The 112,000-nt window shown below is 33.9% G+C and overlaps 9 protein-coding genes and 1 pseudogene across 11 annotated transcripts; 4 read left to right on the top strand and 6 right to left on the bottom strand.

Moving 5' to 3' along the window:
* Nucleotides 1-2,318: 2,318 nt before the first annotated feature.
* LOC123892554 lies at nucleotides 2,319-2,894 on the bottom strand (annotated as a pseudogene).
* A 2,466-nt stretch (nucleotides 2,895-5,360) lies between these two features.
* On the bottom strand, nucleotides 5,361-7,271 carry LOC123892248. Its single transcript, XM_045942054.1, has 3 exons — nucleotides 6,450-7,271; nucleotides 5,485-6,348; nucleotides 5,361-5,414 (listed from the first exon to the last, which is right to left on the bottom strand). The coding sequence occupies exons 1-3, from the start codon at nucleotides 7,269-7,271 to the stop codon at nucleotides 5,361-5,363; spliced, it is 1,740 nt and encodes a 579-aa protein (XP_045798010.1).
* Nucleotides 7,272-22,815: 15,544 nt separating this feature from the next.
* On the bottom strand, nucleotides 22,816-24,560 carry LOC123892247 (ABC transporter C family member 3-like). Its single transcript, XM_045942053.1, has 4 exons — nucleotides 24,297-24,560; nucleotides 23,584-23,647; nucleotides 23,090-23,331; nucleotides 22,816-23,003 (listed from the first exon to the last, which is right to left on the bottom strand). The coding sequence occupies exons 1-4, from the start codon at nucleotides 24,558-24,560 to the stop codon at nucleotides 22,896-22,898; spliced, it is 678 nt and encodes a 225-aa protein (XP_045798009.1). The 3' UTR covers nucleotides 22,816-22,895.
* Nucleotides 24,096-29,234, bottom strand: LOC123893232 (NADPH-dependent aldehyde reductase-like protein, chloroplastic). 2 transcript variants are annotated; one of them, XM_045943169.1, is made up of 3 exons: nucleotides 28,297-29,234; nucleotides 24,638-24,840; nucleotides 24,096-24,554 (listed from the first exon to the last, which is right to left on the bottom strand). In XM_045943169.1, exon 1 carries the CDS (start codon nucleotides 29,186-29,188, stop codon nucleotides 28,415-28,417), a length of 774 nt encoding a protein of 257 aa, XP_045799125.1. In that variant the 5' UTR covers nucleotides 29,189-29,234; the 3' UTR covers nucleotides 24,096-24,554; nucleotides 24,638-24,840; nucleotides 28,297-28,414. The 2 variants fall into 2 exon arrangements, with proteins under 2 accessions (XP_045799125.1, XP_045799126.1); XM_045943170.1 differs by lacking the exons at nucleotides 24,096-24,554; nucleotides 24,638-24,840 and having other exon boundaries at nucleotides 28,111-28,661; nucleotides 28,734-29,234.
* A 4,924-nt stretch (nucleotides 29,235-34,158) lies between these two features.
* LOC123892615 (mediator of RNA polymerase II transcription subunit 21-like) lies at nucleotides 34,159-41,262 on the top strand. 2 transcript variants are annotated; one of them, XM_045942454.1, is made up of 7 exons: nucleotides 34,164-34,268; nucleotides 34,365-34,450; nucleotides 37,034-37,310; nucleotides 38,328-38,588; nucleotides 39,721-39,798; nucleotides 40,324-40,375; nucleotides 40,914-41,262. In XM_045942454.1, the coding sequence occupies exons 4-7, from the start codon at nucleotides 38,382-38,384 to the stop codon at nucleotides 40,994-40,996; spliced, it is 420 nt and encodes a 139-aa protein (XP_045798410.1). In that variant the 5' UTR covers nucleotides 34,164-34,268; nucleotides 34,365-34,450; nucleotides 37,034-37,310; nucleotides 38,328-38,381; the 3' UTR covers nucleotides 40,997-41,262. The 2 variants fall into 2 exon arrangements, with proteins under 2 accessions (XP_045798409.1, XP_045798410.1); XM_045942453.1 differs by lacking the exon at nucleotides 37,034-37,310 and having other exon boundaries at nucleotides 34,159-34,268.
* A 5,979-nt stretch (nucleotides 41,263-47,241) lies between these two features.
* Nucleotides 47,242-57,602, top strand: LOC123890622 (mediator of RNA polymerase II transcription subunit 33A-like). The gene is made up of 12 exons (XM_045940262.1): nucleotides 47,242-47,600; nucleotides 47,697-47,807; nucleotides 48,793-49,140; nucleotides 49,257-49,576; nucleotides 49,766-49,857; nucleotides 50,121-50,481; nucleotides 50,950-51,160; nucleotides 52,764-52,878; nucleotides 53,237-53,398; nucleotides 53,631-54,306; nucleotides 55,507-55,713; nucleotides 55,961-57,602. The coding sequence occupies exons 1-12, from the start codon at nucleotides 47,302-47,304 to the stop codon at nucleotides 57,088-57,090; spliced, it is 4,032 nt and encodes a 1,343-aa protein (XP_045796218.1). The 5' UTR covers nucleotides 47,242-47,301; the 3' UTR covers nucleotides 57,091-57,602.
* Nucleotides 57,603-57,945: 343 nt separating this feature from the next.
* LOC123890623 (isoamylase 2, chloroplastic) lies at nucleotides 57,946-61,222 on the bottom strand. The gene has a single exon (XM_045940263.1). It carries the CDS (start codon nucleotides 60,740-60,742, stop codon nucleotides 58,202-58,204), a length of 2,541 nt encoding a protein of 846 aa, XP_045796219.1. The 5' UTR covers nucleotides 60,743-61,222; the 3' UTR covers nucleotides 57,946-58,201.
* Nucleotides 61,223-61,591: 369 nt separating this feature from the next.
* LOC123890621 (CSC1-like protein At4g02900) lies at nucleotides 61,592-67,009 on the bottom strand. Its single transcript, XM_045940260.1, has 11 exons — nucleotides 66,696-67,009; nucleotides 66,365-66,520; nucleotides 66,011-66,146; nucleotides 65,483-65,584; nucleotides 64,859-64,978; nucleotides 64,592-64,672; nucleotides 63,764-64,104; nucleotides 63,350-63,595; nucleotides 62,933-63,257; nucleotides 62,475-62,708; nucleotides 61,592-62,144 (listed from the first exon to the last, which is right to left on the bottom strand). Exons 1-11 carry the CDS (start codon nucleotides 67,007-67,009, stop codon nucleotides 61,920-61,922), a joined length of 2,280 nt encoding a protein of 759 aa, XP_045796216.1. The 3' UTR covers nucleotides 61,592-61,919.
* An 8,209-nt stretch (nucleotides 67,010-75,218) lies between these two features.
* LOC123890619 (protein HUA2-LIKE 2-like) lies at nucleotides 75,219-89,406 on the top strand. Its single transcript, XM_045940258.1, has 12 exons — nucleotides 75,219-75,481; nucleotides 75,583-75,750; nucleotides 76,341-76,417; nucleotides 79,330-81,264; nucleotides 82,324-82,774; nucleotides 86,398-86,506; nucleotides 86,628-86,740; nucleotides 86,849-87,036; nucleotides 87,121-87,580; nucleotides 87,699-88,302; nucleotides 88,489-88,644; nucleotides 88,760-89,406. Exons 2-12 carry the CDS (start codon nucleotides 75,625-75,627, stop codon nucleotides 88,804-88,806), a joined length of 4,266 nt encoding a protein of 1,421 aa, XP_045796214.1. The 5' UTR covers nucleotides 75,219-75,481; nucleotides 75,583-75,624; the 3' UTR covers nucleotides 88,807-89,406.
* A 6,539-nt stretch (nucleotides 89,407-95,945) lies between these two features.
* LOC123890620 (probable glutathione peroxidase 5) lies at nucleotides 95,946-99,993 on the top strand. Its single transcript, XM_045940259.1, has 6 exons — nucleotides 95,946-96,186; nucleotides 96,288-96,364; nucleotides 96,551-96,612; nucleotides 96,778-96,896; nucleotides 98,763-98,930; nucleotides 99,658-99,993. Exons 1-6 carry the CDS (start codon nucleotides 96,133-96,135, stop codon nucleotides 99,688-99,690), a joined length of 513 nt encoding a protein of 170 aa, XP_045796215.1. The 5' UTR covers nucleotides 95,946-96,132; the 3' UTR covers nucleotides 99,691-99,993.
* Nucleotides 99,994-112,000: the final 12,007 nt, after the last annotated feature.

The raw sequence follows: 112,000 nt of genomic DNA, 5'->3' as shown, positions 1-112,000 counted from the left end.
ACAAGATTGAGCTTGAAGAAGAGATGTAAGAAATGATGTGCCAATAAAAAATAAGAAAGAAAAAGAAAGAAAAAAAAAAATCTCACGTGAGAAGAGAAAGATGAAGTGACGGCTGATTACATTTGCATATTGTTTGTATTGTATATATACTAAGACTAGATTAGATATTTATATTTAGGGTTTAGTAAATGGGCTTGGGTCAAGTATGTTCATTTTTCACTAATAAATTGGGCTTATTGTTGAGCTAAGTATTATTCTTTTTATTTTATTTAATATTTATTTATTTATTACTTTCTTAAGTTGTGTTTTGTTAGTTTGTTATAGAGAAAAAAAAATTTCATTCTATTTTGTTATTATAATAAAATTATATGAACGATTCAATGTAAACGGTTCAATAACGGTTGAACCGGTCCGACTGGTTGAACCTTGAACCGATGGTCACAACGGTTCGACTTCCGGTCCGGTTCTTAAAACATTGCTCGTAATAATAAGTCTTGTTCCATTGCATAATCCTAATTTTTATTCAAATTCCTTAATAGCATAACTGGAACTCCAACTTTAAGTCTCAACTTGTGATTTGGAAGTCCCGACGTAGAAATCGTTGTGAAGAAGATTTCCTTCTTGAACTTGGCTGGGTTTTGATGATAACAAACTCTCATCACAAAAGAAGAAAGGTTATGGAGGCTCAACAAGATGAAACAAGATGAAGACCAAGTCTTAGGATTTTTAATTTAAATTAATTATAAGTATGGTCCTTATCTTTGATTTATCATTTTCAATAATTATATAACTTAGAATGCTCAGAAATTATTTTATAAATTAATTAAAAATAAAGTTTCTAAGTTAAATATAAAAGTCCATATGAAGTAAGCTTTTAAAATTATAATAAAAAGCTGATTTTGAAAAATAGGTGTCAGGACCTTTTAAATCTGTCCGGTCGTTAACCGAGTTTAAACGATCTGTTGCTGGTTGTATATCCCAAACAGTGCAACGATTGAATTTTTGAAAACAGAACTTTTTAAATCGCCTGTCCGTAACAACCGATGTAATATATCCTGGACAGAATGAACCATTGTGATTTTTAAAGATAACTTTTTATTATAAGATATTTTTGAAGAGTTGTCTTGCTTCATGGACATTTTCTAAATATTTGTGATCATTACAATTGAAAAAAACTTTCACATTCACAATATTTCTAAGTTATTAATATCACTTTTTCTCATAAACCTTCAAACATAAACTTTGTCTATATTTTCATATCCATAAAAGTTTCTGAGCACTAAGATATAAACATTATTAAAGTGATATTGATTTGATAACAGCTATACGTAGTCTTCTTCATTGTAACTTTGTATTGTTGCTTGTTTTCCAAGGTTGTGGAAACAAGTGTTGTTTAAGATAGTGGGGTGCTATCTTGTGTTGTATGAGAATTTCACCATAGGGTTTGGTGAAGATTCTTGTAGTTAAAGATAGTGGGGTGCTATCTTGTGTTGTATGTTAGAAAGATTGTTAGGGGGTCTTGGGGTAAGATTGCTTGTAACAAAGATTCTAACATAGTGAATTCCTTCGCAGGGTGTGAAGGGAGTGGACGTACCAATAGGGGAACCACTATAATTCTCTTGTGTCCATTTTCTCTTTCCCTTCTCTCTTTTATTTTTCAGCATATTGTTATCACCTTCATCATAACTTTCAAGAAAAATAAAAGGAATCCAAAACATCTCTAAAATAACAAAAAAGTCTTAAAACCTAATTCTCACCCTCTTAGGTTGCACTCTTAAACTTACAATCGTGTTCAAAAATTCGGGATTATGAACATCATCCACTGTTTGACCGTCTACATTTTGTGGGAGTGGAGTATCACAACTCAAATATGTTTTTTCTTCACCAGGAATTAAATTCAACATATAATCATTTATTGTGTCGACTATTGAATTTTTAGGAGCTAGTATAGCTCTATTTTGGGAATACGTTATATCGTTCATGTTTTGTAAAAGTTTGGGATAGGTGCTTTTAACGATAGAAGCAAGAGGATCACCTGAATTTGAAATCAATAAATCTGATGGAATGTCAAGTTCTAAATCATCGTCGTTGTCATCTCCAATTTCTCCATCGCCAACACCCAAAACTCATTCAGAAATCAATCTTCTTTGTTAAACGTCTACACTCGAAGCACCACCGAGAAGCCTCATGTTTTTACTCAATGTTAAAACTTCACAAAAATTCCAAAGAACCGAAGAATTAATAGTAGCATGAACAACTTATGGCCTTGTACCTTTGGGTATTACTGGTAAAATTTGTCTAAAATCTCTGCCAAAAATAACAACTTTTCCACCGAAGATTTTTTTCATCAACAGACTTGAGAATATCTTTTAAAGTTCGATCAACAGCTTCGAAACAGTGTTTGTGCATCATTGGTGCTTCATCCCATATAATGAGCTTTGCTTTTTGTAATAATAGCGCCAAAGGGCTTTTAGGAACTATGGTACATGTTGAAAACTCGTCAACATTTAGAGGAATACAAAACCTTGAATGTGCTGTTCTACCGCCAGGTATAAGCAATGCAGCGATCCCACTTGAGGCAACTGTTAAAACTATTTTGAGCGTAATGCGGCTGACATGACCCTCTAGATAAATGTCTTCCCTATACCGCCATAACCATAAAGAAAAAACACACCAGGTTTGTTTTCGTTAACTCTTGTCATGATTGTGTCATATACTTTACGTTGCTCTGAAGTCATAGTTGACATCAATCTAACATGTTCCTTAGCTAATGATTGTCTGTTATAGTTCAATTCGTCGTGTATTAAACTATTTTGTATATCAGGAACTAATGATGTGTTTGCTCTAGGCATTGGAGGGTAATCTTTTAAACTCTTCCCACAACTACGTAACATCATCTCAATATATGTTAGTGCATATTGTATCAATTGATCATCGGTTAATATTAAATATGCAATGTTAAAATCAAAATAATGAATGTGATTAGTGACATGACTATGGTTGTGTTTGGTTGTATTGCAAAAAAAATTGATTTAGCAGAATTGAGTTTGATAGATTTGATTTTTTTTAAAAGTGAGTTAAACAGAATTGATTTATGTTTGGATATATTAATGTAAAAATAAAGGGTATTGATCACCGTCGTTTCGTGATCAAAATAATTTTAAAATAAGTAGTACAAGGTAGTGACCTTGGTCGTTTCGCAAGGACTCACGATCGGTTTAACAATATTAGAATGAATTTAAAGGTTGCAATTTGGGGTTTTTTTGTTTGTGGAAGCAATAACAGAGATTACGAATTTAATTAATATAAAAGCAATCAATCCATTGGTTTTAGGCAACTTTGTTTATCATCTATCATGGGTTCTTATATGAATATTCATACAGTTTATGCTTCGGCTGATTATAGAACTAATTTAACAAGCGAAAATCAGTTTTATAACGAATTCGTTGATTAAGCACCAGCGTGTTCGACTAACTATGGCGATGATCAAGCGTCACCAATAACACAGTTAAAAATCATAACAATAATTCGGCAGCCCTATTTTGCAAGCGAAAATAATATAACAATTTCCTATTCAGATTAATTTGAACAAGCGTGAATTAATTTGAATAGTCTCAATGTTATGAACGTGAAACAAAATAATTAACCATCAATTGCATCAACTCATACACAAAAGAGAGACAAGAAAATTGATATATGATAAGCATAAACATAACGATTTGCTATTAAAACCGAACCTCAAGATTCGAGAACAAAGTTCCTTACACCAATGGATCAATAGAAGTTTAGTTCTCCATGGAAGATGACGGCTGCTCTAGGGTTTGAATATTTCGTGAACAGTGAATGAATAACCCTAGCTGCCTTTTTTTCGGTTTAAATAATACATGGAACGGGCCTTAAAACAATTGGGCCAAAAAATATAAAGTTGTGCTGAATTAAATTCGTCTGGAACATAAACGCAATTATTTGACACACTTGCGCTCCGAAATGGGTTTTGGCCTCAACATGAAAGTCGTATCTCTTGATCTCAGATTTCCAACGCATCTTCCCGCGCCTCAATCCGATATTTGTAACTCCAGTTATGACCTGCGGACCGGAAGGGTGTCAAAGTGCTATTTATTCATAAATTAAGTGCGAAAATAAAATAGAGTTAGAAATAAACTTAAATATAAAAACACCTTAAAATAGTGAAAATAGTAAATTAAACCATAGGAATACACTAGTACAATAGTAGAAGAATGTGCATTAAAATGCACTGATCAAATTCCCCCACACTTGAACTTTTGCACTCCGAGCAAAACTCAAATGAAAAATTTAAAAACAAATCACAAGCAGTCAACATATTCCAGGTTTCAAGCTTCAAACCTTGGGTCAAAATTCAAAGATTGGCACAATTCTTATCTATCAACTTTCAATAATAATCTTGCGTGTGTGTGTGTACTGTCTCCCACTGTCAACCAAAGTAATGTCAAGATCCCTCTCTGAAACTACCATTCTAGATGCTAAGTTGTCATTCTTTTCCTATAATTTTGGATTTAACCAGAATTTCAGACTAGGGGGGGCTATTTCTTTTCAAGAGATCAAAAGCTTTTCAACATCAACTCAGGGGCAACTACCTTCAAGCTTTATTATAGTTTATTATTATTTATTGTTTTTAAGCTTTAGGTACTACTCCACCTTTTCACCTGACGGGATCTTACTTGTAATAAGTCCAACCTGTTACTCAGAGTAGAGCATCCTACACAGCACTTGTTCCTCCAGTTTCGGGCACAGGAACTTGTTCCTCCAGTTTCGGGCACAGGAACTTATTATATTCATTAGTTTTAGCTCTTAAACAGTTTCCCTTTTTCTCAATTAATAGCAATGATCGGTCTATCTGTTACTCTAGCCTTTCCCCCACACTTAGTTCTAATCATACCTCCATTATATTCAAATTAGAGAACTTAGTCTAAAGAATAAATATTTCAGAGATTTATCTAGACATTACTAAGTTTGACAGTGTTCAAGCAGTTGTGCATTAAGTTGCAAAGACTATCATGTCAAGTATCAAAACAAAAAACTCCAAAAATTTCACTGACCCTACAGCTATCTGCCCTAGCCTTAGAACATGTGACTACTCATGATGATTTATTTTATTATTATTATTATTATTATTTTTTAAAAAAACACAAAAATGTAAATGTAAATGTAAAATGTCCCTCCCCCACACTTAAACCAGACAGTGTCCGCAATGTAATCTAAACATAAAGTGAGAGTAAAGGAAGGAACACACCCGAGGGGCTAAGGTGTAGCGGCTGGTGCTGGTGCTTCTATGTCTGGTGGTTTTGGTGGAAGCCCTTCCACACTTTTATGGAGCAGCTTCAACCGCTGTCCTTTTGCTTTGAAAACCTTGCCAGTACCTGTACTTTTAATTTCTATAGCACCAGAAGGAAAAACATTAGTCACGACAAAGGGGCCAATCCACTTGGATCGAAACTTACCAACCATATCTTTCAGGCGAGACTTAAACAACAAGACTTTTTGGCCAACAGAAAATTTCTTTTTGGAAATCATCTTATCATGGAAGTGCGTAGTCTTTTCTTTATCATGGGAGTGTTTGGTTGGGGCAGCCGGAATGTCAAGAACTTTAACCGTACACACTGCCTCATTGACAACAACTTCACCTGTATGAATGTTATTATCCTGCAAATCAGATTCAATCTTAGCACAAACAGAGCAAAGGTTAGTGTTAGTAACTAAATCCATATAAAAAACAGAATGTTCTTCCACGGGATGTTTCATGGCATCAAAAATGTTAAACTTAGCGACAATGTCGCCAAACTCCATGGACATGGTTCCATCATAAACATCAACTTTTGTTCTTGCCGTTCTCATGAATGGTCGGCCTAGAATGATGGGTGCCCTGCTGGAATTAGTTTCTCCCTCCATGTCTAGAATGTAGAAATCTGCAGGAAGAATCAAGTCATTAACTTGCACCAGGACATCTTCTACCTTCCCAGCAGGGCGGACATTGCTCTTGTTTGCTAATTGCACGATTAAACCTGTAGGCTGCAAAGGACCAAGATCAAGGTTATTATAAATAGAAGTAGGCATAACATTAATACCTGCTCCCAGATCAAGCATACAATTTTCAAACTTGTGATCCCCAATGGAACAGGGAATACCAAAAACTCCTGGATCATCACACTTTTCTGGCATGGTCTGACTGAGAACTGAGACATTAGCTGAGGAACCAGTTTTAGGCTGAATGAAAGCAGAAACATTTCGTCCCAAACTGACTCTCTCATTTCCCTTCAACTTCCTCTTGTGTGTGCACAAGTCTTTCAGGAATTTTGCATATTTAGGAATCTGTTTAATTGCATCAAGGAGAGGAATGTTAACCGCACATTTTCTGAATACATCTAAAATCTCCTTGTCTTCCTCAACTGTCTTCTTGATATTTTCTGCACCCTTTGAGGAAAAGGAATTGGTGGCACATATACTCTTTCTTTTTCGGGTCCGGTCTCAGTTGTAACAGAAGGAGGTTCAGGAGCAGATGATGATGCAACGGTTTTCTTCTTCTTTTTCTCTGGAGCTGGTTCTGTCACTCTTCCAGATCTCAAAGTAATTGCACTCACATTCACATTCGGATTCGGCACTGTTTGTGCAGGAAGGTTACCAGAGCCTTGGGCTTGTAGTTGGCCTATTGCATTGGCCATTTGTCCCATCTGCGTTGTCAGGTTCTGAATGCTAGCATCTGTTCCTTGTGCCAGTTGCTTGACAAGGTCTTCCAGTGAAGAAGTGGCTGGTGGGGCAGCAGGGGCTGCAGCTTGTGACTGATTCCCATATTGGAGGTTTTGATGATTCCTCCAACTAGGGTGATATTTGTTGGTGGAGAGGTCAGGATTGTTGTACCTGTTTTGATTGTAAAGGGTTACTGCTGCTGCATATGCTTGAGGAAGCTCAGTTATTGTTTCATCTTGTAGAATGGGGCATGTATCAGTCGGGTGCTCAGAAGAAGTACAAATACCACACACTTTTGCTGGTTGAGCTTTGCTAACTGCCAACTTTTTCACCAAGGAAGTAAGTTCATCAATTCTAGCATCAAACTTGGTTTCGAGCGCCTTGATGGAGGAAGAGGAAGACTGAATCTCATTTACACTTGCAGAATTATTTCTGGTTGTAAACTGTTGCGAGTTGAGTGACATGTTCTCGATCAAGGCCTTTGCAGCAGCTGGAGTTTTATCAACAAGTGCTCCACCACTTGCAGCATCCAAAATGTTTCGATCCATTGGTAGCAACCCTTCATAGAAATATTGGATGAGTAATTGCTCGGTGATCTGGTGTTGGGGACAACTAGAAACTAGCTGCTTGAATCTTTCCCAGTATTCTGCCAATGATTAGTTTCCCTGCCTAATGCCGCATATTTCTTTTCTGATTAACGCAACTCTAGAAGCGGGAAAGTATCTCTCTAAAAAGACCTTCTTCAAATCATTCCAAGTTGTGATAGAATTCGGCTCAAGATAGTACAACCAATCTTTGGCAGCACCCTGGAGCGAGAATGGAAAGGCTCTAAGCTTGATATGATCCTCTGTTATACCTTCAGGCCTCAATGGTGTAGAACAAACTACCTGAAATTCCTTCAAATGCTTATGCGGATCCTCACCTGCAAGACCATGAAACTTGGGCAACAAATGTATCAAACCAGATTTCAATTCAAAAGGAATATCAACGTCGGTATATTGAATGCATAGACCATTGTAATTGACATCAGGAGCAGCAAGCTGCCTTAGTGTTCTTTGTTCAGCCATGTTATCAAAAGCAAGTTTAGAATCAAATAAAGTATGCAAAGAGAAACTATGTAAGAATCAGAATCAGACTCGTTAATGAAACAAATAGAAAGAAGAGATATGATTAAAATAGATTCAAAAAAATATAAAAACACGAAATTTAGTCTAATTAAGTAAAATAAGAATTTTGGAAATTAGTTTGGAATTTTCTGAAACTATAAAAACAGAAATAAATTAAAATAAAATAGTAAAACACGGAATTTGGACTTTTTAGGTTGCCGTCACCTATTTTGTCCCAAAATAGGGGATTTTAAACTCTGATTTTTTTCAGATGAACAGATACAGGAAAAACTCGATTTAGAAAAGATTTTCCAGAAAACTGTTTTTTTACGAAAACTGATTATTAGGGCACGTAAAATCCAGAAAACACGAGAAAACAAAGGCTAGAACGCAACCACACAGAAACTGAGTCTAATATTAGCTAAAATCAATTGAGAGTCCCCGGCAACGACGCCAATTTAATCACCGTCGTTTCGTGATCAAAATAATTTTAAAATAAGTAGTACAAGGTAGTGACCTTGGTCGTTTCGCAAGGACTCACGATCGGTTTAACAATATTAGAATGAATTTAAAGGTTGCAATTTGGGGTTTTTTTGTTTGTGGAAGCAATAACAGAGATTACGAATTTAATTAATATAAAAGCAATCAATCCATTGGTTTTAGGCAACTTTGTTTATCATCTATCATGGGTTCTTATATGAATATTCATACAGTTTATGCTTCGGCTGATTATAGAACTAATTTAACAAGCGAAAATCAGTTTTATAACGAATTCGTTGATTAAGCACCAGCGTGTTCGACTAACTATGGCGATGATCAAGCGTCACCAATAACACAGTTAAAAATCATAACAATAATTCGGCAGCCCTATTTTGCAAGCGAAAATAATATAACAATTTCCTATTCAGATTAATTTGAACAAGCGTGAATTAATTTGAATAGTCTCAATGTTATGAACGTGAAACAAAATAATTAACCATCAATTGCATCAACTCATACACAAAAGAGAGACAAGAAAATTGATATATGATAAGCATAAACATAACGATTTGCTATTAAAACCGAACCTCAAGATTCGAGAACAAAGTTCCTTACACCAATGGATCAATAGAAGTTTAGTTCTCCATGGAAGATGACGGCTGCTCTAGGGTTTGAATATTTCGTGAACAGTGAATGAATAACCCTAGCTGCCTTTTTTTCGGTTTAAATAATACATGGAACGGGCCTTAAAACAATTGGGCCAAAAAATATAAAGTTGTGCTGAATTAAATTCGTCTGGAACATAAACGCAATTATTTGACACACTTGCGCTCAGAAATGGGTTTTGGCCTCAACATGAAAGTCGTATCTCTTGATCTCAGCTTTCCAACGCATCTTCCCGCGCCTCAATCCGATATTTGTAACTCCAGTTATGACCTGCGGACCGGAAGGGTGTCAAAGTGCTATTTATTCATAAATTAAGTGCGAAAATAAAATAGAGTTAAAAATAAACTTAAATATAAAAACACCTTAAAATAGTGAAAATAGTAAATTAAACCATAGGAATACACTAGTACAATAGTAGAAGAATGTGCATTAAAATGCACTGATCAGGTATTTATAAAAAATATCAAATTTTTTTCCTTTTTTTTTTACAAAATTCTTTTTCCAATTTTAAAAAACTACAATTTAATAAACCGCATAATAAATAATTTAAAAAGTGATATAAGCAAGGTTACATGAGACATTGAAATGTGAAAGATGTTTTTTTTTTTTATATATAGATTTCAATATATTGTTGAAGGTGTTATAGTATGAGAATATATATATATAACTTTCCAAATCATACGTGATAATAACTTTCCAAAATCTCACATGATAATTATTCTCTAAATTTATGATCCGGTAAAAAAAATCATTGATCAGAAAAGACATAAAAATATTTCGTGATGAATAATATAGTCAACAATAATTTTGATATGAAATACTTTTAAAATTGATGGTGCTTATCAATTATTGCACATAATTTTAATCACAATTGGTATACTTGCCATAGTGGTTGAAACTATTGCCTTGCACTAAAGGGTTGTGGGTGTAGTAGTACAGTCATAAGTTTCAGGACGTCTGTCATACCCTAATTTTGTCCTACCCTTTTTAAAAAAAAAAAATAAATAAAAAATAAAAAAATAAATTAATTTTCATCACTTATTTTCTATTATTATTATTATTAAAAAAAATCAAAAGAAAGAGGGGGAAAGAAACAAGCAGAACAGAACACGTGAAACACTTGCAACAACAACTTGGCAGCACTCCCTTCTCCCATTCAAACTCAAAATTTTAACTTTTTCCTTAATTTGATCAAGGCTTCACCATTGATTAAAGGTGGAGCTTTTCCTTCCCTTCTTGGCCACTCAAACCCTAATTTTCTAGTATAAGTAGAGGTAACATTTCAGAGCATGGGGAGGCGATTTTTGAGAAGAACACGAGAGAGACAGAAAAATAACCAAAAAACTCATCTTTTCACCACTTTTCCAAATTTTCGAAATCCATTCAAACCACCCTCAAACTTCAATTTTCTTTCACTAATATCTTCTAACACATACCAGTAGCGAAACACACAAGGAAAAACGAAAGAAAACCGTCCAGAAAAGCCTACCCAAAACTCCAAAATTGCCAAGAAAAAGGGGTTAACACACCCACTGATACAAAGCTCAAAACAAGTAGGTTTCTAAACGTTTTTTACTCATGAACACCCACTGAAGCTTTTCCATTCGTTAATTTTGCTTAAGCTTGCTTAAATCATATTTTGGTTTTTTGAGTTCTCAAGTTGTTGTTCTGTTTTTTCGAATTATAAGCCTCCACTGTGAAATCTAAGCATAGATTCATGATCAGTGCGAAAAATTAAGCGAAATAGTGTATTCGTTTATGGTTTTTGAGGCCAAAATGATTTTTTTCGAAAAGCTCCGTTTGAGCTTTAATGAAAGTTTTGTTACTGTCGTGAGGAAGAAGAGGTGAGGAAGATGAGTTGTTACTCATCGTATCCCCCTTTCTTGCTCCAGCGCGCCCCCCATCCCTTTATTTTTAAAACACAATCGTTAGATCGGATGTAAGGCCGAGATCTGTTAGTGGATTTTTAAATCCAAGCCATTTGATCAAATCAAAAGGCCTAGATCCGGGAAGCCTACCATACACCCTTATCTTAACGCTGTACCTGATTAATTTTTGTTCTGCTCTTTTTTTTGCTTGGACGATTTAGTCTGGGCTGGGCCTGGTGCTGCAGATTGCTATTGCTTCACCCCCAGAACCCATTCTGCACCCCAGTGGCGTTTTTGTCCATTTTTAAGTGCTTATTTAAATAAGTGCTTATTTCTTGAAAAAACCCCAAAACTCAACTTTTTTTCTTACTTGTAATAAATGTGATTTGAGCAAAATTGACGAGGATAACAAAAAGCTTCAATTGGCGCATATATGTATATATTTTTGTTTGCTTGATTTGCTCTTTGTTTTGCTTTAATCGTAAAAAACTCAATAAATAGAATGAAAAAGGAAGGGACTGACGTATGACTTTCTCTACCCGAATGGTTCTGAGGCCCTGACGTATGACTCGTGTCTCGGACCATTCTCATTCTCCAACCTTAAAGCACGTAAAAAACATCTCTTAATCTTTTCTTTTGATTTCGTTAAATCAAACTAAAACGACTTAAGATTAAAAGGATAAAAAAGGAAGGGACTGACGTATGACTTTCTCTACCCGGATGGTTCCGAGGCCCTGACGTATGACTCGCGTCTCGGACCATCCTCATTCTCAAACATTTTCACAAAAACTCATAAAATCAACTCAACACATTCAAACCTTTTTCACTGCCCTCGCACGCAGTAAAAGTAAAACCCTTTTCACAAAACGGGTGACGTTTTCGTCCATTCTCCGTAATACAAACCACGCTTAAGCCTCCGAAGTGCGAGCTTACAAGCAGCGTTTAATACGAGAATGCGACTTAGACGTCATGCGTCTAAAAGCAACCAACCCATAAACATTTTTACCCCTGAACTACGAAACCCTGATTTTCCTATTGCACCTGGGAATACGTAGGAGCAGGATTCAACATCTTGTCGGGCACAATAATAAAAAACAAAACTTTTTCTCCCGTATCCATAATCATAATAATAATAAAAAACAAATTTTTTCTATCGATGAAGCAAGAAACAAGTAATCAAGCAAACATTAAAAAACACATTAAAGCAAACAAACATTTCCCTCTAAAAGGTTCCCGTTGAGTACAACGGATGTGAGGGGTGCTAATACCTTCCCCTCGCATAACCAACTCCCGAACCCTTTTTCTCTACCCCTCAAGGTTTTCACGATATTTTCCTTTCCCTTCTCTGGGATAAATAAAATTCGGTGGCGACTCTGTTTCTTTTCGAGTGTTCATGCTCGAGGATATTTTTCGCGCCGCGACAGCTGGCGACTCTGCTGGGGACATAAAACCTTTTTGAGAGTTAAGCCTAATTTAGGGGGTTTTTCTTTTGTTTGCTTTAATGTATGTTATTTACATTTTTGCTTTATTGCTTTTAATATTATATTGCATATTTGTTTGGATATTATCTGCTATATCTGTCTCTTCTGCTTCATCTCCTTTCTTTTTCCTTTTGCCCACTTGGGCCGGTTACTTGGTTACTGAGTGAAAAGTCCTATACCCGGACTTGAGGAAAACTTAAGACACATCGGGGGTTGATTGTTAGCTCGCCTGACGTATGACTCGAGGGTTGGCATGATACTCCCACTTGGGGTAGATTCGTCTTAGGGATATCGGTTCGCCTGACGTATGACTCGAGGACCGAAACATTCCCTGGATGGATCCGTGACCTTGGGGACCTTTTACAAAAAAAACCTATGACCTTGAACCTCTGTTTAAGAACCGATTCGATGGTTGCGTTATGTTGACCTTCCCGGTTGATGTACCAACTTCACCTAGAGGAGGTTTATCTTTAGTAGATATTTGTAATGAGCCGTTGCAACACGAACATCATCTCCTAAAGATTTACCTATGAATTTAGGAACGGTGTCAAACCTAGAACAAACATGTGAGATTGGGATGGGTTGCAGGTAACTCTGAGCCGTTGGCCTTCAAAATTTACACCTAATCTGTTACGGTTCGCTTGATCTGCTGCATGGAATACTACTTGCATTCATGCATTCATAACATTAATCATACATGTACATTTTGGCCTTCAAGGAACTATATAGGCACTAGTTACATAAGCATAAGGTTTTTAAATCATGTGGAGTAAAAGTTTGAATTTTTCTTATATCCCGAAACGCTTATGATAACCATGCGTCTATGGTTCCCTTAAACCAAAATGACAAAAAAGATTCGCAGATTTTTGCATGCATTTTCATTCATAAATTGCACCTCATTCCATTCGTTCATATAACCAGTCATATTCCCGGCGCCGGTATTGGACAAGGAGCGTCACCAAACAAGTCATGGAGAATTGGCAAGACCAGCACGATGCTTTGAAGGGCGAGGTAGTACAATTGACTGAAAAATTGGACAAGTCTCTTGAGTTGTTGATTAATCTGAACAAACCAGCGCAGCCAGTTGTGGTTGAAACCATGGTTCCCGCACCCCAAGGAGGAACTTTAACAGTAAACACAGTTTGGCCAACTTTTGGTTTACCCGTTGGGTATACTCCACAGAATCAGGTTGAAGTTCAACAGTCCCCTCAGAATACCCAGACTAGAGTCCCTCTGGTCCAACAAGGTTTTGTTTCACAACAAGAGAATCTGGATGATCCCAGAAATGCTTATCCGAGTCTTGGGTTATTTGATGATGTGCCAAAGGTTAATTCTAGTGTTCCTCAACTGGAAGAAGCTCATCAGAAATTCAAGGCTATTGAAGACCGTTTGAGCATGATGGAAGGAGGAGGTGATCCCCTAGGCCTTGCTAATATGTGCCTAGTGTCAGACTTGGTTCTCCCGCCAAAATTTAAGGTCCCTGACTTTGAGAAGTACAAAGGTCTCAGTTGTCCAAAGAATCATCTGATTATGTATAGTCGGAAGATGGCCTCCTTTGCTAAAGATGACAAACTCATGATGCATTGCTTCCAAGATAGTCTCACTGGGGCATCACTCAATTGGTACGTACAATTGGAGGGGAGTCGTATCCAGTCATGGAGTGATTTGGAAAATGCTTTCATTAAACAGTACCAATACAACATTGACATGGCTCCGGATCGTACTCAGTTACAAAACATGTCTCAAGAGGAGGGCGAGTCATTCAGGGTTTATGCTCAACGTTGGAGAGAGTTGGCTGCACAAGTACATCCTCCACTCTTAGAAGCCGAACTAGTGGACATATTCACTAACACTCTACAAGGGGCGTATTTTGAAAAGATGGTTGGCAGTGTTTCATCTGGTTTTTCTGATATGGTGAAGATAGGTGAGAGGATTGAAATGGGGATCAAGAGTGGTAGGATTCAAGCCACTGTGGGCAATCAATGTACCTCAAAAGATCCTGCAAACAGTTTCACCAAAATGAAGGAGGAGGAAACCAATGCTGCCACTCCCAAAAAAAAGGTCTTTGATCTAATTCCTATGTCATATGGTCAACTTCTTCCATATCTAGTGCACAATGGAATGGTAATTCCCAGGGCTCTAAAACCCATGACACCACCGTTTCCGGCTTGGTATGATGATAAAGCTAAATGTGAGTTTCATATGGGTGCTAAAGGTCATTCCATTGATAACTGCATAGCATTCAAACATCTAGTACAAGAGCTCATCGACGGGAAGGTCTTGACTTTCAAGGATGGCAAGCCAAATGTGAAAGATAGTCTGCTGCTAGAGGCCGTCTAAAAGTTTAAAGGTCGCCAACCGGTCAAAAAGGAATCAAGCTCAAGGATTGATTATCATTATGCTGTTTTCATTTTTGTAATTTTCCTATTTGCAAAAGTTTGATTTGTGATTAAACTTGTTTATTCGCAATAGTAATCATAATGGAATAATAATGCATGTTTTGAATTAATCTTTTCATGTTCATTCACTTTTCTCTTCTTCTCCACAAAAGCAATAATTATATATTTCACTCATTTCATTTCTTTCATTATCAAATCTGTTTGAATAAAGATTGGAGGGAGGATGATGAAAAACGAAATAACCAAAATTGCTACAGTATGCTTTCGGATAAAACTTTGCTGATGATGTAAGGCATTGTTTCAAATCCCCAAACACCGGAGAAATAAGGAAGATAATCCGTAGTCACCCCTGTTGAGCCTAGAAGTTGGTGTTTCTTTTTTATACGAAAAAACCCGCATTTTTAACCCGGGGCAGGGTAGTGTTCAGTTAATTCGACCATGCGTTCGAGTTTCAAGAGAAGAACATCTCATTCGAGAATCAATCACATTTTCTTGAACACATCACATGACGTCAAGGAAATAAAAGAGAATTTGTTTTCCTCAACCATTGTCGAGGCATTCACAATTTCCAAACAAAAAAAGAAAAAAAAGCCCGCTAAGTCAAAACTCCAAATGGCTTAGGCAAAAGTTAGGGTATCCCGGTGGACTAAAAAACAAAACAAAGTCCAGGCAAAAATTAGGGATCATAAACAAAAAAGAGAATCGAAAATAACGTCACCAATGAAATCAAAATCATGTGACCAAAAAAAAAGTAAGTGACTGCCAAGTCAAAAAGCATCATTGACCTCTGAGCCATCATATCCTCACCATCGCGTTTCCAAAATCTCTTGGAACTTGAGTGCATGAGTTGAGTTAATTGATCGTAGGACTGAAGAACATCAAGGAGAATGGGTTGGGTTTAAAATACAATTTTGAGCCTTATATCCTTTTATTCAAAAATCGTGAACCAGGCCACGTTACAACCCTCAAAAGACCTAATTGAAGCAAGGTTTATTTCGAAAGCATGCGGTAGCAAGGTTGCGTTAACCTGACTCCCAAAATCTTTTGTTAATCACCAGTGTTGATATCATATTCTCACACCCTCCTTCACAGCATTCATCCATTATACATCAATCTCATCTCAATATTGATTTCAAAACTAGCATACACATTGCATTAGAATTACCAATTTTGAATAAACAGGTTTATCTGCAAATCAGCACTTAACAAAAAGGAAGTTTCAGCTATGAGCAGTCACCAAGTGATCAGCAAGAAGTTCGATCCAATCTGGCGCAACTATCTCGGAACTTCAATTAACCAAGAGGGACTTTCCCTAGAAGGGTCATTCAGTACAGGAAAAATGCTCAAGACCATATCATGGAAGCTGCATCAAAAACCAGGTGTTCAAGACCTATTAAACTAGCTCAAGATGTTCCTATTAGGGGCAAATCACCTTGGGATCCCGCTAATCAAGAGCGAACCCTTATGACTAGGGGCACCTGAAGACCTGTCAGTCCGACCAAAAACATTTCAAGAATGGGGCAATCAAGGTTGCACCTCCAAACTTCAGTTTGATCAAGAACATACCTCCTAAAAAAGGGGCACCAATATCAGTGAGTTGGCTAATCACTTCAAAGACCCATTTGACTGGGGCAAGACAGGTTACACAGGGGCAACTCCTCCTCATACCTTCAAGGCGGCCAAGCCAAATCTAGCATACATCCGCAACTGTTGAGTCCGGAATGGGCGTCGAGATTATGTTAACACAACATCAGGCCACATTTCTACAAAAAGCCGAAAAGCATTCACCGGTTCTAAACCAATCCTCACCCACTACAGGGGCATTCATAGTAACATGCAAATCATCGCATTAATCATCTTCATGCATTAATCATGTCATTTCATTCTAGCAAATCAACATCACGCATTAATCATGTCATTTCATTCATTTGGTATGCCCCATACCACAAACTCAATAACATCGAGACTAGACAACAAATCAAGTATCCTCAAGCAAAAGTCCAATTGTTATTGGCGCACCTCAAAAATCCAATTGTTATTGGTACCAAATCAAAGCCCAATCGTTATTGGCACCCACTCAAAAGTCCAATCGTCATTGGCAGACCCAAAATCCAATTGTTATTGGTACCCAACAAAAGTCCAATCGTCATTGGCACACCCAAAATCCAATTGTTATTGGTACCCAGCAAAAAGTCCAATCGTTATTGGCACCAACTCAAAGCCCAATCGTTATTGGCACCCACTCAAAAGTCCAATCGTCATTGGCACACCCAAAATCCAATTGTTATTGGTACCCAGCAAAAAGTCCAATCGTTATTGGCATCAACTCAAAGCCCAATCGTTATTGGCACCCACTCAAAAGTCCAATCGTCATTGGCACACCCAAAATCCAATTGTTATTGGTACCCAGCAAAAGTCCAATCGTCATTGGCACACCCAAAATCCAATCGTTATTGGTACCCTCAAAAGTCCGATCGTTATTGGCACACACTCAAAAGTCCAATTGTTATTGGCACACCCTCAAAGCCCAACCTCGCTTGGCACCACACAGCCTAATCACCATTGGCACCTGTTTAAGCCCAATTGTCATTAGCACCCACTTTGCAGCCTAATCACCATTGGCCACATTTAAGCCCAGTTGTCATTAGCACCCGTTCGTAAAAAAATCCAATTTCTACTCGTCCCAATGATCATCACATGCACTAGTCATGCATTCCACTTCATGCATCTCATGCATATCATGAATCGAAAAATTCATGTGCATTAACTTTGCATCTTTAGGCATTAAAATATGCATAAACAATCATTGCACCATCCAAAGCATGCATGCATAAAAACATATTCAAAGGTTTCTCCCCGCAGAGTACAACCTTCGGTCTTCAACCACGAGCAAGGTAGAGTTACCTTTTCCCTAGCAAGTCTGAATTGAAAGATGTCGAGCTTTCTCCCTAGCAAGTCTTTTTGAAGAATCCTCAGACAAGATATCTTAAAAGGACATCCCCAGCAGAATCTCCTAGAAGAGCATCACCTCATCAATAAGGATCAACCTTCGGCAAAAATGGCTGAATAAGATTATCTTATCCCCAATAGGATCTTAAGATCACTTTACTTGCAAAACTCTCAAAGCGGAGTATTCAAGTTGCAAAACTCACAAAGCGGAGTATCCCAGATTCAAAGCTTTCAAAGCAAAGTGGAGAACAAGTGTTAGGTGTCGAAACTTACAAAGTGAAGTGGCGAACAAATTCAAAAGTTGGTTGACCTTCAGCGTGGGCGGCTGAATAAAATCAAGAAAATAGATTGACCTTCAGTGTGGGCGGCTGAATAAAATCAAAGGTGGATTGACCTTCAGTGTGGGCGGCTGGATAAAATCAAAAGAAGATCGACCTTCAGCGTGGGCGGCTGAATAAGATCAAAAGTGGATTGACCTTCAGTGTGGGCGGCTGGATAAGATCACCATCAAGATTGACCTTCAGTGTGGGCGGCTAGATAAGATCAAAACAGAAGATTGACCTTCAGTGTGGGCGGCTGAATAAGATCAAAACATAAGATTGACCTTCAGTGTGGGCGGCTGAATAAGATCAAAACAGAAGATTGACCTTCAGTGTAGGCGGCTGAATAAGATCAAAAGAGGATTGACCTTCAGTGAGGGCGGCTGAATAAGATCAAACCAAGGATTGACCTTCAGTGTGGGCGGCTGGATAAAATCAAAACAGAAGATTGACTTTCAGTGAGGGCGACTGAATAAGATCAAACCAAGGATTGACCTTCAGTGTGGGCGGCTGAATAAGATCAAACCAAGGATTGACCTTCAGTGTGGGCGGCTGAATAAGATCGGATCATGGATCAGGGGATTGACCTTCAGTGTGGGCGGCTGAATAAAATCAGAATCATCTCTACCTTGAGTATCCGGCTTTTCCAGGGAAGTGGATCCCATTTTCTGTCATCATTAAACTTCTTTTTCTCCATAAGAGCAAAATTAGGGCATTTGTATTTAATTACCTTGCACCTCAAGAATATAAAGACAAAGGTCATACATATTCAAGGGTCCAAGATAATTAAATAGGGGCAGCTGTCATACCCTAATTTTGTCCTACCCTTTTTTTTAAAAAAAAATAAATAAATAAAAAATAAAAAAATAAAAAAATAAATTAATTTTCATCACTTATTTTCTATTATTATTATTATTAAAAAAAATCAAAAGAAAGAGGGGGAAAGAAACAAGCAGAACAGAACACGTGAAACACTTGCAACAACAACTTGGCAGCACTCCCTTCTCCCATTCAAACTCAAAATTTTAACTTTTTCCTTAATTTGATCAAGGCTTCACCATTGATTAAAGGTGGAGCTTTTCCTTCCCTTCTTGGCCACTCAAACCCTAATTTTCTAGTATAAGTAGAGGTAACATTTCAGAGCATGGGGAGGCGATTTTTGAGAAGAACACGAGAGAGACAGAAAAATAACCAAAAAACTCATCTTTTCACCACTTTTCCAAATTTTCGAAATCCATTCAAACCACCCTCAAACTTCAATTTTCTTTCACTAATATCTTCTAACACATACCAGTAGCGAAACACACAAGGAAAAACGAAAGAAAACCGTCCAGAAAAGCCTACCCAAAACTCCAAAATTGCCAAGAAAAAGGGGTTAACACACCCACTGATACAAAGCTCAAAACAAGTAGGTTTCTAAACGTTTTTTACTCATGAACACCCACTGAAGCTTTTCCATTCGTTAATTTTGCTTAAGCTTGCTTAAATCATATTTTGGTTTTTTGAGTTCTCAAGTTGTTGTTCCGTTTTTTCGAATTATAAGCCTCCACTGTGAAATCTAAGCATAGATTCATGATCAGTGCGAAAAATTAAGCGAAATAGTGTATTCGTTTATGGTTTTTAAGGCCAAAATGATTTTTTTCGAAAAGCTCCGTTTGAGCTTTAATGAAAGTTTTGTTACTGTCGTGAGGAAGAAGAGTTGTTACTCATCGTATCCCCCTTTCTTGCTCCAGCGCGCCCCCCATCCCTTTATTTTTAAAACACAATCGTTAGATCGGATGTAAGGCCGAGATCTGTTAGTGGATTTTTAAATCCAAGCCATTTGATCAAATCAAAAGGCCTAGATCCGGGAAGCCTACCATACACCCTTATCTTAACGCTGTACCTGATTAATTTTTGTTCTGCTCTTTTTTTTGCTTGGACGATTTAGTCTGGGCTGGGCCTGGTGCTGCAGATTGCTATTGCTTCACCCCCAGAACCCATTCTGCACCCCAGTGGCGTTTTTGTCCATTTTTAAGTGCTTATTTAAATAAGTGCTTATTTCTTGAAAAAACCCCAAAACTCAACTTTTTTTCTTACTTGTAATAAATGCGATTTGAGCAAAATTGACGAGGATAACAAAAAGCTTCAATTGGCGCATATATGTATATATTTTTGTTTGCTTGATTTGCTCTTTGTTTTGCTTTAATCGTAAAAAACTCAATAAATAGAATGAAAAAGGAAGGGACTGACGTATGACTTTCTCTACCCGAATGGTTCTGAGGCCCTGACGTATGACTCGTGTCTCGGACCATTCTCATTCTCCAACCTTAAAGCACGTAAAAAACATCTCTTAATCTTTTCTTTTGATTTCGTTAAATCAAACTAAAACGACTTAAGATTAAAAGGATGAAAAAGGAAGGGACTGACGTATGACCTTCTCTACCCGGATGGTTCCGAGGCCCTGACGTATGACTCGCGTCTCGGACCATCCTCATTCTCAAACATTTTCACAAAAACTCATAAAATCAACTCAACACACTCAAACCTTTTTCACTGCCCTCGCACGCAGTAAAAGTAAAACCCTTTTCACAAAACGGGTGACGTTTTCGTCCATTCTCCGTAATACAAACCACGCTTAAGCCTCCGAAGTGCGAGCATACAAGCAGCGTTTAATACGAGAATGCGACTTAGACGTCATGCGTCTAAAAGCAACCAACCCATAAACATTTTTACCCCTGAACTACGAAACCCTGATTTTCCTATTGCACCTGGGAATACGTAGGAGCAGGATTCAACATCTTGTCGGGCACAATAATAAAAAACAAAACTTTTTCTCCCGTATCCATAATCATAATAATAATAAAAAACAAATTTTTTCTATCGATGAAGCAAGAAACAAGTAATCAAGCAAACATTAAAAAACACATTAAAGCAAACAAACATTTCCCTCTAAAAGGTTCCCGTTGAGTACAACGGATGTGAGGGGTGCTAATACCTTCCCCTCGCATAACCAACTCCCGAACCCTTTTTCTCTACCCCTCAAGGTTTTCACGATATTTTCCTTTCCCTTCTCTGGGATAAATAAAATTCGGTGGCGACTCTGTTTCTTTTCGAGTGTTCATGCTCGAGGATATTTTTCGCGCCGCGACAACGTCCGATGAAGATTAGAAAATCAATAAGTCCATTTGTTTATTTTTATATTAAACAAAAATAAAAAATCAATTTAAAATATGAATCGTCATATCTTAATCAGATGGCTAACGATCACTACTTGTGGTCCGATTGCATGTAATCCAATTGTTCATGTACTATGGACAATATTTACTTTTTAAATTTATTTTAGATTTGATACGTCAAATTTACAATGAGAAAAATTATATGAACACACTTTTCAACATATTTAAATAGGTCGTGGATGCAATTCATTTTATCACAATTTTTTATTCATCCTCTCTTTCCGTACGATACAGTGTTGGCAAGAAATGTGTGCGCATAACACAAACTCTAGGAAAAAAAGCTCATGCAGAGTCACTCGAGAGATAGCATGAAAGAAAGTTAGAAACGACATCAAAAACATTTAAATGTAAATCTAAGTTAAGCTTATGTTTAGCAAGAGCATCAACTATTTGGTTGGCTTCCCGGAAGACATGCATCTAGTGGATACCACCCAGAACATTACTAAGCTCAACAAGACAATCATCCTCACTAGAGACACTCCACTTTCAATCATATTAATAGGTGTGAGCGCATCACTCTCAACAATGACACCGGAGTTCATAATATTTAGGTAGCGCAAAACCATGAGAAAGCTCATCATGCATGACACAGCAACATTCTACTTTTCGCGCATATGCTAGCATCATGTTACAATCACAATCACATATATAATTCATATCCACAAGCATCTACTCCAATCGACATAGTAACAACACCATCACAATTCAGCTTAACCCAATTCGTCAGAGGAGGATTCCAATGCGTGGTATACTCGTGTCGTGGGACATTGGGATGGTGAGAACCAAGGCCACAATTAGTCTTTATCTCTTCCACCAAAAGCATAATTCGAGTATCTAAAGTCTGATCTAATAAAGAATGTGGTTGAAAATAAAATTATTTCTCCTCTGCCAAAGAATGTCAATAGTAACTACAAAGTACAAAGGTGACTGGCCATCCCGAAGGGTTTGATTTTTCCAGTTTTATGTATTCTCGGCTAGCTGTATCATATCTGATCTTTGAAAATTCACAAGATCTCCATATTTGTATCATACCATTACATGTACTACATACCATTCTTCTTAGGAAGGGATCCATTTTAATGATGCGAGTTAGTCTAGGTTTTATACGACTTCAATACTCTTTGGCAGAGTAAAATATACAATGAACCTAAAATTTTATAAAAGAGTAAAATAAAATAATGCATAAAAATGCAACAAAGAAAAAAAAATCTATTCATTTTAATGATAATGTTCCATGTTGATAGTGCCACTAGATATAAAAACTAAGGATGAATATACAAATATGGTTGACAAAAACGTTTCTAAGTTTTGAAGGTTTTTACTAATAAACTAAGGGTCCGTTTGACTCAGCTTTTTTTATAGCTTATGCAAACAACTTATGCAATATAAATTAGGTTTTATGCTATTTTATAAGTTCACACTAGTGAAAATTGTAATTTTATAAACTATTTTATCATAAACTACCTTGTCAAACTTATAATAATATATAAAAATTGCATAAGCTGTTTGCATAAGCTCTAAAAAAAAACTGGGCCAAATGAGCCCTAAGTCAAGTGAGAGAGATCTGAAAGCCTTATTATATATTTTGCATTTTTCTATCAAACATGCTTAATGGAAGAAAACTTTAAAATATTTCATTGTCAACAAGAAACTTTTATTTCAGATGATACTGATCAACAAATTTCTCAAAATTTTGAGTTGGACCTCATGGTATACTCTGCAACAAGCTTAGCAAAAGATGACGACTTATCCCTCAAGCAATGTGGTTGGGGAGTCATACTCCTCAATAAGTCCTATAAACCAACACACAAGAAAAATCAGAAAGAAAAACAAAACAAGGAACTCATTTTAATAAAGAATAACAGTTTTTGTTCCTAACCTTACTAAGAAGTAGAACCATATCACTGTCAAGAACAGAAGTTATTCGATGTGCAATGGTAATGACAGTAGAGTCTGTGAAATGCTGCCTAAGAGTTTGTTGAATCAAATTATCCGTAGCTGTATCAACTGATGCAGCAGTGGCTTCATCAAGCACCAAAATCTTGCTCTTCTTAAGCAGAACCCTACCTAGACAAACCAACTGCCTCTGACCCATGCTCCAATTCTCACCATTTTCACTGACTATAAAAGCATCAACTTCCACATTAGGTAGCAATAGGTTCAAGAGTATAGAAATAAACACTATATACTCTATGGACTTAAATATAAATAAAAAGTTTGGTCTAAATTTACCAATATCTATTTGGATATAAATACTATATACTATTTTTGGCCTAAATTTGGACCGAATACATATATATATATACCTTTTTGCTTATATTTAGGTCAGACTCTGACGGGAGTATTTATGTTCAACAAAACTAGAAGACAAACCTGAAGAGTCAAGCTTTCCTTCTTTCTTTCTAACTTCATCTCCCAGATGACACTTATCCAATGCCTATTTTAAAGAATGAAAATCAATATTTAAGGAACAGTTTGCAACAAGGTTTTAAATTGCGGTCGCGGTTGCGGTTGCAGTTGTTGCGAATGCGGTCATTGCGGTTGCTGCAATGCGGTTGTTGCGGCGTGAAATCATTTTGAAATTTCACAAGCTATATAAAATCAAACTACACTATTTATCCATCATTGCATAGTCTTAGTTTATTCTATAAACAATAATTTAAATGTATTTAAAATACACGGTTGAGAGATTGTTAAAAGTAAGATTTTTCATTAATTTGACACAAATTAGGATTTGAAGTTCATAAATTTTACTTTTTGATGAGAAAATTTGAAGGAACATCGCCGAAAACATCTGATGCGGCTTCCGATGCGGTTGTGATGTGGCCGTACACGTGAATTAAGATCACACCGCAATTGCGGTGTGATGCGGTTGCGGTCGGTGGCTACCGCATCAGCAATATTGCGTCCGCAATTGCTGATGCGGACCGCAATTTAAAACCTTGATTTGCAAGTCTAAAATTTTGGTTAAAATCAAGTGTCACAGTCATTGCATTTTTTTCGACGAATAAAAAAACACAAACACACCTCCCATATTTGCTCATCAGTGTACTCTTCAAGGGGGTCCAGTCCAGATTACTTCTCACTGTCCCCTCAAACATTGTTGGATCTTGCGGAATAATACTTAGTCGAGACCTCAAATCATGCAGTCTGATTGTAGAGATGTTGATGTTGTCAATGATAACTTTCCCGGCAGTAGGTTCAACGAGTTGGAAAAGTGTTTGTATAAGAGTTGATTTGCCGCTACCTGTTCTACCAACAATGCCAGTTTTCAATCCTCCGTGAAATGTGCAAGTGTCAGGCCATGCATGCAATACGAGCGGAAGATGAGCAGCATATTGAACCTTCATCACGGAACAAATCATTACAAATGTTGAAATGGAGCATAAACATCTTAAAAAAATTACACTATGGGAGTATCTTGTACCAAGTTTAAAGTTAGACCATAGTTAACAGCTAGACAATTAATGCCTTCAAAATCAGACAAATGAAGCTATAAGTGTGGTTGATGACGAGTCTGGCGCCGAGTGAAGCAATGTGGAGTGCGATTTCTCTGCCAATTCCGCGGAATGAGTCAGTGATAGTGACGGTTGCTACTCTGTCACCGGCTCCTCCGGTGGAGAAGAAGCCCTGCGGATTTGTATGGCTGTGTCAGTGTGCTGAGAGACTGATGATTGACTTTAATTTTAATAATATTATTATACTAGTAATAGACACGGGTCGTAATGCTACGATGATAATCAAAATTGGTTGCAATTATAAATATTTAAATTGAAAAAAACAATTACATAGAACATATTTATATATCAGTTAAAATTTATCCCGTGTAATATAGTTATTTTAAATTTTTTATTAGTAAATTGTAAGAACTTGTCTCACATATAATAATTATTTTGCATTTTTTATTAGTAATAATTTATCCCGTATATATATATGGGGTTTTCTAACATAGACCCTAGTTAGGTCTAAGTTAGCAAGGTGCACCTTTTCAATTGGACCAAAATACCCATTCTTTTAATTTTTGAAAGAATAGAGCAACAGGGGCATTTCTGTAATTTTCTGCAATTTTGCCAACCATATACACGCGCCCCACCTTCTTAAACCATTAATAGACGCGGATCCAGTGTCGCGCGCGTACCGAAGGACCATGGTTACAGACCGTTGATTTCCATCAGACAGCCAAGATCTGATCTCATCAAGACTGTCTGATCAATCAGACAGCCCAGATCATCCTGATCCATTAGATTCAAGCGCCTGCGTCACACTGGATTACAACCTGGAGAGAGAAAAATTTGCTTTTTAAAAGTAGGACACGTGTCACACAATGGTTGGCTGGGCGTGATTTTTGTTCATTTTTTACTTTGAACTCAACTATTTCGTTGTAAATTAATTTTTTATTTTTTTATTTTTATACCAAAATTCATAATTTTTTTTCTTCTACAAATAGAGACTTGGTTCGTTTGATTTGGACACCGAAAAAAAAACGCAATTTTTCACTACCTTAATTTCATTTATTGTTTACTAAATACGTTACTTGTGTGTTGTAATTTAACACGCACCACTCAACCAACTCACTGAAACCATTATACCAGGAAAATAGTAGATAATATTCTGGAACTTTTGGTATATTTTATGAAATTTTTGGAGACATGAAACTATTTTTAGTTAATTAAATGAGATAAAACGGTAATAAAAAACTAATGTTTGCTTCTGAAACCATTTTGCTGGTAAAATGGTTGCACATAGTTGTATTCTGAAACCATTTTACTGGTAGAATGGTTTCAATGAGTAATTTATTAATTGTGTTTGCTTCTGAAACCATTTATCTGGTACAATGGTTTCAGAGAGTTGTAATCTGAAACCATTTTGCTGGTAGAATGGTTTCAGTAAGTTGATTATTAGTTATTTGCTTCTGAAACCATTTAGCTTGTAGAATGGTTGCACATAGTTGCATTCTGAAACCATTTTACTGGTAGAATGGTTTCAGTGAGTAATTTATTAATTGTGTTTGCTTCTGAAACCATTTATCTGGTACAATGGTTTCAGAGAGTTGTAATCTGAAACCATTTTGCTGGTAGAATGGTTTCAGTAAGTTGATTATTAGTTATTTGCTTCTGAAACCATTTAGCTTGTAGAATGGTTGCACATAGTTGCATTCTGAAACCATTTTACTGGTAGAATGGTTTCAGTGAGTAATTTATTAATTGTGTTTGCTTCTGAAACCATTTATCTGGTACAATTGTTTCAGAGAGTTGTAATCTGAAACCATTTTGCTGGTAGAATGGTTTCAGTAAGTTGATTATTAGTTATTTGCTTCTGAAACCATTTAGCTTGTAGAATGGTTTCGGAGATTTGCACTCTGAAACCATTTTCCTGGTAGAATGGTTTCAGTGAGTTGATTTAAGGTAGTGAAAAATGAGATTAAGGTAGTGAAAAATTGGGTTTTTTTTTCTGTGTCCAAATCAAACGAATCAAGTCTCTATTTGTAGAGAAAAAAAATTATGAATTTTGGTATAAAAAATAAAAAATAAAAAATTAATTTACGACGAAATAATCGAGTTTAAAGTATTAAATGAAAAAAAATTAACGCAGCCAACCATTGTGTGACACGTGGCCTTACCTTTTCAAAAAGTTTTCTCTCTCCGCCCATCCTTCAGACCACGCGCGCTTGTCGGCGCGTGTGATGCACGCGCGTGGATTTTATGCAATAATAGCGTGACACGTGTCCTGGGGGGGGAAAAAGAAGTGGGGGGTGCGTGTACTGTTGGGTAAAATTACAGAAATGCCCCTGTTACTCTATTCTTTCAAAAATTAAAAAAATGGGTATTTTTGTCCAACTCAAAAGGTGCACCTTGCTAACTTAGACCCAACTGGGTCTAAGTTAGCAGCCCCCTATATATATATATATATATATATATATATATATATATATATATATATATATATATATATATATATATATATATATATAATAGTTTATATATCAGTTAGAATTTACCCCATGTAAAATAGCTTTTTGAAATTTTTATTAGTAAGAACTTATATCACATATGATAATTATTTTGAATTTTTTATCAGTTAAATTTTTTTTCTGTGTATGATAGTTAGTTTGAAATTTATATAAGTTAGAACTTATATATTCCGTATAAAATAGTTATTTTGAAATTTTTATAATTTAGAACTTGTCTCGCGTATGATAATTATTTTGAAATTTTTATCAGTTAAAATTTGTTTCATATGATATTTTAAAATTTATATCAGTCAAAACTTATCCTGTATCAGATGGGTTTTTTTTTAAAAATATTGTTATTAGTAGAATATTTTGTCCATTGTTTAATTTATTTAGTACATTATTATATGTTTAAGGAAAATGTACTTAAATATTTAGAAAGAAAGTAAGAATAAAATCAAAGAGAAAGTAAAACAATGAAATTGATTGAAATTTCAAATGTGTATATAGTGAAATTTAAGAGTGGGAAAATAATTTGAATTTGAATGAAAAGTTAGGTTGGGAGAAACAAAAAAGTTATAATGTGATAGGTGAGTGCAAATATGAGAAGCATGTGGCTTTGGTACAAAAAAGTTTCTCCTTTGATCCCAACCAGTTTGGTTAAGAGAAGCACGTGACTTTGTATAAATATGACTTTTTCACTCACATGAAAGCCAAAATGGCTTAGTTGGCTAAAAAAATGGCTTGGTTACTTGTTACCTTAGTTCAATTTGTTAAATTTTGGACATCAATTGCCCTTACTTTGAACACATGACAGTATCTTAATTAAGGGCAATTAAGAGTTTTTCAGAACAATCAACTTTCTTATATAGATTAGATTATTTTGTGGATTTTCTTTTGAGTGTTTATTTTGCACATAAATAGAAGAAATAACTCAATTTTTTATAGTATTAAAGATTTCTTTGACTAAACTTCAAATATTGTAATTATTACATGAAGATTGAAGAATATTAAATTTCCTAAGCTTTTGTATATTTTGAGACATAAAGCTTATGCTTTACAAGGCATAAGCTCAAAACCATAACTAAACTTAGAAATCATTTGAAAACTAGCAATGTAAAAGAACAGGTAGGTACCTTCTGCTTTACACAGACACATCCCTCTGTTTAGCTTGCAACTCTTTTAATTTAGTGATCCTTTCTTTCACTGCCATATTTTAATTTTACAATTTATTTCACATAGCTCATGGATTAACTAAACAAATCCACCATTAACACGAATAATCTGACCATTAATCCATTCACCAGAATCCGTAGCTAAAAACCCAACAATAGGAGAAATATCTTTGGTTTCACCAATTCTACCAAACGGATTACCTTCTGCAATTATCTTCACCGTCTCTTCTGTCTTCCCTTCAAAGAACATCTCCGTCGCAGTTGGTCCAGGCGCCACACAATTCGCCGTAATCCCTGTCCCCTTCAGTTCCTTCGCCAGAATCTTCGTCATCGCTTCTACTCCCGCCTTCGACACCGTGTACGCGCCGTAACCTGGATTAAAAGCCGCCGCTAAGGAAGTTGTCAGAAATATAATTCTCCCTCCGCCACCGCGCTTTAATCTGTTCGCAGATTCTTTTGCACAGAGAAACGCTCCTCTTGCGTTCACGTTCATGATGCGATCGAAGGTTTCAACGGTTGTGTTTGCTATGGTAGGGAACTCGGCGGAAGTGACGCCGGCTGAGTTGACTAGGATGTGAACCGGAGAGTTGAAGGCTTCTTCAGCGGAGTCGAAGAGAGATTTCACACCAGCTGGATCTGACACGTCGGCTTGGACGGTTATGGCTCGTGGAGTGGCTTGGTTGGCGTTGATCTCGTCGGCGACTGAGTCGGCGTGGTTGGAGTTGGAAGTGTAGTTGATGACGAGTCTGGCTCCAAGTGAAGCTAGGTGGAGTGCAATCTCTTTGCCGATTCCGCGGGAAGAGCCGGTGACGATTGCAACTCTGTCTTGAAGCAGTGGTAGTGAAGTAGCCATGGTGGTGAATGAATATTGTTATGTGAGATGAATGTGACTAACATACTAATTAGTAGTAATTAAATAGAAGATTCAAAATTGAATTTTCGTTGATAAATTGCGTAAGCTCATATGTCATTTACTCATACAGTATGTTGACAAATATGAGAAGACTATGGAATGGAATACAATATGGTTGACAAATATTGTAACTTCAACGTCACGTTTTTTAATCTCTTAATTGGGGACTTGGATCCTCTCCTTCTTAAGGTTAATTATATACGCTCCTTTTCCTTTTTTTCGTTGCAAATTTGACTTCATTCTATAACATTATAAGAAGGAGAGGATCTGCAGTGATATTATTTACCATCAGCCCGTGAACTGTCATGTTTAAATGGAATATGCACAGCCCCAATCATTCAACACTTTGCGGAAACAATTTCAGGTACTTCAACCATTAGAAGCTTTGATCAACAGTCAAGATTAGACTTGTGAGTGTTGTTTAAAATATTGATTTACATTCGAAAACAAAATTTATGTGGAAACAAAACAAAAACCAAAATAACAGATTGCATTTTGAATGTGTTTATGGCTCATTCGATATCACGATTTTAATAGATTAATTGCTTAGGATTTCCTAGTAACTGGTGTTGAATATTAATCCATAACAATAACACTTTGTATAGTTTGTTAGAAGTGAATAACTAACAGGTAGTTAGGTTGTTAAGTTGGTTAATTTAATTACTGAACTAATGTTGTCACCATTCCTTTCATCAATCAATGAATAAGTGTTGCAACAATATACTTTCTCTCTTTCATTCTCTAAAATTCTGTTTTTGATCTTGTGTTCATATCTTACTTGTGAAGCAAGAAACCTTGGCTGCGCCTATGCTGCGCCAATAATTGGCTCATGCTGTGCACTATTGGGTGTGCTACTGTCAATTTATTATTAGATTAAGTAAAGGCAAACATGAAAACTGCTCCAAGAGGTGGTATCCATATGGCATATCCAGATGAGTCCGGCGATATTTGATTTTGTTTTTTGATTTAGTAGCTCAACTTCGTACAACTTGGCTTTCGGAATAGCATAACAGATATCAAAATAGCGGTATTAGTTTTCTGTAACGTGAATTTCTAAGGAATTTCTGGAGAGGATAAATAAATAATGTAATAGATTAAATAGAATGAAGTGAGGTGAAGTTTGGGTGAAAAGAAATAGGTACAACATGTGAGACAAATGTTCAAGGCTCCACCAGACAATGACATTTCACCTATCCTTCTCTTCATCAAGAAACTTGCAAAAATAATTTTATTGGGTGAAGGAAGAATGAGAGGCAAAAATATTATATTTTGTAAGATTTACCGGTTGAAGTGCAAATTCAATTCGCGCTTTTTGTAGCGAATTGTATTTTTTCAGATTTTGTGCCTCCTTCAACACTCGTTGGTTATCATGTGAGGGAGATATTTTTAGAAATCTAGAGAGCACGCTTGTAAGACTAGAGGCGCGAATTGAAATAGAACAAATCAAGAGAGTACATGACAATGCACATTTATCATATGTTCCACAATGTTTCCCCTTCCACAATTGTTTATTCATTGTCCTAATGTGTACTCCTATGTGTCTATTTGTATTTCATGATATGTCCTAGTAAACACACACTTATGATTCCTTTATCATTGTTGTCCTTGTTTGCACTTTGATTAAATTTTCTCTACATTGTTCTAATCACCCGATGTTCTACATCACAATGTCACATGCATAGGTGCTGACAAATTGCACTGAAGTGAATATAAGAAAGCATTTATGATCAAGTGAGGTTGTATGACGTGTTTCCCCTTTTCCACCTGTTATCCATTTATGATGATAGATAGACACGAGTGAAAGATTAGCGTGATTCATTTATTAAAATGAGTTCGATTAGTCCTCTACTTGTGTTTATCTTTCTCAGACAACAAAATATAGCATAGATAAATAGTCACAAACTTAAAAAATATTACTCATACACGTTCATTTTGTAGATAATTCGTATAAAAATTGTGGATTTTTACATATAACTACCCATCGTAGGTAAGGTAAAAATCTATTATTTATATGTTTAGAAGTTTTTTCTCATGGAAACTTTCATACATGACATTCTCTTGATCAACCAATTTTTTTCTAATCTTACATGGCATCTTCTAAGACCACATTTGCTTATCTGTCGTTTGGTTAAAACTCCTTAAGGTTTACGTATCCAATTTTGGTTGATTTTGATTTCGATCTTATCTTCTTAATTGATTTGATCTTATATTATTAATCAGTCACTACCATCATTCTCACAATTGCCTTAATTATTACACGTTTTCTATTTAATTGTTTTAATACTCTGTTACTAATTATATCATGTTAGGAACCAAAATGACAAATTAAGGAATGTTAGTTAATATTGTATTCCACATTTCAGTATAAATATAAACAACTCTTCTGATACATTTTTTCCAACTTTCTCCCATCATTCATTCTTTCTTTTATTCTTCTGTATTTTCTTTCATATTTTTTTCTCATGATCTAATTTTTTTTCATGTGATTCAGATGATTTTTTATGCGTTAAATCCATATTGATCCATGATCCTAAGGACATAGTCGTTATTTTAGATGGAACAATTACAAGCCTAATTTTTCATGCAACAAGAAATTCGATGCTAGATTTCAATAATTTAATTATGTCTATTATATAGAACGATTTGTAGTTTTAGGTTTAATGATTGTATTTTGTAATTTAGCCAATATTTATAGTTTGGGGTTCAATTTCAAGATCTCACGAGAAAAAACACTAATCATCACTTCTTATATAATTTTTATTCCTCCTCAAAATGATGCGGATGTTCTCTATAAGCATTTGTTGAGATGCCATTTTCTCACAACCTTTTCAATTAGCATTAATTCATGTACTATATTAATTTTTATAAAGTCAATTATTTGGCAATATGACGATTATCATTATAAATCAAATTCTAAAGTTGGACTTCATCTACTTTATTTGGCAAAAATCGTTATTTCCAATTTAGAATTTTTTTAATTATTTATTGTCGGTTAATTTACATTAATGTGCTCCACCAAAAAATAGATGATGCACATCATTATTGTAAATTTCTTAAAAAAAATCAAATATAGAATAAATAAAATAATTTATTGACCAGATTATTTTATATGAACAATGTCTATATTCATGTCTGATTCAACTGAAACATTAAATATGGAAAGTTTTAATTATTAATCCACTAATTTTTGAAATATATTTAATTAAATCAATCCCAATTAATTATTAATATGATTAATTACTATTAAAGTTTGGAAACAAGACTCTACAAAAAAAATAATTTGGAAACAAGATCATTTTGTCCTATAATTTATCAATAAGATAATCATTATTATTTTTTTTGACAAACACAGACTTAACTAATCAGATAATTATTATAAAATTAATATTAAATGATATTTACAATTTCGATGTTCTTCCTATTTCGATCTTTATTCTAATTTCTGACAATTTACGGAGAATGAATATTTCACACGATCATTTTACAACATACAGGGAATGAATATTTAATTTACACGAACTTTTGATAGAATTTTACATGATTATATAATTTTATCCTATGTAAATAATAGTTGAGATGGTAGTTCAGGAACATAAATTTAACTTCGTAAAATCAAGGAAATTAATTTGTCTTTTTCCCCAATTGTTTTTTAAATATTTTTATGGAACTTTTTTATTAGTTGAATTATCGATGTAAATATATATAAATTTAACACAATAATTATTTTAAATGATTAAATAATAAAAAAAAGTTAGAGTTGAGACTGACAAAAAAAATAACATGGGAGTGAAAGATCACTCTCCACTAGAGCTGTCAAAAAGGGTCGGGCTATCGGGCCGGCCCATTAGCCCTATCCTTCTACACGGACCGGGCTTCATATAAAAAGGGGGGCTGGACCTTATCGGGCAGGACCTTATCGGGTCAGGCTTTTCCATGGGCCGTCATGGGCCGGCCCCTTAAAGAATTAAAAAAATTATAATCTTTTTATTGTTATATTTTGGTCCTATTTTTATGCATAAATTCATATATAATTTTTTTTTTATTATTTTTGTTGTTTTATTGTTATTATTTGTGTTTTGTTCCTATCTATAATCTGTTTTATTCCTTTTTTTAAGCAAATCATCTTTTTATATTTTTTTAAATTTTTTTTTGTGCAATTACAATGAAGGATATAAAACTTGGAATATGTTTATTTTAAGCCTATCATCTTTTTATTGTATTTATTTTATATTCTTTCTATATTTTTGTTTTTACTTAAATTACAATGGATGAATGAAAGATATAAAACTTGAAATTTATTTTTTGTAGTAATAATAATAATATGACAAAAAACTTATTGGATTAGAATGAGATTATTTGTTAGAGATTTGTTTGTTTGTTTAATGAGGATAAAGAGGAAGATATTGTTGTTTGGGAAATTATGTGAGAAAATATAGGGATACAAATTACCTTCTTTAAGCTTTAGTTGAGAAATATAACATAAATTTAGTAGAATATGTTTTTTTTTTCAAAAAAAAAATACTATGAAAATTAGTGGGCCGGCCCATCGGGCCATGTAAGCTTTTGCTTATCAGGCCGGACTAAGCGGTCGGGCCATGAAATTAACGGGCCGGGCTGGCCCGACCCCTTTATTTGATCGGGCCCCTGCAGGCTGGGGCGGCCCCTTTGACAGCTCTACTCTCCACCCTGCTTCCCTTTTAAAATCACTAAAAAAGTATTATTTTTTATATTTAAATAAATTACATTAAATAAAAAAATAATTTTATAAATAATTAAAAAATCACAAAATGATAAAATTTTAATAATTTATATTTTCCATCGAACATTAACCAGTGCAATTGTACAATTGCACGGGTAATTATAATTTATGGATAAAAATGATTTTGCGGGTACCCATTACATAAAATTATAACTTAAAATTTTAAAAATAAAACTACATCGTCACGCCGCTCTACCACCACCTGTAAACTCCTTCCGCCGCAGCCGCCGCCCTGCTTGTTTAGAGTTCAGAGTTTTTAAAGTTAGTTCAATTTCCCTTTCGATTCTGGTTTGTTCCTTATTCTTCAATGGATTATGATTCTAATTTCACTTTCATTTTGCTTCATTGCTCCTTCAGAGTCCCTCTTCGCTCACATTCTGTCACTGTATCGTCTCCTCTCCTCGCATTTTCATTTATCATTGCCGACGCTTCTTAACCTATAGGTACCTCTCTTTCTTCAAGAATTTTTATCTCAATTTATTTGATATTGTGATTTTTGAGCTTCGATTTTATAACTGTTGGAGGGATCGGTCCAGTTAACATGTTATAACAAATCTTTGAATTGGAGATTTGGAATAAGATCAAGGTAAAAGAACATCGGTAGCGGTGCGAGGAAGTATCAAGTTAATATTTTGAAGTACATTTTGATTATAAAAGAAAATATATATTATGAAGGTACATTTCAGAATCTACTAACAAAAACTGTGCTTGCAATACAGCAAGTGCTTTGCATGAGAACAATCACTATAATGTACTTTTGAAATTTGGTCATAGTTTCATGCTAGGATTTTTAGTTTTGAGCATGATACTACCTCTATATTTTATATGCTTTAGTTGATTCACCTCTTGCATAAATAGGTTATGCATTATGTTAGTTTGTTTAGATGGATAATTTGGGTGCATCATCTCAGGTAGAGAGGAGTTAAGGATGTTGGAGTTGTCACGGGTGGTAATATCAGTGTTATTTGTAAAAGCAAAGCTTGGTATGGAATAACATGTATATGGTTGTATAATATAGAATCAGTGGGAATTTAGTCTTTCTTACAAATCATATGAAACTCTTATGAGACCTTTCACATAACAATTAAATATGTATTTGTCATTTTAAATTTTCAAACTGCTCTACTTATTTTACTTTATATCAACTCACTTGGAAGCATGAATGGAGATTGCAAGTTGCAACATATACTAGTTAATATCTGAAGCAGTAAGAAAAAAAGCTATGAAGACATCGACAACTTCCACTGATTGCAAGAGAGATGCCAGGTGCAAATGTGATCTTTGCATGGAAAGTATCAAGGTAACTATCGACTTTATTCACATCCAAAAAAGATTGTTCATGTCCACATTCCCCACCCACCACTCCTATCACTAAGATAGAAAAGCAGGGATCTTCAAAGCCTTCATTGTTAGAGTCATCTGCTTTTCTAAAAGGAAAGCGAATATGATCACAAACAAGAAGCAGCACTTTGATGTCAATAAGGTCGATAGTTGCCTTGATACTTTCCATGAAAAGATCACATTTGCACCTGGCATCTCTCTTGCAATCAGTGGAAGTTGTCGATGTCTTCATAGTTTTTTTTTTTTACTTCTTCAGATATTATAATAGTAGGTGTTGCAACTTGCAATCTCCATCCATGCTTTCAAGTGAGTCTTTACCTATTTGTTATTTGTGCCTCAAACTATTGAGCCCAACAATGGTTTGGTAGTTGAAGAGGGTTTAAGGCTTTGAGAACTAGAAAGGGTAATTTTGGAAGAAAATGCTTACACATTTCCCTGTATTTTATACCTCTTCCACCACGGCACCCATCTTCTTTCTATCTCATCTCACCAAAAGGAGAACCCTCTCTTCCTTAGGCGTTTCTTGCAAGTAAATTCGAATTCTGGATGTTTCTGGTAAAAACAGATTCAGTGTGATTTGTTAGGAATTAATGATTTCGAATATTTGAGTCAGACTAATTGTATGTGTTGTCTATCTACAATAAAACAGATTCACTTGCAAAATACTTTTGTATGTGTTGTCTATCTACAATAAAAATTTCTAAACTTTATAAAGTCATTTGGCCAGTCCGCCATAATTTATAACTCAGGCTGTTCAAAAGTTTGGTTGCACGTATTCTTGCATCAGTTCATTCACAAAATGTTTACTAAATCTTTGAAGATATGATCTTGATGATTTTTACACATGTTTCTGGACCTTTAATGTGTTCAGACAATGGTTTGAAACCCTGTTTTGGTATTCACTGTTACAGTTTTCTTTATTACAATATATATTGATCTCTTTATTTTTCCCTTTTTTCCTTTCAGCATTGAAGAATCTTCAAGAATTAGTATATGTTGATGTGCATTTTACTTTATAATCTGCACTTTCATTAAACACTGCTTTATAATTTTCTTATTTCTTTATTTCTCATCTCAATATCTGGTGTTGAATGGAGCGTGGTTTGTGACTAATTTTGCTAAAGAAAAAAAACCAAACTTTGATTTCATCTCTTTCTACACTTGATTTTTGTCTTTCATGCCTCGACAACCTGTGGGATAAGAGAGCCATGATAATTGCTAATTCTTTTTCAATTAATGGAAAAAAAGAGGAACAGTTTTAAGTAACCTGTGTGAACTGTGAAGTGCTTGATGCATTGTTTAGTCTGATATAATTTTGTTGCTGTCAAGGTCGATTTATGGTTAGTAGTGCTTGATAATATGTTGAATGCTCTACCCTCCAGGCATGTACTTGGATGATATTATATTGATTATAAGAATGGTTTTGGATGGTTCTTGACCCCCAATGGACATGCCCCACAAACACATTTTAGAATTTAAAACTACTTCGCATTGATTATGGAATGCTGAAAGTTACATATGTGATGATTGCTTATGCATTCTTCTTTTGTAGTTAAGCTAATGTTACATATGTGATGAGTCATAGCTACTTTTTTTAGACAAAATCTATATTTTTGTGTTAAATATAAACAAGGGTTATGAGAATGTCATTTCATTTTGATATTTAAAATGGTATTATTTATCAGAAATTGCTCCTTAGGCCCTTTCAACAATGGCTTGGTGGTTAAAGAGGTATGACCAAACTATAACGCCTAACATGGGCTTGGTGGTTAAAGAGGGTATTTGTGGAAAACAAACCTCGCGCCTTTCATTCTATACCTTTTCCACTGTAAACAACCACACCCACTCACTTCATTTTCATCTCTTCTTACCAAGAGGAATAGAGAAGGAGAGTGGTGAGCTTAGAAATTGAGGGATTTCAGAAGGAAGAAAAAGGAAGCACATGGAATCCAGGGATTTCTTGTAAGTAAATGTCAATTCTGAAAAAATATGGGTGAAACAAATCCAGTGCTTCATTTATTGTGAATTATTGGTTTCCAGTTTTTTAGTCAAACAAATTGCAAAATATTCTGTGTTGTCTATCATAAATAAAATAAAAAAACAGAATTTTATGAAGTCATTTGATCTGCCTTCCATAACTTATACCTCAGTCTGTTGTAGAGTTTGGTTGCATGTGTTCTTGCATGTTTCTATTCAAAATTTACAAATGTTTTTTAACCTTTAAGGTATGAAACCCAATTTTAGTTCTAGAAATTTGGAAACATTATTTTGGGAGTTCATCAGGTGTTTGCCTTAGTTGTTGATTGTACACTTGAAGCATTATTAACCTCTTACGAAGTTTTGTTGTATGTTAAGTATTAAGTTTATGAAGTTAATCTGGTGTAACTCATTAATGGGAACCACTTGAAGTCAAAGTGCTATAATATGCGTATAACTCAGAAATCTTCTTGCAATGTAATCTTCTATTATAAGGGATTAGTTATGACTTCCTTCAAAATAGGAGGGTGCGGTATTGGCTAAGTAATTGGGATGCCAATTACCGGCTTATTCTTCTTGATAAGTGTGCATTACAACTAAGATACTCTGTTATATTGGCTGCGGTATATGGAAATGTTTACAAGCTGATTTTTAAGAAATATAAAAGAATGTACAGTATTTGGAAGTATTTCCTTTATTAAAATATGTATTTCTCTGTGTCTAGATCACACAGCCTTTATTTATAATGGTGTTACAATAAATAGATTGAATGATTAATGAATAAGCACTAGCCTAGGAAGTTGTGTACTGTAGGAGTATGCGTAATCAATCTAGGAAGTTGTACAGTTAACGAAATATCTAAAGATTCTTAATTTTAATATCCAAATTAAACATCCTTAAAGGATGTAAAGGAAAATCCTAGGTTAGGAAGTTGCAATGCGTGTTTGTAGATGCTTGTATACAGATTACGTGTAGATAACTTTTCTGTTTCTTATTTTGCAGTTGACAACTTGAACTTTATTAAGTCAAAATTTCTACCAGGAAATTGCTCTTGTAATGGATATAATCTCTCAGCTACAAGAACAAGTTAATTCGATTGCAAATTTAGCTTTAAATACCATTGGGACATTGCAAAGGGATGCTCCTCCTAATCGGCTCTCACCAAATTACCCTGAACCACCTGCACATCCCACGGAGGACGGGGCTAACTTTTCAGAAGAACCAAAGCTGATGAGTGCTTCTTTGGTGAAGGCTGCTAAGCAGGTAGGTAGCATTTTAGTCAGAAATAAAAAGGAGCCAATGCAATAGGTAGGTGTTTGAATTATGTTTGGAAAGTTTCTAAGAAGCTGTAAATATGGTTATGTAGTACTGTAGAATTGGTGAGTAATTTTCTGAATATCATTTCAAACGTAATAAGAGTTGAATCACTAAAATATTTAAATGGACTACGCTATTCCTAATGGGTCTGATTAACTGGCTGAATATAACATGCACTAATACTTACAAAATATACAATCATATTTACAACAAGTATCATATATTTTAAACAATACTGCTCAAATTTGATGATGGAGTATCAATGCTTGGCACATGTTGGAGATAGACATGTGTCCACTCTTTGAATGCTGGTGTTTCGTAGTTATAAAACACCAGAGGCATATCCTGATAAGAGGAAGAAAGATTCAGATTTCCGACCTACTGCATGTTCAAAATTTAGGAGATAGATTATTTATTCATCTTTCATCAAGTGCAGGTTGAGTTGAGGCTGAAAATATATCTATGCACAATAAAGTTCCAGTTTGTTCTTCTAAAATATTTTTTTTACGGTTTTATGTTATGTTCAAGCAAAACATAAACTGTATCCACTGCCTCTATGACTCTATCATATTGATTACCTCACTGATTTAAAGAAATGTAAGTTTTTTTTTGTTCAACTTGGCACTTGGCTGAACATCATTCTGGATGTTCTGTTTATTCATGCTAATTATACAATACACTCTTCATTCTTCAATGCGATGTTGAGCATTATTTAAGTTTTAATTGGTTGTTTAATAATTTAAATGGATTCTATCTAAACAAAACACTTTTAGCCTATTACTTTTAGACTTTTAGTATGCATTCCCCAGGCATTAAATTCATTTTTCTTAAAAGTAATAATTGGAAATATATTCTACTAAATACCAAAAAAATAAACATGCATATTAACAGAATTTGATTATTAGGACAGAGAGAAACAGGGTTTGTGTACAGTTATGTGGTACTCATAGAGGATAACTTGCACAATGCTCTTTTTGAAATTTAAACCAAGACTGGACATATCTTGAACACATTTATTTGAAAATTAATGAAAATTAATGAATGGTCCATTGAAATATATCTGTTGTTTCTTTTGTAGTTTGATGTATTGGTTGCATCGCTTCCAATATCTGAGACAGGTGAAGAAGCACAAATTAAGAGGATTGCAGAACTTCAAGTATGGAACTCTCAGCTCACTGACTACTCTTTATTAATATAAGATTAATTGGTAGTAGTTAATAATGGTTTGTCTAATTATAACAAACCGTCAGTAAGCCGCCTATTAGACATGTATATTTCAGGCGCAGGCCCAAATTAAATTAGGCCCAATTGTATGTATTGTGTTTAAATAGAATAAGGATGACTAGTATATATATAAAAAAAAAAAAAGAATAAGGATGACTCGTAATAGACTTTTGGTTATTTTAGGTGGTTTGGTTTAGGAGAGACTAGGCTCTCTAAGTCCTAGACGTTTGTTAGTTTTCGGCAGTTATTAATTGTAATTTTTTGTCAGTTTGTATTTCTCTGCTTTCGGTAACTTCCTCTGTAGCAGTTTCCACAGAGAAAAATAATATTATCGTACATTTCAGTCTAGCTATTCCATATACTGAGATATCCTATCATTGTACATTCCATATACTGCTATATTCTATCATAGTGTTATGTTAATGTTCTTTAATTGTTTATGGATTTTACCTTCCAGGCTGAAAATGATGCAGTAGGCCAAGAACTTCAGAAGCAGTTGGAAGCTGCAGGTCTATCTATTTTTTTTTTCCCTGTGTTTATCTTGAGTTCGTTGACACATTAAATGTAAATCCATGTTAAATAGTAAAAATAAGACTTGTTGAGTTCATCAGTAAGTTAAATTTGAGAAAACTGAATTGAAAATACGCAAGTGGTTCGTTCATGTATAGAGCATTTCATATGCTTTACTGATGCAGTGATTTATTAACATTAATTGGCCGGTGATTCGTCTTCACCTGTGATTGGCTTTATATACTAAGAAGTTCTGATATACAATACTATATGAATAATGTACGACACAGATACTGGGATACGAGAAATTTTAAAAAATCAAGATGCAAACACAGCACATATATGTTTAAAGTTTTGTTTCTCTCACCTTCCTCAAACCATGAAAAGTTTCTTTTGCTTTTTTTTTTTTTTTTTATACTGCAAATGCAATAATATCAAAACAATATACTTGTTTACCTTGTTTGGATTTTACACTGGTTCTTGATTTAAGGAAAAGCTAGATGCAACCTAACATTTTCTTTGGATACTTGACGTCAGAGATGGAATTAAATCAAGTTCAAGAATTGTATAGGCAAGCAACAGATAATTGTTTGAACTTGAAGAAACCAGATGTCAATTAGTTACTTGTGATGTTGGCGAGTTCGGAGAAGAATCAGAGACATAAGCTTATCTCATCTCAATTCAAATCAGGCCTATTGCTGGAAGATTTTACTTTTAAGTTTTAACCATAAAGTCAGTATTCTGTATTCTTTGATAGATTATAAATTGGTCATGTCGCATGTCATTTGTATAAAAACTTACTATGGTTGGGTATTTAACTATTTATCTTAACATATTCAGAAAAAACTATTTATCTTAACATATTCAGGAGGATGATTTCACAAAACAGAATATTCTAGTTTGATGGTTTTGTTTGGATATAATGTTAAGGGATGCGTCACAACAAATAGTCTGATTAAGAGGTGGTGAGCATGTCTTTGGTCGGAAAGATACCCGTCCTCTGGTTTTGTTATGGCTATCCTATCACCTTTAACGCAAGGTGGTGACCAAGATGTTTCTACATATCAGTCATCTAAACATGAAAGAAGAAGAAAAAATCACTGTTTACTACGGTAGGGGAGCCAGAAAATTTATAAAGCCTAGGCAAAATCTCAGTTTTAAACAAAAATCTCAGTTTTGCACTGAAAAATCTTAGTTTTGTTCTAAACTAGCCCTTAAAATACCAATTTTTTTTCCCTGGGCTGGCCGGCTGTAAATCCACCCATGGTTTACTACATTAATATCTTGTTTGTTCCATGACAAGGTAAATTTAGTTCAACAAAAATCTAACGATAGAAGACATCCTAATATGGTTTGAAAGTTCTTTCCCTTGTAACAGTACCAACCACCTGCCCATAACAGTGAAACGTTCATTCAATGCTGCCCATAATATGGTTTGAAAGTTGGTTTGGGGAAGATGGTTTGGTGAAGTTGTGTTGACGTTGCCATTGTGTTGTGGTTGTAGACAGAAGCATAAGAGCCCACCATTTTTAGGGTTATGACTTTAGCATGAAAGTTTCTCTTTACCTCCCTCATCCCATGTTTCTCTGAGCTCCCAAAATTCCTTTTATTGGTTGACCTATGAAGCTGAACGACCAAGTGTACTACGAATTCAACGTTCAACAACACAAACACACCACAATAGTATCTATCTATCTATCTACCAATCAAAATATCTTTTTTGTGCAGCTACGTACCTCTTCCTCTTCCCAACATCCTTGGAGTCAAACATGCCAACCCTCTCCAATTTCTACACCATTCAAGATGTATGTATTCGAGCACGAAGCCAAAGACGATTGCTGGATCATTGTTGATGGAAAAGTACTCACTTCTTTCTCTCTCAAAATTATGTAACACTAAAAATCATTTTTATAAAAAGCCAAAACAAACAGGCCCATGCTCTTATTAAGAAAAAATTGGTAGTTATTTCGACATGAATCAATAAATACATGTAGTTTATGAAAATTGAGAAACATTGGCAGATACTTTATGAAACATTGAGAAACTATGGCTACCATGTTTTGTTGCTCGTTGCTATACTATGTAGGTTACTGTCTTCTTTTACCAGTGTTGGCTATAATTTTCAAAGTTTGGCTCTGGCTTGTATTACTTTATTCCCAAGCAAGTTGTTGTGCTTATGCCCTGTTTGGTAGGGATCATATAAGATGGAGAGTTTAAAAAACGGTCTACTGATGCACCACTAAACAATATTTGCCATCCCTCTTTAAAAAATGGATATTTGCTGGACATAACCAGTCCCTTCACGCTTTGCTGCCAAAAAGCTGAAACCTAACAACTTCACAAACACAATCCCTCATTACCTCTGTTCCTCACCAATGCTGTCTTTCTTTGGCCTCTTCTCAGTCGCCTACTTCCTTCTCCACCGTTAACGTGAGACAACACACCACACAACTTCAATCTCATCCACATCCTCACCACCTCTAAAATGACTCTTATCATTTCCATCATGGCCTCCACCACATACCTCCTCGACTTTTTCAGCATTGGATCCCATGCCTCCATTCCCGACGACAAGGTTGTCAAAATTTAGAGTCTAGTTAAAATTTTGGAAGTACCAACTCAGTAAACTTGATTTGTAAGTGATGTGCCCAGTTATAAGTTTATAACCACTATTCAGACATGCCATTATCCCATATGGGACTCTCAACGACCATTACAACTCCTTAATACTGTAAATTTTCAAATTGCAATACAAATACAATGCAACGATATCCGAATAAACAAAAAATATGCTGGGAAAGGTGGAACAAAGTATGACATCGATTCAGATTCATATTAAATGATGAAACTGAACAAGTAAAATGGTAAATGGACAAGTGGAGATTCATATTAAATGGTAAAACTGAATGAAGAAAACTTAAAGAATAAAAACATTAAACCGGTTGAGAGTAGTGATTTAGATTTGCAACATGTTGCTTTGTACAGTAGTAGGTTCTAAGTGAAGGTTGGAAGATAGAGGGAGATTTGGTGGAGATTTCGCAACACCTTGCTCTGGTTTTGATCATGTGTTTATATCTTACTTGTGAAGCAAGAAACCTACCTTGGCAGTGCCAAACTGGCCATACCGTGCACTATTTATGAAGTTTTAGATTGGCTTAATTATAAAGTTTATTTTATTACTATACTTGTCTAGTAAGTGTTATAGCAAATACAGTTTGTTGCCTAAAATAAGTTTTGGATTTGATTTATTTTGAAAAAGCAGAAAAACTCTCATATTTTCTTTGATTGTTCATTTGCTGCAGAGATTTGGCAAAAGCTTTTAAGTTGGCTGAAACTTACTTGTGTACTACATAACTCAGTAAAGGCGAATTTCGTGCAATTTAAAGGTCTGATCAATGCAGGGAGGGTTGCATCTGATAAACTCATTGTGATCGGGCTTGCTGTTATATGGATTATATGGAAAAGACGCAATGATAAACTTTTCAGAAACAAAGACGTATCGGTGAATGAGTGGTCGGAAGACATAAAATAGTTGTCTTGGAAATGTTTAAGGTACAAGGCACCTGGATTTCATTATTCTCTTTCTCAATGGTTCTTAAACCCTTTAAATTGTTTAAGAAAGATGATGCATTTGAGTACTGAGTGAATATTTGTATCTAATATAAACACTATCATGCGAGTGGCAACATTGAGACTAATATATTTGTAATTTGGCCATCTTGGTAGAAGCTCAAAATCCATGTTCTTTTGTCTTCGGAAAAGAAGAAAATTATCTTGTTTATTTTCTTCGAAACATTTGTTGACCATTTGTGACATGACTCGAGTTCCTAAGATGTCCGAATTATTTTAGTATTGGTCCATTTTGCTCAGCTATTTATTTGTTCAGTGGTCTAGTTCGTCGGATATGGAGAATTCAATTGCTTCATTTTTTTGCTTATTAGTTATAAGATTATAGTAATAATTGAGTAAAGGGGGCAGTTATGGTTCTTTCTTTGGTCAAGGAGGCTTGTTAGTTTTGGGTGTTTTGCTGGGATTTAATCATTCATACATAATATTTCATAACTGCAGCAACATCATTCATTCATAAAATTTGCATTAGCTTATCAAAGGACTGAATAGCTCAAGGTGATGTTGCTGCATTCTGCAACTACTTGGTTAAATAAGTCATTCTCATACCTTTCCTTAACCATGTGTTCCCCAAACAATATATTGTCCTCTATCTTGCCACTTTGAATCCATGGTGATTGAGCAACATAGGCATTTGTTCCACAAACTCTTTCGACATCAAAGGCAATGAAATTGATTAATGATTATTTCTCCAGAACTGTGACACTGCAACTGCATTGATTGACTTGATTATTTCTCCAAAGCCATCTCTATATGCCACATCGATACCACCAAGCAATATATAAAGGCAACATGAAAACTGCTCCAAGAGGTGTGTATCCATATGACATATTGAGATGACTTTGGCTAGGGTGTCAAAATTATCCTCTTTTTTTTATAATCCAAAATTATCCATTAATCCGTTATCCATAAAATTCATTCACTAATTTATCCATTCAATCCATCTACAAGCAAGAAAATTAGTTAATGGATTGGATCCATCCATTTTTATTTGAAGGAAAATCCAATGGATTATTGTTTATTATTTTTTAAAATTCAATTGATAGTCTTTTTTATTATTAAAAAAACTATTCTTTACATAAATGTATTTTTTTAAAAAGTTATTTCTTTGCAAAAATGTGTTATAAATAAAAAAAATTGAAATAATTTTTTTAATTTTAAAATGATTTACTATATTGAAATAAAAATACTGATTTTTTTTATAAAAAATATCAAAAAATTTAACATTAAAAACAGATTTTATTTTTTTTTGGTACAAACATTAAAAACAGATTTTTAATTAGTTTAAAATTAAATATTTTCTTTTTATAATATATTAACAATTAAATAATATATTTATTATTAATTTAATAATAGTGGTAGCGGCCGGCTGGCGAACCACCGCCACGCCAGCCCCCGAACCACCGCCGTCCTCCGTCGCTGAACCACTAGAAAATCTGGTATCGTCGTTGTCCTCCGCCTGCAAAAATGTGTTATAAATTAAAAAAATTGAAATAATTTTTTTAATTTTAAAATGATTTACTATATTGAAATAAAAATACTGATTTTTTTTTATAAAAAAATATCAAAAATATTTAACATTAAAAACAGATTTTTTTTGGTACAAACATTAAAAACAGATTTTTAATTAGTTTAAAATTAAATATTTTCTTTTTATAATATATTAACAATTAAATAATATATTTAATAATAGTGGTAGCGGCCGGCCGGCGAACCACCGCCACGCCAGCCCCCGAACCACCGTCGTCCTCCGTCGCTGAACCACTAGAAAATCCGGTATCGTCGTTGTCCTCCGCCTTTCATGATTGTTTCTTCATTGTCCTAGTTTGTATGTGTCTATTTGTATTTCATAATATGTCCTAGTAAACACACACTTATGATTCCTTTATCATCATTGTCCTTGTTTGCACTTTGATTAAATTTTCACTACATTGTTCTAATCACCTGATGTTCTCATTGCAAACATCACATGCAAGGGTGCTGATAAATTGCACCGAAGTGAAGATAAGAAAGCATTTATTGGTCAAGTGAGGTAGTATCACGTTTAAGCCAGTACTCTTCTAGCAAATAGGGTAGGCATCTTAGCCTTAAGGGTTGTTCATATATGTGGTGGTAGTAGTTCATTTTCAATTATTAATACATAGTATACAGTAAATTGAAATAGAACAAATCAAGAGAGTCCATAACAATGCACGATTATTATTAATGTACACATGATTTCACCTTTCATGATTGTTTATTTGCATTTCATGATATGTCCTAGTAAACACACATATGATTCCTTTATCATCATTGTCCTTGTTCGGGAGTAGAGATGGAACTTTCACTAACCAGATGGAGATGCGGATTTCGAGCTAGGGCACCAAAAGCCCCAAAAGTTTCCAAAAGGGGAACATTCCCTTCCACCCAAAACTGGATTCTTTCTCTTGAGGGCGATTTTATCTTGGTAGTCTAAATAATATAAGGAAAAAAGTGAATTTTTTCTTTTCACTATTCTATTTGACAACAAAAAAAATAGGCTTAACTACATATGGTCTCTTACATTTATTTTAGGTTTTAATTTGGTCTCTTACGTTTAAAAAGTATTAATTTGATTTCATACGTTTATTTTAGGTTTCAAGTTAGTCATTTCCATCAATTTTGTCACATGTGACAACCAATTTGTATATGTGGACTGACACGTGGCACTTGGACACACCAACACGTGTACTGTTCAAACGGTGTTAGTGACAAAAACTAATGGAAATGACTAACTTGAAACAAAAAATAAACGCAAGGATCAAATTAATACTTTTTAAACGTAAGTGACCGAATTGAAACCTAAAATAAACGTAATGGTGTAGTTAAGCCAAAAAAAATATTTATATTATAAAAATTATCTATAACAATATATAAAGGGGATAAGGGAGTTTGGGCTGGATTTTTTTTTGTCCATTTTGCCCTTAACTTCCTTTATGCTTTTTTAATTATTTCATAATTGCCCTTAACTTCCTCTCTTTTTTTTATGATTTTTTCATCTATATTTATTCTATACTATAATATATAAAAAAAATACATGAGTTTTGGGGTAGAATTTTCATAATACCAACATTACCCTTGCTTTTTTTTAGTAGCAACAAAAATCTTTTATTAACAAACTCACATTAACAAACTCACCATAACATAAAGCGTATTTTTTTTTTTTTGGTACATATGCCTGGCCCGCTAGTATATATAAAATTAATACTCCATGCATTGTCGTTCGCCCGTGAACACTCATTCGTTCGTTTAACAAAGAAATCACTCTCTCACACATTTCATGGCCACGGCGGTTCCCGCCCAAACTAGCGACGGCGATGAACGTCTCATCTGGGACGTGATTCTTCGCCAAACCGACTTAACTTTGAAGACTAACACCGATCCTAACGTATGGGCTGTTGAAATCACCTCAACACTTCGCTCCTCCGCCGTTACTCTCCCTTCCGTCGACCTCGCTCACCGTTTAGTTTCTCATTTATTTTGGAACAATCACTCTCCCACCGCTTGGAAGCTTCTACACACTGCCGCCTCACTCGACATTATCCCTCCTTTACTCCTCCTCGCTCTTCTCTCCACTAGGTCGTTCCACATTTCCGTTTCTTTTTCCCTTGTTCGCTTTTTCTATGTAATGTACTGTGTTTATGTAACTGAAATTAGGTTTTGATTGAATTTTAGGGTTGTTCCGAGGAGGGAGCATCATCCGATAGCTTACAGACTTTATATGGAACTCGTCAAGCAAAATGTGTTCAAGCTTGAATCTCATATCTATTATTCCAACTATGAAATGTGAGGTTTAACTTCTGTTAGATACCAAATTATTCACGTTTTTTATTTTGTCTGTGATCAAATTATTTGAAGTCTAATGTTTAATCTTTATTATCTTGATTTTTTAAAGTATTTTGAATCAAAGTGGAATTTCAGCACAATGTTATTCACTTATTGTTATGTTAGGTTCAATCAGGTGTTTTCAGTTTTCACATAGCAGTTTAAGTTTTTAGGTTAGTTGGTTTGTAATAATTCCAAAGAATTTTGCTATAGGCTATAGCACTGTTGTAACCACTGTTTCACAAGATTTTGTACTAAATAGGTGTTGTGGAACAACAATGTTTTGTTCAAATTTCAATATGCAATAGGGCTATAGCATCGCTATTTAACAATATTCTGCACTCAATAGCGTATTATGGAACAACAATGTTTTGTTCAAATTCCACTATGCAATAGTGCTATAGAACCGCTATTTCATAAGACTTTGTACTCAATAGCGTATTATGGGACACCAATGTTTTGTTCAAATTCCACTATGCAATAGTGCTATAGCACCGCTATTTAATAACACTGTACCAAATGCTACCACTTTTTATTCCTAAAAGGCTCAAATCATTCAACTCATAAACTGGGATAAGACTTTAGAGATTTATATATCACAGTGCACATTTTCTTAGTTTTTCGGGCATAAATGTGGACTTTAGGCATTTTGATGATTACATTTTGTTTGCTATTATGTATTCATACTATTACTTGTTAACTTGGTGACAATTGCTTGCTTTGGTGCTTGTCATTATTAAATCTCATGCTCGTGGCAGTCTTAATAGATTGTAAATATGAAGGAACATTTTATCATAAAGGGAACATAAACCTGCTCAAGTGGCTTCTCCATTTTTTAGTTTGTATTTCTTTATTTTAGTTTGTATTTCTTTATCTTTCTATCTTTTTGGGGATGAGGAAGGTTCCTTGTGTATTTGTAAATACTACTAATGCAATTGTTTCACAGGATCATGGAATCAATTGATAATGTTCTTCAGCTTTCACAAGTATACAACCAAAAGGTGTGTGAACCGGGAGTTGTTCTTGTTGAACTTGTCTTCTCAATTTTATGGCAGCTACTTGAAGCATCTTTGGATGATGAAGGGCTATTAGATCATGTTCCAGAAAATAAGCCAAGATGGCTAATCAGATCACATTATATGGATGTTGATGAGCCTGACTGCATCAATGAAATGAAAACTAAGCAGAAGGAGGGGTTGCAGAGGGAAAACACAACTATGGCTATTGAGATCATTGTAGAATTATTACAAAATAAAATGACATCAAGGCTTCTTTCCTTAGTTCATCGAAACATGTAAGAACCTAATTTTTATATACTTTGCATGAAAGATGTAAACTGTCTAAATACTTATTTGAGTGTATCTCAATTTAGATTTTGGAACCTTCAATGAGGAATGTTATCTTTTGTAGGCCATCATACTGGGGATCTTTCAATCACCAAATGCAGCTGCTTGCATCAAAATCTTCAATTTTGAGGAATTTGAAACATATTAATGCAGACACCCTTGTATCTTTGATGGAAAATATCCACGGGGTTGTATCTCATGAATGCAATCCAAAATCTAAGCGTCAGTCTAATGTGGTCATACCTGCTGGTTCTCAAATATCTTTTGCTGGTCAATCTTATGAGAGTAGTTGGTCTTCTCTTTGGCTTCCTATTGATCTTATACTTGAAGATGCTTTGGATGGAGGGCATGTAGCAGCTTTTAGTGCTATTGAAATCATTACTGGTATGAATGTCCGGTTGATTTTATTTTTTTAATTTTAAATCGTAATGTTGGGTAAAGTTCCTCCACAAAGCAGAGAATCAAATTAAACACAAGAAAAATCCACAAAATAGAAATTCAATAAATACAATGTTGTTTGTTTAATTTTTCTTTTCAAATCAGTATTATTTGTTTAATGTTCTTATTGCACAGGTTTGGTAAAAATTTTACACGCCATTAATGGCACTATGTGGCACAATACATTTTTGGGTTTATGGATTGCAGCACTGCGGTTGGTTCAAAGGGTAGGTATTTTTCAACAAAAGGGAAGGGAGAGCTAATGAATTCTCTATTAAAAATTGCTAGATTGATTTACTCTTGTGTATGATACATGTCTGTACATTTTACTTTATCTGTGTACCCACGTGTAGTTTTATATTTAATTGATCAACTGATTCTTTACATGAAATCCAGTGACCCTGGAAAATTCCATGAAATTGGACTCAACATAATCTTAACAGTTAACATAACAACAATTATAATGTATATTATTGCCATGTTATTATAGGAAAGGGATTCAAATGAAGGTCCTGTACCTCGTTGTGATACTTGTATGTGTATGTTATTGAGCATAACAACCCACGTGGTCGCAAATATTATTGAAGAAGAGGAAAGTGAACTGATTGAAGAAGCTGAATGTGGCCCTACAAATCAAGGAAAAAATAAACAGGTTTTGGGGAAGCGTCGCGGGGAATTGATTACTAGCTTACAGTTATTGGGTGATTTTCAGTTTTTGCTTACTCCACCTCAAGCCGTTCTCAAGGAAGCCAATCAAGCTGCTGCCAAGGCTATTGTGTTGGTATCAGGAAACCCTGTGAGTAGTGGGAACTCAGAATCATTGAGCATGGATGAGTTGCCCATGAATTGTTGTGAGTAATTTCTTTGTTACGGCATCTAATCTGTAACTTCATGTTGGTTAGAGAATTTGCGCTTCCAATTAATATGTTCCCTTTTTATCGGTATGTGTTTTAACTGAGGCAGGGCTAGGATCAACTATTGGAGTGAATCAAAGTTAAAATAATGAAAGGGACCTATGGAAAAAGAGAAAATATGATGGTGCAAATATTACAAATATTTGGAATGAAGGGCAGTCAATGTTTGCATTTTTTAACTCTCATTCGCTCTTCTCGAAATTTTAGCCGTGAATAGCTTTGTTGACTGCACTTTTACCCTTGGCACTAAGAAATTTCATCATATTTTTGTTTTCAAACAATGCTCTTTTTATCTTTTTGTCATCCGCTTTCATATTATAACTCTATTTCGTATTAGCCTGTTCGTTTTTTGTTTCAAGCCTCTTTGGTGTAAAAGTGACACTTCAAATTTTTTTTCTCTTGCAGCTGGCAACTTACGGCATCTAATTGTTGAGGCCTGTATTGCAAGAAATCTACTTGATACATCGACTTATTTTTGGCCTGGCTATGTGAATGCCTGCAGCAATCAAATTCCTTCCAGCATTTCTAGTCATGTGGATGGCTGGTCGTCATTGATGAAGGGGTCACAATTAACTCCTGGATTAGTTGATGTCTTAGTTGCAACTCCTGCTTCCAGGTAGGCTGGTGACTCATATCATTCCTATATGCTCTGTACCCTCACCACTTGCCTCTTAAAAATGGTTTTAGAAGGGAACAATTTGGGGAAGGTGATTGATTAAAGAAACTGTCTAAGATGGAAGGTTTCTATTTTCTTTAAAATATTGATTTTCTATCTCTCCTGAATGCTGTTTTTTCAACACTGTCAAAATGGCAGTGGTCTAGGATATTAGCTCTTCTGGTTAGTTGTTTTTGCAACCGCTTTTTTGAGGAAGTCTTATTGCTGACTACATCTCCTGCTCCACTCCACGGTTCACTTTTCAGCTTGATTTCTTTTTTTCTGGCCAGAAAATCATGAGAAAGCCTTGGTTTTTGCCATTCATGAATTTCATGCTACTGACCTAACCACTGTTCATACATAGTTCAGTAGTGGGAGTATTTCTGTTTCATGTAGTTTTATTTGTAAATGTTCTTTAATTATTTTGGTGGTTTAGGATCTAACAACCGACTTCTTGTTACTTTCATTCTTTAAGGCTGTTACATGGAAAATATATCTTCTTTTCTTAAAATAGCTTCTTCTCTTAAACTGATTGTTCAGATCTGAAGACGAGGCCCCATTTATATTTCATTCTTTATTATCCCCCTGTTTTTAACTCTAGATATTGTCCTGCCAAAATCTAGTTTCTCCGAACGTTAACTCCATTTTTTGTGAGCCAACACCATGCATTATTGCATCGTTTAATGTCATGTTTTGTGTTTAATGTTATTAGTGGTAATATTTGCACTCCTGATACTTGCCTACTAGGTAATGCACCACTTTTTTAGTTTAAAAGGCAGCCTGGTACACGAGGTGTCCGTTGTTGTGGATTCTGGAGAGGATTAGATGTATGCAACCTTACCTGCATCAGATGTGAGGCTGTTTCCTGTGACTAGAATCCATGATCAGTTGGCCACAAAGCAGCGACTTACTGTTGCCCTAACGGTTGTCCTGACCATTTCTTTTAATTCTTTTTAAGTGTATAGAATTCTTACATAACATTAAATATAGTCATTCTTAAATCAATTTTATCTTCTCTTTATTTGTCACTCAAACATGCACTCATTGGCAAGCATATAATGTATTTTCTGATTTCAATGTAAATTAAATATATAAGTATATAATAAGCACTATATTAAAAATACTTAAAAAGAATTTGTAAAATCTGTGAATGTAATAGTTGTGATATGTTGAATATATAATCAACAGAGCAAAAACGTGGAAATGACATGTATTCAAAATATAATATGAAAGGTTGCTGTACAAACAACCATCTGTTTCTTAATAAAACTTGGCTAAGTTAGGACGTACCCATAGTTCTTGTATCAAAAGACAGTTGAAAAGATATGAGATTCTTGTTTTCTAGACGAAATATAGATTTACAATTCATAGATAAGAGATATGCACACACATGACAGAGACTTCTTGTATTTGAACGGGCAGCTGTCTGGTTAATGATAGTATTGCCTAGTGTGTGCACAACAAATACACTCTTCTTTTCTGAAGCTGGGTATATTAGATGCTTTTTTTAAAAAAACTTACAAGGTAAGGCAACTGAACTTTAGCTCATGGATTTGATGGAAAGCTTAGCGGAGATTGAAAAGATATACGAAATTGCAATTGATGGTTCAGATGAAGAGAAGCTATCTGCTGCTACCATTCTGTGTGGTGCATCTCTAGTACGTGGATGGAATGTACAGGTAATCTTAACACTTTGGCTACAGAGAGACTAAAACTGTTAAAAGGGCTTGTATGGTTTCAAAAAACATTTCATGTTCTCATTTTATGTTTGCAGATTTAAAACAAAAATATCCACTGTTTTTGTTTTGTTTCTTGTTTTCTAAGTTTTATATTAAAATAAGTGAAATCGATTTTTTATTGGTTTTACCGTTTCTTCTGCAAAACTTTACCATAAAGTCTTGGAGAAAGTTTTCTGTTCAGCAGGCTGCCAGTATACTGTATAACTAGCAAGTTCTTTAGCTTCTTTGGTGTCTCCAGACCCTTTCTTTAATTTGTCTGTTATTTGCTTTAGGTTTATGTTGTTATCTTTGTTTGCAGGAACACACTATTCTTTTTATCACAAAGTTGCTCTCACCTATTTGTCTGCCTAATCACACTGGGACTGACAACCATTTGATCAGCCAAGCTCCATTTCTAAATGTCCTTCTTGTTGGAATTTCACCTGTAGACTGTGTTCATATTTTCTCCCTTCATGGTTTGGTATGTTCAATTTATTAGTCCTTTACTTAACATGCAATTGTCAACTACCCTTTTTCAATTTAAGGTGTTTGTAGTATTGCAGTCTAGGAAGACTCTTCAAATCAATTAAGTTTTTAGTTTAAGGGAAAAAAGTAGTTTAAAACATGAAGGGGTTGTTGTACCAGAGGATTAACTGATGGTGCATGTATCTTGTTTCCTGATGCTGATATAAGTTGCGGTTTTTTCATTTCAGGTTCCATTACTTGCGGCAGGGCTAATGCAAATATGTGAGGTTTTTGGCTCATGCGATCCTGATGTCTCATGGACTGTCGCAACAACCGGAGAAAAGATCTCTCACCGTGAGGTGTTCTCTAACGCATTTACTCTTTTGCTTAGATTCTGGCGGTTTGATCATTTGCCCAGTGAACAAGTACGGGTCAATGCAGCAACTCCACCACTTGGATCGCTATTCAGTCCTGAATATCTTTTATTGGTTCGAAACTATAAAGTAGCTTCATTTGGAAAATCAGCAAAGGATAGTCTAAAGCTCAAAAGACTGCCAAAAATTATACCTTTTCCTAAGGAACCTGTATTTATGGATTCCTTTCCAAAACTAAACTTTTGGTATCGACAACATCAACAATGCATTGCTTCGATCCACTCTGGCCTTGTGCCTGGAGGGCCTGTTCATCAGATTGTTGATGCTTTACTATGCATGATGTTTAGGAAGGTAAATGATGGTTCTGAACCTTCGACACCTACGACCTTAGGAAGCCGCAGTTCATCTGGATCTGGGTCTGCATTGGATGATGCTTTAATGAAACTAAAAGTGCCTGCCTGGGATATCCTGGAAGCCATTCCCTTTGTGCTGGATGCTTCTCTGAATGCCTGTGCTTATGGAAGAGTCTCTACCCGTGAATTGGCTACAGGTTTGCTTTGTTCTCTGTTTTTAACTTGAATTATAGAGTTAGTTAGAATTATAATGGGAGATTGATGCTTTGAAATGTATGATTGTCACAAAATGTGGGGTGCGGACGTCTAGATTGGAATACAAATGTAAAGCTCCAAATGAATTTGTTGGTTGAAAAGGGAAGCCATATTTGGTTCTGTTCTCTTTCTTGCCAAACCAGTTTTAAAGAATTATAAAACAAAAAATGTGTTTGGAACAGTACTTTTTAATTAGTTTCAAAAAGGTGAGAAAAAGGTTCATAGTTGCTACTGAAGAAGACTGTTTTAAGATTGTTATTATAATTGTTTTCAAAATATATATTCACTTTAATTTAATTTTACTTTTATATCTTTCTTTTTATAGATAAATTAAATGTACTTTTCTTTCGATTGTTATCGTAGACGGTTGAATACAAATTTCATGGTAGATGAATTTTTTAATTGAATGAATACATAGGTAGTTGTTACCTAGAAGAAAAAATTATTTAAAAAATCTGAGGCTACTACACGAGGTGGGCTAGCTCTCCCAACTGCGGCATCCATTTGATTATGGCACGTCTTAATAACTCAATGATTTTTACTCAACCATATATGATATGAACCATATGATGCATGAAACAGGAAGTGACCTAACAACAATGATGAAAAATGTGGTAATGTTCATGACCAGCTACTCCTATTGAGCCATATTGCTGTCCTTCCATAAGTTTCCAATGATTTTTCTGGTACCTTAAAATTCAATTCACTGCCCAATGGGTTTTACTTGAAAGTCGTTTGATTTTGGACACTTCTATTTGTAGTACACTAACTTTTTTACCCTTGGGTTGAACACTATCTTAACTGTTTGTTATTTTGGGGGCAGGGGTGTCAGGGAGAGAGGAACAGGAAAATAAATGAGAAAAGGATGTGAGCGTCTCATGGAGTAGTAAACTTCTCTACCATTTTTTTATAACAATTCTAAATTTTTATGCAATATTTTTTAAATAATTTCTAATATTTGGCGTCTCATGGAGTAGTAAACTTCTCTCACCATGATTCTTCTTTATTATGCGTTGAATAATTTTTTTGCTAAAATTTAGCAAACCTATACTGGATTGTTAATACTGATACTTCTAATATTTGTTTGGGTTGTTAGCTGTGTAATTTGACTTCTCTGTTTTTTTTTTTTTTTTTTGTCTAAGGCCTCAAAGATTTGGCCGATTTTATTCCGGCATCTTTGGTTGCCATTGCAAGCTACTTTTCAGCTGAAGTTACAAGGGGCATATGGAAGCCAGCTTTCATGAATGGAACCGATTGGCCTAGCCCTGCTGCAAATTTATCCCTCGTTGAACAACAGATAAAGAAAATTTTAGCAGCCACAGGTGTTGATGTGCCAAGCCTTGCCGTAGGTAATTGATTGGAGTCACTACTACATTTTTTAATAAAAAAAAAAAACTTTAATGACATTGTTACAAAGGTCCGTATTCTTCTTGACAAATTAACCGACTAGCTGTATTTTTACCAATAAATATCCACTCATGCAGGCAATTATGTTTGCGTTGGACTAAGTTTGATTGTTATTGTTATTGTTATTTTATGTTGAAATAGAAAGGTTCATTATATTGACAGTATTCTAAATTCCCTGTAAACAAACAGATGGAGACTCTCCAGCTACACTTCCTTTGCCTTTGGCAGCTTTCGTAAGCCTGTCAATAACATACAAACTTGAGAAAGGCAAAGAGAGATTCCTCGTTCTGATTGGCCCAGCTCTTAGTGCTGTTGCTTCTGGTTGTCCCTGGCCTTGTATGCCCATTTTGACTTCTTTATGGATTCAAAAGGTAAAGCGTTGGAGTGACTACTTTTTGCTCAGTGCTTCCGGAACTGTCTTCCACCACAACAAAGATGCTGTAGTTCAGCTGCTAAAAAGTTGCTTCACATCCACTCTTGGAGTTGGCTCTACCTGTATGAGTAATAATGGTGGTGTTGGTGCCCTTCTTGGGCATGGCCTTGCTTCCCAAGTTGCCGGTGGGATCTCTCCGGTTGCTCCAGGGATTCTTTACCTACGAGCGTATCGGTCTATTGGAGATATCATGTTTTTGAACAAAGAAATCATGTCTATTCTAATGCTTTCAGTTAGAGACATAACAAGTAGTGAGTTACATAAAGGCAATGCAAGGAAACAACTAAAAAAATTCAAGTATGGAATGAAATGTGGAGAGGTTTCTTTTGTCAGATACATGGCACGTGTCAAGCATGCTGCTTTACTTGGGGCTTCGTTGGTTTGGATATCAGGTGGACAAAAGTTGGTTCAATCTTTGATAAGAGACACTGTTCCTTCCTGGTTTTTATCAGCTGATATGTTTGAGCAGGATGGTGGGGAATCTGGAGCACTGGTTGCTATGCTCAGCGGCTATGCACTGGCATTTTTTGTTATGCTTAGTGTGGCATTTGCATGGGGTATTGACCATTGTTCAGTTTCACCAAATCAACGGGCAGAGGTTATTTGGCAGCATTTGGAATTCCATACAAGCACCCTGGAGAGGAATACATCACTGCGTTGCCATCATGCTACCTGGCGAGCTTATGTGTCAGGTTTTGTGAGCTTATTGCTGAGTTGCACTCCAATGTGGGTCCGGGAAGTTGATGCGGAATTGTTGAAGAGACTAAGCAAGGGATTAAGACAATTGAATGAAGATGAGTTGGCTCTCCAACTTTTGGAAATTGGAGGGATAGGTGTCATGGGTGCGGCAGCTGAAACAATAGTCAAATTTGAACATATGTTGTAATTCTATCAGAACTGACAAATACTATACCGATTAATACCTTTTAGGCTTTAGCTCTAAATGATGTTAGTGATCTTTATTTTTTGAAAAATCAGTAGTTTATATACCTTACAGGTGACAATAGAAAAGTTTTGGTTTCAAATTGGCACAACTAAATGTTTTTCTGCCTATTTCAGTATATACTTCTGATCAAATGGCTTTTGTACAGGCAGTATTTTTCGGTAATTGAGTCTCCGTCAATATATTTTCCCGTAAGTATTATTAGTGTGATTTATATTTTGTGGGTGCTATATGCAAACAATTACAAAAGTATGTGAATATGGTAATGCTTAAATGCATGAAACTGTATCTGGTTGAATCCCCTTTCATTAGTTTTCTCTTCAATTTTGTATGGCATCAATTAACAGCATCAAGGACCATATCGAGCACCGCATGAAATTATGGTATCCTGTTATGGGTGGACTTTGCATGGGAGGGGAATGCATTCCTGTAAGAGATTTGTTCAGAACAGAGTGGGGGTAAAAAGGCTCCTCTAAAATGAGTAATTCACAATAGAGAGTAAAGTGAATAATACCATTCTGTCATTTTTTTTTAAACAAATCAATGATTGATTGATATTATATGCACATGCATAACATAACATGTCATAGGTGGTTACAATATAATCCATTGATTTTCTCATTTTACTAACTTTATCACTATAGTAAAGTCAAATCTGGTAAAGAACAATCTAGGTTATGATAGATTGTTCTAGGGTATTTCTTAAAAAAAATGACAGAATGGTATTTCTTAGATTTAATAATACAATTACTGACCTGAATGTACAAGGAAAGAATATAAGAGAGTCTTGTCTCCAAATTAAACAAGGAATATTTATTCATTCACATTAAAAAAAAAAATACCGAGTATCTTTACACAGGATACCAGCAGATAGATATTGCCCGGTGGCCGGTACTCATCCTCATCAATTTTTTTTTTTACTATTATTTTTTTTATATCATAATTATTGATTTACAAATCTACAACTAAGAGGGAAATTCAAGTAATAGCAAAATTTACAGTGGAAGAAGAGGGAGTAGGTGAATTGGGGATAATATTTCGGATAATATTTCTCCTAAATATTACTATTGTTTGCCTCAAACAAAGTGCAGCTGTAAGACTTCATTTCATAAGTATACAAACCTGATATTTGCTCAGGGACAATATCACCATTGGTCAAGAAAAACCCGGGAAATGGAAGAGCAGTATCGACTAAGCGGTACCATGACATCCCTTCTGGAGGCAAGGGCAAAACTACAGTCTCTGGGTGATCATCTGCATTGAAGGCAATAAATAAATCGCCTGATATATCAGAAGATGCAGAGCTCTCTTGTAGCTCATTTCTTTCAGCCTTCAAATTCATGGCCAGGAACTTGCAGGACGGGTCTTCCCACCTTGGCGGAGCCATGTCAATTCCGCGCCATTCGATGTTTTCTTCTTTTAAGAAGCTCTTACTTTGAAGAAGATCACTCCGCCTCGTTCTCAACGAAGACAAAAAGGAAATGAATTGTGTGGTTTGTTTACCATAACCTGTTTTCAAAGCAGCCCAATTAAAGGGCTTTGTGTCACCATATGCAGGAGAACCACCAGAAGAATGACCACACTCATCTCCCATGTTCAAAATAGGAACTCCTAATGACACAAACAAGATGAATAGGAAATTACGGATTTGTTTGAGTCGTCTTTCGAGGACAACAATTTTATTAGTAGGTCCTTCTTCTCCGCAGTTCCAACTTAACTCCGCCTCCAGATCACCACTGCTGAAGCTGACCAAGTCCACAAGAGAAAGTCCAAAATTCCCGGCAACATAATTAAAAGAGAATGCTGGGCCTCTTCCGTCGGAATACACGTCTCCGCTCCCACAAAGTCTTGTTGCAAGATTGCTAATAAGACTTTCACCTCTTAGAAAGTTCCTCACATCGTTGCAGAAATTTGTATTTATTTCAGCCCATCTCGTCCAATGAGGAAAGCGAGTCTCCTTTGGTTCCATGTCATTGGGATCCCAACAATCTGCAATTATTTTAGTTTTCCACATTACTGGATCGAAAGCAATTGCTTCGACCAAGGGAGGTCGAGACAAGTATTCTCCATGAAACCCCCTCAACAAATGTGAAGCATTTACAAAAGAAAAACCATCAATGTGAAACTCAGTTACCCAATGCCTAAGGCTATCCAAAATCAAATTTTGCACTATAGGATAGTTACAATTCAAAGCACTGTGTACCTTCGAATCACCGACCCCATTTGCATAATAGTAAGATAAGTCATCAATACCTTGTAGAGCACCGGTCTCAGCAGTATTGGAGAAAACAACTTCCATTATAACTTCTATCCCATTGGCATGCATAGTTTTCACCATCTCTTTCATAGAGTTTATAGTAGATACAGATTCTCCGGATGGTCCATAAAGGTTCATCGGGGAGAAAAAATGACAAGGAAAATAAGGTCCCTTTTTCTCATCAAACTTGAAAACCGGTTCCAACAGAACAGCATTCACACCAAGATCTTTAAAATGCTGCAGCTTTTTACACAAACCAGAAAATGTCCCAGCTAAATCACTAGAAAGTTGACTCGATTCATGCTCGGTAAAGCGCTTCACATTCAACCTATACACCACTAGTTTCTCCATTTCCAAATTCGGATGATAATCATCACCCCAATCAAAAGCAGGTTCCTTTTTCAATAATCCAAGATTCTTCGCCGATCCAACACCATTCTGAAATGAATTGCCAACAATTCTAGCATAAGGATCCAAAACAACACACTCAGAATAACTACTATCCCTGTTAGCTCCTCTGAATCGATAACCGTATCTCACAAAATTCCTTACACTCTCAAAAGATATATGCCAAATATCACCTGATCTATTAACATAAGGATCAAGATCAATCTCCAAAGCAGGCTTATCCACACCACTATCATCATCATCATATAAACACAATACCACACTCTCAGCATGCCTTGAAAAAACAGCGAAATTGATAGACCCGTCAGGGGAAAATGAGATCCCCAATGGAGACGGACGACCCCGAAAAAAACCAACAGGCACACAGAAATTCTTTTTCAAATGGGTTCTAATTTCCAACCCAGAAAATCTCAACAAAAAAGATAAGTAAAAAGGAACTTTTTCAACATCAAATTCCAATTCAACTGAAAATTTTCCAACAGAATTCTTCACCAATGAACTCAAATTCATCCCTTTTACATCATCAACACTTGATGAATCATCACTATACACACCCCAACACAACACCAATGTTTCCCCTTCAACATTCCTTAATAACTCCAAAGAAGAAACCTCAATATAAACAAAATAACTAACTTTTTTCTTTTTAACATAAACTTTAACCAAACCTTCATCTATTTCTGTTCTAAACAAATAAGACAATGATGTTTTGATGTCTTCTGATTGTGTAAAAGGAATCACTTTCTGCTCAGTTTCTTCTATAGACAACTTTGATGTAGCACACATTTTTGAAGTGAAATTCTGAGAAAAGGGTATAACGAGATCTTGCTGATGCTTCCTGTGGATGTGAAAAAAGGAGCATTTAGTTCTGTATTTATGCTGATTGAGTGGAGTCGCTGAGAATGAAATTGATGGCAAAAGATTTGCCATTTGAGTAAAATTGAGGTTGGTGATTAGAGTGTGTGAATTCAAGTGATTGAAGTGAAATTAAATGAATGAATGAATGAATGAATGGGATGATAAAAGATGGTGTTGTGGGTGTGGGTGTGGGTGTGGATTGTGTTGGTATCTAATTATAGGACCGCATAATACAATACATACATCTTACGTTTGTGTTATTGTTTGGGGTTTAGGGAGGGGCATATTTTTTATGTTTTTTTTAACCCTTTGGTTCTCGAAAAAAAATACTCTGATAATTCAGAGTTCGGTTGTCAGGTAAGTAAAGTTAGGTTAAGAATTATTTTCATTAAAAATTGAACTCAGATTCTCTTAAACGATTTGTTTTAGGAGGAGCTAATTAATTAGCTGAGTTTAATATGTTGATTCACTCTTTTTATGTTTTGTTTTGGAAAATGACATTTCTTTGTTTCTCTCTCAACTCTTGCTCCTCACCGTTGGCTAAGGCCTATCAAAAATGATTTTCAATTGGAATTATTTTCTCAAATGACAAACATCTCTTTGTTGCATTAATTTTGAAAGCAACTTGTTAGAGTACCATTTCTTATTTTCAATAGGGAAAAGTTGTCTAATTTCTGCATTCAACGATCCCGAATCACACATTTGGGACATCTGTGACCATTTGATTGAGATTGAATAGTCTAAGAAAATGTATATTTTAATTTTATAATTTAAAATAGAGTTTGAATTTGAACCCTTTATTCTTGATCAAACGGTCACCAGTGTTCTAAATGCATGGATGCAGAGAATTTTATAACTATTAACCATTTGGCCGATGGTTAGGGAGTAGTTTTCTCGCAATTGTGTGCGAGAATACCTTAGTTTAAAAATAAAAACTCCTAAACCTTTTTTTTTTCTTCAGAATTATTGTCATAAAGAAGTTGATTATGCTATATTGGTGAATCAAATATACATATTTTTCACTGTTTATATACACTGAATACATTATTTTCTATATTAATTACAACATCAACAAAAGGAAAAAATAATACATTGCTGTCAAAAAAAAGAAAACAAATACATACAGATGTATATATACAAGAACATTTTTCGTATGAATGATGCAATTAGTTGTAGGCATGGTGCTTGCTGCATCTTATAATTACTCACTCCATGGTCATTTCTTGGAATCTCAAATGGCAACTGTACCTTAGCAACTGCCTGTACTAGCACCTTCATTATCAGATTCTGGCTTGCTACTCCGACAAGCTCTCTTTGTTTGAATAAGAGGATTCTCTTCTTCATCATCAATGATTGCAGCTTTTCCGAAGTTGCCACCTTTAAAAACTGGGTGTACATATGCATCCTGAAGATAAAGTCTCAGGTTCAAGGTTGGTTCAACAGCCCGTTCAAGTGTATCCTTCACCATTGCATCCTGTCATCAATCGAATCTCATATGTCATGCTAATGGCGTTAAGTATTAGACTACCGTTAATATCTGATTCATGTAAATTCATCTACTTGAAATTTAAAAATCATTTCATTATTGTGGAAACAAATGTTTAATCGCAATCGCCTATGTGATTTGGCCGTGAATTTTTTATGTCCCTGTGACCACAATAAAACAGTGATTAAGGCTGCATGACATCAACTGGTTTCTTCTTGATATCAAAAATCACAACTACGATTTAAAATCTTGCTTTTCGTTTCAAGTTAACTTAATACACAATATTTAATATATGTAAATGGTAATTGCTTAACCAACCTCTAGAGGGAATTTTACGAATGCAGATTCGAAGCGCCCTTTGCAATATCTGTGGAACCAGATTGTCAAGACGGGTTGTGCAATAAGCAATAGTGTCGACTTATTTGCGCCTCTTGTACTAAGCAATCCCATCAGAAGAATTTGAGATATAATCAAGCCGATGATTACTCTACGGTGGACATCGGGCCAAAAAGTTGCTCCACTCTCGTATTGCTGGTTATATACATTGATAATCTTGTGACAAGAAAAAGAACCTCTAATTAAACATAATCAGAAACAGAATGATGAAATTTATTTACTTAATAAGTCACTATGTTTATGCAGAAAAAGTGATGTAATATTGTAATAGTAATACAATACGTAAAGCAATAAAACAATAAACTAAAATTCGATTCAATCGTATACGTATAATAAATGCATATCTAAACAAGAAAAAGGTAAACTCTAACAGAACTCACTTGGTGCCGATAGACCATGTAGGAAAAAGCAAAGAAGACTACGATGAAGGGAAGAAGTAAAGGTGTGACTGGAGCATAGACATGCCCCAGCATGAAATATAACTGGATTCGAGGTTCAGATGTAGCAAAATCCAAGCTACCAGGATCCATAGCATTCTCTCGGTCTTGATCTGTTTTCACTAAAAATGTGTTTTTTATGTGGAACGTGATTAACGAAGCTATCCTGATGATTTCTCCAGCTATTCCAGCCCACCCATCTATCATTATGTATGTAATGAAGAATGTGGCTTTCATGGGAATTGTGCTGCCAACAGTTTTTGTGAACCTGCAAAATTATTAATAGAAACATCATGACAGTTGTTGTAAACCTGAGTGCCCAAATGAAAGCTGTGTAAACTCGTCAAGCTCGGAGCCTACTCTGAAGAGGGCTGGTTAATGAGCAGCTCGAGTTGCTGAAATGCCGTTCCAGTTACAATGCTCCCAAGGAACACATTGACGAGAACAAATAAATAATATTTTGAAGCTGATCTCCGTTCCAAGCTGGAAAACGATGTGTAACCTTCCATTTTGGACATTGCCCAGATCAATTTTGGAAGCATTATGAGAAATATCTTTAGTGCTAGTCCTGGCAGAAATCCTTGAATAACAGACTTCACAGATTCTCTGCAATGAGTAACTTAATTACTTTACAGAATAACATAAAGATGTTGTGCATATTTTCCAAATTGTTCATATGATAAGCATTTAAGAGTCAAGGAGAGATTAATTAGTAACTAAGAGTACACAATTAGTATGCTAATTAACTTGTACTATAAGATTGAAAGCACTTACTTTTCAATTATTGATTTCAAGAAAGGAAAGACCTTCTCGATTGCCTCAATGTTAGCTAGAGATTGGACAAAGGCTATAGGTATCATAAAGAAGAAAGTAAGGAAAAACATAGAGACAGTGGTGATTAATCTTCTAAGATTCAGGTCAAAATATGGAATTGCAAGATTCTCCCAAAAGATATCCCTAGGCTCGGGAGCCCATTCTGTCAGCCAAACGGTAGGATCACTAGTTTGTTGAGTTTGAGCGCACACAGCCGCCCCCCATCGGGTTCTGAATGAAACAAATGCTGCAGGCATAATAGCATTGGGATCGTTCATAACATTTTCTCTTTCTTTAGCTTCCTGGTTGAAATGAGCACTATGAAATTGATCGTTTGTAACATATGAAGAGATTTTAAGTAAAAGCAAATGCGAAAATTTAACCATATGTATCTAATCTGTTCTAAGTTCTAACTGACTGATTGATATCATGAATGACTGTCCTTTTATTCTTCTCCACTTCTTTCCAACTTGTAGCCTCACATTATCAACAATCATATAGTGACAACTAAAAGTTCAAGTAGCCGCCACTCCTTAGATTATAATGAGTTAATAGACTAGCCAAATAATAGAATGGAAACATTACCCCATTTGATCGTAAAATGATTCGAAAATGATATGGTAGTTTTAAATTTATTATATATTTTACTTCATTCCACTCATCAATAGCTGTCTAAATATAGCCAATAGTTATAGGGTTGTGTAAATGAATAGATAATAAAATCTATACAAAAAATACTAACAAAAGTGGCACTGAAATAAACAGTGTACCCTTTAATCAAGTACTTACTTCTTCGCTCAACTTATCAATCAATCCAGTATAGTAATCAATGGCATCAACTTTAGCCCCCAAGAGACCCATCATACCTGTCTATATATATAGTAAGAAATCAAATTGTGAAACATAAAACAATATCAATTGATATCACCATATGATTAATCTCACATGCTTAAAAAAAAAAGATTAATCTCACAATAAAGTAAAAGCTAAAAAGAGAGTCTCTTTCGCTCAAATTACGAAAAGTTGATTAATAGTAAATCATGAAGAGAGAGCTACCCGAGTAGTTGGTCTCTTTGAAGGGTCTCTTTCATATTTGTTATGATAGTAAACATACCAGTTTTTCAAGTTCGTCTTCTTTGCAACTATTGATGCAAGTGTGTTTGCATTATAAACAACCTATCAGTAATTCAGAAGAAATTAATCACATGTTAGACCACCGGAAATCACAAAAAGAATGCTAGTTCAAGATTCATTGCAGAAAGTCTTTGATTCGTAAAAGAAAATCTCAGTAAATTACAGATCTTAATTCCTAGATGAAGACCAATGCATCCAAAGTTAGGTTTGTCCCAAATTTTTACCTAAATATTTATTGCTGGTTTCCTATTTTTGCATTGTTATTGACAATATTTGTTTGATATTTGTAATTGTTATAGGAGACTAAGATAATAGTAATGTTGTATCAAATTTTTAAGTTATAAATACTAGTGTTTTGGGAGACCGTAAGATTGTTAAAATTGAAGAAGAAATTGCGAGGGATGTTAGTTTTTCTCCTTCTAGGATATAGACATGTTGGACCAATCGAAAACACATTAAAAGGGGTGTATAATTCCCAACAAAAAAACAACTAAATACAGGTTTCATATTTGGCACACTATTTGTAGTTGTAACTAAGCAACATACATGATGCATCAGATAGTGATCAGGATGGTTGACGCAAAAAAAATGTTCAATGTGCTCACTGACTGATTCATCCATATCTGGGGGAACATTCCTCACCAAGACCTGTGGGGAAAAAAAAGAAAAAAGAAGGGGTTACTATGAAATAACATTCAGTTTGCTCAAGGACATCTGGAAATTAGCAGAAGCTATCCGTTCGGTTCTTACTATAACAGAAAATAAAACATACTAATACTAATATACAGATGAGAAATGAAAGCCGCGGCCCAAAACTCTATTGGAAAGTCAAAAAAATCATATACAACATAGAAGACAGACATCTAAAATGGATAGTTTCACAAGGTTACTAGTCTAACTGTTCTCATCATTGTCACAAGTACGAAAAAGGATCCAGCTTAGAGTTTCACTTAATCTGCTTTTCCAAACTACTAAACTCCAAAGCATTCTAACTTCATTACTATATATGTTTTTACCTATGAAAGGAATTGAAGCAGAAAAGGGTGCAACTCGATGAAAATGAGTCCAACTTACAGTAAATTGATCTGGACGACGGCGTTCAGATGCCAAAAATCGCAATCTCATTGTTGCAATAATCATGTATTCCTTATAAAGACTATAGCATGTCCAAGCTGAGAAGACATATGACATACCAATATGCGCCCAGAACCTGAATAAAATGACATGAAATTCCGTAACATAAAGTATGAAGTAACCAAATCATATATATCAAGATTCATGATACAAAGAGTCTTCAACTCTATTATAACAATCTATTATGTTCCTAACACAATCAATAACTACTTCAATTCTCAATAATATGTGTGTTAGAGAAAAAGTGAGTAGTAACATAGAGCTTGGACAAGTTTTTCAAAGGGATCATCACACCTCTTTGATCCAAGTGGAACGTTCGATATTGAAAGCTTGTCAATGTCGCTAAATGTCAAATCCTTGGCTGCTGGTGCTTCCAAAGTTTTCCCAGTCCAGTTAATGGGAACCAAAACCATAAAAGCCAGTAGGGTAATTGGGGCAAATATTTTGACACTGTATATAAAGATACTCATTAGAAAAAAAACAAAATAACTAAACATTTGAAAAGCATAATAAGATCAAAATAGAAAACAGTATATCAAATAATGCCATATCTTAATGTCCTTTTGTTAGATTTTTAATAAAGGTTTCAAACCAGTCAATGAAAACTTGGTACACATTAACTCACCCAAGAAAATAAATCCGAATAAAGACGGTTGAGTCAAGGCCTGCATGATCAATAAGCTCGGGTTCAGGCATATGCAATGCTGCAGGCATCCAATTGAGGAACCTAATATAGGTCCCAGTGTCAAGGTTAACAAATTTCTTGACGGCTGATCTGGAATTTGTTGGGCTGCCTCTTATCCCCTTCAGGTACCATTTTGGGAAGTATACCCTATCATTAAAAGGCTGAAGTCGCAACACTGCAAACGCCAAAAGGAACATAAACGCAGATGACAGATTGATGGCTGCAGAAATACCAATATCCTTCAGAGTCGCCATTTTCTTCTCCCTTTAAAGTACACTTTAACCTACACCATATAAAAAAGTTGATCAAATTACCTTTCCAAATTTCAACTAACATGACTTACTACTACATTTCAAGCAATATTGAATCACGAAACGCTCGCAAATAGTGAATTAACCAATTAACTACTATCTATATTGGAAATCACATAGGGTATATAGTGAACAATATAGTTTCACATGTTTCCATAACTGCATTCGTGATAGATTCGCTAATCATTCTCATGACATGCAACATTATTCATATAATCGTATTTTATATATATCCCGCATTGAATCGAATTAAAACCAATTTTCTAACTAGTTTCTACACCGTGCAATCCAAAGCTTGTTCTTCGCGTTTCAAATTCAAAACGCCATAAGTGTTTTATTTTTCTAGCAATTAATTTATGCCTTTGCATATATACAAGCATCAATGCTAATAGCAGTTTTGTGCATTCAATTCAAAAATTCAAGTGTTCCCTAACAAACCAGAACAATATTCATTTAAAATACAACGAAAACCTAATTAAATTTTCATTATCCATCATATGTATTATATTATCTCGAGGCGAACAAATAGAACAAATGTTTCTATAAACATTTCTGAAACTTGAAAATAAACATTATAAATAAGATTGAAATATCAAATTCAATACAGAAACTAACCGTTTATTTTTTGTGGAAGAAATTCACGGTGATAATAGTTTTCTCCGTCGGAAAATTGAAGCCATGGTTGATTTGGCGGGAAAATGAAAATTGGATTAGAGCTAATGCGGTGGTTAATTCCGGTGATTAATTGTTCTGAACGTTAACTAAGGTATAAGAAATAATTAGAACATGTGAGAAAAAGAATGAAATAATGAAATGCAGAAATTGTTAGAGAGAGAGAGAGAGAGAGAGAGAGAGAGAGAGAGAGAGAGAGAGGAGAAAGAAGGCGGCAATGAGTTGTTTGAGCGTATGGTGCAGAGAGAAAGGGCGCCAAAACCTTCGGATTTCTCTCTCATTCTTAATTGCCACTCAGGAAAATATATAAACAAAATTCAGGAAAATATATAAACCCTCAATATATTCTTACAGTTAATAAATAAAAAACAAAAAAAACTTGAGAAATTGGTCTTTACATTTGTCAAATAAATATTTTTGATTTATATAAAAAGTTATAACGTATCAAGTTGAGACAAAAGCACTAGTGACTAGTGACAAAGACTCTATTTGACAATTCTAAATTTTGAGTTTAAGAATTAAAATTGTACATTTTTTTTAAAAAAATACTTATTTTTCTAAAAAAATTAGATAATGATTGAAGGATTTTTAAGGTAAAAAAACTAAGGGCCCGTTTGGTGCACAGGATAAGAGACAAGATAGGATAACTGTATCATATCCTGTTTCAGTCCAGTGTTTGGTGACACAACAGGATATGATAAGTTAATCTTGTAGCTTATCCTATCATGTCTCTCTAGTTAAAATTTTTATCCTGAATTTGAGCCGGGTTACCAGCAGGATAGGATAAAAAAAATTACTGATTTATTCTATAAAATATATTTTAAAATAAAAAAATGAAAATTAATAAAATATAAATAATAAAATAATTTGATAGTAAATTAATAATAAAATAATTAATTTTTAAATATACATGTGATTTTCTCACAAGGGTAATTTTGTAATTTACATAATCTAAAAAAATCAAAATTATACTAAAATTACAATATTTTAAAGTAAACTAATTATTAAAAAATCGTAAAATATAGATATTAATTTAAATTTTATAAGAAATTAAATATAATTATTTTGCAATGGTATTTTTATTATTTACGTATGAGATATATCATATATTTATTTAGCTTATCTAACATGTATATATCATTTGGTTATTTATTTGATCATGATTCATATAAAAAATTAAACTTTATTATTTTCTCATGTTTTTTATTTAAAACTATATAAAGTTATTTGATTACTTATTTATATTTTTTATTTAAAAAATTCAAAGTATTACAAAATAATTTAAAAAAAATAACAATTGATTTACAAGGGTAATTTTGTCATTTAAATATTTTATATATCTTATCATATTATTATGAGCAAGTATGTATTAAAAACATGATATAATAGTTATCATGTTTGTTATCATGTGTACACCAAACACAAGATAGGATAACTGTTATCCTGATGATATCATATTCTATCCTTATCCTGTTTTATATCATATCCTATCATTATCCTATCATGCGCACCAAACAGGCCTTAAATGGTTAAAAACAAATTATTTGTACCAAAAAAAATTATGAGAATGGATCGTGTTTGAGCCACGGGTAAAAGCATACGTAAAAAAATCCATATGCAACCGGATTAAAAGAAAACACATAACTGATTTTTATTTCATTTTTTTAATCTTCTTTTATGAAAACTAATTACATTGGATTGAATTTAACAATATCTTTCTGAAATTTAATCAAACCGAATCAAAATCAATATGTTTTTAACATATATGTCCTTTAAGTGTTATCTTTATAACAGACAAATCCTTTAAGTTTTTAGGTAACAAATAGGTTCTTTAAACATAAAAACTTATAAGAAAGGAAATGGTTGTTTAAAAGATTAATTTGTCCTTCATAGTTGCATGATTGACATGTGTCCAAAAATCAATAGTAACTACAAATTTCACTTTTTAAATTCACACACTTTATTTTTATTTTCATTTGAATTTCAAATTCATTCTCACTCTCTCTTTATATATAGTACAATTTATTTATTATTATGGCTTAATTGCATATTTAGTCCTTTATGTTTATTTTATGTTTTAATTTGGTCTCTTATGTTTAAAAAGTTTTAAATTGGTCCCTTATGTTATTGATTTTAACATAAGTTGGTCATTTTCGTTAAATTTTGAGTTAATTTCTTCTAAAACTTTCACATAGTACTCTCTTAAGTGGTCCACGTGCGCTAATTCATTAGACAAGTCGACGATTTAAACAAAAATTTGACAAAAAGAACCGACTCAAAACTTTTTAAACATAAGGGACCAAATTGAAACATAAAATAAACATAAGGGACCGAATATGCAATTAAGCCTACTATTATACTACCTCATTTCAAACTAAATTTTTTCTCACACTCTCATTTTGTTCTTTCTTTCTCTAATCATCTTTTCAACACTATTTTTACTCGGATTTTCATTATCTACCTTTTTTGTTTTGCAGAAAAGTTGAAAGTCGTTATTTTATGTACAACAAGAAAAAGGTCACAAGTAAGAAGGTGGCAATCAAAACCATTTTATTTTACTATCTTTCTACATTCTTTCTTTCCTCCATAATATATATAACAAAGTATTCTTTGTTTTTGCATATCTCAAACTTTTAATCTTTGTCTTGTGACCTAATAAAGGACTTAAAGTACGTATTTGTTATCTAATAAATTTAAAAATCTAACTATTATAAGTATGAAACTTAAAGAACTTCTGAATGTATTTGACCTAAAATTCAACTAATAACTATCATATATGAGATGAGATAAATTCCTAATCACAATATTCATAATATTCTAATTTTAGAATGATTTTTCAAAACTCGCAGCGGATAAAACAACTTTAATTACTTGAAGTCAAAAATAAAAGTATAATATACCGGTTCAAGTCATCAGTATATACTTCCTACATTGCTAGGATAATTCATTCTCCTCTATCCTAATCCCCTAATAAGGACACAAGAGCACACAAAACACATCATATGAAATTAAATAAACACAAATACTAATATAAATGACACTAATAAAAATTGGGGTGTTACAAGAGGGAGCGAAGATTTTAGAAAAATTAATTGAGTGAAATTGGAAAAAATTTGTCTTTGATATAGAGGTCGGAGGCTTTGGAGGTTATGAGGGTTAGAGAATTTAACCTATCTCTCTTAGGAAAATGAAGTTGGAGGTTGTTGGTAGACCAAAAGGGGTTGCGGTTTAAGGCGTTGGTTGCTAATTATGGCTCGGAAGATGGGCGAGTGAGGGGAGATGGGAAGAATGTGTCGTGGTGCTGGAAACACGTGTGTGATCCTAGAGAATAGTTAGGTTTGAGCATAAGTTGTTGGTTCGAGAATAACATTAATAGAAATGTTGGTAATGGTGAGCAAGCCTATTTTTGGAAAGATATTTGGTTAGGCAATGAACCTTTTAATGTTAGATTTACTAGACTTTTTGTTTTGTCTGTTGATAAAAAAACATTACAGTGGAGGAGATGTGTCGGAGGCCGGGGGTGGGACGTTAGGTGACAGGTGGGGATGGCATCATAATCTGTTTGCATGGGAGAAGGGTTGAAATGGAGTGTTGTGTTGATTTGGATCACTTTTTGTTATAGGTTGATGATCAATGGAAGTGGAATCATAACCATGATACAGGTTATTCTGTTAGTGAAGCTTATGATTTATTAACTCATATTGTTCTTGACAACATTTGATGCCCATAAATATGTTAATTGGAACAAGATTGTTTCTTTGAAGGCGTTTCTTTTGTGTGATAGTTATTAAATAATAGATTACCAACAAATGATAATTTGGTTCGTCGCATAATGGTACATTTGAATTCTTTACTATGTGTTGGTAGTTGTGAATTCGAGGAAACTATATATTTTAATTAAAAAAATAATGGAAAATATGAATACAACGTAAAGTTCGTAGAATTTCAATTTTAAAGGTGTTCATATATATATTGTCAATGAAAAGTATTGAAAGTGCTCACCTTATTTTTTACGAGTGGAACATAAAATAAAATCAAAATAAATATATTTTTTAATGAATAAACAATTTTTTACAATGTTGATTTTGATTAAAAATAATAATGTAAAAATTAAGTACTCATATGAAAATAAAATTTATTTAATTTTAACTTATTATTTTGTTTTTTTTTCACAATTTATTATTTTATTATTTGTGATTGTTGAATAAATTTAAGTATTATTTTAAAGGCTTAATTTCATATTTAGTCATTTACGTTTATTTTATGTTTTAATTTAACCTCTCACGTTTAAAAAATTTTAAGTTGATCCCTTACGTGATTGATGTCAATATAAGTTCATCATTTTCGTTAAAATTTGAAGTAATTTCATCAAACTTTATATTAAATTTTGAGTTAATTTCATCTAAAACTTTAACGTGACGCGCTCCTAAGTTATCCGCATATGCAAATTTGTTAGCCACAATGACAATTTAAACATCAACTTGTATAAAATGACGACTAACTTGAAACTTTTTAAACGTAAGAGACAAAATTTAAATCTAAAATAAACGTAAGGGTTCAAATATCCGTTTGATATGCAACATGTAAGATGTTGAACAAATTTTGCGTTGTACGATGTTTGGTGGACAAAATGTTATTTTTGTATTTTAGACCACTTGTGCATAGGACAAAAAGTTGTCCCGTGATTTAGTGGGGACAAAAAATTTTGTTTTTGTCCTGTCCTTTGACTCACTGTTAGTCCAGTATCAGAAACAATTTTAAAATCAAACATAGTACAACCAAAGTTGTTATGTCCAGTCTCTTATTTTTTAGCAGATCGAACACTAAAAAAAATTAATAAATTAATGTTGAATAGATTTTTTTTCAGTAGAAAAGATTGCGATATCACAATTATACATATTACATACACAACAATACCAATGAGGTACATGATTAAAAAACACAATATGTATAAAAGTTAATCCCTCTATTGTTTTTATTTGTGGTTTTAAAAATTATGAAAAATTTATATTTTGAAAATTCTGGTCGAGACATATTGGACAACATCTTATTTGCTAATATTTATTTTTATATATTAGTAGAAAATTATGATCAAAGTAGATTATATGAATAGTGTGCACGATTCCCAAACGATAAATAAAAAGGAATGAAGGAAGTATTAGAAAAAAGGTGTAAAATATCAATCGTTAGTTTGTTTAGTGGTGATTAACGCTAAACTTGGTAGGGGGACCACGATTTGCGCAATTGCGATCGGAAGAGGCCGAAACCACTTGATGTTATAACTTATAACCGACTCTCAAACCAGATTAATCTCGTGGTAAAATTTTCACATTTTTACCCTTTTTTATATGAAAATGAAACTTAAAATAAGCATCACATTTAAAGGAATATGACACAATATAAGAAAGATACATGAACCTTATGATATGGAAGATACATGAACCTTTTTTTTTTTTTGTACAGTTGGAAATACATGAACATATATCGCAATTATAATTATAGCAAAAAAAGTTATATGGTAAGAGATACATATAAATGGAACATGTTACAATTATTATACAAAAAAAAAAAAAAAACAATTATACAAAGAAGGTATGTCGTTAATAAAAAGCATAATAGGTATTATAAAAAAGAAAAAAAAAAACATAATAGGAAAACTTAAAACATACTATACAAACTGGTTTAAAAAAAAATACTATACAAATAATCTCACGTTTTAAATTATATATTGATTAAGAGGAAATTTCTACCAAAAGAAAGAAATTAAAAGAAATTCGATATTATATGATTTTTTTTTTGGTTACATTATATGATTTTATTTTATTTGGTATGAAAACTTAAAATAAGTATCACATTTATGGATGTGTGCACAATACAAGCTAGATACATGATCAGATGCCACAAATATAAGAGATATATACTTGTTTCCATTTTTAATAGAAAAATCAACTTTTTTTTTTTGGTGACAAATATAGAGAAAGCTACGTGATAATGAAAAACATAGGGTATATGTGTAAAAAAAAAAGGTATAAAAATTATCTCTTTTTTTTTTTTTTTGAAAACGAAATTATCTCATTTAAAGGAAATTAAAGTAAATTTGATATTAATATTATAAGATTTTATTTAATATAAAAGCTTAAAAAAAGTATCACAATTATGTGTCCCAATACATATAACCCCGGTAATGGCATTTAGGCTAACAATTTCAGCAATTTTTTATCAGTTAAGCTATGACTTGTGGACTAAATAATGTTCTTCTTAATTAGAAGTCATGAATTCAAATTTAGCCTGGAGAGAATACAATAGTGTTAAATATCTCGAGGGAGACATTTGCCATCCATTGTGGTATGTTTCGAAGGATTTTTTTTGTCAAGTATCATAGTGACTAAATTTCACCCTTAAATTGGATAAGTGGCGTGTTCAGAGTTCGAACATCAACTTTCGCATATATAATGCGATCGATGTCCCTACGAATAAGAATCAAGTTATACAGTTACACACAAATAATATTTGATTTACACAAAAAATTAAAATCAATAAATAAAGAAAATACAAAAGAAAAAGAGAGAGTATTTATTAAAATACTGCTAAATTATTAAATTATTTTAACATAAAATGAGGCACATGGGCTGTTTTGGTGGTATTGACTTGGAACCTGAGAGTGTGCTCCTCTTTAATGTCTTAAAATTGATTCTCTCTGGTGGCAATTTGAGTGGGCTAATTTATATATAAAAAAATACAAGGCAATTTTTTTTTTAAAAAAGAGTGAGAATTTATTAAAATACATATTATTTTAACATAAAATGAGATATTCAATTATTACTCAAAAGAAAAATTGAGACCCTGAATTTTGACTATAATTTAAATAATTAATGTAGTCTAAAATACATATTTATTTATTCTTTCTAAAAAATTACATATTTAATTACATTTAATATATGATTATCGTATTAATGAATTTGGTCAATTTTTTTATATGACTATGGAATTTGGTCAAAAAAGAAAAATAATACTCTATCCGTCCCAAAATATAAGAGAAATTTGGTTAAAGAAAGTTAATGTATCTGGTTAAGAATTTGAACTAAATACATTAACTTTGTTTGATCAATTTTCCCTTATATTTTAGGATAGAGGGAGTACATGATTATTGAAATTAACAAGACATGGTAAAGATTAAAAGAGTTAAAGTGTATAAAAGACACTAAGAAAGTCATCCAAATCAAATGCGGTTTTTGCGATTTTCGATTTGGTTTGCGATTTTATTTTTGGATTGGTTTGAATACGATCATCCCTACAGTGCATGAATTTCAGTAATTTTTTATACTTCGCGACCAAAACAGTGAATTAGTCGAAAACAAAATTAAAAAACAAAAATACTGTAAAATGAGTCAAATACTAGTAGTTGAGAATTATTAATTATTTTTTTGACTAAAAGATATTTTTTTACAACACTGAAATTTAGGTTTTTTTTTTTTTTTTTAGCCGTCAAAAGCCTCAATTCTGAAGGTAATATAAATAAGTAATATAAAGGGGCTCATCTTTTTTTTTTGTTAGTGAGAGAGCTAAAGGGCGCAGTTGACGGAGGGAGCAGTATGGATTGAAAACAACACTAGCTTCACTGCGCACCCTAGGCCGCTCTTCCACCTCTTTCAACTACTTTCATCTTCTTCTTCTTCTTCATTCACTTTCACTCTTCAATTAGGGTTTTTCATTCACCTCTTTCTTCTCTCTCGTTTTTCTCCGGTAAGTTTTTTCAATGTCACTTAATTATGCACCGTTTCATAATTGATCGAGTTTTTTTTTTTTTTTTTTTAATTTCTTATTGTTGTTGTTTGATTATGCAGTTATTGTTGTTCGTTTAATTGGAGCAGTTTTGTGTTGTTGCCATGGCGCCTGGTCGTAAGAAAGGCGCCAAGAAATCAACGGCGGCTAGTTCTGTTACTTGCCGGCATTGGAACGTCGGCGATCTTGTGCTTGCTAAGGTTAAAGGCTTCCCTGCCTGGCCTGCAACGGTATGAGTTTTGTTTTGTTAATCTTTAGTTAATGTTCGAGTTTCTTCGTTAATTATGCTGTTTAGAATGAATAGCACTTTTTTTTTTCTGCTGTTTTTTGGTGTGTGGTGTGAAATGTTTATCATTGATTGAGTTGATTGGAGGTTTTGTTTTGTTGTATTGAATTGAAAGTTATTGTGTCTGACTTTGATTTTCTGGTTTCTGGTAGCTTGTGTGGTATTATGATTTATGACTTGGTTCACATGGACATTGGCTTAATCTGATGACAATCTTAGGGATATATTTAATTCTGATGATAATCTTAGGGTTATATTTAGTTTAATGCAAAGCTTCAGTGTTGTGTTTGACTTGAGTGAAGTTTAATGGTTTTCCGGAATTTGATTAGAAACGGTGATGGAAAACTGATGGTAGGGAGTAGGGATTTGAGGTTAGAGGGTTAAATAATCATGGGACTGTGTCTTGATTTTTTATTTTTTATGATCGTATATAATATAGTTTTTTTTTTTTTTTTTTTGTTGATAGATCTTATTTAACTTGATTTCTTTTACAGAGATCTAATTTGGCTGATTAAATTCTTTTGTTGATGGCAGGTAAGTCAGCCGGAGAAATGGGGCTACTCGACTGATCCGAAGAAAGTATTTGTTCTCTTCTTTGGAACCGAACAAATGTATGTATTCTAATCTATATCTTATTTGATTGAATTTGCCACTACTATGTCTTCACAATAACATGTTGTATAACTTTGGGAATTGAATGTATACTGTTTGATCTCAAAACTTATGCCATACAAATTAACATCATCTCAAAACTAAGGCCACACATAGTTACATTAGCTGTATGATATTGTTAATATCATGTTTTTGACCTAGGGATATCACAGTAAATAGTAAGGCTTTATTATGGTGTGGACGTGTCGTATTCTAATTTATATGCAAGGAATTTGATATTTTTTGGAAATTCATTAAAGGTTGTGGTGTTGATAAATGATTTTCCATCTAAATAATAATTCTTTCTAGAATCCGTTGATTAGGCAGGTAGATATGCGAAAGATGCTGTTGACGTTGTTGATAAAATCAAGTATGTGAATTTATCTGACTTCATAGTTTGTTATATACACGTATGTGTGTGCATTTATTTTATCATGAGCTGAACTTTTGATTTTCCTTGCAACTCCTCCACTTTTCTGGATAAAGTGAATACCTCACTTTAGAGGAGTCAAATCAATAATCAATAATATTAATATTATGTTAAGGTGGCTTTCTTTTTGCATAGATATTTGGAAAATTTGAGAGTATGTTGTCTATTTTAATACTCTTCTTTTACCAAGGCAAATTGATGGTTTCAATAATTGCAATCCTCTTGCGATGATAATGTTTGTTCATTGATGCATATTTCCCCATCATCGCACGAATGTATTAACAAATAGAAAGCAAGTATGGCTGATGGTGGAAGAATCGTAGCTAAAACACAAAAGTAAAAAAAATAACTGCCAATTTATTTGTAAGATTTAATAACAATGCACTTACAGTGTAATAACATTTAACTTTGACATCCAATCATATTTCCACCATGTTGGTATTTGTGCAAATATTTTAGGTAGTATTATTACAATGTAGCACCATGGTGAAATATGATTGGATGTCTCTGTCAAGTTTTCTTGCATTGCCGGTGAGTTGGTGACCCAGTGCATAGTTATTAAATTTATATAATAAATAAAGACCTAATAACATAAATAAAAATCAATGTAGTTCGTTGTCCAAACTCCAATCATCCCCGTAGACCTCTTTTCCTGAAATTGAAACACAGCAAAAAGAGTTAATAATAATCAGGCAGTCAATGCTCGTAGTTGTTAATGAGAGAGAAGACTGTTAGGGATCTTTGCAATTGGAATACACGGAACATTTTTAATGAGATAGTCGGCGAGAGATTTTAGCCACAATGTACTTTCCATCAGCCGCCAAGATGGATTTAATATCAGAACTATGCTCCTAGGTTTTAAAAATATGTGAGGAGTGGATCATGTGGCCAGTTCTACCTGAATCTGTGATCTGAGACCGTACATGTTGAAAATTAGACCCTTAATTGAATGAACAAAAGAGACTGAGCTGGCTCTTAAAGTTTCAATGATGTTATGCTGCTTCTCAATCTCTTCTTTGTCGAAAGTCTGAACATCAAGTTTGTTTGAAGTTGAGGTTCTACTTCCATTTCCAGAGATATAAATAAGGTTTACCTTGCCTCGGTTGTCGGATACTGGTTCAATTTCTGCCGGTTTGCCTAGGTTTGTAGCAGTCCATAAATTGTCCTAGTTATGGTTTTGCTTTTGTTTGGACCATGTTCGTTTGCTCTCTATATTTTACAGTAGTGAGAATCAAGTGTTTGATTTGATTTGGAGAATCAATGCCTTAACTCTTAGATTATAGATTGAGGTTTTCTGTTTTCAAAAAATATTTTGGAATGCTCCCCAATGGTGTCTCAAATAAAATGTACTTTTGGGTCTCAATTTATGTCTTCAACATCCTGCATTTTGTGTTTATTTATTGTGGCTCTAATGTGGATTGTCAAAGAGATTAGGTCACTGCTTTGCCGTTAAAGCCACCTTCACTAGTCTCATCCACTGTAAATAATTTTTTCTATCCAGCTGTAAAACTACCTAATTCTGAATTCATGGAATGGGAGTATTGATTGTAATAGGGTCAAATAGAATGGGCTGTGGCGGTGAGGGCCTTAGGTTTTTAGAAAGTAGGGACAGTTGCATCAGAGTCCTCATAAGAACCTCTGACACCATGAGAAATAATGGTTCTGTAATGACTTTTCTATATAAATGCACAAATGGATAGATAACATACATTCTCCCATAACTAAAACAAAATGATAACTACCATTTAGGTGACAGATTTCTGCCTAATTGATGACAGATAGCAAATATATGAAAGGAAAGAATACACGATAACAATTAAGGAAGAAAATAGGAAATAAATGAAAACAATATCTTTTTCAAATCATAGAAGATTATTGAGATATTAGAAATATTGTTATAGCAGGATAGACATATAGCTGATTTGAATATGATCTATATCTATCCAATTATTTACAACATAATATTTCAAATATTTCAACAAAGATTTGTTATGATTGAGTAATGTATGATATGACTTAATGTTGATCCAATCCAGTGTTTTTGCGGATGAAGGGGAGGAAATGATTTACACCGGATAGAAAGGGGAAGATGGGATGGTAAAGGAGATTTTGAATTTCCAGTTTGATGTGATTTGGTGTTGATTGAATCCTAGGTTTGTGCGGTGGAAGGGGAAGAAATTATTTACACAAAATTAAAGGGGATGGAAGGATAGTAAAGGAAGTTTTGAAATTTCAATTTCCAATTCGATGGTTTGATTGAATGAATGGTTCACGGTTCAGTTTTATAAATTTTTAAGCTGATTATGTTGCATTTAAGAGCTTGTGTAATTGTTTTGCAATGTGAAATCTCTTTCTTAGCATTTAGTTGTTTACCCATGTACAAGCCTGAATTTTATTCTGCTTGCAAGTTGTCTTAGTTTGAAATTTTATCCTGTTCTGCAGTGCTTTCTGCAGTCCTGCTGATATTGAGGCATTTACTGAAGAGAAGAAGCAGTCTCTTGCCAATCGCCAAGGAAGGGGTTCTGATTTTGTTCGCGCAGTACAGGAGATTATTGAATGTTATGAAAAGTTAAACAGAGGAACCCGAGTTGATGAAACTAGCTCTGGTGGTGAAGTTGCTAATGCAGATGCGGTAAATTCACTTGACGTATCTGCCAATTCAGGATTCGAAGATCATGTGGATTCTCCTTGGACAATCAATTCACAAATAAAATCACCAAATTCAGTGACTGGCAACCCTGAGCTAGTTTATGCAGTTGAGGACGACTCAGTTGTCGCACCAAGGGATGAATCTTATATCAAAAAGGCTACTGCTGATACTGTTGCAACTGCAACTGTAAAATCACTTTTGCCAGTGAAACTGGGAATCGAACCAGTTCAAAGGTTCAGAAGCTCATCACAGATCCAAAACTTTGTTGTACATCGTAGTGATGGTGTAAATAATGGTGGCAACATATCAATTGATGCAATTCAGAAAAAAACTATTAGAAGGATTAAACATATCAGGAATTCACCTGAATTTTTTGGTTGTAATGATACCAATTCATCTGCATTTGCCTCAAATGTTAGCATGGATGAAAATGGTTCTGAAATTAATACAATCAATTCTGACGCCTGTAGCTTAAATGAGGGAAGTGCAATAGATTCTATTTTAAAACTTGAACAATCTGATATTATCGAGTGCTCTAAATATGAAGTTGGGTTAAACAAAGTCCTTGATCGTGAAACGAAGGCTGTAGTTGGTAAGAAGAAAAGAAAACCAAACACGATGAGGAAAACCAAGAATGTTGGCACTCAGAATACCAATCCACATTTGCATAATTTTTCTGAAATTCCGAAAGAGAGATGCTCTGACCAAGAGGGAGATGAACACTTGCCCCTCTTGAAGCGAGCCAGAGTTAGAATGGCTAACTCATCATTCACCAAGGAAGAACACAATAGAATTGCACAAGTACGAGAGAAAAGCTGTAAGGAAGCTATTGTCGGTACACCTTTGCAGATAGTCACATCCTCAAATTGTGAAAATGGTTGCCTTGCTGATGGAGACTCATCGGCGTTGAATGGAGTTTTGGGTAATGTTTCTCCTAAGTTACTAGCTCCCTGTTCTGAAAATGGGTCACATGCTTCTAAAGTTAAGAAAGACCAATTATTTGGCTGCTCTGTGGATGATGAATCTCTTTTACCTCCATCTAAACGCATCCATCGTGCTTTAAAAGCAATGTCTGCCAATGCTGCTGAAGAAAGAGCTTGTATTGAATCACCACCTTCTATAATGACATCAAGTGGTAGATCCTGTATATCTACGATCAAGAGATGTTCTTGTATGGCTATTGATAACCAAGGAGGCAATGATTTAGAATTGAAAGGGTCGGACTCTTGTGGCATTGACTGTTCTGATAACCGTGTGTGTAGTTTTTCAACCTGTTCAAATCCAATGATTTTTAGAGAGAATAAGTCATCTTTTGAAGAGGATAAACAGTTGGCCAAGTCTCAACAACATGAATCTGGCAACGATGTCATCCCAGGTGCTAAACACCAAATTGGTGAAGAGCCTAGTGATTCTGTGGTTTGTGCGCCTGCTAAAATAGATTCACAAGTTCTGATGCATGAAAAACTTTCTCCTAATCTTGATGTGAAATGTTTTCAAGTTGGAGGCAACCAAGATTCACCAAAGGCTGACGAAAGTATCAGACCTGCAATCCATTCAAATACGTCTGATACATTAGATCGTCATGGAATAAATTTTGATCCTGTGGCAGGTCCTAATGAAAGTGGCGAATTGTTGCCTCAAAAATGTATCAGCACACCTCAGAATTTTATGGTTGAATGCGAGGATATGAAGGGAACAGCTGATGACCGCAGTCAAATCAATGACACGTAAGCATATTTTTTTGATTGTTACAAAACTAGTTTCTGAGTATCTAAGACCTTTAAGCAAGATAGAAAGGACAAAGAAAAATAAACCATTTTTAATGCCTGCTTATTTTGTTTTTTTGGTGGTTGTGAAAATTTACTTCTATTTTGTTATCATTAATCTTCATAATGGAGGAAACTTTTCTAGAGAAGCTAAAAAAATTTTAGCTCATGAGCAAAGTGCTAAATAAGCCATTTTAAGTCTTTTCAAAAGGCTGAGATTTACGAATTTCAAAAATGGTTCTTCAAATGTGCATAAACTTATGTTATTCCCCAGAGTCTGTCCATGCTTAGGCTTACCTAGTTATAATCATACTTCTGCAAGTAGTTCTGTTTTCCAGCTTAGAATCTGATAGGTACATGTGTTGATTAAGAAAAACAGAAATAACAACTCCTGACAGCACTGAATTAAGAACACGAATGGAGGAGGCCTCCTTTCACAAGAAAACCGATAAGAGAAAATTGCCCCCTCAAGAAGAATTCTGAATATCTTCCCATAATCCAAATGAGTTTCATGTCTCATGTCCCTTCCTAATTATCTTCCCCTTCCCTGATCATTTTTACTTGTTCCCAGAATCTTAAAAATCCCTCACTCCATTTGCATGTTGCTGCCTGTCCAGGCGGTTCTTCTGTACATTCCACTAACCACCTGCTCACTTGGCATAACCTTCTTGGGTGAATTCATTACCCCTTCCATTATAAACTTTTTATTGTTCTCTATCAAATTCAATTATATAGGGTCATGTTTGGTGCGGTGTTGTCAAATAGAGGCTATAGCGGTGCTATATCATAGAGGAATTTGAACAATCCGCTATTGTTCACGATCCACGATATGCTCATCTGTGTTGTCAAACCACTATTTTCAGCATTCAACAACACTGGTTCGATGGAGTTTTATAGAATAAACTATATTAGTAAATCTTTTAACGATAAAGAAAATGGAAAAACACAATTGTTTAATGAAAGTAATCTATTTTTATTTCTTTTAATTCATGAAAGTTTATGTATCTTCTTTCGGTTCAGGCATGTGGTTGTAAACGAGGTAAAATGTAAGGGACAACAGGGGGATATGATTTCTCTATCAACATCCAATGGTTGTTCAGGGGAAAAGGGTGCTTTGGGCATTCCGGCAAGCTCATCCTTGACTGATGGGGGGGTTTGCATTCCACAAGGTTCAACTCCAAATACATTAGTTCGCAATGTTTCTACATCAGACAGTAGTAATATTCATCAAAATGGAAGTTGTAGTCCTGATGTACTCCAGAAGAACATTTTATCTGGTCCCGTTGATGAAGGGAAAGATGGGGCGGTGCCAAATCAACAATCAAGATCTATGGACAAGTCAACTGAAGCAGGAAATGCTGCTTTGTTATACTTTGAAGCAATGCTTGGGACATTGAAAAGGACAAAGGAAAATATTAGTCGAGCAACGCGCATAGCTATTGACTGTGCAAAGTTTGGCTTTGCAACAAAGGTAATATCCTTTTTTAATCCTTATTTTCTTCCATCTGCATATCTATAAAATGTTAATTGTTTATATGGTGAAAGGTTTTAATTTGAAGTCTACTTATGAGATTGCAAATGAATATGTTCGGGATTTTTTAAAAAACTATTTTTGGAGAAATATGATTTTGTGGAATAAAAAAAGGAATTATATTTTACTAGCTTTAGTTGTCAAGGGTTATCCAATATATCTATCTTGAGACCTCATAGTGATTTATAACTCTCAAGTTTATTAGTTTTTCTTAATTTTAACTAATTTAAATTGATCCATGACCTCACGCGCTTCTTATCTACTTGATTCTTATTGGATTTTGATTGGGTGCTATCTAGATTTACTTGAGCATTCTTTGTTACTGTTGATAATCACGGTCTGAAAAAGTGTTTATAAGTGGAAGATATCCCTCACCTTACAAGCCGGTTTGTAGGGTGAGTTAGAACCGATCCAAATTTTAAGATTGTATCAAAGCTTATCCAAGATCCACTGGGTTATCCACTATTGGATCACTAAGGTCACACTCTAGATATTCAATCCTATGCCTGAGGAGGGTGTTTTAAGTGGGTGACATCCCTCACCTTACAATTCGTTTTTTAGGGTTGAGTTAATGCCCAACTCATATTTTAAGAGTTACCAATAAGCAGCGAGAAAAATATAATTTTTTCTTTTGGTAATCACAATGTTCCTATTATTCTGTTTATGGTTGAAAAACTTGTTGGAAGTATGGCTTCATCACTGTTGGGATGAGACAATTTTGATGTCCCATTTACCCTTATTCTTCAAGATGAGCATTATTTCCTTTTCCTTTCTATATTCTTTTAACTATAGGATGCAAATAGAATGATGATAGGAAATGATTTGAGTTGTGTTTTTGTGTTTGGGACCGAAGGACCCAAGGTCCGCCTGTTATTGAAAGTGTACTCTAGAAGGAGATGTCGGAGTTAGGAAGAGAGGGGAGCTGCTGAGGTGTATAAGGGGATTAAATACAGTTAAGCTATGATGCATAGGTACGGGTACGCAATACGACAAATTTTAAAAAACAAAGGTATATAAAATATTTAAAAATATACTTTTTGAGTAAATTACTATCATTATGCTTCGGAGATTTACTTTTTCTGTCCACCATCAAAATAAAGAGAGAATTGAAATGCAATAAAAAATCAAAATATTTTCCGCTATTTAACTATTTTCCACCACCAACACATTTTTGCGGTGTTCACCACCGTGAATCAACCTAACAAAAATGGGTACAGAGTGGTATGTATGGTACGAGTACTGTATGTGTACCAGTACCTGTGAAGTACCCGGTACGGGTACTACGCCACTTTAGCCGAGTACCCATGCTTCATAGCAGTTAAGAGGTTACGGGGGGAGTTTGTTGAGGAGAGGAAAACTCCCTCTTCAAAATGATTAACATTTGCTTTGACTATAACTAAAAGGAGAGGAAAATATTGTCCCTACCTATAAACAACTTCTACTTTTATGGAACTTATGTGCAAAATATTATTATTATTATTATTATGGCTAAGTCTAACATGCACTCCCTCTAAGGTGCACCCCCTCTTACACCCCATCTTTTTTACAGTTTCACCGTGGGCCCACCTGAGGGTGGAAAAATCAGAAAATTGAAAAGCATTATGTGATTACATTTTTGCCCTTATCCTTCTCACTTTCACATCTTCTTCTTCTTCCAACCAGTGAGAGTTTCATTCATCTTCTTCATCAAAAACATTCACAAAGAAATTCCGAAATTGATAGATTTACATCAAAAATATCTTTCTCCTTCTTGAAATCACGTTCCCTCTTTAATTTTCTGCCACAAACCCAATATCAATTGGCGATTCTCCCTAAATCCCAAACCCCAGTATGGATTCGTCCCCAAAACCCTAACCCAGTATCGATTCATCCCCAAATCCCAAACCCTAGCTAGTATCAGTTCGCTCAAAATCCCTTGAAGAATTGGTACCACCATCGAAGGTTCATTCTTCCGCTACCACCATCGAGTTGTCATTCTTCCCAAAAATTCAAAAGAAAAAATCAAACCCAAAAATTCTTCAGACCAAAAAATCTAACAATTTTGAGAATAGTTAGATTTAGTCACTTTAGTCAAAATTGAAGTGTCACTAACAATTTAGTCACTTTAGTCACTAACAATTTTTTGGTTGAGAGGTTGAAGTGTGACAACTGATTTTGGGCAAAACCAATTTTTACCTTTTATATTGATGCATTTTTTTTTTTGACGTATATATTGATGTATCTTGTTCTTCCCTTTTCTATTGATTTCAATCACTTTAGTATCTAAATCTTTTTTAATGAAACTTGTGGAAGCTACTCTCCTTCCAAATCAAAACCCGTATCTACTCGTGATTCATATTTGTGCTCAGTGTTTTACTTTGAGTGCCTCGCTCTGTTCCTATGCTCTGCAATTTCAATTTTGTTAGCAATAAACCCACTATGTTACTCTGTTTATGAAAGATATAAGGATGGAAAATCTGTGTTGTTCTTGTTGCAGCAATTTATAATTTTTTTTCTTTTAAATTAATCACTAGTTGAGATCAAGGTTAATTTGCAAACCTAAGAATATTGGATGGAACATCTGCTCATTCTCCTTCCTTGTGTTAAAAAAAAAAAAAGAATGGATGAAGAATGAAGAGGTGTTTTCCTTTATTCTTGTTCTGTGAAGGAGAAGAAGGATATGAATAGTGAATCAATCCAAAAGGGCAAAAACGTAATCATCCAATGCTTCTTAAAAAAATCAGATTTAAAAATGAGGTGGGGCCGCAGTAAAAATGGCCAAGTGCACGGTACACCCCAGTTTTGGGAGTGCATACTAGACGCAGCCTATTATTATTATTAATAATATTGTTGTTGTTGTTAGAGGTAAGAAATATGTAGATATTTCTTTAACCGTATAACTTCCTAGATTAGCCGTTAATATTCCTAGTCACTACAACTTCCTAGGAATTCGATGTATTTATTATTATTATTATTATTATTATTATTATTTTTACAGATATTATTATTATTATTTTTTTATGGATATTATTATTATTACTATTAGAGTTTACGTTCAGCTTTGTAGTGGAAAATAGGGATCCAAATCAACACAATGAAACATTGAACTTAGAAGCATCCAGAAAGTTTTTGTCCAAGTAATAAACCCACTCATACATCACCTTCTTTAGCTGAGTCCCTAAATGACTTTTTAAAATCAGTTGTCATTCAGAGTTACAATAAGATTTTCAAAGATGTTGTGCTGGATTTGAAATACTGGTGCCTGTTCAGGTGTTAGAGAAATGCACTACTATCAATAATGCAGCTTTAGGCATTCTTTTAGAAGTGCAAATAAAGGAGTGAAATTCAGGGTGTTAGTTGGTACTTTTCCATGGATCATGATTTAATTTATTTGTCCTGGAGTATGAATAAGAAGTTTTCTACACATGTGTTTTGATTTAAATCTTCATGACCTTGATGGTAGTTAAACCATTTAATTAAAATGTAGTCATTTCATTTGCAAAATTGTGGCTCCTAATTAAAAAATTACATATTTTCCTGACAATGTGCATTTTTGGGTGGTTTGGCTATGGGGATATATCTAGGTGGTAGAAAGTCTTGTAAGCAGTCTGGAAAGTGAGCCAAGCCTTCGTCGGAGAGTGGATCTGTTTTTTCTTGTTGACTCCATTGCTCAATGTTCTCAAGGTTCGAAAGGTAATTGTTTGTCTCTTGATTATTCTCGAATCTTCCTAACAAAACGAAAGAACATTGTTGAAAAAAATATCAGATTATATGCATTTAGTATCTGTTGATGTATGAAAATCTGATTTTCCAGGAGATGTTGGGGCAGTATACCCATCTGCAATGGAAGCATTCCTGCCACGCCTATTGTCTGCTGCTGCCCCTCCTGGAAATACTGCACCAGAAAATCGTAGGCAGTGTCTTAAGGCAAGTTGATGGAATTTCTTGTTCAGTAAAAGTTAAACAAATATGCTCTTCAATCTTACATCTTTTTTTTGTGTCATTATTCTTGTTAACCTTCTAAAAATTATATAGGTGTTAAGGCTGTGGTTGGAGCGAAGAATCCTACCAGAATCCACCATTCGCCAACACATCAGGGAACTGAACTCATATAGCAGTTCAGCTTCTACAGGTGTTCACTCGCAGCGTTCATTGAGAACAGAAAGGGCTTTAGATGATCCTATAAGAGAAATGGAGGGTATGCTTGTTAACGAATATGGAAGGTTCGAACTCTTTGGTATTAAAAGTTTGACTTAATTATTCTCTCTTTGCTGGTGTCTGTACTAAAATCTCTTTTGCTCCTGCAGCAACTCAAGTTTTCAGTTATCTGGATTTCGCATGCCCCGTATGGTTGAAGATGGAGGGAGTGATTCTGATGGAGGGAACTTCAATGCTGTCACGCCTCAACATGATTCTGAAGCATATGAAGTACAACAAGTGTCTCATGCATTTGAAAAACATAGGCGTGTGTTGGAAGATGTTGAGGGAGAGCTTGAAATGGAAGATGTGGCACCCTCTTTGGATGTGGAATTGAATTCGATTTGCAATGTTGATGGAGGAAATGTGTCACAGCTTGATAGTAAACTTCCTCTGTCCTTTGCTCCTCGTTTACCACAAGATGTGCCATCATCTTCCCCACATCCACCACCATTCGCTCCACCACCACCACCACCACCACCACCACCACCACCACCTCCTCCACCTCCACCAACATTGCATCCTATGTCGACGACCTCTGATCAATATCGCACAGTTATAGATTCACAGGTATGTTTCACAATTTCTGCTCGGATCTTTTACCCAATTGAGTCAATGTCAGCAACAGACAATTCATGCTATAAACTGTTTTTTTTTTTTTTGCTTGGGATTGGGCCCATATTTACAGACAGTGCATGGCAAAACATTTCATTCTCTGGCTCAGCCCTTAGTTTCACCAAGAATTAGTCGACCTATGGATGCAGTGCAGTTTCAAATCCCAGAATGTAGAGACGTGCAGATGCAGATACCAGAGTCTACTCGCTCTTTCAACACTTACCCTGTACGACCACCAGAAAATTCCAGGAGTACCGATGGTTTTACTGTGCACAATAAAGGTTACATACTACGGCCACCACACCGCGTACCATCGGATCAGTTTTCTTTTGTTAATGCAGAAAATCGTCTGAAGTCTCAGAGGGAGGTTCCATCATCCCCTTCATTCTCCAATAGACACCACTCTGTGCAGAGCATGAAGAGGGAGAACTTCTATAACAATCACGAGAGAAATGGGATGAGATGCAATACTCGTGTACCACATGAAGAGAGATGGAATACTCGTGCAGCACATGAAGAGAGATGGAATACTCGTGCAGCACATGAAGAGAGATGGTACAGTCGTACACCACATGAAGAGAGATGGAATACCCGGGTACCACATGAAGAGAGATGGAATACCCGGGTACCACATGAAGAGAGATGGAATACCCGTGCAACATATTCACCATATTCTGGTAAGATTTTTTTATTTTTTATTTGAAATAAATATCTGGTAAGATTATGTCAATTGAAGATGCATGTGAGATTTGGGGGGAAGGGGTGGGCGGCCATGCCATGGTTTTGCTTTGATTATGGATGAACGTATTAATGATTATCTTTCTTCGAATTTATGTTTCATGTTCCTTGCCATCACAACAAAGGTGTGTCTGCCTTTTATGGTTGTCATCCAAGTGAATCACCAAGATCACCCGTCCGTGGTTTGAGATTTCCTCCCCAGTCAATGAATTACAGAAACTCCACACCTTTTAGACCACACTATGATGATGATGATGATGCAATTCCAGTAGCAAACCGAGGTATGTGCCATCTGCTTAACAAATATTCATCAATATGGGTCTTTTTTTATTTGCTTCTTTTATCTGAGTTATGGGATATTACTTGAAAATATTAAGGCTTAAGATAATGTTTCAGGCCCAAACTTTTGGCGGCCTAGGCGAGCAGAAACTACCCGACACTGAAGGCTCCATACTTCTGCCTGTCCGCAAGCCTCTTTTGATATCCTTCAACAATTTGTATTGTTGTTACTTACCTGCACATTTCACTTGTTGAATGTTAGATATGACTCACTTTTTTGCGTGGGCCCTGTCTATGTTCACGAGAGGTAGCTTTTGTTACATCTTTCTGTACAGGCAAGAAAGGATCTTTGGAGAGTTTGCAGAATCTGCACAAGATGTAGTCATGATATGCTAGATTTGTATATAATTTATTACTACATCTTCTGCAGAATGCAGAGCAGGAAGAGTCATTGTAAAGTTGTTGGAGAGCTGTAACATATCAAGGTTGTTCATCATGTATCAATTTTTGTCGCCAACAATATGATTTACTTCATAGAAGCCCTTATAGATGTTTAGACCAAATATATAATTTTTTTAGGGGCTGTTTTTGAAATTGTTTTCTTCGCTTATGGAAAATCTTTCCTCAGCGAAGGTGAGCCGGTTGAATTCCTCCCGACAGTTGTTTGCTTTTATTTCTTTGGTTATCCTTGACAAATACTCAAAGATTTTTTTGGTGAATAAAATATACATTTTAAGACAAATTAAGGATATATTTTCGTTAAATCTTTTTTAAATCTTGGATATATTCTTATGATATCGTTAATAAGATCCGGTTATTATAAGAAATGGATCCCTTCATGTACTTCAAAAATATAGTGCTGCTTGAAATTTGGTTGTCTACAACAGGGTGCTTGAAACTTGGCTCATTTTCTGAGTTGGTACAGGATCTGGAATGTTCATATTGTTGGTTAGAATGGTTCTATAAGAACTAGTTCTAAAATCACGAGGGGCCAATTTTGGGTTAACGTTTTAAGCTCCCCCCCCCCCCCCGGAAATTACTTATTTGCCCTTGCAATATGGTCCAACCATCTCACCGTTTTCCTTTGATGTATTATATTATTATCTACCTCTCTATTTCGTCAGGCTCATTTCATTTTAATTTTGACATATCAGTCTTAAATATTATGGGGTCCATTTATATGATTATTATCTCAACCTAAAGATGCAAAAAGTGGACCCTATATCATTATTATTGTGGCTAAATATGACAAGGTTTGAATGGAGTGACCACACTCTCACATGGTTCTCTAAGTGCATGTAACGACTCAATTTTTAAATTATTATTTTTGTGTGTTAAAATATTTTATTTAACGTGACATTTTAATTAAGTTAATAACTTGAGTTATTTATCGAGTACTTTAGTTATTAAGCGAGTAGAGTGAGTTAATGTGTTATTGGGCCAAGTCAATTGGGCTTGAGGCCCAATGGGCCTTGAGTGTGTGTGAGGGGGCGCCTATTAGGGGCAAGGAAGAGAGAGAGAAATTCATTTCTCATGTTCTTTGTGTTCTTGAAGAGAGGAAGAGAGAGCTTGAGGAGCTAGGGCAAGGGGAGAGCTAGAGATTCGAGATCTTCGTCGTGTTTTCTTCGAATCCAGGTATGAGAGTAGGTTCCATAATCGTGGGTGACCCGAGGAAGGGGAGAATGTCGATTTCTCCTCACCCGAACTTCCTCCACCCCATTTTCGTTTTAGCTTGGAATGGATTTTCTTGATGGAAATCGTTCCTAAGGTTCTCATTATGCTTAACATGCTTTTAACATGATTAATGGACGGATTTAATGGTTAAAAAACGAGTTTATGAAAGATTAAACTCAAGAACTTTGTGTTTTTGAGAGTTTTGATGAAAAAGTGTTCAATCTTTACTTTTTCGATGTTTATGATGTGGATCTGAGAAATGAACTGTCCTTTTGTGTTTATCCATGTTTGTTATGCTTGAATACAAACTCTTTTGGGATTTATAACATGAAAAATGGGATTTTTGGGTGATTTGGTGTAGAAAACGCAAGCAGTTTCGCCCCAAGCGCCAGAATTTCGCCTGAAACGGCAGAACAGAGAGCAAACCAGTTTCTTCAGCAATTTTTCCGCCCCAGGCGAAAATATTTCGCCCCAGGCGAAAAATACTTCAAATTTCACAAATTTTCATCTGCTATCTTCCTTTGCATGTAGTTTCAAATCAGTGTCTTATTCTTCATGATTTAGGTCAAAAACCTCTAAAAACACTTGAAAATGGTCTTTATTTCCATGTAATGACTAACGTCATCAATTGTTGATGCTTGTTGATGCTTATAATGATTGTTAATCATGTATGAAGTTGTAAATGACGAATATTAAGGTTTTGCTAATCTTAATAATGACGTATGTTGGATAGTGTTCCACATAGTAAATGACGAGCTTTATGCTAAATAATTGTTGGTGAATTCATGAAAAACATATACATGCATTCATGAATTTTGTTGTTGTATATTGGATATTCCAATAAAGACGGATATCAGATTATATTTATCCGATAAAGACGAATATTAGAGGTGAGATACTCTAATAAAGACGAAACGGTACCACATGCATTAGATATGTCTAGGGTGACATTGCATGAAGTTGACGCAATAGAATGCATTAGGTTATGTGTACATTTATGTGGTAAGTGATATGTGACACATACTTGACTAATTGTGATAAGTGATAATTGATTGTGTGGGTATTCGATTATATGTGTTTATGTACTTATAATTGAATAGTAGATTGTTGATGAATATGTATGAATGTATCATATATGCATGATTATTGAAGAAGTGTTTAAGTACCCTTTTACTTGCACTTGTATTTTTGATTATGTGATCTAACTCTCATGCTTTGTGTTATGTGCTGGACCGTTGGGGGTTCAGATTCTCAGGTTGAGGATCCCGATCAGAGTTAGAGGATTGCTCGTGCTCGTGGTAGTGCGCTTTTTGGTGAGGAGTTTAGCTTAGACTACTCCTTAGATATATTTTGTATATCTTTTTGACTGGGTTGTATAGAATTGCTCTGATTAGATATTTACCGGGTCGGGTTATTCGTTTGAATTGTATTAAGCCCGTGATGGCATATTTGACCTTGCTAATCCTTTACTTTTTGTTGTAAACATAATATCCTTGTTGTTGATATGGCCTAGAGCCTAGGGATATTGTGTGAACAATTTGGATATTGTATGATATGCACTATGATAAATATCGTTTTTAATTTCCGCTGTGCTAGCATGACGCGTTTATGCCGTGATTTCGTATTATAACATGTGATGCCTGAATTTTCTTAAGTGTTTTATTTATTTATATTTAATAAATTCGCGTTAAGGGGTTTGGGTGTTACAATAGTGGTATCAGAGCAAGGTCGGTTCATGTGGAACCAATTAAGATTAGTTGCCCATATATTCAATTTGTGTAGAGATAACACTGTTGATATTACCCTTCTAAGTATGTTCTTGGATTGGTTGGTTGTTCAGGATCATGGCTGGAAGAGGTCACAATCAGATGGCAGATGCGATAGCTACTTTGACCAACATTGTGGCTAAAGATCATCAACCCGAGAGGGAAGATGAGATGAGGTTGGAGCGGTTCATGAAGCATAATCCGAAGCTTTTCACTGGAGGCTATGCTCCGGAAGCTGCTGTCAAGTGGATAGAGGAAGTTGAGATTGTCTTTGAGGCTATGAGATGTACCGAGGAGAGTAAGCTAACCTTGGGTACCTATGTACTTCGCGAGGAAGCTAACAAGTGGTGGAAGAATGCTAAGCTGAGGATGGGAGCTGGTGGTGTGGTAATCACTTGGGAGATGTTCAAGGGAGAGTTCTTGAGGAAGTACTTTCCGGCTGATATTAGGAACAAGAAAGTGGTGGAGTTCATGGAGCTCAAGCAAGGGAACATGTTTGTGGCGGAGTATTCCGTGAAGTTTGAGGAGCTATGTGCGTTTAGTCCACACTACAACACCGTGGAAGCTGAGAATGACAAGTGTGTCAAGTTTGAAAGTGGGTTGCGCCCGGACATCAAGCATCTTATTGGATTTTCTCAAATCCGAGACTTTGCAACTTTGGTGGATAAGTGCCGTATTTGTGATGATGATGGAAAAGCCAAGACTAACTACTACAAGGCTATGAGTGACAAAAGAGGAAAAGGTCAAGACCGTGGGAAACCTTATGGTGACAAGGGAAAGAAAGTTGTTGAGACTAGTGGTGGGAAGAAGAAAGGTAGCGGTAATTGGTACTATAAATAGGGGTTCTTGGTTTTAGTTTGAAAGACGTTGTACATAGAAGATAGTTTTGGAAAGGCAGAGATTGAAGAACATAGAGGAGAATACCAACAACAATTGAAGTATTTTTGGATTATTCTCTTCTCTTAATTTCATGAATCTTTTAGTGTTCTTCATGATTATATGTAGCTAAATACTCTTCTAGGGTTTATGGTAGATCTTGTAATTGAAATTCCTTATACCATGTCTTAGTTTTATGTTCTACTTTCTTGTTTGAATTTCTATTTTTAGTTCAATTAATTTTATCCTATTGATTTTATCACATGATTAGGAATGATCAACCTATGAATGTTTATAATCAATTGATTGATCAGCGACCGTACTGTAGTTAATTGGTGGACCTATAGGATAAATGAGACTTAGATTATTGCATGACCAAACTTTAATCTTAGTCTTCCAATCATTCAACCTTTTTGCACTTTATGCTTTTCTTGAATTTAAACTCTTTGTATGACCAAACAAGGGGTTAATTTAGGAAAAAGAATATTAATCACGAATGACCAAACAAATTAATAGTTTTAGTAAAGGAATTGGTAATTGAGTTAAAATAATGGAATTCAAGTGGAACTAGACATAGAGAATCAATGATTGCGAGGGAAACCATGACCCCTTGGCCTCTCTCTACTAGTTTACAACTTCACATTTTTATTCTTGTTCTTACTCGTACTCGTCATTATTTTCTCTTTAGTTATCATAAACAACTCAACTCTTTATCCGTCTAGATAATAAACAATCTTAACTAGTTTAGTAATTGTTAATTAATCCCTGTGAATACGATAATCTTTTATACTACTTAAGGTATCCTGTTAAAAACCCACCAGAGAAGATCCACCCACTCCCGTTAAAAGTGTGACATTTTATTGGTTATTATATGTTCTTAGTTGGACCATCGTTCGTCTAGTTAGTTACATAATTGTTAGAATGGTTCTATCTATATAAGAACTAGTTCTAAAATCATGAGGGTAAATTTTGGGTTAAAGTTTTAAGTTCTTTAGACTTGTAATATAGAAAAAAATTTGGTAGCCAAATATATCTTTGATACTTCACTCACCAATGCAAACTAGGTTGTCTCATCACTTTAGACTCTAAGAAAGTAGTTCCTCATATATTATTTGCATTTAAAAACTCTTCCCCACCAAAGTTTCATCACCAGTTAGGAGTCATCTACTATGATTTTATTTTCCACATCTCCATAATAATTGTGTAGCTGTAACTTTGAGCTGTCTTTTGGATTAAAATATAGGAAAATGCTAAACAGTGCTCCTGAAGTATTCTTTAAATATTTTAATAAGAAAAATTTATCTCAAAATGTGTGTTTTAAATACATTAAAAATATAAGAAATTGTCTTTTTAATATTAATTTTTTTTTTTTATTTATTTTTTGTTATGTTTAACAAATATCTGGAGATGGACAATGACCCTAAAATGTAAAGCAACTTAAAATAATGAAGAAAATGTGATGCCAGCGAGATACATGTGAAGGGGAAGCGTGAGAAACAATGAATCATTTACATGGTTTTAGTTTTAGTTTATGAGTGCAAGAGTTTTTAGCCTCATAAGCAAAGTTGTCACACGTTAAATATATGCTCTTGTACGTATATAAAAAATATTTTATTGAAAGGAGAAAATTTAATTTGTGTGTCCAATAAATTTAGCTAGAACCTCCTTAAACAAAATTTTCACATTACTTTTTCTTTTTTCAGCCCCTTCACAATATCACACTTCATTTTTGACATGGAAGATCAGACAATGCTTCAACCACAAAGTATATTAAGAATTGTGATATTTTATCGAACCGAAGCTTTGATATACTGTTAGGAAATAACAAAGCTGAAGAAGAAAAATAAACACAATCATAACACAAGAATATAACGTGAAAACTCCAAAATTGAAGAAAAAATCACAACCGTTGTCTAAATCAAAATCCAGAGAATTATTACTATGTAAAAATTTTCACAACACCTAGTCATAGACTTCTCTCACTTTCACCCCAATACAACCACACTCTTACGAAACAAATATTTAAATTAAGTCAGATCCTTAAATGCTACTTTTTTTTTTTGTTTACAGAAAGAGGATGCTTAAATGCTACTTACTAGTACATCTAAAAACAAAGAACCTTGAATTTTTCTCTGATTTTGAAATTTCCACGTTATATTTCTTATATTATGATTGTATTTATCTTTTTTCTTCAACTATGTTATTTACTAATACTACCAACTCCCTAAAAATAAAACAATATCAAGATAGAAAATCAAAACAAAATCCGTATAAAAACAAAAAATTAAAACAAACAATTTTTGCACCGACAAAAGTAAAACAACATCCAATAAAGAGAAAAAAAAACTAAAACAAAACTTAAAAATACGAAAAAATCACTTATTAAAATAAAAAATAATAAACAGCAGGAATTCCATATTAAAATTTAGGCTTTGGCTAATATGAAAGACTTCACCAAGTCTTTTATAGTGCACAAGTTACCGATATTATTATAACGAATACGGATTTTATAAAATCGACCGTTGGATTGAAAGTTTATATCGTTAAGATCATCCATAATTTTTTTAAAAAAAATCGGGAATCATTTGATAGGTTATTGAGACCAGGTATTAAATAAAACTCCATAAACCGTTAATTTTGATGGGTCTAAATAACATATCAAATGATTTTCGATTTTATTTTTTAAAAAAATATGGATGATCTATACGATATAAACTTTCAATCCAACAATTAATTTTATAAAAATTGTATTCGTTACAATAATATTGATAACCTGAAGATCATGAAAGACTTAAGTAAGTGCACATTCGCCTAAAATTTATCCTAAATCACTCATTTTGAAGTTGGGTTTGCTTTTTAAAGGGTAAGTAGAACATGAACATGTGTCAACCATAATGATGAAAAGCAGTCAACAAAAAGAGGAAAATTGTCTGTATACGTGTCTCTCCATCTGCCATTACTGGACCACAAAATTCATAAATCAGACATTTGGGATTATAAGTAAGAAAAAATGTTGAACAGGAGAGGATCCTAACTCAGTGTGTGAACGTTCCAAAACAAAAATCAGCATCATACAATAATTTGAAACAGTCTTTACCCTAAATTAAGAAAAAGAGAAAAAATAGTAACAAAAATCTCCACATCTTCAAGAACAGATTAAGGCAAACAATAAAAATGGGTGCTTCACATTCCATCTCTGAAAATTCAATCTATGAATTCACAGTTAAGGTACCCACTTTTTCTCAAACCCTAAAACCCATTTTTATTACTTTGATTTTGATCATCATTATGAAAATTTCTTACAATTTTGTTGTTCATGATTTGCACAGGATGCAAAGGGAAGAGATGTGGACCTCAGCAGTTATAAGGGAAAAGTTCTTATTGTAGTTAATGTTGCTTCAAAATGGTTCAACCCCAATTTCTCTAATTCAATTGTTTTTTCATGTGTTTGCAATAAAAATTCAATCTTTCGTTATTTTTCTTCTTTAATTGTTAATGGGGTTTAGTTAATTAAATTAATTGTTAATAGGGCTTAGCTAATTGATTTGTGATTAGGGTTTAGCTAATTTTTTTTATTGGGTTTTAATTACAGTGGATTTACCAATGTCAATTATACCCAGTTAACTGAGCTTTACAACAAATACAAGGATAAAGGTATGATTTTTAAGGGTTTGAAGAAATGGTTTTTGCATGTTGGTGTTGAATTCTAAATTTGTGTTTTTGCTGTGACCAAACCATTTTGAACTTATTTAGACTAAAGGGATAAAAAGAAATTTTTGAAATTGATTCATTTGTGAATGTTTTTGTTGTTGATGTTAGGACTTGAGATATTGGCTTTTCCATGCAATCAATTTTTGAGCCAAGAGCCTGGAAGTAGCCATGATGCAGAGCAATTTGCATGTACAAGATTCAAAGCTGAGTATCCAATTTTTGGAAAGGTAATGTGCTGTTTATTTGTGTACATAATCTAGATTCGGTGACTGGTAGTTTTTCTGTTTGTGATGTTTTTGAACTTATTATTGAATGTTGGTTGTAATTATTCCGTAATTTTATGTTGGTTTGTAATGGTCAGTTAATTTGTTATGGTATAATAGGTCGTATCGATATCGATTAAAATCTTAATTAGGACTATTGTGTGCGAAAAATTCACCCTAGCAAGACAATTCTGTTTTATTAATCACTTGACTAGGTATTAGGATAAACTTCTTTGTTAAAAATCCACCCAAAGTGAGATTCAGGTCAATTTTTAACAGATTGTACCTTTCTGTATTTGTACTTTTTTCTGAACTCACTTTTTTCGTTCTTCTTTTCCAAAATCAAATCCCCCAGTTGATCATAATATGTGACAATTAGGCAAGCACAAAACTTGTTCAAAGAGATGAAAAATGCCAGCAAGACATCTTTGACAGTCATTTCAACATTTTCTACTATGGCATGAAATCTCATGCGAGCCCTATTAAGTGATGTCCACCATCTATTAGCTGGATTTCACAAAATAATGAAGTGAGTGTTAAAAAGAGAGTTTCAAAGAGTATGCTGCTGGCATTTTTCTAAAATGGTTTCTACAATGATCACATCTACTTACCTTGTCATACACAATTTTTCTAAATTATTTTGTCTCTTCGTAGTCCAGACCCTAGTTATTGTTTTCTTGAATTAAAATTGGCTTAGGTGACTAGTGTAAGTAGTTTTCTGTAAATTGTAGAATCAATTGGTGAGAAATAGTTTTTCTTTTTGTTGGTATTAACCCTCTGGTTCCCAGGGGAATGAGACCCCGGTAATCCAGAGTTCAACTGCGAGGTAAGTAAAGTCTGACCAAGAATTGGTGTGAAATGGTTTTGAATGTGCACTAAATGACAACATGAAAACTGTAGAGAGTAGAGACTCATTTAAGAATTAAGATCTGTTTTAGGTACATAATTTCTTCAGGGTGAAAGCATCTAAACATCAAGCTAGTGTCTAATGGTGAGGAATTTGGATAGTGTTCAAAAGGTCATAGGACCAACCTCATTGTATCATCAAAGAAAATGAGAACAGATATACAAGCGTCCATTTCTGTTAAACTTTGAACCATTTATTTTACTAATGAGCTGGTTAGTTGTTGACAAATTGGCTATGTACTTTATGAAACAATGATTTCAAACATCTATGTTTATTCAACCCTGCAAGTTGATTTGCTTGAGTTTTGAGCTTGCTATTTTCTAGGTGCTATATATCCTATGAACTCCCCAACCAATTCTATTGGAAACTGAACTTGAAAAAACTGGTTTTATTTTATTTTTTCTTTGCTCAAATGAATTCTAGAACTTTTTTTTTAGCGACCAATGTTAGTATTGTTAGTTTTTATGCTGAGGGTGGTGCTCGAACCCTTGACCTCCTTATCACTCCACTCCTTAACTCCCCTATCCCAGCCACCAAGTCATCCTTATATTCCCATGAATTCTAGAGCTAACCGGAAATTAGTTACCCTGTGTGTCTAATTTAAGTTTAGAGCTTTATATTTATTTGTTTTGAAAAGAAAAAAGCAAAGCTGTGTCTCGTCAAATGAGCAAATATTCAATGTGTGGATAGATAGAAACATATAGGAAAATTTGTGGTGGTGTCAGCTAGGCTTCAAAGTAGTATGTTCTGCATCTTTTATTCATCTTTTCAAATGATGATTAGGAATACTCTTAAGCCTAGATAGTTATGCATCTCTTTGCTATATGACTAGATATGGCTACAGTATCTCGTTGATACATCTCTTTGCTATTTACAAATGTTGCCGTTGTTTGTTAACCGTATTGATTTGTTTTTATTTGCAGATACGTGTGAATGGATCCGACGCAACACCTCTTTACAGATTCCTTAAAGATAAGAAATCTGGTTTTCTGGGATCTAGGATAAAGTGGAATTTCACCAAGTTTTTGATTGGCAGGGACGGGCAGGTGCTCCAGCGTTATGGTCCAACCACCTCACCATTTTCCTTTGAAGTATTATCTCCCTCTCTATTTCTCTCCATGGAGCCCTTAGGCTCATTTCATTTTAATTTTGACATATCAGTCTTAAATATTATGGGGTCTATTTATATGATTATTATCTCAACCTAAGATGCAAAGAGTGGACCCTATATCATTATTATTAAGGCTAAAGATGTCAAGATTTGAATGGAATGAGCACGCTCTCACATGGTTGTCTAGGTGCATGCAATAATTTCTCATGTTGGCGTGTGTGCGCGCAATAGTTTGAGATGAAAGACTCATAATAGTGAATAATTGTGATAGAGAAATGATAGAAGGATAACTAGAGAGTATGCATTTTCAGAAACAATGAAAACAATGTTTTCACATTTTCAACATTGTTAGTTCTATGGTGCACAAGTGATACAAGTCTTGCATCCGTACAAGTTAGTTTCTACCATTGGATCAATAAATCTCACCATTAGATCAAATAAGATATGATGAGATGTATTGATTAAATGGTGATAAATACACCTGTGTATGGTGCAAGACTATTTTACTTGTGCATATATTAGAAAATTGCAAAAAAAAGAGTGAAATATTGAATCTCTATTCTATCATATTTATTAGTTGAAGTGAAAGTAAAAACAGAAAACATGAAAAGTAAATAGGCTTGCAAATGTTAAACATGCTGTGGCATATGTTATGTTCCTAAAACAAAATTATTGGCTCATAAGTTGTTTGATTGTTGCCTTTACAGAATGACATCAAGAAGGCCTTGGGAGTGGCTTGAAAGGATTTACAATCGCTTCGGCTTCAAATTATCGTGCGTGTAGAAGATAATAATGATAACAAAATGAATGTATATTTTGTAGATGTTTCTTCTTCTAGTGATTATTTATTGCATATGTTATGTCTAGGGGTCCTGTTTGGCTCAAACTGTTGTGTATCAAAAATTCTCTTTTGGCCTTGTGAGTAATTCTTTATTTAAAAATATTGATTAGTGTTTTGAGCTGTTATTTGTTTATAGAAACACATAAACAGGAATGTGAATTACATTTGGCTGGTAAATGCAATAGCTATTCTATTTTTCTCATTTACCTTTATTTTTCTAGAATTTTCAGCATATGCACATGATTTTAATTTTTTTAAATAAATACTCATCATTCTTTTTTTTTTTTTTTTTGATACATGATATACTCATCATTCTTATTTGTTGAAAAAGCTGCTTTCAAATTTCTGCATGTTTGTTTAAATGATACACACTCCCTAATATTGTTAGATCATAGATGAAAAATATGTAACTGGGAGAAGGTTAATGTTTTTCTTTTGCCATGATACTCTTATTAGGAGCAACTATTTTTGATTTTGGTTACAAAAAAAAAAAAAAAACAATTGTCTGATGACATGGTAACTAGAGTTAGATTTTAATTTACTGAATTTTTTTTATTTCAAATAGGAATTTAGTTTCTAAGTCAACATATAACTTTTATAAACTTGTAAATGTTTATGATGAAGTTAACTGAGGGAGCTTATAAAAACGTGGAGATTTATATGTTAATTTCGGTTTATTAGAGAACTTATTAGTTAAATATTCATAATAATTGCAAATTATTATTATTTTTTAATGTGTTTTCTTATTGAATAAAAATTGGTGTCATTTGAGTTTCAAATCATGGGAATAACATTTTTTTATTCTCAATCAGTATAGTGGCTAAACTTACACAATTTAAATGTGGAGAAATTGAGAATTTGAAGTTCGAATCCTAATCTCCAATAATGTTTTTAGCAACTACAATTTAGGTACGGGATTGAGTTTTAACTTTTAACTCCTCCAATATATATATATATATATATATATATATATATATATATATATATATATATATATATATATATATATATATATATATATGGGGGATGCTAACTTAGACCCAGTTGGGTCTAAGTTAGCAAGGTGCACCTTTTCAGTTGGACAAAAATACCCATTCTTTTTAATTAATTAACCAAATTACCATCAATGGACGCAAATCCAGTGTCGCGCGCGTACCGCAGGACCATGGTTACAAACCGTTGATTTCCATCAGACAGCCAAGATCTGATCTCATCAAGACTGTCTGATCTATCAGACAGCCCAGATCATCCGAATCCATCAGATTCCAGCGCGTGCACCACACTGGATTACACCCTGGAGAGAGAAGAATCTACTTTTTAAAAGCAGGACACGTGTCGCTGTCTGATCGGCTGGGCGTGATTTTTTTCCATTTAATACTTTGAACTCAATTATTTCGTTGTAAATTAATTTTTTAATTTTTTTTTTTATACCAAAATTCATAATTTTTTTTTCTCTACAAATAGAGACTTGGTTCGTTTGATTTGGACACAGAAAAAAAAACCCAATTTTTCACTACCTTAATCTCATTTTTCACTACCTTACATCAACTCACTGAAACCATTCTACCAGCAAAGTGGTTTCAGATTACAACTCTCTGAAACCATTGTACCAGATAAATGGTTTCAGAAGCAAACACAATTAATAAATTACTCATTGAAACCATTATACCAGTAAAATGGTTTCAGAATACAACTATGTGCAACCATTCTACCAGTAAAATGGTTTCAGAAGCAAACACTAGTTTTTAATTACCGTTTTATCTCATTTAATTAACTAAAAATAGTTTCAGGTCTCCAAAAATTTCATAAAATATACCAAAAGTTCCAGAATATTATCTACTATTTTCCTGGTATAATGGTTTCAGTGAGTTGGTTGAGTGGTGCGTGTTAAATTACAACACACAAGTAACGTATTTAGTAGACAAAAAATGAGATTAAGGTAGTGAAAAATTGCATTTTTTTTTCGGTGTCCAAATCAAACGAACCAAGTCTCTATTTGTAGAAAAAAAAAATTATGAATTTTGGTATAAAAAAAAAAAAAAAAAAATTTACAACGAAATAATTGAGTTCAAAGTATTAAATGAACAAAAATCACGTCCAGCCAACCATTGTGTGACACGTGTCCTACTTTTAAAAAGCAAATTTTTCTCTCTCCAGGGTGTAATCCAGTGTGGCGCACGCGCTGGAATCTGATGGATCAGGATGATCTGGGCTGTCGGATTGATCAGACAGTCTTGATGAGATCAGATCTTGGCTGTCTGATGGAAATCAACGGTCTGTAACCATGGTCCTTCGGTACGCGCGCGACACTGGATCCGCGTCCATTGATGGGTATTTTGGTTAATTAATTAAAAAGAATGGGTATTTTGGTCCAATTGAAAAGGTGCACCTTGCTAACTTAGACCTAACTAGGGTCTAAGTTAGAAAACCCCTATATATATATATATATATATATATATATATATATATATATATATATATATATATATATATATATATATATATATATATATATATATAATCACCACCCTCTTTAATGTCCGGATGTACATATAAAACTCTGATATTCAAATCAAATATAAACTCAAAGTGGGTTGGTGTGAGGGTTATTAGAATACAACATACCTCTTTCCAAAAAAAAAAAAGAATACAACATACCTTGATAAGTCACGATGTGATGTTACACGGCGTGAAAGATGTAGAATTGAACTTGACTTGATTCAGTCTAAAAGTTCAATCTATGAAACACGAGTAAATAGTAATATTTTGGTTTTTGAATGTGTGTGGATGCCGATATAATCTAGGAATGTGTTAAATTTAAAATGTATTTAAATGTCTTTTTAGTTAGTCAAGTTAATTATCAAAAGTTTCTTTATATATATATATATATATATATATATATATATATATGAGTCAGGATCCGTTGACACCAACTAGTTTGACACCAATTGTTACACCTCTAAATAACGTTTTAACCGATATAAATTTTATAAAATCCACCGTTGGATTGAAAGTTTACATCATATAGATCATTTGTGTAAAATTTCAAATAAATCCAAAATTATTTGATATGTTATTGAGATACATCAAAATTAACGGTTTTTGTATTTTTTTAAATGCCGTTAATCTTTATGTGTCTCAATAGCATATCAAATGATTTTGGATTTGTCTGAAATTTTACACAAATGATCTATATGATGTAAACTTTCAATCCAACGGTGGATTTTATAAAATTTATATCGGTTAAAACGTTATTGAGAGGTGTAACATTTGGTGTCAAACTAGTTGGTGTCAACGGATCCCGACTCATAAAGAGTTCTATATATATATTGGTTACTTAATTTCATCTATAATCATTTTTTTATAATAATTTGATCTACTAGTAGATCTTTTTGTGTGTTACCTCTAATTTTTAGGGAAATAGACTCCTTAATTCAAAGTTCATAAAAAATAAATGAGTGAAAACCTGACAAAACAATAAATACAAAAAAAAAAAAATCTAAAATTGAATTCAGATTTTTTCTTCGAGTCCAATAACTTAGTATATAGATTAGAAATTTGGTGTCATTGTTGCATGCCCGAGGAAGTAGGCAATCAAATTATTGCAACCCAGACATCTTATCCATTTGCTTTGATTTTTTTAATTTCCAGATAAGGTCATGAAAGCTTCCTTAAAAAATCATCCCATAATAATATAGTAACTTCTAAAAGTTTTAGCTGCAATAATGACACAAGTGAATCATGTCACATGGATCATGATAGCAATAGTTACATTCAATTGAATGTATCATTTTCACAAAATTACTCAATACACAAATCGTATGATATTTTATATGCAACTTGTATTTTTTTTTTTTTTTTTTTTACTTTTAATGAGTACACAACAAAACTCTTGCACTTTAACTATTGAGAAATGAGAAATTACATGTATTCAAACTAGCTCTACTATATTATATTAAATGTCTTTACGACCTTTAACCATGAGTTGTATTTACGGGACCTATAAATACTATGTAACATGTATTTACCCATGCAAATACATACTATAGAACTTCAATATTCGTGAAAATCTCTAGTTTTAAATTAGGCGTTTTTGCATGAGATATATGGTTGATTTTACGGGTGTTTACGAGTACGGATGATCCGTTCAATCCGGTGATCAAATCTAATCCAACCTGCATTTTACTCAAACATGTTCAAGTATGGGTCGAATCCGAATCAATCCATTCAAATTCGGAGTGGTTTGGGTCGGGTAATGGATTTATGATGATTTAAAAAAATTGGATTGGGTAACAAATTTGGCTAAAATCGACCAAACCCGCATACACCCCCTAAGTTGATTTTACTCAAGATGATGCATAGCAATAAAGATGTCATATTGTTGACACAATAAATTTTATGACATCTATTAAATTGAATAATATTCCTTATCATAGTATTTTTGCTTTGCAAATACTAATATCCATTGAGTTAGTTTTTGGTAAACAATCATAATTATTCCTTAGTAATACTTGATGGAACTTGTGTTCTTATGAAATCAAGATGTTACTACTTGAACAAATTTAATTGGTACCTCCCTTCATTTAATAATGATATGATTTCAAAGTTATACAAAATATTTTAAAATTTTCTTTAAAAAAAAAAAAGAAGATGAGAAGAAAGACAATCATAATATAGTGATTTTTCTTAGTGATTCATGGAGATATTTTTTCCAAATTGCTGTCCTATACTACAGTCAAAATCAAGATAATGTCTTAAATGGGCCCAAGTTTGAAATGAAAAGCTATGGCCAGAAACAAAGCCCATTAAACACTGGACTCAACCCACTAAGTCATGGAATGTGGCCCTCTAATTTTAGAGACCACGGATAAGCTCATGTGGGGCCTTTTGCACAGTTCATAGAGAATGAAAAATGAGAAAAACAACAACTTTGTGGCCAAATTCTACTGTTCGTCGGTAGTTAAAAATCTTTTAATTCTCTTGCAATGATAGATGTCATTTTCTAGAAATAGAAGCTCGCCTAAGTTACTTTATAAGTCGATTTTGTAAATATAAACAAGACTCGATATTAAACTATATGCTGTTATATTTGTTAGCTTATAAATACTCTTATATCTTTTTTAACTTGGGTGGTACATCCATCCGTCTAACTTTTTAAATTATGAATGGTTTTATGATTCAAAGAATACTGACAAAGAGATTTAAATTATCTTTCTTTAATGAGATAAAAAATACTCTATATTAGTATCGTTTATTGTTGGAGGGAGATCATTTATCTCTTTGTCAATGTTAAGGTATTTTTATTATGTTACCTCCACTGTGTTGGGGATGTATCTATTACATTTTGTAGGTTATATCTCTGTTGATTGTAGGTTTTCTCCTCCTAAAAACTTTTGTAGGTTATATCTCTGTTGATTACATTTTATCGGCCTCTTGTTATGTTACCTCCAATGTGTTGGGGATATGTATCTATTACATCTGGGGAATTTACACACATTAAGCTAATTAGGGTAGACATTCACAACACCTCATATTTTACTTAGTAGTTTAATGTGTGTATACTCTATACTACAAAATCTATTGTTTGTCGTCGCTCATTGCGAACATCAAATTACAACAATCTCTTCTTTTATTTATTTTTTCTTTTCTGAATTGACACCGATCAAATTACCATTTCAAGATTTTACCATAAAAATGAAAAGATTCATAAAATTTTATTTTTAAAGACATCGTTCTCTTTTCTTTCTAGACCGAACCCTCGATTTTTTTAGAATTTCAGAAAATTTCTAAATTCAGATATTTGTGGACCACGCTATTTGTGAAATTGAAGATCTTATTGTGATAAAAATATGGGCTCCATAGTGGACAGAATACACGTGATTGTGGACAGTGTTGATTGCATTAATTCATTCGTGTGAGCAATAAAATGATAGTAAAAGATTGCTAGCTAGTTACTCCATTCTTGTTGCATTGTGTGGAAATGTATGTCTTAATTTTATTGAACAGCAACAAAAGGAAGATAGATACAGTTGCATAGCATTTTCATTGGTCTATGAGATCCCAAGATTCTCTATGTCTCTCCACACATTCTGTGGTACACCAAATTTCTTGTACAACTATCCCGAATTTAACTCATACTTTTTTGTTTAAGAGAACTATACTTTTTTTTTGTTTTGTTTTGTTTTGTCGTAGTTTGTCTAGTTGCTATAAATTTTACTTTAATCATAAATAAGTAAGATATTTGAGGTTCAAACCGCGACCCTTATATATAATGCAATATCTTTATTAACTGAAATAAATTCATAGGGACAAAAATCATACTTTTTTAAAAGGCTTTTAAATGAGATAATAACTTGAATCAAGGTTGCAGTCAGCTACATGAAACTATTTGATTGATATTAAAATGTTCAAATTTTAATATGGAAATTTTATACTATTTCTATATTACAATATAAGGTGTTTTGATAATATTGTACAAATTAAAAAATGTAATTATTATTATATGAAAAAGAGAAATTATGAGTTAGTTTACAAAATTGTTCTTCATTAATGATATGTGTTTCTCTATAAATAGAGATACTCATGAGGCAGAAAAACAACATCCAAGAATCATATTCACATGTGTCTAAATTTTGCCTAAAATATATATCTAACTCATTTCTTCACTTCTCTAGTGTTCAAAAGTAATTAAGGAAACTTTATTTTGTAAACTATCATTGATTGACATTTGAGTGTGCAATTATATCTTGATTTCGAAAGTATCCCAAAGGAAATTCACAGGTGTGACACACATATGTTTTAGAATTTATGCATAACCATTATCATATTCTTTTCAATTTTCTTTTTGTTCAAGTATTTCCAGCAAACTCAAAATACAAAATCTAACAATTATTTTAGTTAGCTTATAATATTTTTTTGTCAACATCAATTAGCCTATAGTTAATAACTTATGGTTTATAAATTCATATAATTAAAAATGAATCTTTATTTTTATTTTTTTATTTAAAAAGTGACAGTTGCTAAACCTGTAAATTTTTTAACCTACAAGTAAGCTAAAAATAACCCATTTGGTATACGGAATTTTCTCACGAAGTAATAACTTATTTTTACTTATAACTTACTAGCGGGCCAGACAGGCGCGTTCCGCGCCTGCCTGTGTCTAACTTATGTCTAAAAAAATGTTTTATGTTATGATGAATTTGTTAATAAAAGATTTTTATTGCTAGAAAAATAAGGATATTGTTGGTATTATGAAAAATCGACACCAAAAATATTTGTATTATCTTTTTATATAGTAGCCAAAAATCGACACCAAAAATCGACACCAAAAATATTATCTTTTTTTATGAAGGAGCCTCTTTTATTTTCTCCCATAGAGTGGGATGGAAATAAAATCTAATTCCAGCTAGCAAGAGGAACAAATCTCCGTAAAAATGGGTAGCTTGTTCCAACACCATTTGTTAAATCTCTGAAACCATTTCTTACTCTCTCATTTTCCTCCTCGGTTATATGTTTGCACTTTGCTTTGCAATTTGACAATTTCCTCTTGAAATCACTATCCCAGTTACTAAATATCTAACCAAAGTCAAAAGGGAACTTCTATAAAATGCTCTATTTTTATTATAAAAAAAAAACTTCATTTATTTGCTCTTTTATAGCTTCATTTAATGTTTTATGAAACTACTTGTTTTAGTGTCGTGTTTAAAATGTTCATATCAAATTGTCAAGTTTATACGTAACTAGAACATCGACCCGTGCATCGCACGGGTCTGATTAACTGTAAGATATATAATGATTAAATAAGATATGATAATTCCAATAATATAAGATAGATGAAAAAAGTTGAATAACATTAAACGATAGTTCAACAATAATTTTGGATAAATATTCATACAAAGAAAATTATGTTATATTACGGAAAACTTTCTTATAGACCACATTCGAAGTTTTAGTCGTATCTTCACCGTCGTCATCGATGATCAATATTTTTAATCATTTTTCTAGAAGTAACTCTTGAAATTGCAACATATAACTTAGGAATACAAAACCTTGAATGTGTTGTTCTACCGTCAGGTATAAGCAATGCAGCGATCCCACTTGAGGCAACTATTAAAACTATCTCACCTTTTGAGCGTAATGCGGCTGACATGATCCTCTAGATAAATGTCTTCCATGTACCGCCATAACCATAACGAAAAAACGCACCAAGTTTGTTTTCGTTAACTCTTGTCATGATTGTGTCATATACTTTACGTTGCTCTGAAGTCATAGTTGACATCAATCTAACATGTTCCTCAACTAATTATTGTCTGTTATAATTCAATTCGTCGTGTATTAAACTATTTTGTATATCAGGAACTAATGATATGTCTGCTCTAGGCTTTGGAGGATAATCTTTTAAACTCTTCGCACAACTACGTAACATTATCTCAATATCTGCTAGTGCATATTGTATCAATTGATCATCGATTAATATTAAATTTGCAATGTTAAAATCAAAATAATGAATGTGATTAGTGACATGACTATGGTTGTGTTTGGTTGTATTGCAAAAAAATTTTATTTAGCAGAATTGAATTTGATAATAACTTTCCAAATCACACGTGATAATAACTTTTCAAATCTCACATGATAATTATTCTCTAAATTTATGATCTGGTATCAGGAAAGACATAAAAATATTTCGTGATGAATAATATAGTCAACAATAATTTTGATATGATATACTTTTAAAATTGATGGTGCTTATCAATTATTGCACATAATTTTAATCACAATTGGTATACTTGCCATAGTGGTTGGAAATATTGTCTTGCACTGAAGGGTTGTGGGTTCGAATCCTACTCAAGACAAAATTGTAGAGCTTATAATATAAAAGATTACTGTAAAAAAAATGTTTATAGGTAATTTGTGTCAAAAAAAAGTTGATAGGTAATTGAAAATTGAGTCAAATGACAAGTGAAAGTATCATTTAAGTATATTTTGTATTAGAAAATAATGTCACTTAATATTTATATTCTAACAAGTTAGAGAACTTATTTCATGATGCAATGGAAATCAAGTAATTTTCAGTTTTATATCGATTAAGTTCAACTTGTAAGTTGTTTCAAAAATAGAACATGAAATTACAGATTGTATGAAATGTATATGACATAGATTGTATGGAATGTATGATTGAAAAAATAATAGCAGGAAATATATCGGAGAAAAATGAATATAAATTTTTTTAAAAAAATTCTATAAACCGATCAACCGAACTAAATCAAACCGAACCAATAAAGAATTCATCCGTTCAGACAATTTTTTGATGATGAGGTGTCATGAAGTTGAAAGATTCAAATATTTTAAGCAATTGGTTAGAAATTAGGAGTTCGATAGCTATTTTCACGTATAGAGAAAACAAAGTTGAAAAAAAAAACACTCATCTTATGTGTCCAACAAATTTATGAAAATAATATATTATTAAATTAATCGAGTATAGAAAGTTAATTAAATGGTGAAGGATGCATAGATTAGGGAGGGTCAAGGAAGTGCCTTACTAAAAGAAGTGGATGAGAAGTCCCTTTCAAGGGAACAAGTTTATAGGTGTCAACAATTTTACTTAATATGGACAATGAGACATGTCTCATATTTGCAACCATGGGCCATATATACACAAACAATCCACCACAAATTTGATTCCTTCAAAATTCATAACTAATTCTCTTGCTATTCCCCACACTCTCTCAAACACTTATATATATATATATATAGTAGAGTACCATTCATTCACACCAAAAACTCAACTTAGAGTGTAGAATAATATCTCATTCTCACCTACCAAATCATAATCATTTTTGAACTTGTGATGGCAGGTATAAGTAGTATATTCTCATTTTCATCATCGAGAGGATCTTCTTCTTCTTCTTCTTCTTCTTCTTCTTCTTCTTCTTCTTCTTCTTCTTCTTCTTCGAGGCTTCGTCCATGGCGAAAATGTTCCAAGCATATTCGGCAGCAGAAGACTCGGCTTTACATTATTTGGAGATGCACTGTCTTACTCTTGTGCTGGCATGAGTAATAAGCAATGTTTGTTCTTGGTGCCATAGTTGGTCATGTGTTGATTAACCTTACCTTAATTACCAAATAATTAGAAGCATAAATATATATTAGGATAAGTACCTTCATAGAAGTTTTTGTGTTACACCTCTCATCCATCATTTTGTCCATGCATGAAGTGTCTAGCGATAAGAATTTGACTTTGTAATCTTAAGGGCAAAGTTTGAATCCCGACAGTTGTATAATGATTATTACTGTCATTTTAATTAATAATAATATATAATTTTCCACTTTCCAAATTTTATTTTTTTAAATGGTTGAAGCAGGACACCCTTTTGTTTGAATGTGTAAATTGCAAACTATATATCTAAGTAGCATGTTAAACATACTAACTTCTTGTAAAAAAAAAAACAAACTAATTTCTCAGCTAAGTTTATTGTATGCTTAGCCTCAGTTTGATTCATTATTATACACTGATGTGTGCATCAACTTTTTTTGAGAAGTTCAATCTTTAATTGCTTTTTAGTTTTGTGCCAAATAAATAAATTGAAGCCAATGTGAGTTCTTTAGTAAATATATGAAATAATGATTCAGTAATAGTATTGTTCATGGGAAACTTTGTTACCTTGCGAGTTAGGTACCAGGATTTAACTGTGATTGTGTTAATGCAGTAATTGCTAACGGTCATTCGATTAAAAGTCGATGGTCGATGATTTAGATTAAAACTGTAAAAAAAAAAATAGTTAAATTAAATTAAATTAACCAGAGCTGTTTGATTACTTTTTTACGGCTGAATTGTCTACTGTGTAAAAGCAGCACGGCAGACAATCCCGGTCCGACTCCATGAGTTTTTTTTTTTTTTTTTGAAAAATGTCCAGCTCCATGAGTTATTGAGTTAGACGTAGGCTAAATAAATCATAATTGAATAGAAAAATATATTAAAAAAAATCATCTCCTATTATGAGTTACCTTGTGCAACCATCCCCTATTTTTATTAGCAACGACCATTGGATTGAAGAAAAATAATTTTTTTAAGAAGACAAATGATATATATTAAAAAGAAAACTAATTATAATTAAGGTGTGTCTAACTAATAGAGATTACACAAAAAGAAAGAAAACGAAAAAAGCCTCAAATTAAGTCATACCAAGTCATATATTTCTAACTTCTAGGCTAAAGGGGTTAGGCCACCACAAATTCAAACCATAATTAATTCAAACTTCAATAGATGACACTTTTTGGAAAAACATGTTCCTTTTTTCTTTTCTAAGAGTTCAACAAGTTAACCATACCACTTAAAGAACAAACAACAATTCAAGTGATCAATAGTATGCTTAATTGTATATTTGATCTCTTACGTTTATTTTAGATTTTAAGTTAGTTATCTATGCTTAAAAATTTCAAGTTTGGTCGCTTACGTTACTGATGTCAACACATAAGTTTGTTCTTTCCGTCAAATTTTGAGTTAATTTCATCTAAAACTTCGACGTGATATCCTCCTAAGACGTCCACGCATGCAACTCTGTTAGCCACATGAACAATTTAAACAAAAATTTGACTAAAAAGATAAAATTATTGTAACCTTAAGTTATAAGGGATAAACTTAAAATTTTTTAAATTTAAGGGACAGATCAAAATCTAAAAAAAAAAAATCAAACATGCAATTACATTTTATAAATATTATGGTTTAGGAAGTTCAATGGATATTTTAGACATAGCCAAATAATACTATCTCGACAATAGCTAATAATGATTAAAAAAAAAAAACTAAATAAATCAATATAGAACCGCTCAACATAGTAAAATAACACAAATTCAATTATTAAATAAATGTAAACAATTTTTTTTAATTGATGGTAAAATTATTTGTCTTTGTTGAGATAATATTAATTCTTTTATAGAATTTTGTCAATTTTTCATTTTGAAAATAGTAGGATATAAAACTTTTTTTATTAAGTAAAACTTTTATGTTTTTGGAGGCCCAAGACAATTTGACTTGGTGGTCAAGGGCTGCTCTGCATGTTAGAAGTCCAATTTTAATAGAAAAAATATATTGAATTCGAATTAATATTAGTAGATAAAAGAAGTGTTAATCATTTTTTTTTTCAATTGCCTAAAACTTTTCACATAATGTTAATATTTTTTCTTTTGTCAAAAAACACGTTTAATTTCTA

This window comes from Trifolium pratense, linkage group LG6, assembly GCF_020283565.1.
Source record: "Trifolium pratense cultivar HEN17-A07 linkage group LG6, ARS_RC_1.1, whole genome shotgun sequence".
Lineage (NCBI taxonomy): Eukaryota > Viridiplantae > Streptophyta > Magnoliopsida > Fabales > Fabaceae > Trifolium > Trifolium pratense.
Note: the sequence above shows the minus strand (reverse complement) of the source record. Positions and strands in the feature narration are given on the sequence as shown.

What these genes read in the sequence shown, in the direction of transcription:
- LOC123892248 (XM_045942054.1), bottom strand. Translation starts at nt 7,271, where the DNA reads ATGGATCGAAACATTTTGGATGCTGCAAGTGGTGGAGCACTTGTTGAT. An exon ending in CAATTCCTTTTCCTCAAAGG is followed by an intron (nt 6,349 to 6,449) that starts GTGCAGAAAATA and finishes GCAATTAAACAG; the next exon opens with ATTCCTAAATATGCAAAATT. An exon ending in AGTCTCGCCTGAAAGATATG is followed by an intron (nt 5,415 to 5,484) that starts GTTGGTAAGTTT and finishes CTGGTGCTATAG; the next exon opens with AAATTAAAAGTACAGGTACT.
- LOC123892247 (XM_045942053.1), bottom strand. Translation starts at nt 24,560, where the DNA reads ATGAAGGTTCAATATGCTGCTCATCTTCCGCTCGTATTGCATGCATGG. An exon ending in AGGAAAGCTTGACTCTTCAG is followed by an intron (nt 23,332 to 23,583) that starts GTTTGTCTTCTA and finishes ATGCTTTTATAG; the next exon opens with TCAGTGAAAATGGTGAGAAT. An exon ending in TGGTTCTACTTCTTAGTAAG is followed by an intron (nt 23,004 to 23,089) that starts GTTAGGAACAAA and finishes GTTGGTTTATAG; the next exon opens with GACTTATTGAGGAGTATGAC.
- LOC123893232 (XM_045943169.1), bottom strand. Translation starts at nt 29,188, where the DNA reads ATGGCTACTTCACTACCACTGCTTCAAGACAGAGTTGCAATCGTCACC.
- LOC123892615 (XM_045942453.1), top strand. Translation starts at nt 38,382, where the DNA reads ATGGATATAATCTCTCAGCTACAAGAACAAGTTAATTCGATTGCAAAT. An exon ending in TGGTGAAGGCTGCTAAGCAG is followed by an intron (nt 38,589 to 39,720) that starts GTAGGTAGCATT and finishes TTTCTTTTGTAG; the next exon opens with TTTGATGTATTGGTTGCATC. An exon ending in GAAGCAGTTGGAAGCTGCAG is followed by an intron (nt 40,376 to 40,913) that starts GTCTATCTATTT and finishes ACTTGACGTCAG; the next exon opens with AGATGGAATTAAATCAAGTT.
- LOC123890622 (XM_045940262.1), top strand. Translation starts at nt 47,302, where the DNA reads ATGGCCACGGCGGTTCCCGCCCAAACTAGCGACGGCGATGAACGTCTC. An exon ending in TTTTCTCCCTTCATGGTTTG is followed by an intron (nt 53,399 to 53,630) that starts GTATGTTCAATT and finishes TTTTCATTTCAG; the next exon opens with GTTCCATTACTTGCGGCAGG. An exon ending in TACCCGTGAATTGGCTACAG is followed by an intron (nt 54,307 to 55,506) that starts GTTTGCTTTGTT and finishes TTTTTGTCTAAG; the next exon opens with GCCTCAAAGATTTGGCCGAT.
- LOC123890623 (XM_045940263.1), bottom strand. Translation starts at nt 60,742, where the DNA reads ATGGCAAATCTTTTGCCATCAATTTCATTCTCAGCGACTCCACTCAAT.
- LOC123890621 (XM_045940260.1), bottom strand. Translation starts at nt 67,009, where the DNA reads ATGGCGACTCTGAAGGATATTGGTATTTCTGCAGCCATCAATCTGTCA. An exon ending in GTCGTCCAGATCAATTTACT is followed by an intron (nt 65,585 to 66,010) that starts GTAAGTTGGACT and finishes TTTTCCCCACAG; the next exon opens with GTCTTGGTGAGGAATGTTCC. An exon ending in ATTAACCAGCCCTCTTCAGA is followed by an intron (nt 63,258 to 63,349) that starts GTAGGCTCCGAG and finishes ATAATTTTGCAG; the next exon opens with GTTCACAAAAACTGTTGGCA.
- LOC123890619 (XM_045940258.1), top strand. Translation starts at nt 75,625, where the DNA reads ATGGCGCCTGGTCGTAAGAAAGGCGCCAAGAAATCAACGGCGGCTAGT. An exon ending in TCCCTGCCTGGCCTGCAACG is followed by an intron (nt 75,751 to 76,340) that starts GTATGAGTTTTG and finishes TGTTGATGGCAG; the next exon opens with GTAAGTCAGCCGGAGAAATG. An exon ending in TTCTTTGGAACCGAACAAAT is followed by an intron (nt 76,418 to 79,329) that starts GTATGTATTCTA and finishes CCTGTTCTGCAG; the next exon opens with TGCTTTCTGCAGTCCTGCTG.
- LOC123890620 (XM_045940259.1), top strand. Translation starts at nt 96,133, where the DNA reads ATGGGTGCTTCACATTCCATCTCTGAAAATTCAATCTATGAATTCACA. An exon ending in TCTATGAATTCACAGTTAAG is followed by an intron (nt 96,187 to 96,287) that starts GTACCCACTTTT and finishes TGATTTGCACAG; the next exon opens with GATGCAAAGGGAAGAGATGT. An exon ending in CCTCACCATTTTCCTTTGAA is followed by an intron (nt 98,931 to 99,657) that starts GTATTATCTCCC and finishes TTGCCTTTACAG; the next exon opens with AATGACATCAAGAAGGCCTT.